The following is a 144,179-nucleotide window of genomic DNA, read 5'->3' on the forward strand; positions in this document are numbered from 1 at the left end:
GTGTGAGGGTGAGTGTGTGTATGTGAGGGGGTGTGTGTGAGGGTGAGTGTGTGTGTGTGAGGGTGAATGTGTGTGAGGGAGAGTGTGTGTGTGAGGGTGTGTGTGTGTGAGGGAGAGTGTGTGTGTGTGAGGGTGAGTGTGTGTGTGTGAGGGTGAGTGTGTATGTGAGGGGGTGAGTGTATGTGTGAGGGTGAGTGTGTGTGTGTGAGGGTGAGTGTGTGAGGGTGAGTGTGTGTGTGTGAGGGTGAGTGTGTGAGGGTGAGTGTGTGTGTGTGTGTGAGGGTGAGTGTGTGTGTGAGGGTGAGTGTGTGTGTGTGTGTGTGTGAGGGTGAGTGTGAGTGTGTGTGTGAGGGTGAGTGTGTGTGTGAGGGTGAGTGTGTGTGTGTGTGTGTGTGAGGGTGAGTGTGTATGTGAGGGGGTGAGTGTGTATGTGAGGGTGAGTGTGTGTGAATGTGAGAGCGATGTGAGGTGCTGAGGGAAAGAGATACAATATTCGGCTCAGCTTTCCAGCATTACTCCTCCCATTAAAAATAGCAACGGGTAAGACTTATATACGTTTTAATTTTTACCAGATTAATATATTAGATATAGCTGGAAAATTGTGTTTATACTTGTGAAAAAAGGGGATGCTGCATTATGAGAATGTTTGGGGGTTCCTGATGCTCTTGGTCGATCACGAGGGGTTCCACAGCTGGAAAAGTTGGAAACCATGGACTAGTGATACTTAGACATTTTAATTAAAGTAAATGAAGTAAGTTTTGCCAACAATGGAAAATATGTGATCAAATGAAATTCTTATATGTCCCTGATTTTATTCATTCTCCAATGAGGGGGACAATAGCTGTTTCAGATGCCTTTATCTCCTTAAGCCTTCCTGCCTGATTATCCCTCTATCTCTCTCCTCCAAGATAAGCCTTAAAACCTATTCTCTTTGACCAAGCTTTTGGTCACCTGTGCGGGCCAGCTAGTGGGGATATTCGTAGACATCTTTAACCTCTCATGACACTGATCTGAGGTCCCTATCTGCTTCAAGAAGTTGACTATCACACCTGTACCAAAGAAAAACCAGGCAGTGTGCCTTAAGGACTATCGTCTAGCGGCTCTGACATCCGTCATTACGAAGTTATTCGAAAAGTTAGGCATGGCACAGATCAATTGAAGCCTCACAGATTGCCTCGATCCACTACAGTTCACCTACTGCTGCAACAAGTCCACAACAGACGCCATCTCTCTGGCCCTGCTCAACTCTGGAAAATATTAGACTCTGGAACACCTAGATAACAAAGACACTTATGTTAGACTCCTATTTATTGACTACAGCTCAGCCTTCAACACCATTATTCTTACAAAACTCATCTCCAAACCCCATGGCCTGGGGCTCGGCTCCTCCCTCTGCGACTGGATCCTAGACTTCCTAACCCAGAGACCTCAATCAGTAAGGATAGGCAACAACACCTCCTCCACGATTATCCTCAACACTGGTGCCCCACAAGGCTGTGTCCTCAGCCCATTACTGACTCCTTATATACCTATGACTGTGTGGCTGATGCGCGATAAATCACACGGGAGGCAGGATGTACCCGGGAAATAAAGGCTTTTATTGCCAACAATAATGGAGCTACTATATACAATATACAATCCCAGACTAAAGGGTCACCAGGCAGAGCAGTGACCTTTATACCTCTCCCAGGAGGCGGAGCCAACTGGGGTGTACCATAGGACTATATTAACAGGTAGAACAGCCCAACCCTAACCCCAACAGTAACATATCTACAGACTCATAGTACTGGCCAGACCATGGCTCAGCACTACCTGGTGGGAACCAACAATGGTTCACCACATTCACCCCTCCTTTTAAAACAAAGGCTGGCGGGGTACAAAACACAGAACAATTGTTCATCTGTCTATAAGTTCAAACGGTCTGGGGGACCGCACCGTCGCTGTGACCTCCTCAACACCGGCGATGACACCGGTTCAGGCAATCGCGGTGACGTTCTCTCCAAGGCGGTGTCCAGCGACTCCTCCAGTGCCTCACGGGCCGGTAGACCCCGAGGTGGTGACAATCCGCTGAACTCGGGCATGCCTTGAAGTGGCGACCATCTCCTGGACTCAGGCAAGCTGTACACGGGAGTAAGAGGGTTAAGTGGTGGTCCCGATACTGCCCGCGCCGTGTCAGGAGGGGAGATAATGGTTGGGGGGTCCCTAACTGGGGGTGTGGGAGTGACAGGGGTTTCCAAGCCCCCTGCTGGCGCCAGATCTCGAATCGAGACCGTGTCCTCTCGCCCGTCAGGATATGCCACGTAAGTATACTGAGGGTTGGCGTGGAGGAGATGGACCTGTTCAACCAAAGGGTCGGACTTGCGGGTCCTAACATGCCGCCGCAGAAGGACAGGTCCTGAGTACGTCAACCAAGACGGTAATGAGGTCCCAGAGGAAGACTTCCGAGGGAATGAAAACATTCTCTCATGAGGAGTAGCGTTGGTTGCCGTACACATGAGTGAGCATATGGAGTGGAGCGCATCAGGGAGTACCTCTTGCCAACGGGAGACTGGAGACCTTTAGACCTCAACGCCAGTAAGACAGTCTTCCAGACTGTAGCATTCTCTCGTTCAACCTGTCCGTTACCCCTTGGGTTGTAGCTTGTGGTTCTACTAGAGGCAATCCCATATGAGAGCAGGTATTGCCTCAAGTCGTCGCTCATGAACGACGAGCCCCTATCGCTGTGGATATAACAGGGGTAACCGAACAGGGTGAAAAGATCACGAAATGCCTTGATAACCGTGGCAGCGGTCATATCAGAACAGAGAATGACAAAAGGGAATCGTGAGTACTCATCAATCACATTGAGGAAGTACACGTTCCGATCTGTCGAGGGAAGGGGGCCCTTAAAGTCCACACTCAGTCCTTCGAAGGGACGAGTGGCCTTAATGAGGTGTGCCCTGTCAGGTCGGTAGAAGTGCAGTTTGCATTCCACGCATACCCGGCAGCTTCTGGTTATGGACCTGACATCCTCCACCGAGTAGGGTAGATTCCGGGCCTTTATGAAGTGGAAGAGCCGAGTGACCCCCGGATGGCAGAGGTCATTGTGGAGAGCCTGTAATCGATTCTCCTGCACACTAGCGCATGTTCCACGCGACAGGGCATCCGAGGGCTCGTTGAGCTTCCCTGGACGGTACATGATATCATAATTGTAGGTGGAGAGTTCGATTCTCCACCTCAAAATTTTATCATTCTTGATCTTACCCCGTAACGTGTTGTTGAACATGAACGCCACGGACCGCTGGTCCGTGAGCAGAGTGAACCGTTTTCCCGCCAAGTAATGGCGCCAATGCCGAACGGCCTCCACAATGGCCTGGGCCTCCTTTTCCACCGCAGAATGCCGAATTTCAGGGCCTTGGAGGGTGCGAGAGAAAAAGGCGACGGGCCTGCCCGCCTGGTTAAGTGTGGCCGCCAGGGCGAAATCAGATGCATCACTCTCCACCTGGAAGGGGATGGACTCATCAATAGCGTGCATCGTGGCTTTCGCGATGTCGGCTTTTATTCTTGCAAAGGCTAAGCGAGCCTCTGTTGTTAGGGGAAAGGAGGTAGACTTGATGAGCGGACGGGCTTTGTCCACGTAATTGGGAACCCACTGTGCATAGTATGAGAAGAAGCCTAAACATCTTCTCAGTGCTTTGATGCTAGTGGGCAGGGGGAGTTTGAGGAGGGGACGCATATGGTCTGGATCAGGGCCAAGGACCCCATTTTCCACCACGTATCCGAGGATAGCTAGGCGGTGCATGCGAAATACACACTTCTCCCTGTTGTAGGTCAGATTCAGGCGAGATGCAGTGCGTAAGAATCTAAGAAGGTTGGCATCGTGGTCCTGCTGGTCATGGCCGCAGATGGTGACGTTATCCAGGTACAGGAAGGTAGCCCGCAGCCCGTTCTGGTCCACCATTCGGTCCATAGCACGCTGGAAGACCGAGACCCCATTCGTGACACCAAAAGGAACCCTTAAAAAATGGTACAGGCGACCATCCGCCTCAAAGGCCGTGTATTGTCGGTCCTCTGGGCGAATGGGGAGCTGGTCATAAGCAGATTTTAAGTCGATGGTGGAGAACACCCGGTACTGCGCAATCTGGTTGACCATGTCAGATATGCACGGGAGGGGATACGCATCCAGCTGCGTGTATCTGTTAATGGTCTGACTATAGTCTATGACCATCCGGGGTTTGTTCCCATTCTTAACCACCACGACTTGCGCTCTCCAAGGACTAGCACTAGGTTGGATTATCCCTTCCTTGAGGAGCCGCTGAACTTCAGATCGAATGAAGATCCGATCCTCAGCGCTGTAACGCCTGCTCTTTGTTGCGATGGGCTTGCAGCCTGGCACAAGATTCTGGAATAGGGAGGGTGTGGTAATCCTGAGCGTTGAGAGACTACATGTGGAGCGCGTTGGGCAATTTAGAGGCTGCGGGTCTCCCACTGAAAGCGGAGGGAGTGGCCCATCGTACTGCAGGGTTACACTCTTCAGGTGGACCATAAAATCGAGTCCTAGGAGTATCGGCGCGCAAAGGTGTGGTAACACAAGGAGCCTGAAGTTCTCGTAAACTGTACCCTGCACCGTCAGATTGACCACGCAGCTCCCTAGCACGGTGACAGACCGGGACCTTGATGCCATCAAAATTGTCTGCTTGACAGCCTGAACCTGGAGACCACACCGCTTCACGGTGTCAGGGTGAATGAAGATCTCCGTGCTCCCGCTGTCAAACAAACAATAAATCTGGCGTCTGTTTACCTGTATGTCCATCATGGACTTGTCGAGTCTGTGAGGCTTGGCCTGGTCCAGGATGATTGACGCCACCGTTGGTTCGTGGGTGCAACTGCAGGCAGCTGAGATGGTTGATGACGACCCCTGCTGGTCATTCGCGGTCGGTGCCGACCAAAATGGCTGCCCCCATAGGTCGCACGTGGACGATGGCACCAAAACCTGCGGCCCCTGCAGGTCGCACGTGTCTTGCGACTCCGTCATTCGGAATGGCGACGTCCTGGAATCGCATGTGGTAGAAGACCTTGAAGACGCAGAAGACATGGAGGCCGGCTCTGGGGAGTCACACGCCGCACTGCTGTTCTTGGATGGAGGTTTGGTCCGGCATACTTTGGAATAATGCCCCTTCTTGCTGCAGGCGGAGCACAACACTGCTTTAGCTGGACATCGCTGCCGAGGGTGTTTCACCCCCCCACAGAAGTAACACCGCGGGCCACCTGGAGCTGCTGCCGTCGTCAGGTCCGAGGCTGGAAACGCAATCGCGCAGTTTTTCGGTCCCGCTGAATAAAGTGGAGTCTGCAGCTGCACCTGCCACAATGTCCCCACGCGGTCGTCGGGGTACATCTCCAGACTTTTGGAGGCCGTTTCTAGAGCATCAGCTAACTCTATGGTTTTAGTGAGATCGAGGTTACCTTGCTCCAACAGCCGAAGGCGGATGTACGACGAGCTGATTCCCGCCACGAACGCATCTCGAACTAAGTCGCTCATGTACTGGTCTGCCGACACTGACTTGCAGTTGCAGGCTCTGGCTAGCTGCTGAAGTTCGCACGCGTACTGTTCCGTCGTTTCGCCGGACTGCCGCCGTCGAGTGGCTAGAAGGTGTCGAGCATGGATCTCATTTGGCGGTTTGTTGTATCGCTTCTTGAGAAGCTCGAGGGCCCCTTTGTAGTCGGGGGCCTCACGGATCGCTAAGTATACAGCGTCGCTTACCCTCGCGTGGAGGACCCGGAGTCTGTCGGCGTCGTCGGTGACCGCTGTGGAGGCGTCGAGGTAATCTTGGAAACACTTCAACCAGTGGTCGAAAGTGTTCGATGCTCCCGCCGCACGTGGGTCCAACGTAAGCCATTCGGGTTTAAGCATTTGCTCCATGTTTTCTTTTGGTTTTTTTTCCAAAAAAAAAGAATTTACTTGTTGGCAATAAAATTGATGTGCGATATAACACACGGGAGGCAGAATGTACCCGGGAAATAAAGGCTTTTATTGCCAACAATAACAGAGCTACTATATACAATCCCAGACTAAAGGGTCACCAGGCAGAGCAGTGACCTTTATACCTCTCCCGGAAGGCGGAGCCAACTGGAGTGTACCATAGGACTATATTAACAGGTAGAACAGCCCAACCCTAACCCCAACAGTAACATATCTACAGACTCATAGTACTGGCCAGACCATGGCTCAGCACTCCTGGTGGTAACCAACAATGGTTCACCACAGTGGCCAAATTCCCCTCCAACACAATTTTCAAGTTTGCTGACGACACCACTGTAGTGGGTCGGATCTCAAACAATGATGAGACAGAGCACAGGAATGAGATAGAGAATCTGGTGAACTGGTGAGACAACAATAATCTCTCCCTCAATGTCAGTAAAATGAAGGAGATTGTCACCGACTTGAGGAAACGTAGTGGAGGACATGCCCCTGTCCAGATCAACAGGGACGAAGTAGAAATGGTTGAGATTTTCAAGTTTTAGGTGGCCAGATCACCAATAAACTGTCTTGGTCCCCCCATGCCGACACTATAGTTAAGAAAGCCAACCAATGCCTCTACTTTCTCAGGAGGCTAAGGAAATTTGGCATGCCTGCTACGACTCTCACCAACTTTTCCAGATGCACCATAGAAAGCACCTTTTTTGGTTGTATCACAGCTTGGTATGGCTCCTGCTCTGTCCAAGACCACAAGAAACTACAAAGGCTCGTGAACGAAGCCCAGTCCATCACACAAACCAGCCTCCCATCCATTGACTGTGTCTACACTTCCCACTGCCTAAGAAAAGCAGCCAGCATAATCAAGGACCCCACGCGCCCCGGACATACTCTCTTGCACCTTCTTCTATCGGGAAAAAGATACAAAAGTCTGAGGTCACGTACCAACCAACTCAAGAACAGCTTCTTCCCTGCTGCCATCAGACTTTCAATGGACCAACTTATATGACGTTGATCTTTCTCTCCACCCTATCTATGACTATAGCACTACATTCTGCACCCTCTCCTTTCCTTCGCCCCTACATACTCTATGAATGATATGCTTTATCTGTATAGCGTGCAAGAAACAATATTTTTCAACTGTATACTAATCCATGTGACAATAATAAATTAAATCAAAGCAAATTAAAATCAGACCTGTCCTCATCACCCTTATGTGTCTCAGTATCAAGCTGTCTTTGTTAATGCTGATTTGAAATGCCTTGTTAACTACATCAGACACAGGCGAATGCACGTTGCTGTCATTTGATCAAATCTCTGGGAATATGTCAAATCGGAGTTGGCAACCCAGGCTTGGGATCTGATTCTGTGCAGTCGTGATGAAGCTTGGAATTACTTCAGTTGAAGGGCTTGAAGCGGGTCAAACTTGGGACTGGCAACTTTGCGTGGAAGAGGAATGCTGTTTTGAATTGTGGCAAATGGGAATGAAAAGCCGAGGAGGGAAATGTTTAAATGGTTGCTCCTCAAACTGCTTAAAATGTGGAATTTGTTTACAGCAGTTTGGAGGATGAGATGGGAGCAATAGTGGGAAACACTACTGAACCCAACTGAATGGTAGCAATTCTGGCAGCCAACCAGATGTAGCATTTAAAGCTGGAAGATGCACCTGACCACCTGTTTCAGTTAGTGAAAATGATAACTGTCAGAAACAGAGGCATTTTCTTTCAGATACAAGAACGAAAATGGCTGCAGCTTCATTAACATTGTAGGAAATTCACACAGAAACTGGACAAGAGGTCAGGCAGGCAGTATTCTAACAGCTCCACAGTCATCAGGGTAAACGTGTAAACTAACATCGTGCTGCTGGATAATAAACTGATCTCACCTTTAATCTATTAAGGCTCTTCCCATACTTGGAATAAGCATGATGCACCAACAGGATCAAACACTGAGTCACTTCACTGGTTAATTCAGAAATTAAAAACATTTATAAATAAAAAACACATTGCTTAAGATTTATCAGCAGTTATTCCAGTTACCAGTCTATTCTTTTGCTCATTTATAAGGTTTTAGAGAGGAACGAGGCAACATTAAAATACCACTATAGGGGAATTACGATTTTAAAGATAGTTTAAATCATCAGTGAGTTTTAATTAATCATTTATGAAGCACAAGGTGAAATTGATGCTAGAGATGGAGGAAACGGTTAATTGTGATCACTGCTGTCTGTTGGGATCTGTATTGAGTTTTTGATGTGCAGTAACACAAAAAGGACTTGTATTTTACATAGAGACACACCAGATTTTGAGTTTGCTAAATGGTGACTGAAAAGGAGGCAAGATTCCCTTTTACAAATGTGAACTATATCAAACTTGGGCGTCATGTTGGCACAGCGGTTAGCACAGCTGCCTCATGGCGCCAGGGACCTGGGTTCGATTCCCAGCTTGGGTAACTGTGTGGAGTTTGCACGTTCTCCCTGTGTCTGCGTGGATTTCTTCCAGATGCTCCGGTTTTCTCCCACAGTCCAAAAGATGTTAAGGTTAGGTGGATTGGCCATGCCCAATTGCCCTTAGTGTCAGAGTGACTAATAGGGTAAATGCACAGGGTTATGTGGATAGGGCCTGGGTGGGATTGTTGTCGGTGCAGACTCAATGGGCTGAATGGCCTCCTTCTGCACTGTAGGGATTTTATGAAACTGACAAAAACTGATTAGTGACAGACTAATCCCAAACATGGACAGCAAATATGTGATCTACTTGCCTGTCCTTCCATTTGGAGGCAATGACTCCGTATCCTTCATCCAAGTGATCCTTACTTGTATAGGAGGCAGGATAGTAAATATCAATAGTTTCACAATTGCATAAAGGGGAGAGACTGAGCACAGATTAGATAGATAGAAGCTGAGGGCAGAATATTGTCTAAGTGATGGGGGTCTTGGATGCCGGATGTAGAGACCCCTGCATCTCGTCTTTTCAGGAAGGCCTGTTTCACCACTCAGGCACTTGACAGGCCAGTGGCTCTGTGGGATCAATGGCCCCAGGGTGGAAAGCTCACTTGCACAGAGCTGCCAGCCTCTATTGATTGGCAATGCTACAGGAGAGGTGCTGGGTTCTGCTGGTACAACACTCACCTGAGGCTTCAGATTGTCACTGGATCTGAGGCCAGAGATGAAATGATGGCAGGTGTGTGGTTGCGGAGGAAGGGAATTGACAGTGAGGGCAAGGGGTGGCTGTCAGCAGGTGCCCCCCCTCTTCTGATATCAGAACCCTCGATCAGGCACTGGGTGGTTTGAGTGAAGGACCCCTTCCCCAGGGTTCAGCAACCAAACAAGGATTCACTTGTCACGTTCTCCACGATTCGCAGATTTAATGGGTGGAGGCTGGAAGGCATCAGGATGCCCAGCCACCTGATTAAATTCTTCTTGGCACCAATCTCAACATGGGAAAGGCACAAGATTCTACGCTAGGGGCAGAATTGCTTTTGCTGGGAGCGGGAAGCAAGGTGGGTTAGTGGGGGTGGGAGGGGGTGCGGGGGGGAGGGACTTAATTGAATGGGAGGTCAGAAATCAGTTTCTTGAGGGCAGAACAAACATTTTCAATAAAGTTCAGGAAACTTTGAAGGTGGCGGGAAGCATAGTTGCACCCATCTGCATGTCATGCATGCTTATTAAAATGCCAGTTCGCCAATATTGAGCTTTCCTTCCGTTATCAGTGAGTATGCAATACATGTCTTCAGATTTATGCCTACATGGGAGCAGTATGCAGCAGGGAAGATAGCCAACTGGAGTTGGAGTGATTAGCCATTGTTTCTGCGCTGTTCAACCAGGTGGCAGTAGTCTAAGGGACTCAGAGGAGGGAGGTTGGCCAAGGAGGGGAGGTAAGGATGCAGGATGTGGGAGGGACTTGAGGGCCTTGTATGACGGGTTTGGTGATCCTGAATATGACAGAGCAGGGTTGGGTTTGCGGATTGGGATGCTGGGAAAGAGGTAGCCCTAAAGGGCAGAGTCAGTGCTGTTCACAGTGCTGCCCTGGATGTTAAACTGAGGGTACTGGGCAGCAGAGGGAGCAGTCAAGAGGGGGGGTAGTGGGGTGCAGTAAGTTGGCAATTCCAGAGCCATGGACAGGTAACAGTTGGTCCCATCGTGGGGATGGAGTCATGGGGGCAGACAAAACAGGTGGTGTGGATAATGGGAGTGGTTAGGATGGGCATGGAGACAGGACTGACTGTAGGTTTGGAAAGGAGAGAAGGCATGCTTAAATGGTCAAGGGTGATCCAGGAGGTTCAAAGCTAACTGAGGGGAAAGGCAGGTTGATGGTGGGGGGCACATGGGAGTGGGGTTGATGGTAGAACGTAGTGGTGTGTGTCTGGAAAGCTGCATACACCATTTTCTCAAGGCATTTCTTCACACCACAGTTGCTCTGTATTTGGTGTCATGGATTTGCTTGGTAACAAGACCCGGAATTAACAGAGAATGATGGGATGTAATCTACCTCGCAAGAATTTGGCCACATTCAAAGGGGTTGATGAGATGCACCCTTTTCCTAGTAACATGATTAACAGACATCTAGATAAGATCAGCCCTACCATCAAGAAGAAGTTAACTGAGATGACTGAGAGATCAGGTGACTCATACAGATGTTAATTTTCGAGAATTCAGGAATGTAGGAGACAGGCCAATATATGGTGGGCAGAATCAAAGAGAGCCAGGGGTATAACTGTTAACTCCTGCAGAAGCATAGAGGCCAGTTTAACATCACACTGGAAGGCCCATTTAACCTCTCACAGCAAGCCAGCTAACAGAAGAGGTCCCTTTCAAAGTCTTACTGTTGATTTAATGTAGCAACCATCGTAAAGGCAGTTTACCTATCTTCACTGAACCAGGAAAAGACACTTCCCAGACTGGATCATCCTCATGGTATTGTGGGGTAATTATAAGCTTGATTTAACTTATAGATTTGTTTAAGGTGCATGTTGTTTGGGGAACAGGGATGTCTTATTGAGTTCAGGTATCGGGGATATAGTTTGGAACAAGGGATAATTTCTAGATAAAACTGTGTATGGGCATTACTGATATGGAGCTCCGAAAGCTTGTGTGGCTTTTGCTACCAAATAAACCTGTTGGACTTTAACCTGGTGTTGTTAAACTTCTTACTATGGGCATTACTCCATTGTTTCGTTTACAATTATAATCCTGTTCATGTTTATTTGACCTTTCTTTCATAAATAGTCTTTAGTAATTTATACATTACAACTGGGCTGCTTATTCTCATGGGTAGTTCATGACTCCTCATACCATTTTGAAAAAACAATATACACCACCACTAACCAGTGTCACCTATTGAGATGCCTTGCAAATAACATGTGTGGTTCGTGACAGTGTGAACCCTCAAAATGGGAGAAGGGTCTTTAGGGTAGGTGGAGTTCAAGGTCAGCATAATTGGCCAATTAAAGGGACGCCCTAATGATCATGAATCAACTGGATGCGAACCATGCTTGGGTGTGGTTTCTTTTCTCTGGTGAAGCCCACATGGCAGCAGGTTTGCCAATGAGTCATTGGTTTCATAACACTGATCCCAGCAGAGTTGGGGGTAACAGTAAACCCTATGCTAAAGGGTAACTCAAACTGACCGAAGCAGGTGGGGACAAAGGGAGAGAGGCAGGATTGGCTCCACTTTGGCAGTGGGGGTGATGCCAGTATAGAACTTTCAAGGATCCTGGTAGATAATAGGACGGGTGGTATATAAAGCCATATACTATTTAAATGGAAAGATCTTGCAAAACTCAGTGTTACAGAGGGATCTGGATGTCCTGGTACCTGAATCACAAAAGGTTAGTAAGCAGACACAGCAAGTGATTAGGAAGGTAAATGGAATGTTGGAATTTCTTGCAAGGATTATAAAAGTGGAGAAATTTTACTGCAACTACACAAGGCCTTGGTGAGACCACATTTGGAATACCGCATAGAGATTTGGGCTGAAACTTTCCGGCTGTTCACGCTGCGGGTTTCCTGATGGTGTGGGGTCGAGTCAATGGAAAATCCCATTGACAGCGACAGGACCAGACGATCCCACCATCAGTCAATAGTGTATCACCTTCTGCCACGGGGGCCAAAGAATCACACTCTTTGTCTCTTTGAAATGGATGTAATTGTATTAGAAACAGTTCCAAGAAGCTTCACTTGACTCATTCCTGGGATGGAGGGCTTATCTTATGAAGAAAGTTTGAACAGGTTGGGCCCCTTTGGAGTTTAGAAGAATGAGAGATGATCTTATTGAAACATAAGATCCTGAGGGGACTTGATAGGGTAGATACAGGAGGAGGTTTCTTCTTGTGGGGGAGACAGTTTGAGAATATGGGGTCACCTTTTGAGACTGAGATGAGGAGAATCTTTTTCTCTATGGGTTGTGAGTTTGTGGAATTCTCTTTCCCAGAGTACAGCGGAGGCTGGATCATTGAATTTATTCAAGGCTGAGTTAGACAGATTTTTGATAGACAACAGAGTCAAACATTAAGGGGGAATGGACATAGAAGAAAGTGGAGTTAAGATCAGAATCAGCTCAGCCATGGTCTTATTGAATGGCAGAACAGACTTGAAGGTTGAATGGCCTACTGCAACTAACCCATATGTTCCTATGTGGTACATTTATAATGGTAAGGCATCATTGGAATGTGTCTCATGGAAGATGGATGAAAGCCCAACATTATTTGAGAGAGGGTTCCCAGACATAAGTTTCATTATGGCTGATGGGTTAAAAATCATACAAAAGGCCCCTTTCTACTTTAGATTTCCACCAATGGCAGATATGTGTTAATATTTGGCAGTGACCAAGATGGAGAAGCATCAATAGATTTGCAATACGTGTCGTGGTTCCCCAGGACGACAATTTATTCACATCGATTAAAACAGAGAGTCTGAGCAGCGATCTTCCAAGCAGTAGACTTTATTTCCCAGCACAACAGAATAAAGTCGGGATGTCCGGAACAATCCAAAGAGCCCTTGGGCTTACAGTCTTTTATGTACATTTCAGCCTCATATCTCAAGATCCTTATCTCACTTTTACAGCCTGTCCTTGGTTGTTATCTTACTTCACAGCCCGACCTTTCTTTGGCCACCATTGTTTTAGTTGACCCTTTATCTGTTTTATTTGCAATTGGTCGCTCCCTGTTATATCTCTTTGTTTCTTAAACCATGGTGGTTATGACTCTTGCTTTTATCTGAACTTTTCTGTTTGTACAATAATCGTGGTTTTGCTGACTTAGGCCGAATGTGTTAGAAAAAACATGCTCACTTTATTCTCTCTTTTTATTATGGACCAACATTAAGTTGAACCACTGAGCAGTATTCATTGTTCTCCCAAGTGACTATTGTTTGCTTTCGTTAATTAGTGACTGCTATACTACTTCTCTGGGTCCTCTGCTTTGATCATATCAACTATACTTGATTACATTAGGTCATCCATTCTAGGTTTGATTACGTTAGGTCACACGAGGTTACTTTAGGTTACATTAGGTCACATAGGTTACATACCCATCTCACTACTCACCTAAATCTGCTTTATCATTTCACTAAGACCTAAATCTACTTTATCATTTCACTAAGACCTATGAATCTGAATTCCATACCTAACTCATACAATATCCAGTACAATTTCCCTTACAATCCCCCCTTTGAGGCTTCCCTAGCCTCATCCCAAAAATCAAGCTCAAATAATCCCCTTGCTCAATCCCATTTGTATTTTATTTTAATCACTTTTTCCAGGCGATGTGGAGGAGCCGAATATTTTGGTCAGGGATCAGTGTCCCTATTCTAACTTTATCATAATTTGTCTATCCCGGTTCTGATTTTTGGGTTGCTCCTCCAGATTGCCTGCCCCTGACAGTCATCAGCCAAAAACCTTCCCACTCTTGTCTAGGGAAGGGAAAAAGACTGATTCCTGTGTACAGACTAAGTTCTCCTGGTTTCGCGCGGACTTCAGCAAGGTGCTGTTGTTTCCACAAGGTGATCTTCCACTATTGTAGTTATTTTACAGAGTGACGAGTTTCAACTTCGACCAAGGTCATTGTGAATCCACTCAGCGGGGGCGGCTCAAGATTTTCCCATTCCTCTGTTTTTTCTCTCGAGCGTGAGCTGCTTAGCACCCGCGTCACCATCTGCCGCGCTGCCATTCTGGTAAGGAAGGATCTCAGGGCGGGTAAAAAACAACAAAATATCAATCCCAGAATGATTATTGTTGCGATTGCTACAGCTCCAGCTTTGGCAAACCACGCCCCCCATCTTCCTAATATTCTGTCCAGCCAACTCCATACCTCATGCCCAAACCCAGCATTTTCTTTCACTTCTTTCCTAAGATTTTTTAACTTATTCATGGCTTGTGTAAATGACCCCTCTGGATTAGTGTTATTAGGGATAAATGTGCAGCACTGATCCCCAAACATAACACACACTCCTCCTTTCTCTGCCAGGAGCCAATCTAACGCCTGTCGATTTTGCCACGCCATTTTGCTGGTCGCATCCCTAGCACCTGTGTCAGGAGAGCTTTGACGTCGCCCAGTGCCATCCTTTTTCCCACCATTCCTGCCTCCAACTGTCCAATCCACCTTCCGGCTCCATCCAAAATATTGGGTAATTCATTAATTAAATTGGGCAAATCCTGACCTGACCAAGGGATATACTGCGGTCTGTCACCCTTCAGAATCACCGGGAATACCCTTTTCCCTTTCCTATTTATAGCTGGAAATTTTACGGGTGGGTGCCTTTCCCGCATTGATTTTCTTTGCTCCCCTAACACCGATTGGCTCTCTTCGTCTTCACTACTTTCTTCTTCCATCCTACTTTTCTCTGGGTGTGTCCACCTCCACCCTTTCCCCCATTGTTGTCTGTCTGGCTCTCTGCACACTTCCCAGCATATTCCTTCTCCGCTCCTTTCTCTTTCCTCTCTGCTCACTCTGACTCTCTTTTCTTCTACTTTTCCCTGTGATGTCTCACTTCCACACTCGTGAGGATCATCTCCTGTTTTCCCCTCATATTCTTTTCTAACATTCTTTCCTCCCTCTTCTCGTTCTTTTTCCTTTTTCATTACCTTCTTTGCCCATTCCAAAAGTTCTACCACATTTACTTCTTCCTCCAACTCCTTTTTCTTTTGGCTCAGCCCATCCAAATCCTCTTCTATTTTTCTAGCCGCTTCCTCTATACCTTGTCTCTTTTCTCTCTCCCTTTGTGCCCATTCCTCCTTCGTCATCTGTTCTATGTCATATTCTCCCTCAAAATTCATTGTGCCTGATATAACTGGGTACAGTCCCGTGGAGCTCTGTTTCTCTAAGTAGGGGGGTGGGGCTACGTTTGGATCTTCCAATTTTGCTTTTTCCTCAAGTTGTACTGGCATCCGCATCCTACCTCCCCTCCACACCCCTCTTCTCTCTTTCCCTTCTTGTTGGAATAGGGCTAATATCTCTAACTCCTTTTCTCGCTTTTCCCTTCTTTTGCTCGATTTATCCTTAATCTTATAGTTCTTTATCATTCCCTTCTGGTCCTCACACCTCTCTATGGACCATGTGCCTTCCTCCGGCCACTGTGTATTGGTCTTATTTGTTCTTTTGGCCCATTTTTTAGAGACGTGTTCTATATCTCCCCTAAGGGCTGGGAACTTATCCCCTAATATCTCCACTGGTGTCTTAACTTGGTGCGCCATTACTCGTCTTTTTGGATCACTGTCACAATTTTTGTCATTTAGTCTGTCAGAGTTAGGTATTACAGTGATTATTACTTGCTGTATTGTTTTTCCGTGCTCAATCTCCTGTTTACCTTTTCTTTGGATTTCTTTTGCCAATATCTGTAATTCTAACCGGGGTCCTGATATCCACTTCCCCGTAGTCCCCTGTCCCGGCACTATCTTCCTTTCCCGGGCCAGAGGGTAGTAGGTTTTCACTTGCTCGTCTATGCGTATAAGAATCCTGTATTGGTCAGATCCCTTTATTAATTTCTCTAGGGTTTCCAATTTTATTTCGTCTATCCAATTCCTATCGACTACTCTTTCCCAATTTACATACGGCCACTCATTCTTTATCTCCTCTAAGTTAATTATGTGTGTAATCTTTTTCCAATCCAGTGTTGCTTCCGTTTTTGTTATTATTCAAAGATTAGTTATTTTCAATCTTGTCACCAGGCAGTTTTGTCAGGGTAATTTTTCAAGTTGTTAGTTATTACCCTACCTATATTCCGACTCTCTCTTATTTCTGTCCTTCACGCTGTTGTCTCAGACCAGTTTGTTCAAATTGGTCTTTTACTTCCTCTATTCTAGCTGCTACTCCCCTTTCCTGTGGTTAAAATCCACTCCTGTGCTTTTGGCTACTGTATTAGGTCCTGGAGCGATCTCTCACTGATCTCTCTCCCTCTCGGTTGACGTCCCTTACCCGAGGTCCTGGGTAGGTTTGGACTGGCAGATTTTCCCACACTTACTCTCTTCTGGGCAAGTCGTGACCTGAAAAACCCGCTCCAAACCGCTCGACTTAACCTAATTGCATTACTTTAGCGTTCAGCCTTTTTCCCGTCTCACTTTTTACCCATTCACAGACAATACAGTATTCGCAGCGCGCTTTTGCATGCAAAAATTCTGCTCTTCGGATCAGACTCAGTCTCTCAAAATTTTTACACAATTTGGTTTTACCTGTGCAGGATATCTTTTTGGGTTGGGGAGATCCAGGACCAGCAGAGAGCCGGGCGCACCGGGCCTCGAGAAAACCCCTTTCTGACAACAAGGATTTACATGCATGCAAGTCTGCTTACCTTGTTGACAGAAGGCCGGCTGGGGACTTCTCGGTTCCGGTCGGACCACCGTCTCCGCCACTCCTTCCAGATGCTTTTCTGGGCGATCTCTCACCAGCCCTGCTCGCAGCGCCAATTTTGTCGTGGTTCCCCAGGACGACAATTTATTCACATCGATTAAAACAGAGAGTCTGAGCAGCGATCTTCCAAGCAGTAGACTTTATTTCCCAGCACAACAGAATAAAGTCGGGATGTCCGGAACAATCCAAAGAGCCCTTGGGCTTACAGTCTTTTATGTACATTTCAGCCTCATATCTCAAGATCCTTATCTCACTTTTACAGCCTGTCCTTGGTTGTTATCTTACTTCACAGCCCGACCTTTCTTTGGCCACCATTGTTTTAGTTGACCCTTTATCTGTTTTATTTGCAATTGGTCGCTCCCTGTTATATCTCTTTGTTTCTTAAACCATGGTGGTTATGACTCTTGCTTTTATCTGAACTTTTCTGTTTGTACAATAATCGTGGTTTTGCTGACTTAGGCCGAATGTGTTAGAAAAAACATGCTCACTTTATTCTCTCTTTTTATTATGGACCAACATTAAGTTGAACCACTGAGCAGTATTCATTGTTCTCCCAAGTGACTATTGTTTGCTTTCGTTAATTAGTGACTGCTATACTACTTCTCTGGGTCCTCTGCTTTGATCATATCAACTATACTTGATTACATTAGGTCATCCATTCTAGGTTTGATTACGTTAGGTCACACGAGGTTACTTTAGGTTACATTAGGTCACATAGGTTACATACCCATCTCACTACTCACCTAAATCTGCTTTATCATTTCACTAAGACCTAAATCTACTTTATCATTTCACTAAGACCTATGAATCTGAATTCCATACCTAACTCATACAATATCCAGTACAATTTCCCTTACATACGCATTTCTGGTCCTCAGCCCAAATTCCAGCCAGGGATAAGGGACGAAAAATGGTGGGCAACATTGCCAGTATACAGAAATGTATACCTTCAGCAATCCAGTTCTGTACTCACTATTTTCATCATAATCCAGGAGAGCTATGAAACACAAATATAAAATACATCTTCAAATATTCAACAGTTCCACATCAGCTCGAAACATCAGCAAAAGAAACTTACCAGATGCTGTTTGACCTGCTGAGTATTTCTAGCATTGTTTTTAGTTCAAATATGAAATTTTTTGAAATAATGAAGAGTTCATTTGAGACCAACATGTCCTATGATTGATCCATTTATTTTTTAATAACCTTATAAAAACAGTAAAAAGACAATTGACAATTGCCATTTCATTACATCCTTTTGCTTGATTCAAACCTCAAAATGTTTGTCCAGCTTGCTAATCAGATACAAAAACTAATTTTATTGACAGGGCAAGAGGTGGCAGAGTGAATTTATAAAATAGCGATGTTTGTGTTGTAACAGAACTTACAAAACACACCAGGTAATGTACAGAAACGTATGTAGCTTATTACAGGTACAGTTTAGTTTGTTTAAATCTGGGTTGAGAGGTTTCAACAATCTCAGGCACAGATTACAATGGGGTAGTTTAGCATGTACAAGAGACAAAGAACCTCTCTCGTACTCAGCAGATAGTGGAAGGCCAGGCCTTTGCATTTCCAATAGGTGCTGGTGACAACCTGCTGTGAGTTAATGATTTCAAAATTAGCCCTAGCATTGTTTCACTCAATATCATTGAGACAGGCTATCAATGCCAAAGAAACCAAAAACACACTTTATTTTAGTTGTAAAAGCACCAGGATCAGTTTCTGTTATGACCTAATTTTGTTCCAAACTTTGTATATAAAACTGTTTACAAAAAATAGCATTTGATAGCACGAAAAATAATTTTATGCATTTTCAGGGTGTTTTATATCCAACCGAGATCTTGCCCCAGTTATCTGAAGCTGGAATGTTTCCACATTGTAATTACCTTTCAATATCTGTGCCACCTTACATGTTGCAATCTTTTAATTGAAACAGCATTAAGAGGAGAAAAGAACTTTTCTCAGCTCTCCTGGGTTAAGACAAGATATGACCAAGTATTGCATTAATATGGTTGACTTTGTATACAGGGGAACATGCAGAACACAGATGGGCTAATTCACAGAACTATGTAATTCATTAAACTAAAATATTTGGTTTTATGTTTGAATCCCTCCATGGCTTCACCCTCCTCCCCCCTTGCCTGACTAACTTTGCAACATCCTCCAGCCATACAACAATCTGAGATCTCTGTATTCTTCCAGTTCTGTCCTCCTGTGCAACACCAGTTTACATTACATCACCATTGGTAGCTGTGTCTTCAGTTTGTCTAGGCCCTAAGCTTAGAAATTCCCTCCCTAAGTCTATTTTTTTACCTCTCTCTTTTGTTAAACACTCTTCCAAACCTACCTATTTGATAAAGCTTTTAGACATCTGTCTTCTTTACAGGCTCGGTGTAAAATATTGACTGATTACACTCCTATACAGTGCATTAGGAGATTTTACTACATTAGATACATATTGCTGTTCTTGTTGCAAACCAGGTCCATAAAAAATCAACTCTAAAGTCCATATTTCAATTCCCAAGTTCTCCCTCAGCCTGGCAAATGGTTACAAGGCTAAAGTGGCCACAACACTCCTGAAAGGAGAGGGGGGGGCGGGGGGGGGGGGGGGGGGCATTGATCATTATGCTCCTGATTGCTGCTCAGTGGGGTGCATGGACAGCTCTTGAAGAGACTGGCTGGAAATTTACCGACCTGCCCACCACGGGAATCGGAGCGGGCAAGGTGCGGAGCACAGGATGGTCCGTCGACCGCAAGCGGGTTTTTCCGGTTTCCGGATGAGCGATGTCATAAAATCCAGCCCATTGTTCTTTCATGATGCACCGCATGATGGAGAAGTGTACAATACTGCCATTTACTACCTTGGGAAATGAAACATTTACTTTCACAACATTCCCTCCCTCAGGAATTGAACCCTATTTCCTCTATGATGTTATGTTCTCTATGGCAACTTACACCCCACATGATGACCTTTGTATCAAATCAAAATGAGGATTATAAAAGAACGTAAAAGGTCGGACACAGGAGATGTGGCTCTTGATGTCTCCATTGCTGGAGCAAAGAACTCACATCAAAATGGGACTCAGCAGCTGCACTTCAGATTCCTGACAGCTGTAAAGTATTACCTGTGTTTTTATCCCAGAGCAGTAATATGACTTTTGCCTAATTCAGTTCGACCCACCAAGATCTCTTTACATCACTTCTTCTAGAGAATTTACAATCCCTGAACTGTAGTTTTCTAAATGTATTAACTAGTTGGTTACGGTTCACTTTCATTCAAAATTTGAATACAAACTACCTCTGAAATGGTAAAGTAACTACAATGTAGTAAACCCTCATTTCACTAACCAAAAAGAAGCATCTTCAGATTGACACCACTTACTATATTAAGAAGGTGGTCACCAAGTATGGAACCAGTATATTTAGTGACAGCTTCTCCAGTGATAACAGTTCTTCTAAACTACAAGGCCACAAGACATAGGAGCAGAAGTCGGCCATTTGGCCCATTCAGTCTGCTCTGCCACTCAATGAGATCATGATTGCTCTGAAATGACAATCCTCAACTCCACTTTCCCGCCTTATCCCTACATTGCTTTGGACATTTGTATCAATTTTTGTTATATTAATTTTAACTGGTGGTCGAAATAGGAATGGCAAACGATTAGGAGCTCTCTGAAGCAGGAACAGCACATAGTACAATCATTAGAGATGCTGAGTTACAAAAAGTTATAAAAGATACTCTAAAAGACTCAGTACTTGAGTTGTACGTTGAATGTTCAGATTATTGGAGTAAGTACAGACATTGCATACAAATTTAAAAAGGAGTACAAACAACTGGGCCATTTGTGAACTCTCTCTTGGTCCTTCTTGGGAACACCTCCAGTAATAAATCGTTTCAGTAAGACACAAGGTTCAGATCCTGTTTATCTTCATTGTTCTGCAAGGGACACAAAGGATCATGTTGATATCTTGTGATGCCAACACTGAAGTGTCAACTAAATGTTAACAAAAACTAGACACTAGCATTTCCAATTAAGCACAAAACAATGCATCAATCTGAGGTAAATGTTACCACCTGCAATACTTTAACATGTGGAAACCTTTGGAAATCTGCATCAGAATCAGAGGTTTTTGGGTTCTAGGCCCTGAGCACAGCAATCTAAGCTGACGCACTACTGCAGTACTGAGGGAGTGCCACACTGTCAGAGGTGCCAATATTTGGATAAGGTTTTGAATGGAGGCCCCATTTTTCCCCTCAGATTTCAAAGAACAGGCGAGTTATTCTTAATGTCCTGACCAATATTTATTCATCATATCAGCAATACAAAAACAGATTGGCAAATGGCTTCTGTGCTTCCTACATTATACATTGACTAGGTTTTTGAAAGTACTTCATTGGCTGTATACGGCAGGGATGTCCCATGGTTATGAGAAGGGCTTCTTGTTCACAAGCTTTTAGTTGTCATAATATGATAAATAGTCAAATATGGATTTTCAATAATCTAAACGTGTAAATGTTTCCCCAGTGTTTTTTGATGAATCTATCAAACTGGCCAAACAACCCATCAATCCGCATAATAATTTCTGATGATTAAAATAAGGATTAAGAACTTTTCATTTCACAATTTGATTAATTTTTGTCAATTTATTTAAAACTGTCATTAAGCTTCTAGTCTTAATGCTCAACCTTTCCCAAAAGCCTAAACTGATACTTGATGGGTCAAACTTTCCTGCCCCCTTGCTCCACGGAAAGTATCATTTAAACCCAGACCCTGCTTTACTTGCACTAAAACAGAAAATGTGGAAATACTCAGATTCTACATGACCCGCTGAGGACAGAAACAGAGCTCAACATTTCAGATTGATGACCTTTTATCAGTTTCTCTCTCCACAGATGCTGCCTGACATGCTGAGTATTTCCAGAATTTTCTGTTTTTAATTCCAGATTTTCAGCACACATGGTAATTCGCTTTTGCACTTGGTGGGTCAAGTCATTAAAATACCAGGACATAGATGAAGCACAGGCCTATACCTCTTCAGCATCTCAGGGCGGCACGGTAGCACAGTGGTTAGCACTGCTGCTTCACAGCTCCAGGGTCCCGGGTTCGATTCCCGGCTCGGGTCACTGTCTGTGTGGAGTTTGCACATTCTCCTCGTGTCTGCCTGGGTTTGCTCCGGTTTCCTCCCACAGTCCAAAGATGTGCGGGTTAGGTTGATTGGCCAGGTTAAAAATTGCCCCTTAGAGTCCTGGGATGCGTAGGTTAGAGGGATTAGCGGGTAAATATGTGGGGGTAGGGCCTGGGTGGGATTGTGGTCGGTGCAGACTCGATGGGCCGAATGGCCTCCTTCTGCACTGTAGGGTTTCTATGATTTCTATGATCTCATGATGCTGCGCAGCACGGTGGCACATTGGTTAGCACTGCTGCCTCACAGCCTCGGGTCACTGTCTGTGTGGAGTTTGCATGTTCTCCCCATGTCTACATGGGTTTCTTCCGGATTCTCTGGTTTCCTCCCACACTTCAAAGCTGGGTTAGGTGGATTGGCCAATGCTAAATTGACCTAGTGTCAGGGGGATTAACAGGGTAAAAATGAGGGATTATGGGAATAGGTTCTGGGTAGCTTTGTGTTCGGTGCAGACTCAATGGGCCGAATGACCTCCTTCTGTACTATAGGGATTCTATGATTCATGCTGGCAATCAGGGAGTGGAGATAACACGATGTTGTATTATTATTCAAAAAAGATATATTATTCAAAAAAAGGCTCTGCACAAAATGGCTAGTCTTCAAGACATGAGAAAGGCAGCAGGGTTGATACAAAGCCCCAGATGAGCTGACCTACTAGCCTTTTACCCATTTCTGTTGATTTGTGCTTGCTGGTGACATCTCATTATGAAGTTGTACCACCCACTTCTGTCAATTTATATTTTCGGGCTACCGGTCCAATATTAGAAATCAGGGAGTGGAGGCCAAAGCCCGACTGCAGGCTCGTGGGTGTCATCCTCAGCGGTGGGCCCTTCAGACTGTGACTGCAGAACAATAGCTAGAATTTTCTGGGCTAATTTTATTTTGCTTGAATTGCTCACTGAATTTATTGTCCTGCTGCTGTTATCTGTCCAACCTGCCTGCTGCCCTTATCAAAGGGTGTCATTTTGCAAAGGCCTAATGCCAATTTCTCTAAGAATCCCTGAAAATGGACCCTAAGTGATGAAAGAGAAAACGGAGATGGGAAGACTGGAAATATCCTCCCGAGCCAATGTGAAGGCAGAGGAAACAAGACCATGAGAAATAGGAGCATGCGTTGGCCATTTGGTCCCTCAAGCATGTTCTGCCATTCAGGAAGATCATGGCTGGTCGATTGTGGCCTTAAGTCCACTTTCCAGCCAGCTCTCCATATTCCTGACTCCCTTCTCAATCAAAAATCTATTTTATCCTTGGATATATTCAATTGCCCCATCTTCACTGCTCTCTGCAGCAGAGAATTCCAAAGACTGGCTCTCAGAGAAGAAATTCCTCCTCATCTCAGTCTTAAAGACGAGACCCCTTATTTTAAAACTGTGTCACCTGGTTCTAGATTCCACCACAAGAAGTAACATCCTCTCAGCATTTACCCTGTCCAGCCTTCTCATAATCTTATGTTTCAGTAAGATCAGCTTTTATTCTTCTTAATCTTTCCCATAAGACAACCCCTTCATCCCAGGAATCAACCTAGTGAACCTTCCATCTACCTCTCCCCCTGTCCCTAGAGGCTGTAGGTATCCTAATGCTAACTTGCTTGACCTGAAAACAGGATTTGGCCTTAACTTGCTATGTACAACTGCTAGTCATATCTTATTAGAAATCATTTGTCTTCATGAATTTTGCATCTACAAACCTCAACTCCTATCGGCTCTTGCCTGTATGCTAACTCGCTCTACGCCTTGTCCATCCATCACCCCTGTACTCAGTGACCTGCTATGGCCCCTGGTTCAGCACAGTCTGAAATTTAAAATTCTCATATCCATCCCTTCATAGCCTTATCCCTCCCTCTTGCTTTAACCTCTTCCAAGCTTATAAATCTGTTATCTCTGCATTCTCCTAATTCTGCCCTCCTGTCTATCCCTGGCTCCCTTCACTCCGTTCATGTCACACTATTTGTAACCCCCACAGCCTGCCTGGACCTGCAGAGTTTCACTGGCTGTCTTGTCTGGAGACAATACACATCTTTTTAGCCTGTCTTGATGCTCTCTCCACTCACGTTGTTTGTATCTTAAAGACTTGATTAGTTGTAAGTATTCGCATTCCAACCATTATTCATGTAAATTGAGTCTGTGTCTTTATATGCTCTGTTTGTGAACAGAATTCCCACTCACCTGAAGAAGGGGCTTGGAGCTCCGAAAGCTTGTGTGACTTTTGCTACCAAATAAACCTGTTGGACTTTAAACTGGTGTTGTTAAACATCTTACTCCCTTCACTCCACCACTGTTGGTTGTGCCTTCAGCTGCCTAGCTCCTAAGCTCTACTTGCCACCCTAAATCTATTGCAAACATAGCCTATGGATGCAGGATTGGTCTGCAGATCTCTCTGTCCTCTCACCACTTAATGGGGACAGAGAGCAAGAGATAGACAGGATTGCAGGTAATATGATAGAGGGAAGGAGACTGGTGTTCAAAAAGGGTAAAGATAATGAAGCACTGAGTAGGGGGTCACAATGAGCATGAGGGGGTGGCAGAAGGCAGAGAGATAGGCAGGATGTAAAATGCATGGAAGAAGATGAGAAGAAAGTTACTGAGGGCTACATTTTTAATTGCATCTCCCACCAGGAAATACAGCATCCAGCCACTGGCTGCTTATTTTCACAGCGCACCATTTATCAATTCCCATCTGAAAGGAAAGAAAGCACAGAGAAAAGAACAGAATGGGAGCAAGCAGCAGAAGAAGAATGACAGAAAGATAGTAGAGAAATAGAGCACAACAGAAACATGAAGACCACACAGATAAGAAACACCACCACATTCTTTAGTGACCATGTGCACTGCCATGGAATGGTTTATTCATTTCCCTCTGAAATAAAACTGAACATTACCATCATCGTTCAGCAAATAAACTGTTGTCGTGTTTTGGGATCTTTGACTATTTCCAAAAAAATCAAGTCAATTTCTATTAAGATGTTATTCAGTCCAATTTAACAGGCAGGGGGCTAAATGTACACAACATGTATTTAAAACCCACAGCTAGGAGCAGCAAAACATTTTGTCAGATGGATATTTCTTACAAACAATCCAAATATCTCAGTTAATATAATGTAGTGGCATTCACATGTGCTATTGAGATGGTTTAATTCATTTAAGCACAGAAGTAGACAATTGCCAAAGTCTCCATAACTAAGGAGGTGGCAGCAGTCTGACTGGTAGCTCAACAGACCAAACCACAAAAGGAACCAGAGGTTGAAAGGCTGGTTTATTTTGCAAGCAGCTTTACTTCTTTACAATTGGTTCCATCTCACTAGAGTGAGTCTCTATCTACTATCTGGAAAAGATCACTGTACCCAGTATGCACACATGTAATTTGTTAATGAGCCTCAGGTCACACTGTCATATGATTAACTTGTAGGAAAGCAAAAGGCACATGGAAATCACTTAAGTAAAAACCACTAACATTGTCCTGGAAGGTTGATCCAGTGAAAACCTAAAATTTGCAACAGTTTTATGTTTTTTTTAGAAAATGAAGCAAATCCAGAATAGCAAAATGGAGTGGCATTATTCCATTTGTAATACATACCCCATCACAGTGTCGCCGGATTTTTTGTGCTAAAGATTCCACGTCATCACCAACAGTTGTATCATGTTCCAATTCGCGTTTACCCATTGTCGTTCCACCGGTATGGCTTTGAACAATGCCTGGTTAAAGTCAATGTAAGAAAGAACAAAACTAAATTAAAGATAGAAATATGACCCCTGAATTTTAATTGAATGAAAGAGGCAAAAGTTTGGACTAGCTCATGGACAACTTCCAAGTTATTGCTATCCAATGACAATGAAAGGTTGTCATGATGTGGAGATGCCGGCGTTGGACTGGGGTAAACACGGTAAGAAGTTTAACAACACCAGGTTAAAGTCCAACAGGTTTATTTGGTAGCAAAAGCCACACAAGCTTTCGGAGCTGCAAGCCCCTTCTTCAGGTGAGTGGGAATTCTGTTCTGTTCTGAACAGAATTCCCACTCACCTGAAGAAGGGGCTTGCAGCTCCGAAAGCTTGTGTGGCTTTTGCTACCAAATAAACCTGTTGGACTTTAACCTGGTGTTGTTAAAACTGTTACTGTGTTTATCCCTCCTGACCCATGATTAACTATCAGAAAAATGTTACTTAACCATTTTGTCCTTTTTTGGGCTCACTGCACCCATTGGGTGTGAAATGCAGCTGGTGTGTGTTAAATATAGTGGGAATCTGATCAATTTTGTCAAGTTCTGACTTTAAAATGTCAGTGAGGCCATCACCTGCCTCTCGGAACTTATTTTCTGCTCTATTTTAATAGACAAGGCCTGTGTGGATTTGATAAACAAGTCTCCACAAACATTTTACCACCACCTATCCTCTTCTCATCAGGCTCTTATCAGTGGTTAACACTGCTGCCTCATGGCACCAGGGGCCTGGATTTAATTCTGGTCTCAGGTGACTGTGTGAAGTTTGTATGTTCTCCCTGTGGCTGCGTGAGTTTCCTTCAGGTGCACCAGTTTCCTCCAACAGTCAAAGATGTGTAGGTTAGGGGGATTAGCCATGTAAAATCTGCAGGGTTACTGGGACAGGGGAGGGGTGGGGGGCAGTGGTGTGCCTGGATAAGGTGCTCTTTTGGAGAGTTGGTGCAGACTGAATGAGCCAAATAGCTTCCTTCTGCACTGGAGGGATTCTACAGGGCGGCACGGTAGCACAGTGGTTAGCACTGCTGCTTCACAGCTCCAGGGTCCCGGGTTCGATTCCCGGCTCGGGTCACTGTCTGTGTGGAGTTTGCACATTCTCCTCGTGTCTGCGTGGGTTTCCTCCGGGTGCTCCGGTTTCCTCCCACAGTCCAAAGATGTGCGGGTTAGGTTGATTGGCCAGGTTAAAAATTGCCCCTTAGAGTCCTGGGATGCGTAGGTTAGAGGGATTAGCGGGTAAATATGTGGGGATAGGGCCTGGGTGGGATTGTGGTCGGTGCAGACTCGATGGGCCGAATGGCCTCCTTCTGCACTGTAGGGTTTCTATTTCTATTTCTTAGTTCTATGGTTCATGGGATAAAAATCAGTGCTGTGCGTATTCATCTCTACAGGAAGTGGTTATCATTTTTGAATGAATAATATTAAGAGGTAAGGCTGCCACAATATAAGATGGCCTGGTCAGCCTCTGGGTCAAAAGGTAGGTTTGTGGGGAATCCCACGAGCAGCAGTGATCCAGGTTGGTTTGGGGGAGGGAAGGCTAGCAGACAGGAAAGGTGAAAGAATGAAAGAACTTGCATATCTGTTACACCGTTTCCAACTTCAAGACTTCCCAAAAGCGTTTTACAGCAAAAAATACTTTTGAAGTGTTGTCACAAGTGTAGTGATGTAACGTAGGAAATATAGCAGCCAATTTGCACATAGCAAAATCCCACAAAAAATGATGACCAGATAATCTCTGTTTTAGTGATCTTCACTGAGAGAGAGATATTGGCCAGGCGACAATGGATAACACAATGCTCATCTCCAAAATAGTGCAATGGGTCTTTTGTATTTACCCGAGAAAGCAGAAACACCTCATCTGGAAGATGGCCCCTTTACTAGTGCAGCACTCCTTTAATACCAGAGTCCCAACCTGCCACCTCAAGCACCTTTTATGCCTGTAAAAGGAATGCTGAGTGATCCAATTTCTCGGTCTCTGCATTTTAAACACCTGAATTAGATTAACCCCTTCATTTTCTAAAGGAAAGGGTGACAAGCAAAATTTATGCAGCTGTATGCAACTTAATTCCAAGACCTGTCCAATGCTCCTGAGGTTCAGTGTCCAAAACTGAACTGAACATGATGGGTTTCTGACAAAGGTCCTGTAATACTAATACATCAATCTTCCTCCCCTTTATATGACAGTGCCCTTGAGATCAAGGCCAACATGCTAATAGCCACCTTGATTTATTTTTGTACTTGTGTGTTAGCGTTTAACAGTGTGTACTGGGACACCCAAATCACTTTATCCTTCCACAGTTTCTGGGCTCTCACCATTCAGAAAATAATCTAATTTGTTTTTCCTGGATCCAAAGTGACACTGTTCCAAACTGAACTCCAGCTGCCACGGTTTTGCCACTCACTGGTAGGAATGTTCTGTTCTGGAGACAGTGGTGAGAATGGGGCAGATGAACACATGAAATTTTGTGTTGTTAAGCTCATTAATTATGCATCTTCAAGGAGTACATTGAATCTTATGGCGGGGCAGGCAGGAAGTGCCTGCTTCACCACTATCTCATAGACTCCTTTGTCCAAGTGCCATATTTAAATGGCACCTGGACAGGCATTCATTCTTACTCCCAGATTCCACCACTCTTGCCTCAGTCTCACTCCTCCCCTGTGCCCAGCCTTGGTGCAGCTCGTGTTACAGGCAGCCAATATCTTTCAGGTACAGTGTGAAGTGAAGGCAGGAGCAGCATCTACAGACCTCAAAGTCCAACAAGAAGTCTACTTTAGTAGGTGCACACTACTTATGTACAGTCATGAAAGTGAATGTTCTAAATTCCCGCTGAAGGGACGCTTAATTTGGAGGAGGAAAAAGATTCTGGTGTGTTTGTGAGGTGCAAATTACATGAGGTGCGCTCGCCCTGCCTTCAAGCCGCTGTGTTGGGAGAACAATCTAATTTCCCACCATTGGGAAACTGATTTTTGATCTCCTGTCAAATCTTTCTCCCCCATCCACCACAATTCCCGCTGGGTAGGAGCAGAATATACTATCTACTGTCTCTGACCTTGGTTATAGATTAAATCTGTGTCAAAATCTCTTTTTGCGAGCTGGGGTGTATTGAATTTCTATGTTCTATATGTTTACAGGAACCGCACCACACCATTACTGGAGGACCAATAGTAAAGGGTTTCTCCTTATCTGCAAATTATTCCTTGTGTATAATAATAGAGGATGTGTAGTGTAGTATTGGCTCCAAAAAATAAATAGAGTGCTGCATGCTAGGGAGTGTTTGCTAGAGCAGTTGGGGAAGGTTTAAACTAATATGCCAGGGGGATGGGAACCTATGTAAGGAGTCCGAGAAGGAGGGAGCGAGGACAAAATGTGGGGAGAATGTTCCAACTATATCAAAAATCAGGAAAAAAGTTAAAAGGAAGAACTCAGGAGATGTTATAAATAGAAGTGTTAGAATTCAAAAAGAAGGCACAAAAACTAGCATAAGGGCACTTTATCTGAATGCTCGTAGCATTCGAAACAAGGTAAATGAGTTGACAGCACAAATCATTGCGAACGAATATGATTTGGTGGCCATTACAGAGACATGGTTGCAGGATGGTCACGACTGGGAGTTGAATATCCAGGGGTATCAGACTGTTTGGAGGGACCAACAGAAAGGAAAGGGAGGTGGTGTAGCTCTGATATTTAAGGATGACATCAGGGTGTAGTGAGAGACGATATAGGTTCTATGGAAAAAAAGGTTGAATCCATTTGGGTGGAAATTAGAAATTAAGGAGAAAAAAATCACTGATAGGTATAGTCTATAGGCGACCAAATAATGACATCATGGTGGGGCGAGAAATAAACAAAGAAATAGCCGATGCATGTAAAAATGGTCCAACAATTATCATGGGGGATTTTAATCTACTTTTCAATTGGTCTAACCAGGTCGGTCAAGGCAGCCTTGAGGAGGAGTTCATAGAATGTATCCGCGATAGCTTCCTTGAACAGTATGTAATGGAACCAATAAGGGAGCAAGCTATCCTAGATCCGGTCCTGTGTAATGAGACGGGAATAATTAATGATCTTGCAGTTAGGGATCCTCTTGGAAGAAGGGATCACAGTATGGTTGAATTTAAAATACAGATGGAGCGTGAGAAGGTAAAATCCAATACCAGTGTCTTGTGCTTAAACAAAGGAGAACTACAAAGGGATGAGGGAGGCGTTGGCTAAGGTAGACTGGGAGTAAGAACTTTATGGTGGGACAATTGAGGAACAGCGGAGGACTTTCAAAGCGATCTTTTACAGTGCTCAGCAAAAGTATATACCAGTGATAAGGAAGGACTGTAGAAAAAGAGATAATCAGCCATGGATATCTAAGGAAATAAAGGAGGGTATCAAATTGAAAGAAAATGCATACAAAGTGGCAAAGATTAGTGGGAACCTAGAGGATTGGGAAATCTTTAAAGGTCAGCAGAAAGCCACGAAAAAAGCTATAAACAAAAGTAAGATGGATTATGAGAGTAAACTAGCTCAGAATATAAAAACAGATAGCAAACATTTCTACAATTATATAAAATGAAAAAGAGTGGCTAAAGTAAACATTGGTCCTTTAGTGGATGAGGAGGGAGATGTAATAACTGGAAATAAGAAAATGGCTGAGGCATTGAACAGGTATTTTGTGTCAGTCTTCACAGTGGAAGACACAAGTAACATGTCAAAAATTGATGACAGGAAGGCTATGGCAGGTGAGGACCTAGAAACTATCATTATCACGAAAGAGGTAGCGTTGGGCAAGTTAATGGGGCTAAAGGTAGACAAGTCTCCTGGTCCTGATGGAATGCATCCCAGGGTACTAGAAGAGATAGCGGGAGAAATAGCAAATGCACTAGTGGTAATTTACCAAAATTCGCTGGACTCTGGGGTGGTTCCCGCAGATTAGAAAACAGCAAATGTGACGCCACTGTTTAAAAAAGGAGGTAGACAGAAGGCAGGTAACTATAGGCCGGTTAGCTTAACTTCTGTAGTAGGGAAAATGCTTGAATCTATCATCAAGGAAGAAATAGCGAGACATCTGAATATAAATTGTCCCATTGGTAAGACGCAGCATGGGTTCATGAAGGGAAGGTCATGTTTGACTAATTTGGTGGAATTCTTTGAAAACATTACATGTGCAGTGGATAATGGGGAACCTGTGGATGTGGTGTATCTGGATTTCCAGAAGGCATTTGACAAGGTGCCACACCAAAGACTGCTACATAAGAGGTAGTGTTGGGCAAGTTAATGGGGCTAAAGGTAGACAAGTCTCCTGGTCCTGATGGAATGCATTAATCAGCCATGGATATCTAAGGAAATAAAGGAGGGTATCAAATTGAAAGAAAATGCATACAAAGTGGCAAAGATGCATGGTGTTACAGGTAATGTAATAGCATGGATAGAGGATTGGTTAACTAACAGAAAGCAAAGAATGGGGTAAATGGGTGTTTTTCTGGTTGGCAATCAGTTGACTAGTGGTGTGCCTCAGGGATCAGTGTTGGGACCTCAATTTTTTGACTTCAACGCTTTACATAGGTAATTTGGAGTTGGGGATCAAGTGTAGTGTGTCAAAATTCACAGATGACACTGAGATGGGTGGCAGAGCAAAGTGTGCAGAGGACGCTGAAAGTCTGCAAAGGGATATAGATAGTCTAAGTGAGTGGGTGAAGGTCTGGCAGATGGAGTACAATATTGGTAAATGTGAGGTCATCCATTTTGGTAGGAATAACAGCAAAATGGGCTATTATTTAAATGGTAAAAAATTGTAGCATGCTGCTGTACAGAGGGACCTGGGTGTCCTTGTGCAGGAATCTCAAGGAGTTGGTTTACAAGTGCAGCAGGTAATTAAGAAGGCAAATAGAATTTTGTCCTTTATTGCAAGAGGGATGGAGTTTAAAAACAGCGAGGTTGTGTTTCAGCTGTATAAGGTGCTGGTGAGGCCACACCTGGAGTACTGTGTACAGTTTTGGTCTTCTTACTTGAGAAAGGATATACTGGCACTGGAGGGAGTGCAGAGGAGGTTGATTCCAGATTTGAGAGGGTTGGCTTATGAGGAGAGACTGAGTAGACTGGGGCTAAACTCATTGAAATTCAGGAGAATGAGGGGAGATCTTTTCGAAACATATAAGATTATGAAGGGAATGGATAAGATAGAAGTAGGGAAGTTGGTTCCACTGGCAGGTGAAACTAGAACTAGGGGGCATAACCTCAAAGTAAGGGGAAGCAGATTTAGGACTGAGTTGAGGAGGAACTTCTTCACACAAAGGGTTATGAATCTGTGGAATTCCCTGCCAGTGAAGCAGTTGAGGCTGCCTCATTGAATGTTTTTAAGGCAAGGCTAGATAAATTTTTGAACAGTAAAGGAATTAAGGGTTATGGTGAGAGGGCGGGTAAGTGGAGCTGAGTCCACGAAAAGATCAGCCATGATCTTATTGAATGGCGGAGCAGGCTCGAGTGGCCAGATGGCCTACTCCTAGTTCTTATGTTCTTATGCTATTCAACTGTGCAACTGGTGAGCAAGTGAAAAGTTACTCTGCTGCAGTGAGAGCATGAGCTTACTGAATTGTTACTTCCACAAGTCTGTTCTGTATCATTTATAATTAATTATCCAGTCAGGTCATCACTTATTGAATCCACAGCATGTTTCTTTGAGACTGATATCAAGACTGACCCAAATTAAAAAATAAAAAGTCACAAAGGAGGAGACTTTAATAGTAAAGTCATCATTGTGATCTCATCCTCATCAACATGCTTCAAAGACACCTCGAAGGAGTAGCATTTTGTTCTTGTTTTAGATCTAAAGAGCACAGCATACAGTGATAATCCCATGGGTTTGCAAAAGCAATCTTGGTACTTGAATAATGCTTTGGATAGCATGACTTAAGATGACCCTTCAAGAAGCTTGCTTTATAGTAATGCTTGTCTGTTTGAGGTAGAAAACTGCAGACTCACCATTATTCTCAGATAATTGATCTCCCATGGAGTAGATGGTTCCGCCGCTTCCATTTTGGTTTGAAGGCACTGATGCAAGTAGACCTATTACAGTAAAAATAACTTGTATAGTACCTTCGATATTGAAAAAAATCATCCAATGCAAAATAAAAAAGGAAATCACTACCCATTCAACATTTTATAAAAGCTGTGCTGACATTTTATGCTATTTATTTCAAAAATATCCATGAATTTTACCGTTTTATTTAAGCAGTAAAATGTAAACTGACTGTTCATTTTACTGGTACTCCTTGACTTTTTACTGGTTAATTCTATAATCATACGCTTTTGTTTAAAATAGTGCTCAAACTGAGTTTCTGTTTGCTGGAACTAGCTGAGTTTGGGTATTCAAGATGATGGATGTTTCAGAAAGTTACACTTGTGAAAGATTCCACATAAACATTATACTTTGTGAATTTATCTAATTCTAGGAATATCAAAATAGGAACTTGAAATACATGATTACAGGATGCCAATTATGGTGATCCAGTTATAATGATGGTACTTTCTGTACTACAGTGGGCAGAGAGATTACATAGTGCAGAATATCTGCAATTATAGACATTTGCTCAAAGGGTTCAATGGTTAGCACCATCATGCAGTGCTTCAGGAGCCACACTGTCATTTTCTGAGCACTAAGAGGAGCAGGTTGTCCAAAAGTATGGGAATTCCACACTCCAAACAGTGGTTTTGAGGAATTACTGCAATTTCTTTGAGATAGGCAATCCCAGAACAGTGCTTGATTTGGGAGGCCTGCACAGCCCATCTGCTCAGGAAGCGGTAGGCACTCAGGGAGCACATAGCATAGCGAGGTGGGAAATGTCAGCAGGAGGCCAACAACAGGAATCGTGACCCATCTTCCCAGGCCATTATTTATGTGATCAGCCTCGCACTGGGAAACGGTGGCCAGCAATTGGGAAGCCTGTGATTGGGGGGAGGGGCGGTGAGGGTGGCATGTCAACTGATCTCACAGTATACTGGGAGATTGGCGCGTGCCCAATGGCCCCCTGAGTGGTTTACTGTTGGCCTCTCCAGCAGGATTAGCCCCCCACTTACTGGTGTGAATCGCCTAACAGAGTTTACAAAATCGCGCCCAGGATGTACACTGACATTTGTCTGTCAAGATATATTGATATATGTCCTATTGATATATATGTTCATTAGCGGCTTAGAACTGCTGTAACAAGACTTCATAGCGAGTATTTGGTTATAGACAGCGGTGCCATATTGATTATTATTGTCTTGTGTTGGGAAAAACATAACTGGAGAGGGGTACTTTCACTATAGTAGTAGTTTTATAAGTTTTTTTAAAGAACAGTGCCCTGGGCGATTCTGCCTGATAGATTCCACTTTCTATATCCGAGAGCCAATTATGATTGCAGGTGTAGGGTCTTTGAAGAGGAAGAAAGGGGTTTTAGTAGCAGGATTTCAAACTGTGACAGATGTGTAGCTGCTTAGGTTTAGGTTTCTCTGAGAAAGGAGAGAATAGGTTTCTCACCAAGTCCCCTGTAGCGTGATAGTTGCTGGTAAATCTGTTTCATTCTCTCGATGTTGAGCCGACTTGCCTCTGCGTGTATCACCATGGGCTTTGGATAGTGCACACCAATTATGCACTTTGCTGCCACTTGAACAGAGTCAGGAGCATTCCACGGGTCATAGATATACTTTGCAGGAAATCCTTTAAGAATTGGCAAGTAACGTCTGCAAAAGAGAGCCTTATTGTAAATACTAATATTGTGCAAATATATTCATCAAGATAATGCAAATAAAAACCCATCTGTTCTCCATTTCTGTGCTATATATTTCACCATGTCCCTTCACTCCCCCTCAACTTCAACCCATATATCAAGCACCACATTTTACAGCATATATTACCAGTACCTTTAGCCCTCGGGTCCCCTTAGAGATTTGAAAGGCCAAGGGTGTAGTATGGTGTAGTCACAAGGCAGCAATTCATAGCCATAGTTTTCCCACATGTTAAACTATGAACCTTGGTCTCACCATTGGGTTAACCAGGACAAAACAAAATTCTAGGCAGCATATGTGCCTTCAATTGTGCACTGCTGCTGGAAGAAACAAAGAACTAGCATTTATTCGCATCTTTCATAACCTCAGAATGTGTACAGTACTTCTAAAATGTTGTAATGTAGGATATGTGGCAACCAAGTTCGCCATAGCAGACTCTCGCAACCAGCCATGAGTTAATTGCCAGTTAATCTGTTTGCTGGTTGAAAGAAAATTTGGCCAAGACAACAGGGAGGACTCTACTTTGAATAAGGCCATGGGATTTTTCCTGCCCAACTGAGGAGATAGGTGGGGTGTCAATTTAACATCCGAACTGAAAGATAGCATGCTGTGAAAGTGCAGTGCACTGCTACATCAGCAGTACACTGAAGTACCAGCCTGGATTATGTGCTCCAGACTCTGGCGTGGGACTTGAATTCACAATTTTTTGACTCAGACGAGAGTGCCATTTACCGAGTGATGGATGTTTTGAGGCCTGAAAACAGGTTTAATTTGAACCAACCAGAGCATTGGGTTGATAGCGTGGGTTACCAAGAATGCTATAAAAAGGGGAATAAAAAGCCTCAAGCTCTTCAGTAGCCAAGTGATAGTCTTCAGACTGCCCCATACTGAATAACTGAATCTCCATATAATTTCTGTTCTGAACAGAGTTAGTAGAATTCAGCCAGGGCAGTAGTTGGATACTGTACTGACACTAAAACGTCACCAGAGCTGATTCTTATGTTTTTGAAAATGTTACATAGAATAGGATCAAGAAAGGTTTCAGCATCTTGACACCCTGGGCTTGCTTTTCAATCAGGTTTCAGAAACCCAAAACATTTCTGGAACACAATCCTGCACTGCCTCTATGCCACTCACGGGATGGTATCTACAAATGCAAAATGCCTTAATTGGTCTAGAGGCAAGTTCAGTTGCATAATTACTGGCGTCAAGCATTACCAGGAGGTAGAAGCTGCCTGAACAGCATGATCATCAAAGACAGACATCAGCCTTCTTGGAGCCTGCCATTGCCTTACAGAAAGGAAGAGACAGAACATCAGAGGACCAGCTGCCTCACTGTGCAGAGAACTGACCAAAAGGCCAATTCAGAGGTACTGCGCCTAATCTCATACAAAAATTCTTATTCATTAAAATTTTCCAAAATATTACTTGCACACTCCCCACTGAGCACTAATGAGCACCAAACAATCAGGATTAGTGACTTGCAATTTGAAAATCACCTTCTGGCCCTCCCCAGCCTGTTAACAAGCTCAAGGCCTTAACAGTCCATTAATCAGAGACATGAGAGTTGCTGGCTTCAGCCCCCCACCCATCCACTCAATCAGAAACTTCCAGCATATCCCAGAGGTGTCAGTACACTGACATGCTATCCCAGGATGCTATTTCCAATGTGCACCCACTTCCCTGTGATTGGATGGGTTGGCAGAAGCCATGGAATTGTATCCAAGAATGTTCAGATGGGGACAGTTTGAAACTGAAAATATAAACTACACAAAATAAGTCTGAAGAAGATTAGAGTGACTAAACTAATGTAGTTTACAGAAATGGAAATGACAATCAGAAAATGTCCAATTCAACAGAACTCAGTGTGTTGCCTTCCAGAATTCAGCTTCATCCTAAATATGTGAAGCAATCCTATATGCCATGTGCACTGATGATGTGCGATGTGCCTGATTAACACTGCACAATGGAGCACTACAGACCTTCAACAAAAGGATTCATGATCTCCAGTGTAATTCTCTGTAAACTTGAGTTCCTGATCTTGGAGACAAGCATTGAGTCTACTAATTGCCACAAAGGGATAGGAATGGGTGTGGTGTGGGGGTGAGGGCGGCGGGGAGGGGGTGAGGGCGGCGGGGAGGGGGTGAGGGCGGCGGGGAGGGGGTGAGGACGGCGGGGAGGGGGCACGGGGGTGGCTTGGAGAAAGACCCATCTTAGAAATCATAGAAACCCAACAGTGCAGAAGGAGGCCATTCGGCCCATCGAGTCTGCACCGACCACAATCCCACCCAGGCCCTACCCCCACATATTTACCTGCTAATCCCTCTAACCTACGCATCTCAGGACTCTAAGGGGCAATTTTTAACCTGGCCAATCAACCTAACCTGCACATCTTTGGACTGTGGGAGGAAACCGGAGCACCCGGAGGAAACCCACGCAGACACGAGGAGAATGTGCAAACTCCACACAGACAGTGACCCGAGCCGGGAATCGAACCCAGGTCCCTGGAGCTGTGAAGCAGCAGTGCTAACCACTGTGCTACCGTGCCACCCACTGTGCTACCGTGCCGCCCACACATTTAGAGAGATCTGGAAAAGATCCACATTTCATCTGAAGCAAAGTGGACAAGTTGTTTGAATCCCAATAACCAGTTTTATTGCAGGGTTCACTCTTAAACATGTGGCCTTCTGTGTTTTCCTTCCCAAACTCTCAATTTTTTCTGACAGGCTTGCTTTAGGAAGCTTCAAAACACTATTAGAACCTGTCATTATAATTTTTCCTTTTTTGTTATGTGTCTGCCCTAATGCTGGCAATTAGAACAGTGAAATTCAGTTCATTACTGAAGTTATACTCTGCTCCTTGTGGACAAGTGGTTTGAAATGAAATGGAGATTTAGACAACAAAATTGTTAAATAAAAGAGAACTGTGCTCTGTAAGAGGAATTTTTAGTATTGCTGCAGCTAGTTTGGTGCTGATCATAATCGTGGCAGCTTCAAGATTATTGGGAATATTTTTACAGTACATAATGGCAATTTTGAAAATTACAAACAAAAAAGGACATTGATGTCCATCCAGGTTTTAGTGTATTTGGAACTGAAAATTCTGGTGTATTTATGAACTAAGTACAAGAAGTTCCTATTGGCTTCAATGCATTTCAGCATATTTAAAGCATTAATTTAACTTAAAATTGAAATCACTCTAATCTGTTTTGAAACCAGCTTGTTGTCCTTCCTGCTACCTTTCCACTGACTCCATGTGCTCAGACCTTTCGTCATGCAGCTCCTATGTGGTACCTTTATTGAAAACCTTTTGAAAATCCAAATGCATTGCACTTGTCTACTCTTTTCCTTACTTCAAAGAATTCAACAAAGTTGGTCAAACATGACCTTCCCTTTTGAAATCTGGCCTGACCACTCTTCATTAAATATTCAGTTTCTTCATGTTTTTCTATTACATTATTGAGTAAAGATGATCTTTCCTACCACTCATGTTAAGCTAACTGTTCAAAGTTGTGTGCCTTTGTGCTTCAGAACAGTATTGACATCTTTGTGTTCAGGTCATCTAATCCATGACAGTATCTGGTACTATATTCATTTGATTCCTGGGGTTCAGGAAGATGAGATAGATGTAGATGATGTGTACCTTATTAGTTCGGATTATGTTTGTATTTCATGTTTGTTTTAAATGTGCCTTTAAGTCCATGAAACTTGTAGTTTTCTAATATTTTAACATTTATTTGTAAATATGACTTTCAATTCCCCAAAAAAGCTTTACAAAAAATATATAACCAACCACAATTTCAATTTTAAGTTAAATTAATGCTTTAAATATGCTGAAATGCATTGAAGCCACTAGGAACTTCTTGTACTTAGTTCATAAATACACCAGAATTTTCAGTTCCAAATACACTAAAACCTGGATGGACCCCGTGGGGACTGACATCAATGTCCTTTATTGTTTGTAATTTTCAAAATTGCCATTTGGGAATATTGAGGGGGGACATGGGGCAATGGGGAGTGGGGGAGGGGAGGGGAGGGGGGGAGGCGGTCATGGAATTGAGGGTTGGGAAGGGGGGGGGGGTTGCGGGTGAGGTTTTCAGGGCCTGACATTGTTCATTAAAACTGTGCCAATATGCCTGTAAATGAAGGCAAGTGTTCCAGCCTGCCTGCCTTGCCATGTGCCCAATTTTGTTGCTGCGTTTGGCTTGCTTCTAGAATCTGCAGGCCCGACTCCCTGACACAAAAGATTTAAAGGAGGCGGGTTCCAGACTTAAACGTCCCACCTTCTTCCTGAAAATGTAGCTCTTGATTTTGAAATTAGTTTAAAATGTTCAGGTATCAAATTGGGAAGTGGAGTGGTTTTAAATGATGAATGTGACAAGGTACAGGTGGAGATAATAAACTTGCATAGTGGGCATGTAATTGACAAATTAATTATAACATCAGTGAGTACGAGGTGCTTTTTGGAAGGGAGAAAAAGGAGGTCCCATGCAGTTGAATAAGAGACCAAATGGAGTAAGAGGAACAAAATACATCTAGGGGTACAGTTGAAAAAAAATTACAAAACACAGTGAGATAGGTTAATAAGGCCATACAAAATGCAAACAGGGCACCAGGGTTCATTTCTAAAGAGATAAAGCTGAAAAGCAGAGAAATTATATTAAACCTTGATTAAGCAATAAGTACTGCAAACTGTTTTGATCACCATATTATAACAAGGATAAAGGACATTGGCAAGGTGCAAAATAGTTCTGATATCTTTCTTGTAAATTTGAGAATGTGTGCTATCCATATTTATCAGGAAAGGATTATTTTCTCTAGAAAAGTAAAGGTTGGGCAGTGACCTGTTGGAGGTTAAGATAAAGGTTTATTTAATAAGAGAAAAGGTGAATAAAATGTTTGCACTTGTGGAGGAATCCAAATCTTGAGATCCTAAATAAGAGATAAATGCTAATAAAAGTAATAGGGAATTGAGGAGAAACTTCCTTACCCACAGAATGGTAACAGTGTGAAACATGCTACTATAAGGAGTAGTTGAGGGAAGGAGTTGATACATTTACATAAGCATAGGAGGGCAACATTTTCAAAAATTCATTTGCAGGATGTGGACGTTGCTGGCTGGGCCAATGTTTACTGCCCATCCCTAACTGCCCTCCACTTCAAAAGACATTTGAAAGTTAACCACATTGCTGTGGATCTGGAGTCACATATAGGCCAGCCTAGATAAAAACGGCAGATTTCCTAAAGGATAATAGTGAACTAGATGTGTTTTTACAATAATCGACAATGGTTTCATTATCATCATTAGCCTTGAATTTACAGATTTCTTTTTAAATAAGTTCAAATTTCACCATCTACTGTCATGGGATTTGAACTCAGGTCCTTGGACCTTTGTCTTGGGTCTCTAGATTACTAGTCTAGTGACAATACCATTACATCACCATCTCCTCTAGAAATTGATAAGGTTAGGTTGTAAAGTGAGAGAAAGCTCACGTAGAGTATAAAAACATTGGCATAGATCACAGGGACTGAATGGCCTGTCCTGGTGCTGTACACTTGAAGTAGGTTATTGTTATGGATTGGATGTCTGAACAGAGATGCAGGATTCGATTTCCCAAACACAGGAGACAAGATATTTTTCTAGAAAACAGACTGTTCAAGACTTCAGGGTGACACAGTGGTTAGCACTGCTGCCTCACAGCTCCAGGGACCCGGGTTCGATTCCCGACTTGGGTCACTGTCTGTGTGGAGTTTGCACGTTCTCCCCGTGTCTGCGTGAGTTTCCTCCAGGTGCTCCGGTTTCCTCCCACAGTCCAAAGATGTTAGGGTGATTGGACATACTAAATTAACCCTTAGTGTCCCAGGATGTGATAGGTTAGAAGGATCAGCAGGGTAAGTAAGCGGGGATAGGCCTTGGTGGGATTGTTGTCGGTGCAGACTTGATGGGCCGAATGGCCTCCTTCTGCATTGTAGGGTTGCTATAATTTGCTCTGAATACAGACAAAATATGGAAGAAAACACTAATAAAGTTATGTAATGTTTTCTACAAATAAAATCTTCAATTTTCTTTTTAGGAAAAGCTACACCAAGACATGACAAAATATTGTATATGATGATTTATCTGCAAAATATAAAAGTGATATTTGGCATAAGATCATCAAGAGTCAATACTGGATCTATTTTCACGTGACACCTACAATGGATAGTTTTGGAACTTGCATGGCATTAGTTGACCATTCCCCACTGCAAGTGATTTAATTTGCAGTGCTAGTTTAACTGATGACAAAGAAGCACTACAAAGACAGTAGACATGGTGACGTGATAATGAACTTCTCCACTCTAAAGTATGCCTTATCTTCGCGCTGAAAGAATAATTACAATAATTTATAACAGCAATTTAGAAAATACAAAACAAAAAAATGTGCTGTAAGTAAGATACATGTGAGGGGCATCACTGTTAAGTTCATCCATGCCGTTAATTGTATAAGGAGTTTTGGGATTGCTATAACAGTGGAATAAAATCAGCCTTGCACAGCTCTATCCACAACTTCATCCTCTTTATATCTTTTGTACAGCCAATCTGTTCACTTAGCGAAATGTTGATACTGCAAAGGAACAAAACTAAGATTTAAAAAAAACACACAGCTCACTGATTTCTAGTAGAGAAGCAGACTAATAGGTTAGATGCCTTGACCTGAACAGGCGCTGGACTGCGGCAACTAGGGGAATTTCACAGTAACCTCATTGCAGTGTTAATGCAAGCCTTACTTGTGACTAATAAATAAACTTTAACAGCTGAAATTAGATGTTCACCAGTAACGAGGCTGCAATTTACGATAGATCCATATGTGGTCAAGCCATAAGAATTGAGGCATTAGTGATTTATGATATTGACATCATTGGAGTCTACAGATTTAAACATGCCATAAATTTGCTTTCCTCTAATCTTTAAAGAAAATATACACAGGATTTTGTGAAATGAAAGCTAAAGATAAAATGGAACTGATGCTATTCACGTCAAAACTAGAGCAAAGCTGCTATGTGAGAAACAACTACCAGATATTATTGCTTGATTCAAGATTTTTGAAAACAGCAGGGCTATCATACTGCATCAAACATTATGTATGGGCAAAGTTACCAAAATTCGCTGGACTCTGGGGTGGTTCCCGCAGGTTGGAAAAACAGCAAATGTGTCGCCACTGTTTAAAAAAGGAGGTAGACAAAAGGTGGGTAACTATAGGCCGGTTAGCTTAACTTCTGTAGAGGGAAAATGCTTGAATCTATCATCAAGGAAGAAATAGCGAGATATCTGGATATAAGTTGTCCCATTGGGAAGACGCAGCATGGGTTCATGAAGGGCAGGAGATGTTTGACTAATATGGTGGAATTCTTTGAGAACATTACGTGCGTAGTGGGCAATGGATTTGGCATATCTGGATTTCCAGAAGGCATTTGACAAGGTGCCACACCAAAGGCTGCTGCATGAAATAAAGGTGCACGGTGTTACAGGTAATGTATTAGCATGGATAGAGGATTGGTTAATTAACAGAAAGCAAAGAGTGGGGTAAATGGGTGTTTTTCTGGTTGGCGATCAGTGACTAGTGGTGTGCCTCAGGGATCAGCGTTGGGACCGCAATTGTTTATGATTTACATAGATGATTTAGAGATGGGAACCAAGTGTAGTGTGTCAAAATTCGCAGATGACGCTAAGATGAGTGGCAGAGCAAAGTGTGCAGAGGACGCTGAAAGTCTGCAAAGGGATATAGATAGTCTAAGTGAGGGGGCAAGGGTCTGGCAGATGGAGTACAATGTTGGTAAATGTGAGGTCATCCATTTTGGTAGGGATAACAGCAAAATGGACTATTATTTAAATCATAAAGAATTGCAGCATGCTGCTGTGCAGAGGGACCTGGGTGTCCTTGTGCATGAATTGCAAAAAGTTAGCTGGCAGGTGCAGCAGGTAATTAGGAAGGCAAATGGAATTTTCTCCTTCATTGCTAGAGGGATGGAATTTAAAAACAGCGAGGTTATGTTGCAGCTGTATAAGGTGCTGGTGAGGCCACACCTAGAGTACTGTGTAAAGTTTTGGTTTCCTTTCTTGAGAAAGGATATACTGGCACTGGAGTGGGTACAGAAGAGATTCACTGGGTTGATTCTGGAGTTGAGAGGGTTGGCTTATAACGAGAAACTGAATAGACTGGGGCTATACTCATTGGAATTCAGAAGAATGAGGGGAGATCTTATAGAAACATTAAGATTATGAAGGGAATAGATAAGATAGAAGCAGGGAAGTTGTTTCCACTAGCAGGTGGCCTCAAAATAAAGGCGAGCAGATTTAGAACTGAGTTGAGGAGGAACGTCTTAGAACAAAGAACAAAGAACAGTACAGCACAGGAAACAGGCCCTTCGGCCCTCCAAGCCTGTGCCATTCATTGGTCCAACTAGACCATTCGTTTGTATCCCTCTACTCCCAGACTGCTCATGTGACTATCCAGGTAAGTCTTAAACGATGCCAGCGTGTCTGCCTCCACCACCCTACTTGGCAGCGCATTCCAGGCCCCCACCACTCTCTGTGTAAAAAACGTCTCTCTGATATCTGAGTTATACCTCGCCCCTCTCACTTTGAGCCCGTGACCCCTCGTGATCGTCACCTCCGACCTGAGAAAAAGTTTCCCACTGTTCACCCTATCTATACCCTTCATAATTTTGTACACCTCTATTAGGTCTCCCCTCATTCTCCGTCTTTCCAGGGAGAACAACCCCAGTTTACCCAATCTCTCCTCATAGCTAAGACCCTCCATACCAGGCAACATCCTGGTAAACCTTCTCTGCACTCTCTCTAAAGCCTCCACGTCCTTCTGGTAGTGCGGCGACCAGAACTGGACGCAGTACTCCAAATGTGGCCTAACCAGCGTTCTATACAGCTGCAACATCAGACTCCAGCTTTTATACTCTATACCCTGTCCTATAAAGGCAAGCATACCATATGCCTTCTTCACCACCTTCTCCACCTGTGCTGCCACCTTCAAGGATTTGTGGACTTGTACACCTAGGTCCCTCTGTGTTTCTATACTCTTGATGGCTCTGCCATTTATTGTATAACTCCCCCCTACATTAGTTCTTCCAAAATGCATCACTTCGCATTTATCCGGATTAAATTCCATCTGCCATTTCTCCGCCCAATTTTCCAGCCTATCTATATCCTGCTGTATTGTCCGACAATGTTCATCACTATCCGCAAGTCCAGCCATCTTCGTGTCATCCGCAAACTTGCTGATAACACCAGTTACACCTTCTTCCAAATCATTTATATATATCACAAATAGCAGAGGTCCCAGTACAGAGCCCTGTGGAACACCACTGGTCACAGACCTCCAGCTGGAAAAAGACCCTTCGACTGCTACCCTCTGTCTCCTGTGGGCAAGCCAGTTCTCTACCCATCTAGCCACTTCTCCTTGTATCCCATGAGCCTTAACCTTCTTAACCAACCTGCCACGAGGGACTTTGTCAAATGCCTTACTGAAATCCATATAGACAACATCCACGGCCCTTCCTTTGTCAACCGTTTTTGCCACTTCCTCAAAAAACTCCACCAAATTTGTAAGGCACGACCTCCCTCTTACAAAACCATGCCGTCTGTCACTAATGAGATTGTTCCGTTCTAAATGCGCATACATCTTGTCTCTAAGAATCCTCTCCAACAACTTCCCTACCACGGACATCAAGCTCACTGGCCTGTAATTACCCGGGTTATCCCTGCTACCCTTCTTAAATAACGGTACCACATTCGCTATCCTCCAATCCTCAGGGACCTCACCTGTGTCCAATGAAGAGACAAAGATTTCCGTCAGAGGCCCAGGAATTACATCTCTCGTCTCCCTGAGCAGTCTAGGATAGATGCCATCAGGCCCTGGGGATTTGTCAGTTTTAATGTTACCTAAAAAACCTAACACTTCCTCCCTTGTAATGGAGATTCTCTCTAACGGGTCAACACCTCCCTCCGAGACACTCCCAGTCAACAAGTCCCTCTCCTTTGTGAATACCGATGCAAAATATTCATTTAGGATCTCCCCTATTCCCTTGGGTTCTAAGCATAATTCCCCTCCTTTGTCCCCGAGAGGTCCGGCTTTTTCCCTGACAACTCTTTTGTTCCTAACATATGAATAAAATGCCTTAGGGTTCTCCTTAATCCTGTCTGCCAAGAACATTTTGTGACCTCTTTTTGCCCTTCTAACTCCCCGTTTGAGTTCTTTCCTACTCTCTCTGTATTCCTCCAGGGCTCCATCTGTCTTCACTCAAAGGGTTATAAATCTGTGGAATTCCCTGCCCAGTGAAGATTTTGGGGCTACCTCATTGAATGTTTTTAAGGCAAGGATAGATAAATTTTTGAACAGTAAAGGAATTAAGGGTTATGGTGAGCAGCCGGGTAAGTGGAGCTGAGTCCATGAAAAGATCAGCCATGATCTTATTGAATGGCGGAGCAGGCTCGAGGAGTCAGACGGCCTACTCCTGCTCCTAGTTCTTATGTTCTTATGAAAAGCTTCTCATTAATTATTCTCAAAATTTCTTTCAATCAAATCCCCATTTAATTCCTTAGATGGAATTTTCCGAAAAAATGACCAAGTGTCATGTTCTGACTGAAAACTGACATGTTTCTCCCTCGAAATCCAGCCAGGTTTTCACTCCAGATCTTCTATGGTTCTATGGTTCTGACCTTTGTCAAAAAATAGCATGAGGGCGTGTTTAGTGCTGTCATTCCGGCAAACCCAGCTCTACAGAGATTGGAGTGCCATTTTTAAATGGCCCCTTGATTTCAATGTAAAAGTAAACCCCCCCTCCCCACCACGCCCCCATCACCGCCAACATCAGTGCTCCAGCGCCATGTCCCTAAATCCTCGCTGGCATCAGCACTTCAGTGCCGAGTGCCACGACTCCCCCGCCCTGCCCTATCAATCATCCCCGGCTCAGTACTTCAGCACCGCACGCCATTGCCCCCAATCATCACTGGCATCAGCGCTTCAGTGCTGTGCGTGCCCCCATCGTTGCCGGCATCTCCACATAATAGGAACCCCCTACAATGGAATTCCCTGGGGACCACACCCACTTTCAGTGGTTGGCACTGCCAGGCAGCCATGTCCATCACCACCTGGGGACTATACACATCAGTAGTGATTCCAGCCAGCTAGGGGCAGGGGGGAGGAGTCTGATGACCCCAGAAGCAACCTTTCTGGATGTGCACCTGATTAGCTCATTGTTGGGTAGCGGGGAAGATCTCAAACTGAGATTTCGCTGCCACAAATCTCATTATGGCCTTCTCGCGAGAGTTAGCAGCCATAACAGGATTTGTGCCTGAGGCGAACAGGCCAGAAAACCGTGGCCTATATTACAACTGAATAAAATTACAATTGAATATTTAAATATTTCTTAAAAGTTACAAGAGTTTCTGACTCAACCACCCTTTCAGGCAGTGAGTTCCAGACTTCCACCAACCTTTGGGTAAAAAGGTTTCTGCTCAATTCTCCTCTTATCTTAAATCTATGCCCCCTAGCCATTGACCCCTCTACTAATGGGAAAGTGCCTTTCTATCTGCGCTATTTAGGCCCCAAAGATAAATTTCAATAATCTGCTTTCATTGCCATATACTTTAGCAAACAGTCACCATTCACCTGACAGCCTGCCACTGATGATGTCCTTTTCAGACAGACTTTGAAACTGTCCTTAAAGTGTTCAACACATATTTTACTCTGAAAATCAATCTTGTAATCGAGCTAAGGGACTTCATCAAATGCCTTCTGGAAGTCCCTATCAATAATATCCCTAGGCATTCCCACCCCACTATTTAAAAAAAATTCGGTCAGATTTATCTGGTGTGATCGACTGCTTACAAATCCATGTGAGCTGTCTCTGCTCAGCTGGAAACTTTCAAGGTGTTCAGTTTTTATCCTTAATTATAGACTCCAGCAATTTCCTGACAACAGACATTAGGCCACAAGTACAACTCCCTGCTTTCCCTCTACCACCATCCTTAAATAGCAGAATAATAAGCACAAATTTCCAATCCAAACGCATGGCTCCTGAAATCATAGAATCATAGAAACCCTACAGTACAGAAAGAGGCCATTCGGCCCATCGAGTCTACACCGACCACAATCCAGCCCAGGCCCTGCCCCCATATCCCTACATATTCACCCACTAATCCCTCTAACCTACACATCTCAGGACACTAAGGGCAATTTTTTTTTTAGTATGGCCAGTCAACCTAAAGTGAACCATGCGAATTTTGGAAGTTTGGGCCTCTGCAATGTTCTCACCAATTTCCTTTAAAACTCTGGGATGGAAGTTATCTGGTCCAGGGAGTTTGATTTCTTAGTGCCATTATTTTCTTCATTACCATTATTTGCTTATATTAATTCTGAGCGAGTCCCTGATTCAATTTTAGTTTCCTTGGGATACATATTGGGCAATTAATATTAGGTCCATCCTTAGCCACATCTAAAAAAAACATCAGCTGATAAGGAACCAAAGGGCTTAAAAGATAGAAAGAACCAACTGAATATTTATCAGTGAATATTCCAATGAGCCCAACGTGTATCAATATTGTAATCATATGCAAGGATAAAGAAAAAAACTGTGTGCTTTCCCTGGAACATGAAACTGAAGAAATCCTGAAAAATCACAGAACCTGGAGATGGATTGGACCAGGCAATGTTTAAACAGAGGTTGAGCAGAGGAATCTTAAGCAGATTCCTTATACTGACAGTTTGAAACTTAGAAAATTCTTCAGATTTTCAGGATATTACAAACTCAGTACAAGAAAGCAGAGTGCTAAGTCTGGTGACCTACACAATGCATTCCTCTTCTAAGTGCAAAACACTATGCAATTTGTTAGATGGTGGAAAAGGGCCCCTTAACTCTGTATTCACTATTTCCATTAAAGTAGAGATCCTCCCAAAATACAAGATCCATCTCCACTGGGTCACAAACATCTACTGCAGATGTTTGCAGTAGATCTCACACTGAGATCTCACACCATTGTCCTAAAGAGAAAGGAGGAATGGCATGACTTGTCTGTAGCTGGTTAGAGCCTAGCTTGCAATATTTTAGCCCTACAATTCCATCCAGATCTCTGAAATAACTACCGAGAAAAACCCTGTTTTAATCGGGCATCAGAGCTTCATACTTCTTTTCTCTGTGTTTAAATATTCTGTTGGCAGCACTTGAAGTCTTCACCTGAAAGTGAAAGTTTATTCATTAGTCACAAGTAAGGCTTACATTGACACTGCAATGAAGTTACTGTGAAATTCCCCTAGTCACCACAGTCCAGCGTCTGTTCGGTTCAATGCACCTAACCAGCATGTCTTTCAGAATGTGGGAGGAAACTGGAGCACCCGGAGGAAACCCACGCAACAAAGAACAAAGAACAAAGAACAATACAGCACAGGAACAGGCCCTTCGGCCCTCCAAGCCCGCGCCGCTCCCCGGTCCAGGATTGAATCCTGAATCCAGGATCCCCGCCCAATTTTCCAGCCTATCTACATACCAATATCCTATCCACCGAGCTGTCCCTCACAGCTACGATGCTTTGTTCATTACAACCTATTAACTTACCCCCACCCCCCCATTCCAGACCATGTGATCTCCAGGGAGAGGCGAAAACCCAGAGTGAAAAACCCCAGGGCCAATATGGGGAAAAAAAAATCTGGGAAATTCCTCTCCGACCCCCTGAGGCGATCGAAACGAGTCCAGGAGATCACAATGGCCCCGATCGGAAAATGCTTCCCAACCCTAGTCATTTCCACTTCCACGAACACCATATGAATCCCCTGCCCCCGAGACAGGTTCCCAACTATCCGCAGTCTCACTCTGTACTGGCACCAGCAAGATGATCGTAGAATGAAGCCTTGAAACGAGAAACCAGGAACAATTAGCCCGCGCCGCTCCCTGGTCCAAACTAGATCACTCTTTTGTATCCCTCCATTCCCACTCCGTTCATATAGCTGTCTAGATAAGTCTTAAACGTTCCCAGTGTGTCCGCCTCCACCACCTTGCCCGGCAACACATTCCAGGCCCCCACGACCCTCTGTGTGAAATATGTCCTTCTGATATCTGTGTTAAACCTCCCCCCCTTCACCTTGAACCTATGACCCCTCGTGAACGTCACCACCGACCCGGGGAAAAGCTTCCCACCGTTCACCCTATCTATGCCTTTCATAATTTTATACACCTCTATTAAGTCTCCCCTCATCCTCCGTCTTTCCAAGGAGAACAACCCCAGTTTCCCCATTCTCTCCTCATAACCAAGCCCCTCCATACCAGGCAACATCCTGGTAAACCTCCTCTGTACTCTCTCCAAAGCCTCCACGTCCTTCTGGTAGTGTGGCGACCAGAACTGGACGCAGTATTCCAAATGCGGCCGAACCAACGTTCTATACATCTGCAACATCAGACCCCAACTTTTATACTCTATGCCCCGTCCTATAAAGGCAAGCATGCCATATGCCTTCTTCACCACCTTCTCCACCTGTGACGTCACCTTCAAAGATCTGTGGACTTGCACACCCAGGTCCCTCTGCGTCTCTACACCCTTTATGGTTCTTCCATTTATCGTGTAGCTCCTCCCTACATTATTCCCACCAAAATGCATCACTTCGCATTTATCAGGATTGAACTCCATCTGCCATTTCCTTGCCCAAATTTCCAGCCTATCTATATCCTTCTGTAGCCTCTGACAATGTTCCTCACTATCTGCAAGTCCTGCCAGTTTTGTGTCGTCCGCAAACTTACTGATCACCCCAGTTACTCCTTCTTCCAGATCATTTATATAAATCACAAACAGTAGAGGTCCCAATACAGAGCCCTGCGGTACACCACTAGTCACAGGCCTCCAGCCGGAAAAAGACCCTTCCACTACCACCCTCTGTCTTCTATGACCAAGCCAGTTCTCCACCCATCTAGCCACCTCCCCCTTTATCCCATGGGATCCAACCTTTTTCACTAGCCTACCATGAGGGACTTTGTCAAACGCTTTACTAAAGTCCATATAGACAACATCCACGGCCCTTCCTTCGTCAACCATTTTGGTCACTTCTTCAAAAAACACCACCAGGTTCGTGAGGCATGACCTCCCTCTCACAAAACCATGTTGACTATCGTTAATGAGTTTATTCCTTTCTAAATGCGCATACATCCTATCTTTAAGAATCTTCTCCAACAACTTCCCCACCACGGACGTCAAGCTCACCGGCCTATAATTACCCGGGTTATCCTTCCTACCCTTCTTAAATAACGGGACCACATTGGCTATCCTCCAATCCTCTGGGACCTCACCTGTGTCCAGTGACGAGACAAAGATTTGCGTCAGAGGCCCAACTATTTCACCTCTCGTCTCCCTGAGCAGCCTTGGATAGATTCCATCAGGCCCTGGGGATTTGTCAGTCTTTATATTCTCTAACAAACCTAACACTTCCTCCTTTGTAATGGAGATTTTCTCCAACGGTTCAACACTCCCCTCCGAGACACTCCCAGTCAACACATCCCTCTCCTTAGTGAATACCGACGCAAAGTATTCATTTAGGATCTCCCCTACCTCTTTGGGCTCCAAGCATAAGTCCCCACTTTTGTCCCTGAGAGGTCCGATTTTTTCCCTTACAACCCTTTTGTTCCTAACGTATGAATAAAATGCCTTGGGATTCTCCTTAATCCTGTCTGCCAAGAACATTTCGTGACCCCTTTTTGCTCTTCTAATTCCCCGTTTGAGTATTTTCCTACTTTCATTATACTCCTCCAGAGCTCCCTCCGTTTTTAGCTGCTTGGACCTAACATACGCCTCTCTTTTCCTTTTGACCAGTCCCTCAATTTCCCTGGTTATCCACGGTTCTCTAATCCTACCCTTCCTATCCTTCTTTTTTACAGGCACATGCTTGTCCTGTAGCCCTAACAACCGTTCCTTAAAAGACTGCCACATACCAGATGTGGATTTACCCTCAAACAGCCTCTCCCAATCAAGAGCTGCCAATTTCTGCCTGATCCCAATAAAGTTAGCCTTCCCCCAATCCAACACCTTACCCTTGGGACACCACTCATCCTTTTCCATCACTATCCTAAAGCTAACAGAATTGTGGTCACTATTTGCCACATGTTCCCCGACCAAAACTTTGAAGACCTGACCGGGTTCATTCCCCAGCACCAGGTCCAGTATAGCCCCCTCTCTAGTTGGGCTGTCCACATATTGTTCCAACGAACCCTCCTGTACACATTTTACAAATGCCTCACCATCCAGAGTCCCTGCCCTCAGCGATTTCCAGTCTATACCAGGGAAATTGAAGTCTCCCACTACAACAACCCTATATTTCCTGCACCTATCCAGTATCTCCTGACATATCCATTCTTCCACTTCCCTTGGGCTGTTGGGGGGCCTGTAGTACACCCCCAACATAGTGACTGCGCCTTTCCTGTTTCTAAGCTCCACCCAGAGTGACTCGCTACACGACTCCTCCGAATTGTCCTCCCTCTGCACCGCTGTAATATGCTCTCCAACCAATACCGCTACTCCCCCACCTCTTTTGGCCCCTCCTCTGTCTCGCCTAAAACACTTGTACCCTGGAATATTCAGCTGCCAGTCCTGTCCCTCTTTCAACCAAGTCTCCGTCACCGCAACCACATCCAAATTCCTCGTGCGCATTAAGGCCCCAAGTTCGTCTGTTTTACCTGCTACGCTCCTTGCATTGAAGTATAAGCACTCCAGACCCCCAGGCTCAGTGAGGTCGTCCTCCCCCAGAGTGCTCTTCTTCTTTGCCAGCCTTGTCCCAGCCCCAAGCTCGTCCCCAGCCACCACACTTATAGACCTAATAGTTTGATCCCCACCCCCCTGCCACACTAGTTTAAACCCCCCCGAATTGCATTAGCAAAGCTCCCAGCCAGGATATTTGTGCCCTTCCAACTTAGTTGTGACCCCTCCCTCTTGTACAGGTGCCATCCTCTCCTGAAAACCTCCCATTGGTCTATGAAAATAAAGCCCTCCCTCCTGGACCAGTCCTTTAGCCAGGCATTCATTTGAACCAACTCCCTATTCTTATCCTCACTGGCACGAGGCATTGGGAGCAGCCCAGAGATGGCCACCCTAGTGACCCTACTTTTTAACCTATTTCCCAACTCCCTGAATTGCTCCCTTAGGACCCCCCTACTCTTCCTATCTACGTCATTTCCACCAATGTGTATAATGACATCCGTTTCTTTATCTTCCCCTTTTAAAATGCCTCCTATCCGCTCGGAGACATCCGTGACCCCAGCACCAGGTAGGCAGACTACCATCCTGGAGTCCCGTTCGCCCCCACAGAATCGCCTGTCTGTCCCTCTAACTGACATGGGTAGAAAGTGCAAACTCCACACAGACAATGACCCAAGCCAGGAACCGAACCTGGGTCCCTGGCGCTGTGAGGCAGCAATGCTAACCACTGTGCTACCTTGCCTCCCTGTCCCGTACCATCCTGAATCCAGGACATAAACTGAACAAGATCTTACAGCAAATTTGGGAAGCTCATTCGTGGAAAAATTGTGCTAAATGTTCTCATTTAGACTGTATTCTGATGGTGGCACAGTGGTTAGCACTGCTGCCTCGCAGTGGCAGGGACCCGGGTTCAATTCCAGCCTAGAGTGACTGTCTGTGTGGAGTTTGCACATTCCCCCAGTGTCTGCGTGGATGCACTGGTTTCCTCCCACAGTCCACAGGTGTACAGATTAGAAGGATTGGCTATGCTAGATTTCCTCTTAATGTTCCAAGATGTGTGGGTTAGGTGGATTGGCCATGGTAAGTGCATGAGGTTATAGGGATTAGGCAGAGGGGAGGGCCCGGGTGAGATGCTCTTTCAGAGAGCAGATGGGCCAAATAGCCTCTTTTGCACTGAAGGGATTCTATGGAAGAGCATCAATATCATTGATTGGAATTCCTCCCTGTGGATATAATTCTTGCCCTCGACAAGTGTGTATTGCACTTTTATGTAGTGAAAGGGTTAATAATTACACAACTTTAAAAATTACATTTTCTGCAAGCTGCTAAATTTAGTCACACAGGGAAAGCTATGAGACAACCGCAGGTTTCAATTAAAGCTGACCCAGACAAGAATCAAGGACCATATAACTCCATTACAAGAGAGGTCTCAGTCACACAGCATACACAAGACATCCATTGAATAACTCCAAAATTGCAGCTTAACAGTTCTGTTCTAACAAAAGACAATGGGATAGGGGTAATGATATATCACCAGTTAGAAGTAAATAAATAGAATGAAATATGTGTTTGGTGATATTATAATTAGGTAGCCGTGCACATGTTGTAATTGGCTAATTGTATTCGTACTTTAGACATGATGTAAACCTAATTGATAATTGTGAGTGATTATAGATAAAATCCTGTGCAAATGTACATCTTTTGATTGGTATATGCTAATATACTATAGTACGACTACAGCTCAGCCTTCAACACCATTATTCCTACAAAACTCATCTCCAAACTCCGTGGCCTGGGGCTCAGCTCCTCCCTCTGCAACTGGATCCTAGACTTCCTAACCCACAGACCGCATTCAATAAGGATAGGCAACAACACCTCCTCCATGATCGTCCTCAACACCACTGCCCCACAAGGCTGTGTCCTCAGCTCCTTACTATACTCCTTATATACCTATGACTGTGTGGCCAAATTCCCCTCCAACTCAATTTGCAAGTTTGCTGACGACACCACCGTAGTGGGTCGGATCTCAAACAATGACGAGACAGAGTACAGGAATGAGATAGAGAATCTGGTGAACTGGTGCGACGACAATAATCTCTCCCTCAATGTCAGCAAAATGAAGGAGACAGTCATCAACTTCAGGAAGCGTACTGGACGACATGTCCCTGTCGACATTAATGGGGATGAAGTGGAAATGGTTGAGAGCTTTAAGTTTCTAGGTGTCCAAATCACCAACAACCTACCCTGGCCATAGTTAAGAAAGTCCACCAATGCCTCTACTTTCTCAGGAGGCGAAGGAAATTTGGCATGTCTGCTACGACTCTCACCAACGTTTACAGATGCACCACAGAAAACATTCTTTCTGGTTGTATCACAGCTTGGTATGGCTCCTGCTCTGCCCAAGATTGCAAGAAACTACAAAGGCTCTTGAACGAAGCCCAGTCCATCACGCAAATCAGTCTCCCGTCCATTGACTCTGTCTACAATTCCCACTGCCTCGGAAAAGCAGCTAGCATAATGAAGGACCTCATTCACCTTCTTCCATCGGGCAAAAGATACAAAAGTCTGAGGTCATGTATCAACCGACTCAAGAACAGCTTCTTCCCTGCTACGACCAGACTTTTGAATGGACCTTCCTCTTATGAGTTTGATCTTTCTCAACACCCTAGCTATGACTGTAACACTACATTCTGCACCCTCTCCTTTCCTTCTCTATGGATGGTATGCTTTGTCTGTATAGCGCAAGAAACAACACTGTATACTAATACATGTGACAATAATAAGTCAAATCAAATCCTGGGGAAATCAAGAATAAGAGGAAAAGACAGCAAGGTAAATAAGAAAAGTGATAGGCAGAGAAATCAAGGATCAGAATAAAGGACACAGTAAAAAAGTAGGAATGGGACAAAAACGTTAAAAGTGCTCACCTTAAGGTTTTGTATCTGAATGCTCAGAGCATTCGAAACAACATGGATGAATTGGTTGCAGAGATAGGTGTAAAGGGGTAAAATTGGCATTATGGCTCCAAGGTGACCAAGGATAGGAACTAAAAATTGAGGGCTATTCAGTATTTAGGAAGGACAGGCAGAAAGGAAAAGGTGGCGGAGTTGCATTATTGATTAATGAAGATATTGATACAATATTGAGGAAACATATTAGCACAGATGATGTGGAGTCTGTATGGGTCACGTTAAGAAACACCAAGGGGCAAAAAACATTTGTGGGGTGGTTTACACATCACCAAACTTCAGTGGTAATGTTGAGAATAGCATTAGACAGGAAATCAGAGATGCACGTGTTAAAGGAATACCTGTGATTATCGGTGACTTTCATTTACAAATAGATTGGGAGTCAAATTAGATACAGTACAATAGAGGAGGAATTTCTGGAGTGCATACGGGATGGTTTTCTGGACCAATAAGTTGAGGAACCAACAAGGGTTCCTCATTAGGTCATCGTGAACTGAGTATTGTGCAATGAGAAAGAATTAGTTGACAATTTAGTTGAGACAGAACCCTTGGGGATGAGATGGATAATGATGTAGTTGATTTTGAGACCAGGGTCCTGAATCTCAATAAAGGTAACTATAATGCAATGAGACATGAATTGGCCATTATGGACTGGGAAACATTACTGAAAGGAAAGACAGTGGGCCGGCATCTAAAGAGCAGATAGGTGAACTCCAGAAGTTGTTTATTCCTGTTTGGCGCAAGACTGGTAAGAGAACTGCGGTCAAACCATGGCTTACAAGGGAAATTAGAGATAGCATTAGATTCAAAGAAGAAGTATACAAATTGACAAGAAAAAGCAACAGTCCTGAGGATTGGGAGCAGTTTAAAATTCAGCAAAGTAGGACTAAGGGATTGATTAAAAAGGGGAAAATAGATTATGAAAAAGTAAGCTAGCAGGGAACACAAAAACTAAAAGTTTCTGCAGGTATGTAAAGAGAAAAAGATTGATGCAAAATTATGTAGGACAGAAACAGGAGAATTCATAATGGGGAACAAAGAAATGGCTGAGGAACTAAGTTCATTCTTTGCTTCTGTCTTCACAAACGAAGACATGAATAATATACCAGAACTTCTGAGACAAACAAGTTTTAGTGAGGAGCTGAAGGAAATCAGTATTAGTAGAGAAATGGTTTTGGGGAAATTGATGAGTTTGAAGGTGAATAAATCTCCAGGGCCTGATAATCTTCATCCCAGAGTACTTGAGGAAGCGGCCCTGGAAATAGTAGATCGATTGGTGGTCATTTTCCAAACTTCTTTGGACTCTGAACTGGTTCCTACAGATTGGAGGGTAGCTAATGTAAGCCCGCTAGTCAAAATGGGAGGTAGAGGGAAAAGAGGGAATTATAGACCAGTGAGGCTAATGTCGGTACTGGGGAAGTTCATTATCAAGGATTTCAGCATTTGGCAGTGGTATAATCAGACAAAGTCAGCATGGATTTACAAAAGGAAAATCATGCTTGACAAATCTATTGAAATCCTTTGAGGATGTAACTTGTAGAGTTGATCAATGAGGGCCAGTGGATGTGGTGTATTTAGACTTTCAGATGACTTTCAACAAGGTCTCACATAACAGACTACTATGTAAAGTTAAAGCACATGGGATTGCAGATAATGTCTTGAGTTGGATTAAAAGTTGGTTAGCAGAAAAGAAGCAAAGAGTTGGCATAAATGGGTCTTTTTCACTCGGCAGTGACTAGTGGGGTAACGCGGGGATCTGTGCTAGGACCCCGACTGTTCACATTATATATTAATGATTTGGAAGAGGGAACTAAATATATTATCTCTAAATTTGCAGTTAGGTGGGAGGGTGAGCTGTGAGGAGGATGCAGAGATGCTTCAGTGTGATTTGAACAGGATAAGTGAATGGGCATATGCATGGCAGATGCAGTACAATGTGGCTAAACATGAAGTTATCCACTTCGGTAGCAAAAATAAGGCATATTATTATTTGAATGGGTATAAATTGAGAGAGGTGAAAACTAAGCGAGACCTCGGTATCCTTGTGCATCAGTCGCTGAAAGTAAGCACACAGGTACAGCAGGCAGTAAAGATGGCAAATGGTATGTTGGCCTTCACAGCAAGAGGATTTCAGTATAGGAATAGGGATGTTTTACTGCAATTGTCTAGGGCGTTGGTGAGGCCACACCTGGAGTATTAATAGTGTGCAATTTTGGTGTCCTAATCTGAGAAAGGGTGTCCTTGCTATAGAGGGAGCGTACCAAAGGTTCAGCAGGCTGATTCCTGGGATGGCAGATCTGTCATATGAGGGGAGACTATGTCGGTTCGGATTGTATTCATTGGAGTTTAGAAGAGTGAGAGGGGATCTTACAGAAACCTACAAAATTCTAACAGGATTAGACATGGTAGGTTCAGAAAGAATGTTCCTGATTGTGTGGGAGTCCAGAATTAGGGGTCATACTTTGAGGATAAAGGGTAAACCTTTAAGGATTGAGATGAGGAGAAGTTTATTTACCCAGAGTGTGGTGAATCTATGGAATTCAATACCCCAGAATGCAGTTGACGCCAAACCATTGTGTGATTTCAAGAAGAAATTAGATATAGCTCTTGGGGCTAAGGGGGTCAAAGGGAGGGAAGGCAGGATCAGGCTATTGATTTTGATGATCAGCCATGATCAAAATGAATGGTAGAGCAGGCTCAAAGGGCCGAATGGCCTTTTCCTGCTTCTACATTCTATGTTTCTACCTTTCTATGTAAAGGAGAAATTGCCACAATTTTAAAGAGAGGTCATAGCTCACCCTGATACAAAGACTTATAATTGCATGGCATTAATTTGTTCTTCCTTTGTTTAGTTCTACAGTTGTTTTAACTTAGGATCTCTGTACCAATTAATACTATAAATGTTGCTCAATCCAGAGGGATGAGGAATTTTAAAAGTACCATGTACAAGCATGTATTATACTCCACAATGAGGTGGAGTTACTTCCATGCAAACCTGATTTTACAGGCCATAGTGGTTTATCTCTAACAGAATAAAGGGAGCATAATCCAATTTCTCTTGTCTGGATTTCTGACCTAAGCTTCAGGTTTCCAGGGAGCGTCAAACCTGACTTGTTTCCAAATCTTCTTGTGCATAGTGTTAAGTCAGATATTGCCTTTATACAGTGAATGTCTGTGAAATTAGAGAAGGTGGGAGGTCAATTGAACCATACTGTTTTCAATTATGGATGCTATGATTTTAGATCTGCTCTGTGTAAAGGATAAGGTAGTCTGCATAGACAATGCACTCATGGTCTCCCTGTCTCATTAATTTTCCATGGACTAAGCAGGTCCAGGACTGACAGTGTTACGATCAGCACCACTATTCAAGCCCATTCAAGTTGATTGAAGATTACTTCCTCATTACTTTCATTGTGCACTGAGTTGCTTGGAACTTTTCAACCAACTAATAAAAGATGTAACTCAGAGCAGCATCTCACCACTACACGCAGCTTTGTAAGAGAATCACCAAACTGTGAGCATATATAACCCAAGATATGAAAGGGGTGAGGAGAGAGGAAACGTTTGAAACAATTAATATGGAATATTCAACAGAATAAGGACCTACATCAGAATAATATAGTTTACGTATCACAATTAGAAAGTTTTAAGTTTTGTGAGCTGTTGTGCCCATTTGTTCAAGTTTTTCCTCCTTCATATTTACTGTTTCAGTTGTCTGTTGTGCCTTGGAATTGAGTGTTTTTATGAACTTTCAATATGTACTGAAAGACCTTAAAGAAAATTGCAGTTTGGTACCTCACTCGTCAAGCATCTAAGACTCAAGGTTTAATAAAGCCCTTAAAAATATGGACTTCAAAAATCTAGTTCCCAAGGAAAATCTGCACCCATAAATTTCTGATGTCTTTATTATTACTCAGATCCCCAAATAGTTCAAGAAAATGCAAATTCAAGCCTTATAATACTTCATTTATGCTAATGTACTTAACTATTTATCAAACAGAGTAAAAATTCAACTGGGAACTTACCTCACATAATCTCCATTGAGGTCTGTTCTGCGTCCAAAGCCAACAGGGCAATAACAGTGAAAGAACTGTTGAAAGAAGGAGCTACAAGATAGCCACATCCAACTGCCAGCATTTACGCTCCAGTCAGCATCCAAAAGCAGTTCCTCAAACACCTGCAGTGAAACATTAGGAATAATGTTGAAGCAAGCAATATATTTGCAGTTCTGAATGTTCGCACTCTACTTTGTTTGAATTAAAAAATAACTTGGAGAAAGAGAATGTAGTCAAGACCATTTGATAAGAGGCTGAACTATCAAAGCCTCAACTTTGGCTCAATGGTAGCTGTCACCTGACTGAAAAGTTGATTCAAGTCTTAATCTAGATTCTTCACAACTAATTTCTGCTTATTCAAGAGCAGTAATGAGGGAGTGCTACACTATCAAAAGGTGTGTTTTTGGGTGGAATATTAAATACAAGACACTGGACATGAAAAATACCAACATACTATTTGAAGAGTAGGGCATCTTGGCCCAGTATCATATTTTGTTTTATAATACTCCTGTGACGCATCTTGAGATGTTACAAAGATGCTATTGTAGCAGCATCTCCATTGCTTCAATATCCTTCCTGTATTGGAGCCCAGAATGATACTCAGTACTCTAACGTAGCCTCACTAAGATTTTATATATGTCATTATAATTTAATGGGTGGAATTTTCCATTTTGGAGACCAAGTGTGGTAGCAGGCAGATTTCACGGCGCATTTCCCGCTGGACCGTGTAGTGGGAACTCGCACATGATTTCACACTCGAAAGCTCATTAATTATGCATTGGCAAGTAGCTCTCCAAATCACTGATTTGAACTGATTTATCTGTCCTGCCATTACCTAATGAAGTCGAAGGTCCAGGCACCATAGCTAAATGGTGCCTAAACTACACAACCATTCTCTCCAGCCCAACTGTGTGGAGATAACATTGCAATATGGCTGTCCTCAAGAAAAAACTGCACCTAGGTTCAGCAATTACTGTTTTGCAGCCCTCATCCATGAAGAATGCCAGGAACACGATGTTCTCTACCAGAGAGATGGCTCCAGGAGGTGCACCAGCCTCACCTTGCTGGTCTGCACCTGCCCGAGAAATGCCATCCAGTAGTGCAGGAAGATGATGAATGATCTCATCTGCGCTGCCAGTGAGAGTCAATCTTCAGCTCACTCCAATCTCACATTCAGAATGGCATTATGCGTGCAAAGGATTACACTGCTCTGGGATCTTACATGGGAGACACATCAGAACGGATGATCTCATGGACACTTTAACATCACCAGCATCTAAGCTATCATGCTGCACAAATTTCATTCTGGGCCCTTACTTGGGAAGGCTCAACACACACAGCAGGCATGCATACTTCCCAACCTCTCCTCCATCTCTTATCATCACATTCCAGTAAATTGTCTTCATGTAGGGCAAACTTGCCAACAAAACAGCGCGATCCCAGACTGTAGGAGGAATGGCTGACATTCAGGAGCTCTCCAAATTCAGAGAGAATGCTGTCAAGTTGGCAGGGGAGGACACTCCTGTGGGGAAAATGAGATAGGCCTCTCCCAGTAACCAGTACAAATGTGCCCTCCATGAGTGGATCATATCCTGATATTCTCAGTGAGTGACATGTAATGTTGTATTGAGCATGTTCATGAACTAATTCTATCTTCTTGCTTTTACAGGCAGCAGTTCCAGACAGATCAGCACAGCCACCGTAAGCCCCATCCCACCTCAAAAAGGATGATGAGGATTAATTTGAAGAATACCTATCACCGCATTCACCAGCAGGCTTCACCAACACAAGGACACATGCCCCAGTGGGTGCTGGCTTAAGCTTAAGGTCAGGGTCACATTTTTGGGACAACATCTCACTGACACAAATGCATAGCAATTGGAGGCAGTGACAGCCCAGATCTCTGACACTCGAAGGACTACTGGAGATTAGGCACCCTCTGAGTCAGATGATGACCTCTGGAAACGGCCATCTCATGTGCTAGAGATGCAACGACAGTTGGAACATCGGGTGGAGTTGTGCGAGGTAGTCAACAGACCGAGTGAAGGATGTTGAGTCCGTCTACATTCTATCTGATGTGTGGCTCCAACTTGTGAGCATCTTGAAGTTTCCAAGGGAAGGTCGGTGACCACCTTAGAGACCTTGGTCTAGCAGATCCTGCCGTATTTGTGCTTGGACCTACACGCCATCACTATAGGCAGTGGAGAGATCGATCAGTGGCTAGGCAACAAGGTAATGTGGCACCTTGACCTTGCTTCAAGGTTTCAGGTGGGGGTCCTTGAGCACCCACAGGGAAGAGGGCCAACAGCTGGAGACCCCGCGGCCATCCACCTAGGTGACTCAGTGTCCAGTCGATCTCAATCCCCTCTGCCAGTGATCCCATCACCTCCAGCTGTACAGACAAGAAGGATGCACCTGCCCCACAGCAGAACATTCAAGCAGGGCAGGACCCAAGAACACCCACCAAAATCAAAGACATAGCAGTCAGCAGGCTGCTTCAACCTCTGCTGTGGGTATCAGGGCTACACTAAGATATAGTGGGAGGGTTAGAAAAATTAAGAAACATTGACATCATTTCTGGATCACAGGTATTCAATCATGTATCTTTGTAAATACATCTGCCGTTCATGAGAAAGCTGCAGGTATTTGAAAGTACCGTGTATATGCATCTACATGCCCTCTTATTGTGAGACTGAGCTATGCTCCCACTCAGCGATTGCCTCCCTTTGTGAGCCTCACATTCATCTGATGTGTAGTTGAGTCAAGTTAGTTACTGGACCCTTGTAATACGTCAGGGAGATGTGTCAAATTCTTTACTGGAAGCATGTGCAAAATGAACCAGCAACCATACTCCTTACAAGACAACATGGAGTTCGGCATGTTCAATCACCTTGAAGGATTGGCTGTAATGGTTTCTCAAAATGAGAAGTCTGTCTTCACTGGAAGTACAGTAAGAAGTCTCACAACACCAGGTTAAAGTCCAACAGGTTTATTTGGTAGCACAAGCTTTTGCAGTGTCGCTCCTTCTTCAGGTGAGTGAGGAGTTGTGTTCACAAACAGGGCATATATAGACACAAACTCAGTTTACAAGATAATGGTTGGATTGCGAGTCTTTGCAGGTAATCAAGTCTTAAAGGCACAGACAATGTGAGTGGAGAGAGGGTTAAGCACAGGTTAAAGAGAGGTGTATTGTCTCCATCCAGGACAGTTAGTGAGATTTTGCAAGCCCAGGCAAGTCGTGGGGGTTACAGATAGTGTGTCATGAACCCAAGATCCCAGTTGAGGCCTTCCTCATATGTGCGGAACTTGGCTATCAGTTTCTGCTCAGCGATTCTGCGTTGTCGTGAAGGCCGCCTTGGAGAACGCTTACCCGAAGATCAGAAGCTGAATGCCCGTGACTGCTGAAGTGTTCCCCAACAGGAAGAGAACACTCCTGCCTGGTGATTGTCGAGCGGTGTTCATTCATCAATTGTCGTAGTGTCTGCAGGTCTCCCCAATGTACCATGCCTCAGGATATCCTTTCCTGCAGCGTATCAGGTAGACAACATTGGCCAAGTCGCATGAGTATGTACCGTGTACCTGGCGGATGGTGTTCTCACGTGATATGATGGCATTCGTGTCGATGATCCGGCAAGTCTTGCAGAGGTTGCTGTGGCAGGGTTGTGTGGAGTCATGGTCACTGTTCTCCTGAAGGCTGGGTAGTTTGCTGCGGACAATGGTCTGTTTGAGGTTGTGTGGTTGTTTGAAGGCAAGAAGTGGGGGTGTGGGGATGGCCTTGGCGAGATGTTCATCTTCATCGACGACATGTTGAAGGCTCCGGAGAAGATGTTGTAGCTTCTCCGCTCCGGGGAAGTACTGGATGATGAAGGGTACTCTGTCTGCTGTGTCCCCTGTTTGTCTTCTGAGGAGGTTGGTGCGGTTTTCACTGTGGCACGTCGGAACTGTCGATCGATGAGTTGACCGCCATATCCTGTTCTTACGAGGGTGTCTTTCAACGTCTGTTGCGATCCTCCTCATCTGAGCAGATCCTGTGTATACGGAGGGCTTGGCCATTAGGGGATCGCTTCTTTAACATGTTTAAGGTGGAAGCTGGAGAAGTGGAGCATCGTGAGGTTATCCGTGGGCATGCGGTACAGTGAAGTGCTGAGGTGACCGTCCTTGATGGAGATGCGTGTGTCCAAGAATGCAACCGATTCCGGAGAATAGCCCATGGTGAGTCTGATGGTGGGATGGATCTTGTTGATGTCATCATGTCGTTGTTTCAGTGATTGTTCGCCATGAGTCCAAAGTCCCATGACGACAGCATTGCTGCAACTGCCTCAGTACTCAACGCTGACAACTGTCAATCTCCAGATGCAATTCTACAACTCACCCACTTCATCCTGGACCACAACGTCTTCATCTTCAACAACTAGTTCTTCATCCAGACACACAGAACAGCCATGGGGACCAAATTCGCACCTCAATATGCCAACATCTTCATGCACAGGTTTGAACAAGACCTCTTCACCGCACAGGACCTTCAACCAACGCTACACACTCGATACATCGATGACATTTTCTTCCTTTGGTCTCATGGCGAACAATTACTGAAACAACTACATGATGACATCAACAAGTTCCAGAGTCACTATGGACTATTCTCTGGAATCGGTTTCATTCTTGGACACACGCATCTCCATCAAGGACGGTCACCTCAGCACTTCACTGTACTGCAAGCCCACGGATAACCTCACATTGCTCCACTTCTCCAGCTTCCACCCTATACACGTTAAAGAAGCCATCCCCTAATGGACAAGCCGTCCGTATACACAGGATCTGCTCAGATGAGGAGGATCACAGCAGACACCTACAGAGGCTGAAAGACACCCTCGTAAGAACAGGATGTGGCGCTCAACTCATCGATCGATAGTTCCAGCGTGCCACAGTGAAAAACTGCACCGACCTCCTCAGAAGACAAACACGGGACACGGCGGACAGAGTACCCTTCGTCGTCCAGTACTTCCCCAGAGCGGAGAAGCTACGACATCTTCTCCGGAGCCTTCAATATGTCATCAATGAAGACGAACATCTCGCCAAAGCCATTCCCACACCCCCACTTCTTGCCTTCAAACAACCGCACAACCTCAAACAGACCATTGTCCGCAGAAAACTACCCAGCCTTCAAGAGAACAGTGACCACGACACTGCACAACCCTGCCACAGCAACCTCTGCAAGACGTGCCGGATCATCGACACGGATGCCATCATCTCACGTGAAAACACCATCCACCTAGTACACGGTACATACTCTTGCGACTCGGCCAACGTTGTCTACGTGATATGCTGCAGGAAAGGATATCCCGAGGCATGGTACACTGGGGAGACCATGCAGACACTGCGACAACTGATGAATGAACACCGCTCGATAATCACCAGGCAGGAGTGTTCTCTTCCTGTCGGGGAACACTTCAGCAGTCACGGGCATTCAGCCTCTGATCTTCGGGTAAGCGTTCTCCAAAGCGTTCTTCACAATACACGACAACGCAGAATCGCTGAGCAGAGACTGATAGCCAAGTTCTGCACACGAGGACGGCCTCAACCAGGATCTTGGGTTCATGTCACACTATCTGTAACCCCCACGACTTGCCTGGGTTTGCAAAATCTCACTAACTGTCCTGGCTGGAAACAATACACACCACTTTAACCTGTGCTTAATCCTCTCTCCACTCACATTGTCTGTACGTTTAAGACTTGATTACCTGCAAAGACTCGCAATCCAACCATTATCTTGTAAATTGAGTTTGTGTCTATATATGCCCTGTTTGTGAACACAACTCCTCACTCACCTGAAAAAGGAGACACACTCCGAAAGCTTGTGCTACCAAATAAACCTGTTGGACTTTAACCTGGAGTTGTGAGACTTCTTACTGTGCTCACCCCAGTCCAACGCCGGCATCTCCACATCATTCACTGGAAGTGTCAAAGCACTCTCCAACTATGCACATTTTCAGTATCTGCCTAAAGATTCTCATTAGGTTTATGTTGTTGTCCAGAATTTCACTTCCCAGAGCGCAAGGATGCAGGGCTTACTGTACCCCTTTCCAAAGATTAGGTGTTGCAAGTCCAAATGCTGAACTTGCTCTTGATGTAGCTGGTTGTAAAGGCCTTTCAGTATACTGGCAGGGCAGTAAGGGACAGAAGCCTTGCCTGCTCACCTGCACCTTGCTCCTCCTGGAATCTTGTAGCTATCAATGTGGCATGGGCACATCTTCCACATCATGCTTCTTCAATGGCATCCTCATGTGGAAGCTGACCCTCATCTCCCCTCTCAGATTCCTGCCCTTCCTCATCCAAGGAGCTCACAGCCTCCTCCATGCGTTTGAGGCACCAGGTTGTGAAGGGCATCACAGATCACAATTTTGTACGACACCATCTATGAAAAATACCACAGAGCCCAACCTGAGCGGTCGAAACATCAGAATTTTCAAGATGCAAATGGACTGCTTGATGATGGCTCATGTTAACCTATGCATCATCTTATTTCGCTCCTCTGAGGCATTCTAACGATGATACATGGATGTTATGAGCCATTATCTGGACGGGTACCCCTCATCCCCAAGCAGCCATCCCTGTAATCGCTGAGGTCATTTCAATAAGTGAGGCACTTAGGTGTGGCTCAGGATGTGCGAGTCATGAAAACTCCGAGGGTACCTGGCACAAATGTGCATAATGTGCTTCTGAAGATTGCACACCAGTTGAGCATTCAGGGAGTGGAATCGTTTCCTGTTAATGAACATCAGGGGCTGCAGCCATGGAGAAGTCCATGTGATCCATTGCAGCCTGTACTCTAGGTAATGCTAAAATAGCTGCAAACCCAGAAATGTAGTAGCCTGGCGAGCTCGATTGAAAGTGAATTTCACATAATGATGAGCCTTACTGTAGAGAGCGTTGGTTACCTCCATGATACATTATGTGCTGATGTCTGAGAGATACCACATAGGTCCCCTTTGTATCCCTGGAATGATCTGCAGGCAAAAAAATAAGCTCGATGATGACCGTCAGGGACACTGGCAGGGGGTGTCCTCCCAGTCCATGGAATATAGATTCTCCCACAGAATGTGGTCGATATGATCCACCACATTTCTTGATAAGCGCAAATGGGCATGGCGTTAGTTTTCACATCCCAAGGTAGCAAAGTTTTCTTTGGTAGACCCCTGGTTTGTGCGAGTTGCCTCCATGACGTCCTCATCCTGTGAGTGTTGCTGGGGCTTCCCTGAACCATGGACCTCAGGCTGAGCCTCATCCAGAAGCTGCGCTGTGTGGCACTGGGCCTTTCTCCTCAATCAGACCACTGCCATCAATGAGGCAGCACTGAGCGCAGTCTCTATTATTTAATCCTTCTCGGTAAGGACTGATGCATGCAACAAATTAATGAATACTGGGTTGATATAGTAGACCTCTCGTTTGCAAACAGAGGGTTCCATCTGTGCTACTAGCTTTTCAACGATACAGCCTTGAGGCTGAGGTGCACTTTTGTAGACCTCAGTGACCAAGGTACTGATGCGCGATTAAATCACTCGAGAGACTAGATCGTACCCGGGAAATAAAGGCTTTTATTACTAACAAGAATGGAGCACACTATATACAATACAATCCCAGACTAAAGGGTCACCAGGCAGTGCAGTGACCTTTATACTTCCCCAGGTAGGCGGAGCCAACTGGAGTGTACCACAGAACAATATCAACAGGTAGAACAGCCCAACCCTAACCCCAACAGTGACAACAGTAACATATCTACAAACACCCATAGTGCTGACCATCCCTGGCTCAGCACTCATAGTGGTAACCAACTATGGTTCACCACAGGTACCAACCCTGATTCTTGACATCTCAATTCCAATCCCACAAAGATTGAAAGAGGTTTGGTAACATTTATGAAATGCGGCACCTTACCAAAGGCACTCCCACAATCTCTGATCTGGTATGCTGATTTTCCATTATCACTTACCTCTGTTAAAGCTCAGGGCCAATCGTATTATCTCTTGTTTAAGTGTATCAAAAGGCAATGAGTAAAATTGCACCTCCTCGAGAAAGTCTTCCTCTTTTCTCTCAGCTGTGACTCTATTCCAATGTTGGGACCCTGAGGGTACCCCTGAATGGACTCCTGAGTCCAGCTGTGCGCTCCATCTACACTGTCTCATACCCCTTCCATACAGATTTTTTCCAAGTTTTGACTTCAAACTGCGCAACAACTTTGGGGTTTCAGGATGGCGTTGCAGCACTTTTATTGAGACCAGCTTTGACCCTCCCTGGATCGCCTACTCCTGCTCCTAGTTCTTATGTTCCAGCTGACAGTGTTTGGATCCCTCTAATCTTCCTGGAACCTCCAGTTATTCTCCAGCCTCCCAGTAGCCCTGGATCCCATTGTAGCCGTGGTGGACATCCCAGCCCTCCCCACTGAACCAATCACTGTTGATGTCCCCATGCTCCACGCGGATATCACCCCTTCCCCATCTTGAGTCTGAGTGCAATCAGAGAGGAACATCCCCCAGCCCAAACCATCCCCCCCACCCCTACCAGAAGAGCTCAGAATTCCTCATGCTTTAGTACATTTTCCCCATTCACACGCTGCAAATGCTATCTAGTACCATGCCTGACAACCCGATGGCCAATGAGTGTCAGACCACGATGATGCCTTGCAAACCAAGCTATGCCTTCTCCAAATTAAGTACGTAGGTTTTGCACCTCCTTGGAGCGCGACAACAATGTGCGTATCATGCATAGCCCCAGGACTGTCTTTGATGTCTCACCCTGATTTTTTGTCCCCAGCCTAGAGACTATGACAGACTTTCAACGAGCACTCCCGTTTCCTTCTTTACTGATGACAACACAGTCTCCTTCCTTGCCCCCTCCTTCCTCCATGAGTCTCTGTGCAACCCATCCCTCATGTGCATGCTTTCCCCTCCCCTGCCTTAAATGAGTCTCTGTGCAACCAATCCTTCTTGTTCTACAATAACAGAACCACCTTGTATTTCAGACTCTGCATGCATTCCCTCCCATTCACACAGGTCGATTCCCATCCATCCACTTATGTTTCTTTGTACTAGTCTTCCATGTTGGGTTGCACCTTCCCCACCCTCGATCTCCCCTCTGCCTGCCACCCTCCCCTCACTCTCCAACCCCATAGCCCAATGCCCCAGTTCTCCTTCCCCCTCCCAACCCTCACTCCAGCATAGCCCAGTGTCCCATATGTTTCTATTCTCCATTCCCCCATTCGCCTCCTGGTCAGAGTGCAGCCCTGCCGGAGACCTGCTGAACACATCCTCCTAGAGCATGGAGGAAGTTAGTGGGTACTCCCATCAGTGTGGCATCGCACTGGCACTGGTGAGAACCTGGAGCAGCACTGTTGCAGGTAAGCAATGAGTGTTGTACTCACCACAAAGTCATAAGTGAAGTGAGGGCAGGCAGCTGCATGCCACTCATTTATAAACATGATTTTGAATAGTGTTTTTAATGTGCATTCACTACATGGTAATGCCTGCTAATTGTATTCCTCCTAAGGATCAGTGGGAAATCCAACCTGTCATCAGCCCACCATGAAAGCAATGAGGGGAAAATTCTGAACTGATTTCCCACTGGCGGAAATCCGATTTTTGACCTTCTTGAATTTTCCACTCCTGCCGCCAAGAATTTTCCACTCCTGCCCGCCCTGCTGCTACCAGGGCTGGAAAATTCCGCCCAACATTTTTATCTTAAATTTACCATAAAACCCAGTATCCAGTTAGTGATTGTGCAGGCATGAAAAAAAGCTACATGTTTTCCCCTGGTAAAGACCACCACATGCTACTTCACATATACTGACATTGAGTTCCACTGTCTGATTAACATCCCATTGCAGTTCCCTTTGGTCCTCAATTATTTAGTGTGCCCCATCTTTTCATAAGTTACAGTGGAAATTCACCCCATGTAGTTCTTAAATGGACACCACCTGAAGATATATTTCCCTGGTGACATGACAGAAGTTCCTATCAAGAATATTTGATTAAAGGATTTTGAAAATGTTTGCCTAGTGTCTGAACCTTCAAATTATGTTAATAACTTGTAAGTGTGGAGGGTGTGCTGAATCAGTCCGATCCTGTAAATCACATTTACATTTCTATAAGCCAACACAAATCCAAAATAAATGTAGTCTTTGGGATGAAGTGGGTTCAGAGGGTAGGGAGTAATTGGACCAGGATTGGATAACTACAATCCACTCCAGCTATTCATTCTGACCTTACTTTCATCTAATCTGGAGAGCAAAACCTTAGAGTAGTTTGGGAAGCAAACTAAGTACAGCTTGCGAGAGAATATAAACTTCTCTGCACTATAGGTGGAGGAGCTGGAAGACATCAAACCAGTGTCACAGCACCACCAACAGGAAGGTGTAATTACACTGAGAATTTATATAGACAGTTTCTCTAATAAATGTGGAGACAGGAAAGTTGTAGGATATGGTTATAAATTAACATTCCTAAAATGCAATATAGAAAGTGCCTTCCTTTGTTGATAGCCCTTTGTTATGTGAATTTGAAGAGGGTCAGTTAGTCCATTATACCTGTGCTGGCTCTTTTGCGAGAGCTATCCAATTATGTCAATATCCCAGCTTTCTATAAAATGTATTCACTGCAAGTATATGTCCATTTTCTTTTGGAGATTCCCATGGAATCTGGCTCCACCACCCTCTCCGGTAGTGTGATCAAGATCACAACAGACTCTGGTGAAATCATTTCCCATTTCCTGTCTAGTTTTTTTTCCACAATAATTTTAAAACTTTGGCCTCTGGCTATTGACTCACTGTAAGAAGTCTCACAACACCAGGTTAAAGTCCAACAGGTTTATTTGGTAGCAAAATCCACTAGCTTTCGGAGCGCTGCTCCTTCGTCAGGTGAGTGGGAGTTCTGTTCACAAACAGGGCATATAAAGACACAAACTCAATTTACAAAATAATGGTTGGAATGCGAGTCTTTGCAGGTAATCAAGTCTTAAAGGTACAGACAATGTGAGTGGAGAGAGCGTTAAACACAGGTTAAAGAGATGTGTATTGTCTCCAGACAGGACAGTTAGTGAGCTTTTGCAAGCCCAGGCAAGTCGTGGGGGTTACAGATAGTGTGACATGAACCCAAGATCCCGGTTGAGGCCGTCCTCATGTGTGCGGAACTTAGCTAACAGTCTCTGCTCAGAGACTCTGCGCTGTCGTGTGTCGTAAAGGCCACCTTGGAGAACGCTTACCCGAAGATCAGAGGCCGAATGCCCGAGACCACTGAAGTGTTCCCCAACAGGAAGAGAACACTCTTGCCTGGTGATTGTCAAGTGGTGTTCATTCATCCATTGTCGTAGTGACGGCATGGTCTCCCCAATGTACCATGCCTCGGGACATCCTTTCCTGCAGCGTATCACGTAGACAACGTTGGCCGAGTTGCAACAGTATGTACCGTGTACCTGGTGGATGGTGTTCTCATGTGAGATGATGGCATCCATGTCGATGATCTGGCACGTCTTGCAGAGGTTGCTGTGGCAGGGTTATGTGGTGTCATGGTCACTGTTCTCCTGAAGGCTGGGTAGTTTGCTGTGGACAATCGTCTGTTTGAGGTTGTGCGGTTGTTTGAAGGCAAGAAGTGGGGATGTGGGGATGCCTTGGCGAGATGTTCATCTTCATGTTGAAGGCTCTGGAGGAGATACCGTAGCTTCTCCGCTCCGGGGAAGTACTGGACGACGAAGGGTACTGTCCATCGTGTCCCGTGTTTGTCTTCTGAGGAGGTCGGTGCGGTTTTTCGCTGTGGCGCGTTGGAACTGTCGATCGATGAGTCGAGCGCCATATCCTGTTCTTATGAGGGCATCTTTCAGCGTCTGGAGGTGTCTGTTGCAATCCTCCTCATCTGAGCAGATCCTGTGTATACGGAGGGCTTGTCCGTAGGGGATGGCTTCTTTAACGTGTTTAGGATGGAAGCTGGAGAAGTGGAGCATTGTGAGGTTATCCGTGGGCTTGCGGTACAGTGAGGTGCTGAGGTGACCGTCCTTAATGGAGATTCGTGTGTCCAAGAATGCAACCGATTCCGGAGAGTAGTCCATGGTGAGTCTGATGGTGGAATGGAACTTGTTGATATCACCATATAGTTGTTTCAGTGATTGTTCACCATGAGTCCAAAGGAAGAAAATGTCATCGATGTATCTAGTGCTTAGCATCGGTTGAAGGTCCTGTGCGGTGAAGAAGTCTTGTTCGAACCTATGCATGTAGATGTTGGCATATTGAGGTGTGAATTTGGTCCCCATGGCTGTTCCGTGTAATTACAATAATATATACATATTGACTCACTTGCCAGAGGAAACAGTTTATTAAATATCACTGAGAAGACAGACAAATATTTTTGCTTTGCAGGACAAGCACCAAGAATGCTAAATTTCAAACAATCACAACAATGCCCGAGTGATTCTCTCTCTCGCCGATGGAACAACGGCCACCTTGCGCCTACTTCACTAGAGTAGCGCTCCCAAGAGCGAGAAAAGGAAACTGCTGCTTATCCCCTACCTGGCAGCCTTTCCTGAGTGGGCGGTTTCGAAGCGCCCAGGGTACCCTCAGTTCTAGACTCCGGAATTATGGTAAGGGATATTTAATATTGTGACTTAGTCAGAGATCATTGGTGAGAAATTGAAAAGATCAAAACGGACTCCAATGGAAGTCAAAGATATATATATATATATATATATGTTAAAACATCAAGGTCAATCACCAAACACCAGGAAAACAACACACAATGCCTTATGCTCTTTAAGACTATAGCTATGGAAGGAATACTAAAACGGACGCATCGGAATTCTTACTTTATACAAGTTTACCAGTGTCTTAAACTATGAAAGGTGCATGCAAAAGCCCCCCCCCCCCCCCCTTTCCCCCAAAGCCTCATCCACTATGATGATCTCGGGAACTTCGCGAATTACCGGAGGGTACTCACAATCCTAGTTTAAATTGCTCAGTGGGCTTCGGGCTGCGTGCTGGAGACGAACGAGAGGCAGGCAGCAACAGGAGAAGAGAGAGAGGAGTGCTGCTATGCTGGTCCGAAGAGAAAAAAAAGAGAGAGATGGCCGGCCTGACCATCCTTTTATATTGTAAAACTTGAATTTTTTTCCTGCCAACTCCGCCCCCTTGCAACCGGCAGTTCCACAGACGAAGGCTTGCTAGTGTTATCTGTAGCTGCGATCTTACAGTCCATAGAGACCAGATGATCCCATCCCAGGTGATAGGTCTCTTGCTGTCCTTTATTGTTCCATCGGAGATCGTTTAATTGTTTTCCCATTATGGAAATGGGCTTCTCCTCGCTCTGGGACAAGGCCATTATCACCTGTATTGAGTCCAGACCAGGTGTATAGTCTTGCTGCCGGCCTGGTCTGGTGATGTTGTCAGCTCATTTTGTGCTGCTGATAACGTGATCAGCAGTCCGTCTGGTTTCTGGCTGCTTGCAATCTTTGGACTGGGCCCCTTCACACACACACACACACACACACACACACACACACACACACACACACACACACACACACACACACACACACAGGCTGGCTGAGCTCCCTGGGAAATTTTTGGTCAAGTCCTGCAGCCAAATGTGGCCACTTTCACAGTTCTTTAGGGTTCAAGTCCTTTTCCCAGCTCATAAAAAGGCCTGAGTTGCCCGAAAAACGTACACTGGGTAATTAAAAAAAAGGCTTGAACATATTACTTTTGTTTGCAGAGAATGGGTGCCTGTGTATGAATGCATGTTGCTTCTGGCAAATGTAAATTAGCCACATTACAAGCTTGACTGATCATCTTAAATTGCTTGTTAGGGTAGTTATTGCCACACTCAGGACAGAACAGCAAGTGCTCTCCAATCACACAATTGCCAATCTCAGAATCGTATCCAACAGTAGGTTGTTTAGTTTTGGGTTTTGCAAGTGCAGTCTGACAGAGTATAGTGTGCATTCTGTCCATCACGAACACGTGAAGGAACATGTTTGATTCAACCGGCCAATCACTGGGATGTATGGTGCATGTACCTGGCTTTGCACTGGCACCAAGATTCATACATGATGTTGTTCAATTGTGTGGTAGGTGGATTGTCTTTTTGGACTGTTAGTGGAGAATACCATGTGTGTAGTCATTATATAGGAGCAGTGGGAAATGGCTTCCTTTACCTATTGTTGAAATTTTTGAGATACTTCGCCTTACCATGGTAATTTTTGATAGACCAAACACTTTTCAGGTTCAAAAATTGCATCCTTTGGACCATTTGAGAGTTTTCACAATATACAATTAACAAGATCTGATGAAGACAGCCATTGTCTTGCAATCCATTTCCCTGTCGAGCTTTAAAGGTGAGCAAATGGCTAGGGCCCTATTTATAAGATTGCTGAAATGACCAATCTTATAGTGTGTGAGGCTATACAAATCCTAACTGTGTGTACTGATAGGTAAAGGAAGGCTTGCAATATACAACAGTGGAGTATCCCTTAGCAGATTTCTCATCTAACACATCAAGGAAAGGGAGTGCATTAGACTGCTCCATCTCAAAAGTGAATTGAGAATATGGAACATGTTACAATATATAAAGCAATCTTCACATATAGCTGTAGATTCAAATATTGCAAATGCATCATCTATGTATCAATTTCTGAACAAAACGTCTCAATTTTGAGTACCTCTATTAAGTGCCCCTTAACCTTCACTACAACCCAAGATCTCCACTGAAGTCCCTCATACTTGGTACCATTCTGGCTAACAACCTCTGTACTCTTCAAATCCTCAATATCCTTCCTAAAGAGTGGTTTTCAGATTTTGTCCACAATAATCTAGAGGTATAACCAGTAAAGATTTAGCAGACTTCCTTGTATTCAGTTCCCTGGTTACAAAACCAGAATGCACTACAACCCCTTAACTGTTAAATCTCTTAGTACTGAGGCTTCTCCTCAAGAACTACCCCACAGCCGGGTGTCAGGGACACAGACTTTATTCAGTCTACTTGCTCCACACCCAAGCGTTGACTGCCCACTCAGGGCAGTTCCCACCCAGCTCACCCCACATCCCAGGTCACAGATGCGTAGGTTAGAGGGATTAGAGGGTAAATATGTGGGGATGGGGGGGTAGGGCCTGGGTGGGAGTGTGGTCAGTGCAGACTCGATGGGCCAGGTGGCTTCTTTCTACACTGTGGGGTTTCTATGATTCTATGACATGGCCCATTCCCTTAAAGGGAACATACATAACATTAACCACCTCAATTTGTCCTGTCAAGTTCAGGCAAAAACAGAAAATGCTGGAAAATCTCAGCAGGTCTGACAGCATCTGTGGTGAGAGAATAGAGCCCACGTTGAGTCTGGATGACCCTTCATCAGAGCTGCTTTTATCTCTCAAATTCAAGGATTTGTGAATACACAGCACCAGATTCCTCTGCTCTTGCACCTCCCTCTTAAAATAGTACAGATTAGATTATACTGTCTCTCCTGTGCTCCTTCTCCCAATGTTCATGACTTCACACTTGACTGCATTAAGATTGCGTCTGCCACGTGGCTGCCTATTTCATCAGCCTGTCCATGTCCTACTGAAGTCTGCTATCATGTGCACAATGATGCCAAGTTTGGCAACATCTGCAAATTTCAATATTTGTAGTTCCTGTACCCAAAGTTCAGTTCATTTATGTAATGAAATATGAAAAACAATGATTCCAATAAAGGTAAAGTCGCCATAGTCCCAGATGACCATAGGCTACTTTCTCCTTTGAGAGGGAGAGCTGACTGGTGGTGATTTAACCTGAGGATCACCACACTTCAGGCAAGGGGCAAGATTGGCAAGGCGGGGCCTTCGTGAATAACCTCGCACTGTTGGCGCCACTCTGCATCGTGAACCAGCCATCTAGACAACTGAGCTAACTGACTCTCAATGATCCTAATGGGCAATAAATACTGGCCAGTCAGCAATGCCCAAGTTCCTCAAATGAATAAAAAACCGCTGAGGCACCCTACTGTACACTTCCCCACCCATCCCTCACTCACTCCAACAGAAATCATACATTCACCATTATCTGCTCCTATACCTTCATTCCTTCCTCCCAACTGATCCAGAGGTCTCCTCGTGTTAGGAAGCATGCCACAGCATGTCGGGCGAGGTGATGGATCCAACCTTCCTGACGCAGCTGGGTCATAATAGCATCAATCCACGGATAGCCAGTTTTCCCCTCTGCCCATTTAGCTAGCGAGACAGGATTCTTGTCCCAAGGTATACGCACACAGATTGGATTTCCCTCCATTTTGTCAAAGCGTGGGTTATTTGTTGCTGCTGTATAGAAAAACTCACGCCACAGAAGCTGGCCGTAGAGAGAAAGCGGTGGCGAATCGGTCTTCTTTATCTAAAAAGAGAAAAACCCAAAACAAATAATTTAATTTATCTGACAACAGTGTCAATTAACAGCCAAACTGATAAAAGTAGAAATGGCTGAATGGGGTAGGTTTAAACTAATTGGAAGTGGGGTGGGGGGGGGGCAGGGCGGGGGGGGGGGGGGGAGTGGGGGCAACAAATAATGGAGTGTTTGGAAGGAAATGCAAGGTGCACAGGGGCCCACAAATGACAAACAGCACAAGTACAAGTAACTCAGAAATAGAAATGGGGTAATGCAAGACAGACCAAGCTGTGTTTGGATAAATGCATAAAGCATGATAAGCAAGTTTGGTAAGCTGCAGGTCCAAGTAGGCATATGGTATTATGATATAATGACAATTACAGAGACTTGGCTCAAAGAAGATGAGGATTGGGCATTTAATGTTCCTGGCAACAATATTTAATGGAGGTCGTACACTGATGGGAGTATAATATAGGAAGAAGTCTCACAACACTAGGTTAAAGTACAACAGGTTAATTTGGGATTACGAGTTTTCGGAGTGCTGCTCCTTCATCAGGTGAGTGGAGAGTTGGGATGAAGGAGCAGTGCTCCAAAAGCTTGTGATACCAAATAAACCTGCTGGACTTTAACCTGGTGTTGTGAGACTTCTTACTGTGTTTACCCCAGTCCAATGCCAACATCTCCATATCACAGTATTATATAGCCCAGAGGCAAATTACTAAAAGATGTAAACACTACAGTGTAGTTGTAGAGACTTCTATTAACCTAAATCAAGCAATAACAGTGTGAAATGTAAAAAGGGTGAATACTCCCTGAAATTATGAAGGGAACCAGTTTGTTTGTTCCCAGCCCAACTAGGGAGGCAGTAGTATTGGATTATCATCTGGAGAATGAAGTGGGGAGCATTTGAACAACAATAATCACAATATCATTCAGCTTAGAATAAAACAGAAATGGAAAAGGACAAAGAAAAGTCAAGTGTGAAAATACTCAAACTGGAAGAGAACTAATTTCAGCAAGCTAAAAATGGATCTGATGATTTGGAATACTGAAAGGTAAAACAGTAAATGGCCTTCAAAGAACAGATAGTTCAGGTACAAATGTTGACACATTTGACACACCCAGTGCCTGGGTGCTGTTGCTTGTCATTGTCCGCCTCCCCCTCTTCCTGCTTGGCAGCCTCCTCCCCAATGACGCCTGGCTGGTCGGCCTCCATGTTCTCCTCCTCCTCCTCCAAAGGTCTCCTTGCTGCTGAGCCAGGTTACGTAGGGCACAGCACATCACCACAATGCAGGATGATATCAGAGGCTATATTGAAGGGCCCTGCCAGAGTAATCCAGGCACCTGAACTGCATTTTGAAGAGCCCTATGCACCTCTCCACTTTTGAATGGGTGACAGTGTGGGCCTCATCATATTAGGTCTCCGCATCAGTCTCAGGCCTCCACACAGCCAAGTCCAAAGCGGGTACCCCACGTCCTCCACGAGCCATCCCTGCACCTGGGCTCCTCCTCAAAGACCTCTGGGACATCAGAACTTCTCAATATGAAGCTGTCATGCACGTTGCCGGGTTGTCTGGTGCAGATGTGTATGATATTCAGCTGATGGTCAAACAGCAATTGCACATTCATTGAATGGAAGCCCTTTCTGTTCATGAATCTTCCTGGATTCCTGACCGGGACCTTGAGGGTGATGTGGGTGCAGTCTACAATCCCCTGCATTCCCAGGATGGCTGCGAATCCTGCAGCCCAAGCTTCCTGCTGGGCCTGGTCCAGGTCAAATTTGATATACTGGCCAGCCCGGGCATACAGGGCATCCATAACCTCCTTGACATACTTGTGGACGGATGGTTGGGAACTGCCACAAAGGTCTCCACTGGCTGTCTGGAAGGACCCGGTGACGTAAAAGTTTAAGGTGGCCGTTACTTTCACAGCACCAGGGGTGGGTGCCTCCCCTACCACCCCTGCAACTCCACCCCCCTCCCCCCCCATGGTCTCCCCTCTCCCCTCCCCCCCCCACTGTGCCCCGAGGTGCCAGGTCCTGCAACAAATGGCACAGATGTCGCACTGTCTCCTTTAGGAGCTGGTGCCGTCGATGTCCGACAGTTGCCCAAAGGACAGTCGCATTTAGAACTGCCGGGGTCTCCGCTCCCTCTTTCTCCTGGGTGAATGGCAGCCACCGGTGGCTGTCTCCCTCTACTCCTGCGAGTGGTAAGGCGTGGGCCTCCTCTGCCCGCAATTCATCCTTCTGCTCCTCCTCCTCAGCTCCAGCAGCAACCAAAAGAACAGCAAGATCAATAGGTTGCAAGGCAAAAGCCATCTCGTCAATCTGAAGGGGGCCGGAGAAGGATTTGAGGAAGCGGAGAGACAGATGGAGAGGTTAAAGAACTTTGCTCGCTCCCAGGCCAGCAACACACACTCCCCATGCACCCCCCGGCCCCCCCTCCCCCCAACCACAGCAACATACACTCCCCATACACCGCCACCGCCCCCCCCCCCCCCCCACAGATACCCAGCAACACACACTCTCCATATGGCCCACAGCCCCCAGTAACACACCACTCCCCATAGCCCGCCTCCCACAGACCCCCAACACCACACACTCCCCATACTTCCCCCACAGATCCCAGAATGGCAACACAACTCCCCACCATTGCCCCCCACTCACAAACATACCCAGAACCCTTTAGTGGCCACAGACAGTGCTGTTTGACAAGTCCTGAGGCTGCAGCACTGCCACTTCAGAGAGTTTCCAACCCATCCACCACCTGCAACAGTGCTTGTTGCTGCCTGCACTAGGACCCAGAGTCAGCGCTCTGACCCAAGGTTAGCACTCTGAGCCGGGTCCGTGCTGAGAGTTCAAAGTCAGATGCTGTGAGCAACAACAGCCCCCCATCCCCTCCCGCACACTTGCAGCCCCCCCGACCCGAAATGCAATGTGGCCGCCACAAAACAACGCCCTCAGAGCAGCAAGGAGCAGTTTGAATGTGGAGACTTACCTCCTCGTTCACCCTCACTGCTCAAGCACCTGAATCTGACTTTTATAGAGGAGGCATTTTCCACAATGATTTCGGCTGTAGCGAATGAGGTGGTTCAGGCAGGTGAGCTGGGACGATTGGGAGTGAAACTCACTAATGACATTGTAATGAATGCAAATAAAAATGCAAATTGACGTTTTGCCCGTTATGGGCGGACTCCCAATCGTGCCAATTCTTTTTGGTAAATGGGAATGGCGCAAAAACGGGCGCCATTCCCGGCATTGTGCCCGATTTTATGACATTGTCCCACCGCAAACCGGACGCAATATAAAATTGTTGTAAAATTCCCCCCATAGAGACTAATATGAAACAGGAAAAAGCTTATAGTAAATGCTAGATTCACAATCTTGCAGGAAATCAAGTTGAATAGACAAAGATGAAGAACTGGAAAAGGAGAAAAGGTGGGCAAAGAGTCAAGGAATAGATTCCCTCACCAACCTAAAATGCCCATCATTTAGACTGAGTGACATTGAGCACTGCCAACCTTAAGGTACTATATTATTTTTTATCCTATCCAATTTCTCTGCTTGGTCCTCCTTTACTGTGTCATTGGCAGAATCCTCTTTAATGAAGAGCAATACAAAGTACTCTTAATACCACAGCCATGTCCTCTGCCTCAACAAGATATCCCAAAATGGGCCCACCCTTCTTTTGAAGAGAATAGGTATTAAAGAGCTGGAAGAAATAGTGGATGTATTAATTTTGATCTTCCAGAACTCCATAGATCCTAGTACCCAATGAATTAGTGAATGCAATCCCACTGTTCAAGGAAGGAGAGAAAGAAAAATGCATTAATGATCAGTTGGCTAGGCTTCAACAATAGGGAAAATGCTAGAAGTTTTTATTTGGCATGGCAACAGTTACTTAGAAAATCACAATATGATTTGGCATACTTATTGTTTTATGAAAAGAAGATAAGGTTTGACAAATCTATGAGTTTCATTAAGGGTGTAACTAGCAGAATATATTTGATGGATATAGCATATATGGATTTTTATAAGAGTTTCAGTAAGGTTGTACACCGGATTAGAATTCACAGGGTTGGGTAATAATAACATGTTTTCTGTGAGCCAAATCTGAAAGTAGGAATAAACGAGTAATTTTCAGGATGGCAGGGTGGAACTCGCAGACTGCTGCAAGGATCAGTGCTGGGACCTCAGTTAGTTACAACAAGTTACAATGGCAATTAGAGATGGGCAACAAATGCTGGCCCAGCCAGTAATGCCTACATCTCATGAAAAAAAAAAGAAAAAGAAAAGCCTGTCCAAGATGACGCTGGAGCGAGGTGACTTCTTGCAAGCTGTGTCCAGCGTACCTTGTAATTCTATTTTCACTTTCGTCTACGCTTCTAAAACTTTATTCTAATGCTCTTAAACTCTCTCATTAAATTGATCTTTCTCTACACCCTCGCTATGACTGTAACCCTACATTCTGCACGCTCTCATTTCCTTCTCTATGAATGGTATGCTTTGTCTGTATAGCTTGCATGAAACAATACTTTGAGTATACTAATACATGTGACAATAATAAATCAAATCACTTTATCAACAATCGCAAAATTGATGGGATTGATAAGCATTAGACAACTCCCAACAGCAAATAATTCCAATGCTCAAGACAGAAACTTAACTCACTTTTTTATATAAATCTGTTAGTTTGAAGTAGAAGAGCCGACAGGACAGACAACCAAATCGAAGGTAGGGACTGAGGCCTGTAGGACTTGCCAGCAGTGAAAAGGCATTCATTCTTGGTCTTTCAAAGCTTGCTACCCATGCCTGCAAGAGAAATACAAGTGATAAAGTGTCCTATATTACTGATGAAGTGTCTATTTATAGAGCCCCCATCTGCCCACTGGTCTCCGCTTGGCATCAATAGGCAAGCTACTCATATTTGACTTATGTTCCCTTAAAAGCTTTCTGCTTTTTTGACTGGGACTATTTTAAAACTACTGAGCTAATGAGTCATTTTTCTCATGTTGAAAAAATGGAGTTTAAGGATCTAAAAGGTTTTTTTTAAACTTACCTTTCTTTCCAAATGCCTTTCAAGTCGAGTTAAAGCCTCTGTTTCTCCACCTGGCCACACAGCACAATCCAGACCTTCAGTATCAAAACCTAGTTTGACAAATGGTCAGGGATCAATACAATCAGACAATATCCAGGATTCAACTTATGGTTAAACAGTTCGACTTTGACTGGACAAATAGTTATAGTTCAATTACTGTATTCAAAACCTTGCTTTTGTTGGTTGATCTAATCAGTTTAGAAAATTAAAAACTCTGCCTGTTATTTTGTTCTGCAACAATTGTTGTTCAAGTCAAGGTAAATCAATCGTTCACAAGAAAATGCTGAGAACTTGAACATTGCAGGAGGTCATTATTTAGCCCCTTGAGCCTGTTCCAACACCATTTCAATGACATGATGGCTGATCTGTGATCTAACTCATACGTGGTTTTGCCTCGAGTCCCTCATTATCTTTGGTTGACAAAAACCTCAGACACAGATTTAAAATGAACAATTATAAAGTTAATAAAAGTTTATTTATTAGTCACAAGTAAGGCTTATATTAACACTGTAATGAAGTTACTGTGAAATTCCTCTAGTCGCCACTCTCCAGCCCCTTTTCGAGTCAATGCATCTAACCAGCACATCTTTCACAGTGTGGGAGAAAAACAGGGCACCCGGAGGAAACCCACACAGACACGGGGAGAATGTGCAAACTTCACACTGACAGTGACCCAAGCTGGGAATTGAATCCGAGTCCCTGGTGCTGTGAGGCAGCAGTGCTAACCACTGTGCCACCGTGCATCAAACATCACATTCCATTTATGGAAAAGAGTTCCTAACTTCACACTTGAAAGGCCTGGCTCTCATTCTTATGTTACATCCCCTAGTCCTAGACTCCACAAGCAAACAGTGTCTCTCTCTATACCCTCCCTGTTCTCTTTAATGTTGTGAAAACTGACCGCATCACCCCTCTCTTCCAGAGAATACAACACCAGTTAATTAATCTCTCCTCATAATTTAACCCTTGGATTTAGCTATAATTCCAGTAAATCCAAACTTCATTCCTCCAAGAACAATGTATCCATCCTGAGGTGTGCTTCCCAGACCTCAATACTGAACTCCAGGTATGGTCCAACCAGTGCTTCGCACAATTGTTGCATACTTCCTGTATTCTGGTCCTATAGAGCCAAATTCAATTCAATTTATTGTCCATTGGAAATTCCTTTCCTCATCCATTAAAAAATATCTAATAAAAGAAAGAAAATTACCCTATCACATAGGTCTAACTAATTAAATATATATTAAAATCTATTCCAGTACATCAACCAATGGATGAAGCAGTAAAACCACAAAAGTGACTACGAATAAGGGATTGAAAGAATACAGAAGGGGATGGGCGAATCTTGAGGGCATATCATCATCCTTTCATCAGCTCCTGTTAAAAGTTCTTGCAGAGAAAGGCACAAACAAGTTCAAGAACCGATTTGTCCTAAATCTGAGGAACTGCAACCTTTTCCCTGAGTGCATCCAACAGTAATAATGAGACAAGGGGAAGATTCTCACTGTTCATAATATTATTTACTTTTGCCAACAGCATTGTAAACAAGTGAGAATCACCCATCATTTCATTTGCCTTTTTGATTATTTTTCTGTTCATAACATTTTAATGATCAATGTACATGGACTTCCCTCTCCCACCCCCAAAAGACTCTTTGGACTTGAACTATTTCCAGTTTTGCACCATTTAGAAAGTATTGTTCTATTTTTTTGAGATAAAAAGATGGCCTCACACTTGTCCCCACTAAACTGAAATATATTTACCTGTTCATGATTTTTGAAAATATTGCTCACAGATGATGTGCATCGCTGGCAAGGCCAACATTTGTTGCCCATCACCAATAGTTCTCAAGATGGAAGTGGTGAACCACCATCATGAACTGCTGTGTCCCTGTGGCGTAGGTCTACTCACATTACAGTTAAGAGAGGATGTTCCAGGATTTTGCCCCAGTGACAGTGCTTCTCCACCACCTAAAAAGGACAAGAGCAGCAGGTCAAGGGTTTGGAAGGTGCTACTGAAGGAGCCTTGGTGAGTTGCTGCAGTGCACCTTATAGACAGTACATACTGCTGCCCACTGCTGAGACAATGGTGGCAGTGGTGGGGGTGCGCTGAATGTTTAAGGCAGTGAATGTGATGCAAATCAAGTGGCTGTTTTGTCCTGGATGCTGTCAGGCTCCTTGAATGTTGGATGTGCACTCCTCCAGGCAATTGGAGAACATTCCATCACATTCCTGACTGATGCTTTGTCGATGGTGGACAGGCTTTGTGGAGTCAGGTCAGGAGCTATGTTAATTCATCACAGGCCTACCAGCCTACAGCCTGCTCTTGTAGCCAAAGTATGTGTGTGTCCAGTCCAGTTACGTTTCTGGATAATTGGATAATGGTAACCCTTAAGGTTGTTGTTCATTTAATATATTTTATTTCATGCTTTTGTCTACACTGCTTAGAATGTCGCCAAACTGTGTATCATCTGCAAACTTGGATTTGTGGGTCTCTAATCCATCACGAGTCATGAATAAATATGGAGAATAGTTGAGGCTCTCAGATCCCTGTGGGACACAACTAGTCATACCTCTCCATTATTGCTACTGTATCTCCTGTTGCACAGCCAATTTCCACATCAGGTCAATAATTGACCTCCAATTCCATAATCTTTGATTTTGGTCAAGTCTCTTATGAGGGACATTAATCAAATGCCTTCTGAAAGTCTATCCCAGTAACATACATAGACATTCCCTTGTCCACTACTTTGATCACCATTTCAAAAAATTCTAATCAGATTCTTCTGAGGTGACCCATCTTTCACAAATCCATGTTGACTCTTTGATCAGAAACTCCTTTTTATGATTGGCAAATTTGAAGACCACACAAAGATTGGCCAAGCAGCAGAGAGTGTAGAATAGCTATAATCCCCAAAATTATATAAATGGGTTGTGGTGGAGTGGGCAGTAAGTAAAGTGGCAGATGGGTTTTAACACAGAAGTGTGAGGTCACGCATTTAGGGTGGCACAATTGCACGTGGGTGGCATGGTGGCACAGTGGTTAACACTGCAGCCTCACAGCACCAGGGACCCAGGTTTGACTCCAGTCTTAGCTAACTGCCTGTGTGGAATTTGCACATTCTCCCAGTGTGCATTTCCACCCACAGTCTGAAAGATGTGCAGGTTAGGTGCATTGACCATGCTAAATTGCCCCTAGTGTCCCAGGATGTGTAGGTTAGGGGTAAATAGTGGCGTTATGGGAATTGCACCTGGGTAAGATGCTCTGTCAAAGAGTCAGTGCAGATTCAATGGGTCAAATGGCCTCCTTCTGCACAGTAGGGATTATATGGTTTAGGGAGGTCAAACAGTTATAGAGAGTACACAATAAATGGGAATATACTAAAAAGGGTAGATAGAGTGAGAGATAGTGGCATACAAGTACATAGGTCCCTAAAGGCAGAAGTTCAAATAGTCAGGGCTGTAAATAAGGCATATGGAGTGCTCTCCTTCATTGGTAGAGGTATAGAATATAAAAGTAAGGATATAATGTTGGAATTGTAAAGAACACTGGTGAGGCCCGACTGTAGTATCGTGTGCAATGCTGGTCACCACATTACAGAAAGGACATAATTGCTCTGGAGAGAGAGTGTAGAGGAAGTTTACAAGAATGCTGTCAGGGCTAGAAAAGTATAGCTATGTGGGCAGATTGGATAATTTGGGGTTATTTTCCTTGGGACAAAGAAGGCTGAAGGGTGACTTGATTTAAATCATAGAAACCCTACAGTGCAGAAGGAGGCCATTCGGCCCATCGAGTCTGCACCGACCACAATCCCACCCAGGCCCTACCCATTTTACCCGCTAATCCCTCTAACCTACGCATCCCAGGACACTAAGGGGCAATTTAACATGGCCAATCAACCTAACCCGCACATCTTTGGACTGTGGGAGGAAACCGGAGCACCCGGAGGAAACCCACGCAGACACGAGGAGAATGTGCAAACTCCACACAGACAGTGACCCGAGCCGGGAATCGAACCCGGGATCCTGGAGCTGTGAAGCAGCAGTGCTAACCACTGTGCTACCGTGCCGATTTAGGTTTCAAAATTATGAGAGGAAGAGTTAGAGTGGACAGGATAAAATTGTTTCCCTTGGCGGAGAATTCTGGAACCAGGGACTTGATTCAAGTGGCAGGAGGTGTAGAGGAGACATGAGGAAGAACTTTTTTTTTTTACGCAGTGGGTGGCGGGTGTCTGGAATTCGCTGCCGAGTTGGTGGTGGAGGCAGAGATCCTAAACTTTTAAAAAGTACCTAGATCTGCACCTTAAATACTGTAAGCTACAGAGCTATGAGTCTGGTGCAGAAAGGTGGGATTAGAAAGGGCACCTGGGTGTCCATGGGCTGGCATGGACAAGATGGGCTGAATGGCATCCTTCTGTGCTGTAACTTTCCTATGGTTCCAAAGTCCTTCATCACTGTATATGCTCTAGTAACCTATCAGCAACAGATGCTAGGCTAACTGGTCTACAAATCCCTTGTTTTTCTTTCAACTTTCTTGAAGAGTGGAGTGATACGTACAATTTTCCAATCTAAAGAAATAGCTCATGAACCAAGAGAACTTTGGAAGTTTACAGTTAGAGCATCTGCAATGTCTTCCTTTTAAGTCTGGGATGAAGACTTGTAATTCTTTTGTGCCATTATTTCCTTTGCTACTGTTGTTTTCTCGACATTAAGTTTGGCAATCCTAATTCAATATGGTTTCCTTGTGATGTCATTCATTTCCTCTACTGTAATTATTCAATATGTCCACCATTTCCTTATTTTCATTTACAATATCACCATTATCAATTCTCAAGGCGCCCACATTGATCTTGATCACCGTTTACAAAAATCTTAAAAGTTTCACATCCCTGAATGTTTCTTCTCATATTCATTGTTTGCAGCTTGCCATTTGTTTTCTCACCTTCATTCACGTACACTCAAGAATCTTTTTCAGTGGAAATGAGAGAAGAACAAAAATGAAACATTGTTGCATTATTTAGTTGAGATAGAGCCTAAGTTTGTCATGCATACCAAGCTCCTCCAGCGATGGGACTCCATATTTCTCATTATGATCATCCAATACCAATACTGTACATTTTCCAAGTCTTCCCTCACTAATGGTTTCCACTGGTGGCTCTGGAGAGTCCAACTGACTTATCAGAGTTTGGAACCGTTTATATGTTAGTGGGGGTTGTCCTCCATTCAACTCAATTATTCTGGAAGAGATAACATGAATTTGGCAAATAACATTTAATATTTCAGACAGCACAAACTGAGTTTTTGAAACTACCTAGTTTGAAAGGTTGCGATGGGTGTCTGAAGTTGAAAACTCATACTTGAGCATTTCTAAACCAATATACCAAGATATATCACCAAATCTAGCTTCTGTTTGTCCAACATGAAGAATACACACTCTCACCACAAGTGGCAACAGCTAAGGTGTATTAACCTCCAAGTGTGTTTCACGAGTAACAGAAACAGAATATGCTGGAAATACTGAACAGGTCAGGTGGTATAAAAAGAGTTAACTTTTCAGGTCTATGACTTTTTGTTACAGTTGGAAAAAGTGAAAAATGTGACAGGATTTAATAAAGTACATTGGCAGGGAGGGAAGAAAATGGAAGATCTGTTAAACACTGGAAGGTCAGAGATATTAAATATACAAAAGGGATGACAGTGCAAGGCAAAGGAGATTATAACAGCATGGGTAAAGAAACAAAAGATGGTCCGTTTAAAATATGATTTAATATATTGTTTCACAATATTGCCAGTATTTAATCAACTGGTAGAACAGTGGATACCAAAAGAGACCCTGCATTACAGACTGCAAAGGAATTTGGATTTAAAGGCCATACCAGAAATAGTCATAAAAGTCTTTCAAAAGTTGTAACAGAAAAAACATTTCAATGATTTCCAGATGGTTTTTCATATTTACAAAGAAATGTCATACAATGAGATGTGATTTGGCAGAGAAGAAAAAACTGGAACTACAGGAACCGAGAGGAAAGGTTGGAGTAGAGAAAAAAGTTACTTGAGTTGAGGTTGCCACGTCAAAATTATTATAGACAAAGAGCTGTGATTTTTCCCATTGAATGGCTGAATCAATTTACTGAAAATTGGGAAGAAAAGCATTATTTGATGAATTAATATTTAGCACTGAGCCTTTCTAATTATACTACTGTAAGATATTTAACATTGAACTCTGAACTCAAGTTTTTGGGTTTAGGCATTCATTAGGTTTTAAAATCTTAACAGGAACTTGCTTGAATCTCATTGCCAACACATTAAACATTTTGGATAGTCTTTACAGTGCCAAACATTCTCTACCTCTCCAATAGTTTGAATATTTAACCGAGTACATACTTATCTAGGTCATACAATGTGTGTGAAATCTTGACAGTGACCTCAACTCCAGCCTCACTAGCCAGCTTCTTAATGGCTGCATCTCGCTCCTTACCATATGGTTCAGAATCGTACTCGAATGTCAAACGGTTAATATTCCATTCCTGTTAGATTAAGTAATGAACCCATTAGAACAAACCTGAACAAACTGGAAAATGTTCAAAAATATTTGCAACACTATTAAAACTGTCCTTCTCATGTATGCCATTATATTTGAAGTCCAATACCTCGCTCTTAAACATGATTAGTTTTTTCCATGCACTGCTGCTCAATTGTAAGATTTGGCGATCTGAGGAATTGTTCCAGTTCCTGGCTAGGTGGCCGGAAAGAAGAAACTTGCTCATCTTCAGCTCAAAGTCAAAACATTTTCCAGACAGAATTTTATTTTAAATTTTTTACAAACATTAACTGATGTAAAGTAAATTTAACAACTCATATTCTGGTCTTGTCTGATTGAAGTTTTTCAATCCAACTCTGGAAAAACTGGAAATTGCACAATATCAGTTCGGTTTGCAGCATCAATTTAATTAAGAATACTCCAGGTGATGCTGATATCCTTGTGATCAGTTTTGTCATACATCACCCATGGACTTCTTTTAAAGCAACAGAAGGAAGGGCGCTCCTCAGTGACTTGTTCAAAATATTATTGGAAAGGTATTGAAAAGTTAACATTGTTTTGTGATTCCAGACAGCAAGAGGAGAAAACATCCAAAAAATCCCTGGTTCAGTCAATGCTACGATACTGGTTGGTGTTGGGCTAATTAGTATGGCACTGGCTGTCAATTACAGCTATCAATGTTCATCTTCAGTGCAACCATGGAGGATATTCCCAAGTTGGAAGCTGCATTGGAACAGACATTGTAGTCCCTTAACACTAAATGAGCTGGGAAATGAACCAGAATCTAGTATCCTGTTAAAATCATAACTTGCGATCAGTGGATAAGACAAACTATTGGCAGGGAGTGGCCATTAAAAATGAGCCAGAGCAAAATGGACAGATGTTGAACCTGGGAGCTGAACTGATCCAAACTGAGGAAATTGACTCAAACTAAGGACCAGTCAACTTAAATACCAATGATATTTGAGAACAGAATTTGACGATGACAATTTGGAAAAGTCATAAACTTCCAAAATCGGAATTAACATTCACAGAACAATGCTTTGGAAGCTTTTGTTACTGGCAAAATTAAATCTGCAGACTTTGTGAAGTTATGAAGACTTGTTGGATGTGCTGGGAACCACTGTTCACAAATCCTTACCTACCACTGTATTCTCTACATCAGAAAATTTAAGTAGTTAGATGAGAAGGCACAAATAGAAGAAGAATATAAACTCTGGAATTTTAAAGAAATATACTGGAAGAGAATATTAAGATACTGAGAAGCTTAGTTATAGTAAGTTTAGAAGAGTATAATATGTTCAAGTTTTCTATGCGACTAAGAAAAACTTGCCTTGAAAAGCCTGGGAAAGACATCAGCAGGTTGCCCACGTATAACAAACAAGCGGGAGTTCAGCTCCAAAAGCCTAGCATCTAGGTCTTCCAGACACTGCAGCAGGAATCTGAAGGATAGAAATTCAGCATTTGATTCCTTTCTTTTACTTTGGAAACAGTAGCAAAAATCTTTAGCTTAGTCATTGTGCACAGCCTGAGCAGAGCACGGAAAGGAAATATAGTGTGGAGGATCACATGCTAGGCAGAACTAGCCGATATTCCTTCTGTTGTGGCACATCAAAGGAAACTAATGGGTTCAGTTACTAGTGCTCAAATGTCCAGAGCATGTTCTCTTTTCTGCACTTAACACCAAGGTGACATTACAAAGTCCATTGCAATGGCATGAATATGTTTTTCATGTCAGAATTAGTAACGTTAATGTTATCACAGTTTAAAATGATCACCTACACACACAGATGGGCAAAATCCCATGTTCCTTCCTGCAAATGCAGACAAGGAAGGCAATTAACATTTACTAAGGTTTAAGTACTTAGTTTAGGTTAACAGTCTAATAACCTCCAACATGAAACTTGACCAGAATGGAGTAAAGACAGTTCCACACAGTTTCTTGGAAACTTATTTTCGAAAGGTTGAATTTAAAAATTATAGCTTTTCTCATAGAGTATCTATTACAATGAACACAATTGATGCCAGCACTGAAAGAATTAAGGCATCCATATAACAATTGTGTACAATATTCATCACTCATGCAAAATCACTAAAGAAAATCTGATCATTTATCCCATTCCTGTGTGTGAGACCTTTCTGTGCACAAATGGGCTGCAACAAGTGCAATAATGATGGCACTTCAGAAGTATTTAATTGGGGGTGTGAAGCGTCCTGAGCGTTCGGAGGTCACAGAAATTGTTATATCAATGCAAGTTCTCTTTACTTGAGTTCCATCCATTTATGGACTATTTGATGCAAAGATTAGATGATGTGATTGAGAGTGGAGAGGGGTGGGGCTAAGCTTTCCACTGGATGGAGTCATACCTAACACAAAGGAGGATGGAGGCCAATCCTTTCAGCCCCAGGATATCACTGAGGAATTTCAGGCCAAATCATCTTCATTAATGACCTTCTCTCTATAAAAGGTTAAAAATGGAGATATTGCTCTGAAACATTCCATTTGCAAGTCCTCATATAATGAAGCAGTCTTACACTGTTCAGTGTAAGATCTGGGCAGTATTCAGGCTTGAGCTGCTAAGTGGCAAATAAACAAACATTCATGTGACACAAATGCCAGGCAATGATTATTCCAGCAAGATGATCAAATCATCTTCCCTGGTATTCAATGAAATGACCATCTCTGAATCCCCACCAATGTCCTGGAGATTATCAATGATCAAAGCATGCCTCTTCTGTGTGACATTTCACAGCTTTACAAGTTTACATCCAAGTTGGATAGTCAAGTCACAGCACTGTCTACTGTTAGGTGGATCACTTTGAATCCTGTGAAAAATTTTCATAGGCCACATTCATTCATAATATGAAGAGTCTGATCCAGGTGAACATAGTCACATGGTGGGCTGTCCTTTAAATTCCATTTGTGGAGGTGGTGTGGTGTCCTTGCATGGAGTGCGGACCACTGTTTTTGAGGGAGACTAAGCTCTGGAGACTGTCAGATCACTCACCAGATATTTGTAATATCGACGTCAGCCGACAGATTGCGTCAGTTATCCTTTTTGTCAAAATCTGCATTGCTCAAAGCACTTGTTGTACTCCAGAAAGGTGAGAGAGATTTATGTCATACATTCGTTAGCTTCTGAAAATCTTCAGGGCTTGGCTTCAATGTCAAACTCTTTCAGCATTTTTGCCTTCGGGCACACATCAGGAAGTGGGATTTTAGGTAGGAGCCATTATACAGGTGTTGACTTCAGTGTACCATTGATTATCCACATTGATGTGTTGAGGACAAGCATTATGTATGGCTGTTTTCTGTGCAGACCAGGGAACAGTATTCTACATAAGAACACAGCTAACAGTATGAAGATTCCAAGCACTGGATCCCCAGTTGGTGCCTGCTGGTTTCCCGATAATATTTACAATAGTCTCGGAAATTTCTGTGACCTTTTCCAGGTATTGACAGTTTGTGAGGCTGTGGTCCAGAGTAATTCAGAGGGTCTCAAGGAATGGTTTATTCTTGACTGGTTTACTGCAAAAGGAAAACTGAAGTTTGTTGTCTATTTGTTGGTTGTTGAGTTGGAAAGCTGTGACTGTAGTCTACCCCGTTTTTAACTATTGTTAATGCAGCCCAAAAATCTACTGGTGCAGCATATAAATACTGCAGCTACAAGAGCAGGCCAGAGGCTAGGAATTCTGCAATGAGTAACTCAACTCCTGATTCTCCAAAACCTGTCTACTATCTAAAAGACACAAGCCAGAAGTGTGATGAAATACTTTTCTTTTACCAAGATGAGTGCAGTTCCAACAACACAAGACACTCAAACACTACCTAGGCAAAGCAGCCCACTTGATAGGATTCTCATCCATTATCTTAAATATTCACTCCCTCCAACACCAGCACACCATGGATACCAGGTGTACAAGACACTACAGCAACTCATCAAGGCTCCGTCGATAGCACCTTCCTGACCTGTAACAGCTACTATCCAGAAGATCAATGGTAACAGGCACATGAGAACACCCATCACATGCAAATCCCTCTCCAATTCACACGTCATCCTGATTTCAAAGTCAAAATTTATTTATTAGTCACAAGAAGGCTTACATTACACTGCAATGAAGTTACTTTGAAATTCCCCTCGTCACCACACTCCGGTGCCTGTTCAGGTAAATGTACTTAGCCAGCACGTCTTTAAGAGCACCTGGAGGAAACCCACGCAGACACAGGGAGAACGTGCAGACTCCGCATAGACAGTGACCCAAGCTGGGATTCGAACCCAGGTCCCTGGCAGGCAGCAATGCTAACCACTGTGCCCCCCACATTTGGAATTATATTGCAGTTCCTTCAGTCACTGGGTCAGAATCCTAAATTCCCTCTATCAGACCACATGCACTGTAGCAGATCAAGACAGCAGCTCACCAACACTTTCTCAAGGGCAATATTCCATGATCAAATAAATGGGATTGATACTCTACTACCAACTGAGCTTGGCTCCTCAACCCATTTCTCCACCGTATGTCTGGCTAATAGAAATGTGAAATAAGAACAGAAAGTTCTGAAAATTCTCTCTGTGAAGAGAGGAACAGTTAAATTTCAGGCAGAACTGATTCAGGTTCAGAGATCGAGGTTTTAAGTAATTGCAGAGGCTAGGATGTGGGGCCAGTGATGGAAGAAGAAAAATAAAGATTTGTAGTAGACAGGAGTGATTCAATGACGAAAAGGATGTTGGTGCAAGGCAAAATGAGATGGTGATGGAATAAGTATAGAAACAAGAGATGGATCTAAGAGGTATAAATGGGAATAATAGAATTATCAATAGCTTTCAGCAGGAAAAGAGGGCAGAGGCTATGATCTGAAACTGTTGAACTCAGTGTTGAGTCTGGAAGGCTGTAAAATGCCTAATTAGGGGGTGAGCAGCCTTTCCTAAAGTTTACTTTGAACATAAATACATTCTTCAGTATTCCAAAGCGATAAGCTTGATAAGCACATTCCAAATGCTTTTGGCCTTTTCCCTCTTCAACACTTAGATCCCAAGCTATGTACACCATCCTCAAGGTCCAGAACACTCGCACTCTCACACCAAGCCTGAGCTTGTGACCACCTTGCTCACTCCACATCGTACATGATTTCCAACCCAATAGTTCACCCTCTCATTGGTTTACAGCATCTTTAAGCAAATATGACAGGATAATCACCAGCATATTCATGCCCTCTCTACTCACATTCTCCGTACCCAGCCCATAGTTACTGAACTATCAGTCTGCATCCAGATCTCAAAGAACAGCAATATCAGAAAGTCTTTCATATGTTGTTTCAAATCAATGAAATTTGGCTCCTCTCACATGGCTTGCATTTCTAAGTAAAGCATTCAGTTCAGCAGTAAAAGGATTAGCAGTACATGTACATTAGTTGGCTGCCAGATAGAACTATTAATACTACTTGGAAAGGCTCAGATGCATAAAAGTACTTACATAAGCAGCATGCCTTACATTCAATGTGACTTTATAATTAAGACTAAAATTACCCATGTCAACTAATTATTTCTTCTATCTTCATTATCTCATAATTCAATTTACAGTCTTCACCACAAAGCACTTTAAACATTCATTAAAATATTTTTTTTAATGTACAAACCTGTTTTTGCTCTCTGATTCTGTATTTATTAAATTTTATTTTTTATGTCCTGCTTATTCCACAGAACATTTTTTAGAATTATATGGCAACCCATTAAACTAGTAATGCAAGAGTCCATACAATAGGAAAAGGGTAACTATTTTTGCCTCCTGAACCTTTCTGGCATTCAATGAGATCATGGTTGATCTACACACTAACTCTTTTCTACTATAATAGTCAGCTGAAATGTTGGGACTGTTTTGACTGGTCAGTTTAAGGGGTGTGTTTGTGGTTGGTTTATTAGGTGGGCAGTGCCTTGTGAATGGTGGAGGCCCATAGGAACAGAGGGGACTGGAGTGCATGACACACATGCTGCCAATGGTTGGTGATGACAGGCTGGGGTAGAACAAAAAGAGCGGAAGGCAACAGAAGCTGAATAACAAATGTTACCCTGGCTGGAAAGAATATTTTTTCAGTGAGGGATAGAATTGGCAAGAGCAAGGCAGAAAGAATGGAATGGGGGTGGCTTGACAGGGATAAATGGGCAACACGGTGGCACAGTGGTTAGCACTGCTACCTCACAGCTCCAGGGACTTGGGTTTAATTCCTGGCTTGGGTCACTGCCTGTGCGGAGTTTGTACGTTCTCCCCATGTCTGCATGGGTTTCCTCCGGGTGCTCCGGTTTCCTCCCACAGTCCGAAAGACGTGCTGGTTAGGTGCGCTGTCCATACTAAATTCTGTCCGGAATAGGCGTCGAGTGTGGCGAATAGGGGATCTTCACAGTAACTTCACTAGTGTTAATGTAAGCCTCTCTGTGACACTAATAAGTAAACTTTAAAAGGAATGGTAAGGGAATGGATGAGATAATGGAATTGGTTAAGTGCAGCAAAATGGCAGGGACAATTATTTGATTACAGTTGAAAAAAGAAATGTTGATGGAGCTTTTTGTCTTGCACTCATATGACAATTCACAAGAGTACCAAATTGTAAAGGGAACAACAATTTATACCTCATACTGCGCACAATACTCCTGGTATGGTCTAATCAGGTCTTTGCATAGCTGAAGCATGACTTGCATCCACTTGTATTTCAGACCTTATAGGTATTATAGGAATTGATTACTTTTTACACTGGTTCATGATGTTTTAATTATCTATGTGCTCATGTGTCTTTGCTCCTCCACTGTTTCTGACTTTTACCAATAAGGATGTACTCATTTAGTAGTGAGCTACTCAATCATCTAAATGGTGCCTTAGCACAGGACATGTCAGGGGAAACCCAGCAAATGCAGCGACACTTCAAACCCTGCAGGGTAATTTGCCATTGAGAGGTTTGCATGCTTCTAAGGTGAGTGCATTTTATTTTAAGCTCTGCTGCGTCCAAACTTTGGCACTGATCAGAGGTGGCATTCTTTTTTAACCTGAACAAGTTAACCACTTATTTGCATGGAGGAGTTGTCTAGTTGTTGCATATTTCCCTCCAAAGATATCTGCGCTGTCGATGAGCAAAGAGAGAGGGAGGGGAGAAGGGCAAACCAGCCCCTAGATTCAACAAGGACTCTCTCAGAGCCCTCTTATGTGTAGTATCCACTAATATGAGCAATTGATGCCTACCCCTGGTAAGAGGAGGAAGCTGAGCCAGACACATGCAGCCTGTGAGGAGGTGGCCTTGGAGGTCAGCAGTATTGAGTTGGTGAAAAGGAAATAGTCCCAATGCCAGAAATGCAGAATGACCTAACGAGGTCGGCCAGGGCAAGTTAAGACCTCAGTATGTGCAATCTTGTGCTAATGTGCTGCAGAGAACGCTCGTAAATTCAGGAGGAAAGTCAATTTGGCTGGATATTAAAGGTCTTAGCAATGATTCAAGAAGCACATAGATTTCTTCATCAATGACATTGTACATTAAAAGCTTCAGTCCAGTTGTAGGATTGGTGGTTGGCAGAATGAATATATGGAGGATGAGCACAGCATCCAGACTGGCACGCATGCAGCTAATAATGAATGCATCCCATTAATTCATCTGAAAATGCAAAAGTACACTCTTACACAGTTTTTGAAGAGAAGCAGGACCACAATACCCATCTCTCTTTGATGTTTTATAGCCCTGGGAGATAGCCAGGAACAAAATATAGCACCCAGCAGAGCTGTCAACAGCTGAAAACAAATCTCTAATTCATATGATTTAAAAATGGATAAACTGTTCATTCAAATAAGCATTCCTAGTAATAAAAATTTACTAAGTGATAAGTTCAGCTTTGGCTTTTAAACCAGCTCTAACAAGCTGCCTCTTAATAAAACTGGAACTACACATGGCATGAATCCGACTCTAATGTCTTGGTATAGTGGTCACACCTTATTATGGCAGACAATTGGGTCATTAACAATCTTAATTGCACAATTATTTTGTATTTACATATTGTGGCTAGGGTTCATACAGTAATGCCCGTCCACCTGCCGTATTAAACAAAAGTAGTGTAAATACACCAGGAATGCCACCCGATGTCATCATGCCCGTTAATTCTTCCCACACTTTATTCATTAAATATCTAAAAAACATTACAAAACATTTTGAAATGTTCAATACATAAAATGAAATGAATTCTAATTTTCTACCTGATCATGTTGCACTCTGAGGTGCTTCAATACAATTGTGCCTATGTAATATTTACTGTATACATTCAATGTGAATCATACAACCCGAGGGGTTCTATACAATTCCCAGTGTCTCAGTGTACTGTGGATGAAATGTCTTAGAGAGCGACCTTTCCCTCATTGCACCTCTGCGGCGGCTGACCCGAGCTTAAAGGTGTCCCTCACCAAGTAGTCCTGGATCTATAACATGCCAGTCTGCAACACTCTCTTCGCACTGGAAAACCAAGAAGTTTCAGGCAGACCAAAAAGTGTATCTCTCCCACTGATCTTCTCTCGTTTCACCCATCAAGAGGCTTGTCCAGTTTGCTGTAGAGTCTCTGTCTCATCATATTGAAATCACTCTTGCCGAAATCTAGAATCTTAATAGCTGTTCTTCATTTTGCCCCCTCAAACACTACATTGAACCTGATCATATTATGATGGTGAGCAGATAAATGTCCACACTCCCATTATGCTGTTAACTAAATTTGGCTCATTTCGCAATACAAAATCTAACATGGCATGCTCCCTTGATAGCTCAAGAACATGTTGCTGCAAAAAACCCAACTGGACACAGTGAAAACATTAACTACCTTTCTAAAATGTGCTAGTCTACTTGTTGCAATCTATATGAAAGTTAAAATCTCCCATTAAAATCACTGTTTTTCCCAAACGTTTGTCTAATCTCTGCATTTGCCACTTCACAGCTGCTACCAGTGAGCTTATCCACAACTCATACTCCTATTTTAAATCATCTTAATTCTACCCATAAAGACTCCACTACCTGCTTATCACTCAATATATTTTTCCGATCATTAGTAATTGTATCATCAATCACCAAGGCTACTTCTTCCCCTTTATCAGTTTTCCTATTTTCTGGTGTGTTTAGTTCCCAGTCCCAATTGTCCACTACTATTTTTCAGTGCAACAATAGCTATCATCACATGGGCATAGAAGGTCTGCAGAGAGATTTGGACAGGCTGAGTGAGTGGGCGAGGATCTGGCAGATGGAGTATAACGTTGACAAATGTGAGGTTATTCACTTTGGAGGAAATAATAGGAAATTGGATTATTATCTAAATGGAAAAAAATTACAACATGCTACTGTACAAAGGGACCTGGGGGTCCTTGTGCATGAGACGCAAAAACCCAGTCTGCAGGTGCAACAGGTGATCAGGAAGGCAAATGGGATGTTGGCCTATATCGCAAGGGGGATAGAATATAAAAGCAGAGATGTCTTGCTGCATCTGTACAGCGCATTGGTGAGGCCGCAGCTGGAATACTGTGTGCAGTATTGGTCCCCTTATTTGCGGAAGGATATATTGGCCTTGGAGGGAGTGCAGAGAAGGTTCACCAGGTTGATACCAGAGATGAGGGGTGTTGATTATGAGGAGAGACTGAGCAGATTGGGTTGTACTCGTTGGAATTTAGAAGGCTGAGGGGGGATCTTATAGAGACCTATAAGATAATGAAGGGGCTGGATAGGGTAGAGGTGGAGAGATTCTTTCCACTTAGAAAGGAAGCTAGAACTTGAGGGCACAGCCTCAAAATAAAGGGGGGTCAGTTTAGGACAGAGTTGAGGAGGAACTTCTTCTCTCAGAGGGTGGTGAATCTCTGGAATTCTCTGCCCACTGAAGTGGTGGAGGCTACCTCGTTGAATATGTTTAAATCACGGATAGATGGATTCCTGATCGGTAAGGGAATTAGGGGTTATAGGGATCAGGCGGGTAAGTGGAACTGATCCACTTCAGATCAGCCATGATCTTATTGAATGGCGGGGCAGGCTCGAGGGGCTAGATGGCCTACTCCTGCTCCTATTTCATTTGTTCTTATGTTCTTGTTCTTATCCGTCCAAGTAGATTTGCTCCTGCATTTCAATCAATTTGCTCCTTATGCTCAATTAATTTGTATATAATAAACACTTATTTGGGCTACAAACCAGTCCTACAGCTGTGTTGTTTTACTCGTGTTTCTTCTTTCTTTCTTCTGGTTTAATCTTTGCCAGTGTCTTCAGTTAAGAGTACATTTTTGGAATGGTAAAATCAGAACCAACATATGTCACAGTAATGCCTGAATTTCCCTAGCCCCAACTTCAACTCCCAATGGATGAAGTAGAGAGGGGACTGGAAATGGTCTGGTCCTCAGCTGTGAATGTTACTCCCTGAGCCTTACCTGCATGCTCCCAGGAGAAACCAGGCAGGTGGCACCAGCTGGCTTGATGGAATGATCCCGTAAGGTAGCTAAGCGGTTAGGAGAAGCTTCAAGTGATGTTCATCCTGGTCTAATCAAAGGAACATTAAATATTTTGAGACCTGTTTGGCCAAACTGCTGGTGTTGAAGTATGTAGCAGGGAAGGATTCCAAGCCATCCAAAAATATTTTCATTCAGGAGGATGACCATTCAAGATTGACACTATTTGTAAAATAAATTCCAAATCAATTAAATCATGAGCGCAATATACCAAATACAATGTAACTATGTGATGCACTATCAATCGAGCCGAAACTAGTTGTGAGCAAGACAAATAGGCTTTTATTAGCAAGAACTTGGAGCCATCCCTGTCGGTGATCTGGTCTGAACTGAGAGCAAGGGGGAGGAGCCACCGCCTTTATACCCAGACCAGGGGGAGGAGACTTGGGCGGAACCGACAGGGATGTGCCACATATACAGGTACTGAGAAATATTAACTACGGTAGTTAACCACTACAGATAACATATAACAGTGGTTTACCACATTATGATTTCATAAATCAACATATCATCTCCTTATGCTGACTGAATCACTACTTTACTTTCAACTTGTTAGGTAACTCAGAGCAGGAGCGCCAGATGGAATAAAACGGTTTTTCTATTTATCAATTCCAGTGCTATCAATATCTCAAATTGTTCAATAAACAAAATACTTGATTTGTCACATGTATTAGTATACAGTGAAAAGTATTGTTTCTTACGCGCTATACAAAGTGTACCGTTCATAGAGAAGGAGAGAGCGCAGAATGTAGTGTTACAGTCAAAGCTAGAGTGTAGAGAAAGATCAACTCAATACGAGGTAGGTCCATTCAGAAGTCTGATGGCAGCAGGGAAGAAGCTGTTCTTGAGTCGGGTGGTACGTGTCCTCAGACTTTTGTATCTTTTTCCTGACGGAAGAAGATGGAAGAGAATGTGTCCAGGGTGCGTGGGTCCTTAATTATGCTGGCTGCTTTTCCGAGGCAGTGGGAAGTGTAGACAGTGTCAATGAGTGGGAGGCTGGTTTGAGTGATGGACTGGGCTTCGTTCATGAGCCTTTGTAGTTTCTTGTGGACTTGGACAGAGCAGGAGCCATAGGAAGCTGTGATACAACCAGAAAGAATGTTTTTTGTGGTGCATCTGTAAAAGTTGGCAAGAGTCGTAGCAGACATGCGAAATTTCCTTAGTCTTCTGTGAAAGTAGAGGCATTGGTGGGTCTCTTTAACTATGGTGTCAGCATGAGAGGACCAGGGCAAGTTGTTGGTGATTTGGACACCTAGAAACTTGAAGCTCTCGAGCATTTCTACTTCGTCCCATGATGTAGACAGGGGCATGTCCGCCACTATGCTTCCTGAAGTGGATGGCTATCTCCTTCGTTTTGTTGACATTGAGGGAGAGATTGTTGTTGTTGCACCAATTCCTCTCTCTCTTTCCTGTACTCCGTCTTGTCATTGTTTGAGATCAGACCCACTATGGTGGTGTCATCGGCAAACTTGAAAATTAAGTTGGGGGGAAATTTGGCCACATAGTCATCGGTGTATAAGGAGTATAGTAAGGGACTGAGGACACAGCCTTCTCGGGCACTGTTATTGAGAATGATCGTGGAGGAGGTGTTGTTGCCTATCCTTATTGATTGCGGTCTGTGGGTTAGGAAGTTCAGGATCCAATCGCAGAGAAAGGAGCTGAGCCCCAGGCCACAGAGTTTGGAGGTGAGTTTCGTAGGAACAATGCTGTTGAAGGCTGAGCTGTAGTCAATAAATAGGTGTCTGAAATAGGTGTCTTTGTTATCTATGTGTTCCAGAGTTGAGTGCAGGGCCAGGGAGATGGCGTCTGCTGTGGACCTGTTGTGGCGGCAGACGAATTGTAGTGGATACAATCTGGTAGGCTGGAATTGGTTCCTGCCATGACTAACTTTTTGAAGCACTTCATAATGATGAATGTCAGAGCCACCGCTTGATAGTCATTAAGGCACGCTGCCTGATTTTTCTTTGGTACCAGGATGGTGGTGCTGCAGATGTTGGAATCAGAAACAAGAGCATATCGCGCTGGAAAAACTCAGCAGCTCTGCCAACATCCATTGGGAGAGAAACAGTTAACTTTTCGAGTCATGGACCCTTTGTCGTAACTGAAAATAAAATTCCGATTAAGTGTCCATGGCTCGAAACGTTAACTGTGTTTCTCTCCTGGGACTGCTGAGATTTTCCAGCACCCTCTGTTCTTGTCTCAAATTGTTCATTTCAACTTCTAAAGTTACAAATCCTGGTCACCTTCTCAATTTTTAATTTTTAAAAAACAGTTAGAATGTTCTTTCTATATGATAAAGTGTTTTAGTGCTTCCAAATGCTTTTGTTATTGTGCTATATTTTGCAGTGTTGTTCAGATGGATTAATGATTGAAAATACATTTTGAAGCAGCTATTAGCATTTATATGCACTCACAAGATTATAGCTGTATTAATTCAGCCATTAATTGCAATCTACGCACTTGATCAATTGATTTTCCAAGGAAGAGCAGAAGTAGGGTGATATATATTGAGAATAAAGGATGTCCCAAAGTTATAAACTGAATAGATTTCCTGCAGTATTTCTCACAAGTAGTCAGTGGCTTGGATCAAATGGTGAAGAAATTTGATGAGAGTGCAAACTGGGGGCACAGGTTGAATCAGCTGAACAAAGAAGGAGTTGAACGGTTTGAGGAAGACATGCATAGTGTTGGAGCATCTGCTTCTGTTATCTGGCAAATAGGAATCAGACTTGGCTTGGTGATAGCATGAGTCAGGAGATTGCAGGCCCAACCTCCATTTGGCTTTGAGCATATAATCCAGGTTTTCAAAGTTTTGCAAAGAGATTTGCTGCAAGTGCCAAAGATTTGTTTAACATCCCATCTGAAAGACACAAAGCTTCATCTGCTATTTTGTAAAAGAATATCATGGCACTACTTGAGAAACAGAGAAGGAATTCTCCTAGTGCTTTGGCTAAACTTTATACCGTCAACAAATAGCATTAGAAATAGTGTCCAATCAGGAATGTCAATACAGTTGACATATTCAGAGGGAAATTGGATTGCAATCCTTTTTCACATTGCAGTAGTGTTAGTACTTCAGAACACTTTATTGGTAATGAAATACTTTGGAACCTCCTAGGGAGATGAAATACATCATATAAAATGCAAGTTCTTTCAAGCTACCTATGTATCACAATGTTTTGGATGAGTTAAAATCACTTTCATTTTTGCTTTGTGAATGAGATCTATGCTGAGATTGAGTGGCTCAAGGAATGGGAAGGTCACTCAGCTATGTCTCAAGGATTTGAGACAAAAGAGGCGATCTTACCATTGTGCCCTGCTGGCCTATGGGGCAAGCACAGTAAGAAGTCTCACAACACCAGGTTAAAGTCCAACAGGTTTATTTGGTAGCACAAGCCACAAGCTTTCAGAGCGCTGCTCCTTCATCAGGTGAGTGGGAGTTCTGTCCACAAACAGAGCATATAAAGGCACAAACTCAATTTACAAAATAATGGTTGGAATACGAGTCCTTACAGGTAATCAAGTCTTAAAGGTACAGATAATGTGAGCGGAGAGAGGGTTAAGCACAGATTAAAGAGATGTGTATTGTCTCCAGCTGGGACAGTTAGTGAGATTTTGCAAGCCCAGGCAAGTCGTGGGGGTTACAGATAGTGTGACATGAACACAAGATCCCAGTTGAGGCCATCCTCATGTGTGCGGAACTTGGCTATCAGTTTCTGCTCAGCGATTCTGCGTTGTCGTGTGTTGTGAAGGCCACCTTGGAGAACGTTTGTGTCAATATGCGCGATCTTCTTGGAGATCCTCTCCACTTGGAGCCGGCAGTTTGCATCTATGGGGCAAGCCAGTAAGATCACAAAGAGCTGAGAAATCAGGTTTGTGCCTGATTTCTCACCTCTCGCGGTTTTACTGACACCAGATATCCGGCATGTTCAACCTAGCGCCCAGAAAGGTAAAACCTAATTTAAAAGAATTTGCGAACCCGAGACAGAATCACTGGGCTCACCTGCCTCAGACACCATGTCAGAGAAAGTTCTCTGATGTGGTTCACCCATCAACAGCAATCAGGCGTGATGGCCTCGCAAGCAGAGCTAGAGGCCATTGAGCCACCCCCCCCTCCACCTCCTAGGAGGTCAGGAGGGGTTGAAAGGGGTGTACTCTTGAGCAGTGCCAGCCTGTGCACTCTGCACAGCGAATGGTGGTGGGGAGGGGGGAACTCATGATCATTCTGGGTTGGGGGAGGGGGGGGGTGGGGAGAATTCGTGATCAGCTGTGGGGCCCCAAGGTAGCATGGGCAGGAGGCCAGGTTTCAGTCACAGAGGCCGGCTGATAGCAGCAGAGGCACTGACAATTCTCTGTTGCTCTCAGAGCACAAAACCTGCACATGCGCAATGGCGCAGTCTGCTGCTACCAGCCGGCTTTCAGGCTATTTAGGCCCACTCCCCCTACTGTCGAGAAACAGATCGAGAGTTTTTAAAAAAAAAATCTTACAGAGTGCATAAAATCCGGCTGGTGGTCTTCCCAAAATAACGGATCTGAAACTCTCCCATTTTCATGCTCATTCTGGACTTAAAAGTTTTTGGTAAGATCAACCCCATATTGTTTGGTGGCTGTTTACAGTAATAAGGTGACTCAAGAACTTAAGTGAACCATATAACCATAGTTCCATGTGATTTTGATTCTTTATTGAGATCACATTTCATAATAAGAAATCAGGTACAACATTTCACCATTGCAATTTGGTGACAGAAAAAAAAGTGTGGTTTATTCAAGACACTTAACCCAATTCTACATCTCATGTTGATGCATAATAATACTAAACGGGGGAGGCAATGCTGCAGTGGTATTGTTGTTGGACTAGCAACCTGGAGACTCAGAGTAATGCTCTGGGAGATCCAGGTTCAAATCCCTTCACAGCAGAAGTTGAAATTTAAATTCAATAAAATCTTGAATTAAAAGTCTAATAATGACCATGAAATCATTGTTGATTGTTGTAAAAACCCACCTGGTTCATTACTGTCCCTTAGGGAAGGAAATCTACTGTTCTTACTTGGTCTGGCCTATGTGTGACTCCAGACTTATAGCAATGTGGTTGACTCTTACATGCCCTCTGAAGTGGACTCAGTTCAAGGCCAATTAGGGATGGGGAACAAATGCTGGCCCAGCCAACAATGCCCACATTTCATGGATGACCAAAAATACTAAATAATACATCACAACACAAAGCACTCATCTCTTCAATAATTCTGTTACCATGGTTATATGGTTCACTCTTCCGATAATGAGACACATTGAATAGAACCTTAGGGTCTTCTGTTCAAATACGTCACATAATTTCTCCTCTAATCTTGAATGAATTAAACAATCACGTTTTTCATAAATATATTATGCAACAATCCCAGTTCCACATGATGGCCAGTTCAGGATATTGTCACAATTACTGCTAGTTTGGAGTGTCTCGTGCTTTAAAATGTTAAAGTGTTCATACAGTGATTTTCATGCAACAAAGCATGCTACTTTGGAATCACAGGAGGCAGAACAATGTGGGAGAATAATTATGCCACACAACCTTTGAGGAAGCTGGGCAAAGATTTAGGAAGAGAGTTCCATAGGGCAGCTGCACTGCACAATGGCCAAACACGCAGATGACTATGGATGAGAGGGAGGAAAAGCATGATGCGCTCGAATGTGAAGAGTGGAAAGGTCAGCATGGTACATAGAGTGAATTACACTGCAATTTGAAATGGACATGCTGGAGGCAGGGAGATAATAGCACCGAGGCCAGGGGTGATCAGTTTTCAGGACTTAGTATGGTGATGGGATATAAATGGACAAAGGTCAGGACGAGTTGAAGAGAAGGTTTGACATGAAATATAAATGTACATTGTAAATATAATCTGTAATTCTCAGTGTGGTTATGTGCAGCGTTTAATGTGCTGGTTAGGTGCATCTCATACATTGTCAGTAGCTTATCTACAGCACGCGTGTAATGTACGTTTACATATTTTAAGAAATATATTTTTGGGCAAAAATATAGTCAATTAATATAGTCAGTTAGAGCAGCACAGTGGCACATTATTTAGCACTGCTGCCTTACAGCGCCAGGGACCTGGGCTCAATTCCGACCTCAGGTGACTGTGTGGAGCGTTTAAGTGGGTTTCCTCCGGTTTCCTCCCACAGTCCAAAGATGCGCTGGTTAGGTGCATTGGCCATACTAAATTGCCCCTTAGTGACAGGGGGACGAGCAGGGTAAATATGTGGGGATAGGGCCTGGGCGGGATTGTTGTTGGTGCGGACCCCATGGCCTCCTTTTGACTGTAGGGATTTGATGATTAACTTTGGTGGGTACTAGTCAGTTGTCGAAGTTCCTGGTGTTGTTTTTTGGTAAGTGGCTTGCTGCTTCGGAATGATAAACAGTTTGTTAAAAAAACTGTAGCCAGAAATTAAACACGGATTCAGAGCAGAGCCCAGCTAAAGTTTAAAGTTTATTTATTAGTCAGAAGTAAGGCTTACATTAACACTGCAATGAAGTTACAGTGAAATTCCCCAAGTCGCCACACTCCGGGTACACTGAGGGAGAAGTTAGCATACCCAATGCACCTAACCCGCACATCTTTCAGACGTGCTTTCAAAAGCTGCGTTAACAGGTCACCTCCCTTAACCACGCCAGAATCCCGATCTCCAATCATGCTCCTCCGCTGAGTTGCCTGTTGGGTCAACCCTGTAAGAAGTTTAACAACACCAAGTTAAAGTCCAACAGGTTTATTTGGTAGCAAAAGCTAGCCTGGGTCAACCCTGGCCATACATAGAACATAGAACAGTACAGCACAGAACAGGCCCTTCAGCCCACGATGTTGTGCCGAGCTTTATCTGAAAGCAAGATCAAGCTATCCCACTCCCTATCATCCTGGTGTGCTCCATGTGCCTATCCAATAACCGCTTAAATGTTCCTAAAGTGTCTGACTCCACTATCACTGCAGGCAGTCCATTCCACACCCCAACCACTCTCTGAGTAAAGAACCTACCTCGGACATCCTTCCTATATCTCCCACCATGAACCCTATAGTTGTGCCCCCTTGTAATAGCTCCATTCACCCGAGGAAATAGTCTTTGAACGTTCACTCTATCTATCCCCTTCATCATTTTATAAACCTCTATTAAGTCTCCCCACAACCTCCTCCGCTCCAGGGAGAACAGCCCTAGCTCCCTCAACCTTTCCTCATAAGACCTATCCTCCAAACCAGACAACATCCTGGTAAATCTCCTTTGCACTCTTTCCAGCGCTTCCACATCCTTCTTATAGTGAGGTGACCAGAACTGCACACAATACTCCAAATGTGGTCTCACCAAGGTCCTGTACAATTGCAGCATAACTCCATGGCTCTTAAACTCCAACCCCCTGTTAATAAAAGCTAACACACTATAGGCCTTCTTCACAGCTCTATCCACTTGAGTGGCAACCTTCAGAGATCTGTGGATATGAACCCCAAGATCTCTCTGTTCCTCCACAGTCTTCAGAACCCTACCTTTGACCCTGTAATCCACATTTAAATTTGTCCTACCAAAATGAATCACCTCACGTTTATCAGGGTTAAACTCCATCTGCCATTTTTCAGCCCAGCTTTGCATCCTATCTATGTCTCTTTGCAGTCTACAACAGCCCTCCACCTCATCCACTACTCCACCAATCTTGGTGTCATCAGCAAATTTACTGATCCACCCTTCAGCCCCCTCCTCTAAGTCATTAATAAAAATCACAAATAGCAGAGGACCAAGCACTGATCCCTGTGGCACTCCGCTGGCAACCTGCCTCCAGTCTGAACATTTTCTATCCACCACCACCCTCTGTCTTCGATCAGATAGCCAGTTACCTATCCAATCGGCCAACTTTCCTTCTATCCCACACCTCCTTACTTTCATCATAAGCCGACCATGGGGGACCTTATCAAACGCCCTACTAAAATCCATGTATATGACATCAACTGCCCTACCTTCATCAACACACTTAGTTACCTCCTCAAAAAATTCTATCAAATTTGTGAGGCACGACTTGCCCTTCACAAATCCGTGCTGACTATCCCGGATTAATCCGCATCTTTCTAAATGGTCATAAATCCCATCCCGAAGGACCTTTTCCATCAACTTACCAACCACCGAAGTAAGACTAACCGGCCTATAATTACCAGGGTCATTTCTATTCCCTTTCTTAAACAGAGGAACAACATTCGCCACTCTCCAGTCCTCTGGCACCATCCCCGTGGACAGTGAGGACCCAAAGATCAAAGCCAAAGGCTCTGCAATCTCATCCCTTGCCTCCCAAAGAATCCTAGGATATATTTCATCAGGCCCAGGGGACTTATCGACCTTCAGTTTATTCAAAACTGCTAGTACATCCTCCCTCCGAACATCTACTTCCTTCAGCCTATTAGCCTGTAACACCTTCTCTTCCTCAAAAACATGGCCCCTCTCCTTGGTGAACACTGAAGAAAAGTATTCATTCATCACCTCGCCTATCTCTACTGACTCCATACACAAGTTCCCACTACTGTCCTTGACCGGCCCTAACCTCACCTTGGTCATTCTTTTATTCCTCACATAAGAGTAAAAAGCCTTGGGGTTTTCCTTGATCCGACCCGCCAAGGACTTCTCATGCCCCCTCCGAGCTCTCCTAAACCCCTTTTTCAGCTCATTCCTTGCTAACTTGGAACCCTCAATCGAGCCATCTGAACCTTGTTTCCTCATCCCTACATAAGCTTCCCTCTTCCTTTTCACAAGACATTCCACCTCTTTTGTGAACCATGGTTCCCTCACTCGGCCATTTCCTCCCTGCCTGACAGGGACATACCTATCAAGGACACACAGTATTTGTTCCTTGAAAAAGTTCCACTTTTCATTCGTGCCTTTCCCTGACAGTTTCTGTTCCCATCTTATGCCCCCTAATCTTGCTTAATCGCATCATAATTACCTCTCCCCCAATTATAAACCTTGCCCTGCCGTACAGCCCTATCCCTCTCCATTGCAATAACAAAAGACACCGAATTGTGGTCACTATCTCCAAAGTGCTCTCCCACAACCAAATCTAACACTTGGCCCGGTTCATTTCCCAGTACCAAATCCAATGTGGCCCCACCTCTTGTCGGCCTATCCACATATTGTGTCAGGAAACCTTCCTGCACACACTGCACAAAAACTGCCCCATCCGAACTATTCGACCTACAAAGGTTCCAATCAATATTTGGAAAGTTAAAGTCCCCCATGACAACTACTCTGTGACCCCCACACCTATCCATAATCTGCTTAGCAATTTCTTCCTCCACATCTCTATTACTATTTGGGGGCCTACAGTAAACTCCTAACAACATGACCGCTCCTTTCCTATTTCTAACTTCAGCCCATATTACCTCAGTATGCAGATCCCCCTCGAAGTGCCTTTCTGCAGCCATTAAACTATCCTTGATTAACAATCTACTCCTCCACCTCTTTTACCAGCTTCCCTACACTTAGTGAAACATCTACACCCCGGAACGTCCAACAACCATTCCTGTCCTTGTTCTACCCATGTCTCCGTAATGGCCACAACATTGTAGTCCCAAGTACCAATCCATGCCCCAAGTTCATCTACCTTGTTCCGGATGCTCCTTGCATTGAAGTAGGCACATTTCAACCCACCTTCCTGTCTACGGGTACCCACCCTTGACCTTGATACCTTCCCCAATACCTCACTACCCTCCACACTGACTTCCGGACTACAACTCCTTTTCCCATCCCCCTGACAAATTAGTTTAAACCCCCCTGAAGAGCCGTAGCAAATTTCCCTCCCAGGATATTGGTGCCCCTCTGGTTCAGGTGCACCCCGTCCTGTTTGTACAGGTCCCACCTCCCCCAGAATGTGTTCCAATTATCCACGTAGCTGAAACCCTCCCTCCTACACCATCCCTGCAACCACATGTTTAACTGCACTCTCTCCCTGTTCCTCAACTCGCTATCACGTGGCACCGGCAACATACCAGAGGTGACCACATGTTTTGTCTTGGCTCTCAGCTTCCAGCCCAGCTCCCTAAATTCCTGTTTTAAATCCCCGTCCCTTCTCTTACCTATGTCGTTGGTACCAATGTGTACCATGACTTGTGACTGTTCCCCCTCCCCCTTAAGAATCCGGAAAACACCGTCCGAGACGTCACGGACCCTGGCATCCGGTAGGCAACATACCATCCGTGAGTCTCTTTTGCTGCCACAGAACCTCCTATCTATCCCTCTAACAAACGGGTCCCCAATAACTATTGCCCTCCCACTCTCCCCCTTACCCTCCCGAGCCACAGGGACGGACTCAGTGCTGGAGATCTGCTCACTGCGGCTCACCACTGGTATGTCGTCCCCCTCAACTGCATCCAAAGCGGAATACTTGTTGCTAAGGGGAACGACCGCAGGGGATCCCTGCACTGACTGCTTCCTCCCAGCCCCTCTCACTGTCACCCATCTATTTTCCTTTCCTGGAGTAACTATATCCATGAAGCTTCTGTCTATGGCCACCTCTGCCTTCCTAATGATCCTAAGTTCATCCAACTCCAGCTCCAGTTCCCTAACACGGTTTTGGAGGAGCTGCAGATGGGTGCACTTCCCACAGGTGTAATCAGTGGCGTCCCTCATCTCAAACATACTGCAAGAGGAACATTGCACTGCCTTCACACCCATCCCCTCCAGATACCTTGCCAATACCACTTGCAGATAGAGTTGCTCCAATGGAACAATGAGCTTCCCCCCCCCCCCCCTTTTCCTAGGAATCCACGCGGACTGAACTTAAGATACATGGTCAGTAATTCTGGCAGCTAAATAAATGAAATTGCTTTCTCTTTAAATCGTGTTCAACTTTGTGATTAAATGAACTACTTTCGTTAAAAATAGCTGTCAAATAACTAATTTGACATGAACATTGAAACTACATAGAAGTGACATTTAACAAATCGCTGTGCTATTGACGTAACCAGCGCCACAGGTTACTTGTAGATGGATTTATCTGCGTCACAGATTCACTTAAGATGGTCCAGACCAGACTCCAAATGAAATTATTTTCCACTGATGTATCCTAGCACACAAGGCAATTTAGCTAACTTGCACTAAAAGTCATAAACTGAATTAAAGGCGGCATAAGAACGGTTCACAATCTGACGGACTGTAGTACAGTTAGCATTCTGAATCTTTGCCTCAAGGAGTGCATGACATGAAAACCTACAAGGATATTTATGCTCACTACCAACTCTCCTGTGGTAGTATTGCTCATTTTAAGTCAGATAGTAGACTTTTTAAAATCACAGCAATTTAATGCCACATAAAAGGAGAACATTTATTTTCCGCTGAAGTCGAGATCAGAAAGGCTAAATATTCAAGCAGTCAGAGGCTTGAAGGTAATACAGAGTTCGTTGGTCAGGTTGGAAACGGACTGATCCTTATAACTTGGTTAATATTTTGGGTTGGCGATTGCCTCTGTGAGGGGGGGTGGGGGGGGGGGCAGGTGGTGGTAAGGTGATGTTCCGGAGAGTTGGTGCAAACTTGATGGGCCGAATAGCCTCCTTCTGCGCTGTAGGGATTCTATGGATATTCGCAATGACAGGCTTCTTTTTTACATAAAGCTTCTGAAACCCAGTCCGATGGGGGTTAGGATCAGTTTATAATTAAACAGGAAGGAAATGTCTGTGTACAGAACAATGTTATAATAAACAGAAATCTCCTTTGATGCAGCCTCTCCTGGTTTCACTTGGTAGGTTTCGGTGCTGCGAACGCATCATTCTTCAGCGACAAAGCTGCATGTTTTTATTTACACAACTGTTAAATAAATAGAAATGTCGATTCAAAGTTATTTTCTAACGAGGCTGTAGATGGGGTTTTTTGGGGGCATTAAGAACTGGCAGGGTTCTGGTCTTTTGTGATTTGAGTGCTCCGCTCTGAATTAAAATATCTGCTTTATCCATTAAAAGAAGACTGGACATAAAAATAGGCATTTGACAGTGCGAGAAAACATTTAAAGTGTGGCGGGTAGAATCCGCACACTTCCATAAAAACAAAATCGATGGCATAATTTGTAACTTAAATGATACTGCTTTTTACTGTAGGGCTGCCAGCAATAGGGAGGTAGGGAGGTGTTGCTGGATATCGAGTTTTTACAATGGCTTTTTCACGGCGAGTTGAAAGACGAGGAGTATCCATGCAGGAATGTCAGGTCGACTGTTTTGGAGGCTGAACAGGTGTCAGAAGACACATGAAGGTGGACATACTTGCTGACCAATCTCTGGACCCAAAAGCCAGTCTCCTACAACCAACTGAATACACCGCACCGCCACCCCCTCATATCGTCCAGCCACCCCCTCATCCACATCATGAAACTCCCGTCAGCTAATGCCTCTTCCCCTACGGACATTCAATTAACCCTACTCTAGTCTCATGCCAAACAACTCATCTCCCTCTCCATTTATCCGACATCTACTGAATTACGGCTAACTCCTTCCCCCACACCATGATTTTCTAACCACATAATCTCAAGTGAAGCATTTTAAAACAGTAAATGTAGTTCATTTTGTCGCTGCTTGCGGTGGCACGGTCTTTGACGGTGCAGAAGGATTTTGCAATGTAATAAATCCGAACACAGTTTGTAAAGCAAGAGAAACGTTATTAAAAAGTATTTATACAATATTAATTGATTTTTAAACAATGAAATCACATTGTTTTCCGGGATTTGATCAGATCAAAATCTGTTCGATACCCGGCAGATCAGATCCCGGATCTGTCGGGAATCGAACCCAGGTCCCTGGCGCTGTGAGGCAACTGTGCCGCCCAATCATTTTATGAGTGAAGTTTCCTTTAGAGGCACTAGTGATTAACTAACAAAGCAGACTGGACGATCCAGCATCATTTAAACCTCATATTTAAATCGGCAATCTCATTTGAACCGGTTGCAATCCAATTCAATACCATGTCAAGGTCACACAAATTTAATGTACAATGACCAATTAAATGAAGACACAGGTAGCCAGAAGTGATTTCCGTAGGCATTTCATTCTCCTCAGACACTCAGACATTTCTCATACCGCAATGCTGGACCATACACTTTTCTCCAACCACCGAACCCCTTAGAATTGCTTGCCTAGCAGTTACTCTCCAGGTATTCGCCAGTCAACGTGGTTGAAACACACCTACATTACAATTATCCAATTTGTTTTCTCCTATATTGTCCAAATGTGTGGATTTATTGCACAACAGCTATGAACTTCCTATTTTCAAAATCCATCAGTGATTTGGGAGGAGGAAGAACATCAAGGTCGAGCAGGCAAACCTTTCATCAAGGTGTCAATTACACAGGAATAAAATCTCTCTGACACAAGGTGGATCAGACTACATAAGCAGGTCCTTGCACAGATTGAACTATTTTACTCAGTTCCTGATTTTTTTGGATTTAAAAAAGCTATTGACCCTTTACAAAGACGTTTTATCAGCACTGGGTCTGTACTCTCTACACTGACATTTCCCTGGCCCTAGTCTAATCTGGTTTGCATTCATTTCAGCTCTGACGAACGGTCATCCAGACTGGAAATGTTGCCTCTATTCTCCCTCCACAGATGCTGTCAGTCCTGCTGAGATTTTCCAGCATTTTCTGTTTTCTTTGCATTTATTTGTGATATTTTAAAGTTAAAGATTATTTATTAGTCACAAGTAAGGCTTACATTAACACTGCAATGAAGTTACTGTGAAATTCCCCTCGTCGCCAGACTCCGGCGCTTGTTCAGGTCAATGCACCTAACCAATCTTTTGAAATGTGGGAGGAAACTGGAGCACCCGGAGGAAACCCATGCAGACACAGGGAGAACATGCAAACTCCACACAGAGTGACCCAAGGCGGTAATTGAACCCAGATCCCTGGAGCTGTGAGGCAGCAATACGAACCACTGTGCCACCCACTCATTTTATGAGTGAAGTTTCCTTTAGAGGCACTAGTGATTAACTAACAAAGCAGACTGAACAATCCAGCATAATTTAAACCTCATATTTAAATCGGCAATCTCATTTGAACTGGTTGCAATCCAATTTACAAATGATTTAAATATTTTTGTGATGTGCAAAAAACCCTGTTACTTGTCAAATCACAAGTCATTGGCAGACTTTGAAATGATACCCTGGGAACCCAAGTGCAGGTAATTTATATATTAGAAAACATTGAGCCGGAATATTGGTCCAGGTGCAGCAGTCAGAAAAACATTCCTGACTATCCTCTGTTTTTGAGCTGTTAACCAATCCACACATTCAATGTTCTTTCAATCCCCCATTTTTTTTCGAGAATACATTCCTTTTTCATTGAAAAAAAAGACACAAATCAATGTCAATCTTTTCTTCGAGAATTGTATTGTAGAGTGAGTTCGCTGTTCACGTGTGAAACTCGTGCAGTGCTGTCCTATTTACAGATTACATAACTGTTCCCATTACGAGCTCAGTGAGAACGTGGCTCGAGTCACGAATGGATGTTCCTGCACACTGTTCCCCCCGTCACCAGGACAACGCCGACACAGTTCCTTCCCCCCCTCCCAACGTCATCAGGACAACGCTGATACTAGTCCCCCCCCCCCCCCCCGAGTCATCAGGTCAACGCCGACACTGTCCCGGTCCCCCCCCCCCCCCCCGTCACCAGGACAACGCCGACACCACCCGCCCCCCCCCCCCCCAACCAGGACAACGCCGACATCGTCACCCCCCCTCCACACGTCATCAGGACAACGCTGATACTATTCCCCCCCCCCCCCCCCGAGTCATCAGGTCAACGCCGACACTGTCCCGGTCCCCCACCCTCCGTCACCAGGACAACGCCGACACCACCCGCCCCCCCCCCCAACCAGGACAACGCCGACATCGTCACCCCCCCTCCACACGTCATCAGGACAACGCTGATACTATTCCCCCCCCCCCCCCTTCCACCCCCCCAAGTCATCAGGTCAACGCCGACACTGTCCCCCCCCCCCCACCCCCGTCACCAGGACAACGCTGACACCGCCCCCCGCCCCCCCTCACCAGGACAACGCCGACACCGTCCCCCCCGCTTTCCCCTCCCTCCACCCCCCCCCCCCCTTCCCCTCCCTCCACCCCCCGGTCACCAGGACAACACCAACACCGCCCCCCCCCCCCTCACCAGGACAACGCCAACACCGCCCCCCTCCCCTCACCAGGACAACGCCAACACCGCCCCCCCCCCCCTCACCAGGACAACGCCAACACCGCCCCCCCCCCTCACCAGGACAACGCCAACACCGCCCCCCTCCCCTCACCAGGACAACGCCAACACCGCCCCCCCCCCCTCACCAGGACAACGCCAACACCGCCCCCCCCCCCCCTCACCAGGACAACGCCAACACCGCCCCCCCCTCACCAGGAAATCGCCAACACCGCCCCCCCCCCCTCACCAGGACAACGCCGACACCGTTCCCCCTCCGTCAACAAAAACAGAAGAATGCTGGAAAATCTCAGCAGGTCTGACAGCATCTGTGGCGTGAGAACAGAACTTAAAACTTCGAGTCGAAATGACCCTTTATCAGAGCTAAGGGCAAAGAAAATCAGAAAAGATTTATACTATTTGGGGGGTGGGTGCTGTAATAGAACAAAGAGAAAGTAAATGAGGATAAAGCTGGCTGAGGGAGGTGCTAACAGTGTCCATTAAGAGACCAGAATGTGTGAATGGGCAGAACAGAGGTACAGATGGTTAAGGGAGATGGGGGAGGGGGGGGGGGGGTGTAATAAGGAGAGTGGGAAGAGAAAAGTGGGAAAATGGAAAAGAGAAAGAAGAATGATAAAAGTGGATGAATGAGATGAAAAGAAGAAACAGAATGAAATAAAATAAATGGAAACAGGGAGAAGGTGGAAGGAAGAGTTCGTGCACCGAAGTTGTTGAACTCAATGAATATTACTCAACTTAATGAAAATTTACCTCAGTATTCACGGTGGAAAAAGACCTGGGTGGTTGTACTACAGGATTGAGGCGGACTGAAAAGATTGAGTATGTGGACATTAAGAAAGAGGATGTGTTGGAAATTTTGAATAGCATCAAGATAGATAAGTCGCCAGGACCGGATGGGATGTACCCCAGGTTACTGTGGGAGGCGAGGGAAGAGATTGCAGAGCCTCTGGCAATGATCTTTGCGTCATCGATGGAGACGGGAGAGGTTCCGGAGGATTGCGGATGTGGTTCCTATATTCAAGAAAGGGAATAGGGATAGTCCAGGAAATTACCAACCAGTGAGTCTAACCTCAGTGGTTGGTAAGTTGATGGAGAAGATCCTGAGGGACAGGAATTATGAACATTTAGAGAAGTTTAGTATGCTCAAAAGTAGTCAGCACGGCTTTGTCAAAGGCAAATTGTGCCTTATGAGCCTGGTGGAGTTCTTTGAAAATGTGACTAAACACATTGACGAAGGAAAAACGGTAGATGTGGTTTACATGGACTTCAGCAAGGCGTTTGATAAGGTCCCCCATGCCAGATTTCTCGAGAAAGTGAGAGGGCATGGGATCCAAGGGGCTGTTGCCTTGTGGAGTCAGAACTGGCTTGCCTGCAGAAGGCAGAGAGTGATTGTCGACGGGTCTTTTTCTGAATGGAGGTCGGTCACAGTAGAGTGCCCCAGGGATCTGTTCTGGGACCCTTGCTGTTTGTCATTTTCATAAATGATCTGGATGAGGAAGTGGAGGGATGGGTTGGTAAGTTTGCCGACGACACGAAGGTTGGTGGTGTTGTGGATAGGTTGGAGGGATGTCAGAAGCTGCAGCGTGACATAGATAGGATGCAAGACTGGGCGGAGAAGTGGCAGATGGACTTCAACCCGGATAAATGTGTAGTGGTCCATTTTGGCAGGTCAAATGGGAGGAAGGAGTATAATATCAAGGGTAAGACTCTTAGCAGTGTAGAAGATCAGAAGGACCTTGGGGTCCGGGTCCATAGGACTCTTAAATCGGCCTCGCAGGTAGAGGAGGTGGTTAAGAAGGCGTATGGTGTGCTGGCCTTCATCAATCGAGGGATTGAGTTTAGGAGTCGGGAAATAATGATGCAGCTTTATAAGACCCTCGTCAGACCCCACTTGGAGTACTGTGCTCAGTTCTGGTCGCCTCATTACAGGAGGGATGTGGAAATGATTGAAAGGGTGCAGAGAAGATTTACAAGGATGTTGCCTGGATTGGTTGGCTTGCCTTATGAGGATAGGCTGAGGGAGCATGGTCTTTTCTCCTTGGAGAGACGAAGGATGAGAGGTGACCTGATAGAGGTGTACAAGATGTTGAGAGGTATAGATCGGGTGGAATCTCGGAGGCTTTTTCCCAGGGCTGAAATGGCTGTTACAAGAGGACACAGGTTTAAGGTGCTGGGGAGTACGTACAGAGGAGGTGTCAGGGGTAAGTTTTTCACTCAGAGGGTGGTGGGTGAGTGGAATCGGCTGCCGTCAGTGGTGGTGGAGGCAAACTCAATAGGGTCTTTTAAGAGACTTCTGGATGAGTACATGGGACTTAATAGGATTGAGGGTTATAGGTAGGCCTATATATAGGCCTGGGTAGGTAGGGACATGACCGGCGCAACTTGTAGGCCGAAGGGCCTGTTTGTGCTGTACTTTTTCTATGTTCTGTGTTCTATGTTCAGTCCGGAAGGCTGTAAAGTGCCCACTTGGAAGATGAGGTGCTGTTTCTCCAGGGGCAACACCCACAAAGTACCCCCTGTCACCGGGCAACGCCGACACCGTGCCTCCCGTCACCGGGGCAACGCCGACACTGGTCCTCCCCGTCACCGGGGCAACGCCGACACCGGTCCTCCCCATCACCAGGGCAACACCGACACCGGTCCTCCCTATCACCGGGGCAACGCCGACACCGGTCCTCCCCGTCACCGGGGCAACGCTGACACTGGTCCTCCCCGTCACGGGTCAACGCCGACACTGGTCCTCCCCATCACCGGGGCAACGCTGACACCGGTCCTCCCCATCACCGGGGCAATGCCGACACCGGTCCTCCCCGTCACCAGGGCAATGCCGACACCGGTCCCCCCGTCACCGGGGCAGCGCCAACACCATTCCCCCCATCACCGGGGCAATGCCGACACTGGTCCCCCCGTCGCTGGGGCAACGCCGACACCATGCCCCCATCATCGGGCAATGCCGACACCGTTCCCCCAGTCACCGGGGCAACGCCGACACTGTTCCCCCGTCACTGGGGCAACGCCGACACTGTTCCCCCCGTCACCGGGGCAACACCGACACCATTCCCCCAATCACAGGGGCAACGCTGACACCGTTCCCCCGTCACCGGGGCAACGCCAAAACCATTCCCCCCGTCACTGGGGAACACCGACACCGTTCCCCGTCACCGGGGCAACACTGACACCGTCCCCCATCTCCAGGGCAACACCAATACCATCCACCCCATCACCGGGGCAATACCGACACCATCCCCCCGTCACCAATGACAACACCAACACCGTCCCCTGTCCCCGTATCAACACCGACACCATCCCCTCGTCACCGTGACAACGTCAACACTGTCCACCGTCACCATGACAACACCAACACCGTTTCCCCCGTCACCAGGACTGTTTGGACACTGTCCACCCCTCACCAGGACAATCCGGACAACTGGGACACTGTCCCCCTTTCTTACCTCCAGCGGTTCACCCCAACGTTGGAGGAACCGGCAAACCAAGGATCGAGGATGTAGACGCAGCGGACGGTGGTGGCGCCCCGCAGAGCCTCTCTGAGCGCGGGGTTGTCATGCAGCCGGAGTCCCTTGCGGAACCAGTGGATGGAGTGTGTCTCCATGTCAATGCGGGGCAGTGACAGAGACAGCACTGACACTAGCGGCGGCAGCAGCGCAGCGCCATTCCCGCCCCGGACTCCGCATTAACTGTCAGCCTGCCCTCGCGCCGCGCCTATTACCCTGCCCCACACGGAGCGCGAGCCCGTCCCCTACCCTGCTCCCATTGGACAGCGCTAACGGCCCCGCCCCATTACCCTGTTCCCATTGGACAGTGCTGCCGGCCCCGCCCCATTACCCTGTTCCCATTGGACAGCGCTGCCAGCCCCGCCCTTCCCCTCCTCCCATTGGACACCGTCGCCAGCCGAGCACTTACCCTGCTCTAATTGGATAGTACTGGAGAGCCCCGCCCCTTGCCCGGCTCTGATTGGATAATACTGGAGAGCCCCGCCCCTTGCACGGTTCTGATTGGACAGTGCCCCAATTACCGCCCATTGCCGATGAGCTGCTTCTCTGCTGAAATGATGTGGAGACTGTGTCGGCTGAAAGGCAGCTCCAGGGGCAGTGGGTCCCGCAGCCTGAGTGAGGCAGTCAGTGTGAGGGGAGGTTTGATTAGAGAGCGGCTGGACATCACATTCACGATGCGGAGGTGCCGGTGTTGGACAGTAAGAAGTCTCACAACACCAGGTTAAAGTCCAACAGGTTTATTTGGTAGCAAATACCATAAGCTTTCGGAGCGCTGCTCCTTCGTCAGATGGAGTGGTCTCTGTTCTCCAACAGTGCACAGACACAGAAATCAAGTTACAGAATACTAATTAGAATGTGAATCCCTACAGCCAGCCAGGTCTTAAAAGGTACAGACAATGTGGGTGGAGGGAACATTAAACACAGGTTAAAGAGATGTGTATTGTCTCCAGACAGAACAGCTAGTGAGATTCTGCAAGACCAGGGGCAAGCTGTGGGGGTTACTGATGATGTGACATAAATCCAACATCCCGGTTTAGGCCGTCCTCATGTGTGCGGAACCTGGCTATCAGTTTCTGCTCAGCGACTCTGCGCTGTCGTGTGTCGTGAAGGCCACCTTGGAGAACGCTTACCTGAAGATCCAAGGCTGAATGCCCATGACTGCTGAAGTGCTTTAGCCTGTCTTGATGCTCTCTCCACTCCCATTGTTTTGTTTCTTAAAGACTTGATTAGTTGTAAGTATTCGCATTCCAACCATTATTCATGTAAATTGAGTCTGTGTCTTTATAAGTTCTGTTTGTGAACAGAATTCCCACTCACCTGAAGAAGGGGCTTAGAGCCTCGAAAGCTTGTGTGGCTTTTGCTACCAAATAAACCTGTTGGACTTTAACCTGGTGTTGTTAAACTTCTTGAAGTGCTCCCCCACAGGAAGAGAACAGTCTTGCCTGGTGATTGTCGAGCGGTGTTCATTCATCCGTTGTCGTAGCGTCTGCATGGTTTCCCCAATGTACCATGCCTCGGGACATCCTTTCCTGCAGCGTATCAGGTAGACAACGTTGGCCGAGTTGCAAGAGTAGGTTCCGTGTACCTGGTAGATGGTGTTCTCACGTGAGATGATGACATCCGTGTCGAAATCCGGCATGTCTTGCAGAGGTTGCTGTGGCAGGGTTGTGTGGTGTCGTGGTCACTGTTCTCCTGAAGGCTGGGTAGTTTGCTGCAGACATGGTCTGTTTGAGGTTGCATGGTTGTTTGAAGGCAAGAAGTGGGGGTGTGGGGATGGCCTTGGCGAGATGTTCATCTCGCGATGTCCTGTGTTTGTCTTCTGAGGAGGTCGGTGCGGTTTTTCGCTGTGGCGCGTCGGAACTGTTGATCGATGAGTCGAGCGCCATATCCTGTTCTTATGAGGGCATCTTTCAGCGTCTGGAGGTGTCTGTTGCGATCCTCCTCATCCGAGCAGATCCTGTGTATTCGGAGGGCTTGTCCGTAGGGGATGGCTTCTTTTACGTGTTTAGGGTGGAAGCTGGAGAAGTGGAGCATCCTGAGGTTATCCGTGGGCTTGCGGTACAGTGAGGTGCTGAGGTGACCGTCCTTAATGGAGATGCGTGTGTCCAAGAATGCAACCGATTCTGGAGAGTAGTCCATGGTGAGTCTGATGGTGGGATGGAACTTGTTGATGTCATCATATAGTTGTCTCAGTGATTGCTCACCATGACTCCAAAGGAAGAAAATGTCATCGATGTATCTAGTGTATAGCATCGGTTGAAGGTCCTGTGCGGTGAAGAAGTCTTGTTCGAACCTGTGCATGTAGATGTTGGCATATTGAGGTGCGAATTTTGTCCCCATGGCTGTTCCATGTGTCTAGATGAAGAACTGGTTGTTGAAGATGAAGATATTGTGGTCCAGGATGAAGTGGATGAGTTGTCTGTGCACTGTTGGAGAACAGATATCCACTCCATCTGACGAAGGAGCAGCGCTCCGAAAGCTTATGGTATTTGCTACCAAATAAACCTGTTGGACTTTAACCTGGTGTTGTGAGACTTCTTACATCACATTCACAACAGGATAATATACAATCCACACAGCACCTTACAGCGGAACTTCCACAATGTCCGGGTGGCAAAACGAGGCCCCGGCTTGAGCCCCGTGCTGAGGCTATCCAGGCTAATTCTCAGGGATCTTCCTTACACTTTCAAAGCAAAGCCTTCTTTCCTTCTAACATGAGGATATCATTGATGTGAGAGTTAGATTTAATCATTCCCCATGTTAATAAACCAAAGCATCAGTTGCTGCTTCTTGCTCATGGTCAATAGGCCGTCAACCCATTGATAATATCTCAGTTGCACCTCTTTCGGTGCTGGATTCTCCTCTTGCCAGGCTTATCCAGAAGATTAAGTTGCGTGGGACCCACAGTGATTTCGCCATTTGCTAAGCCGATATGAATAAGTGGCACAGTAACATGGACCTGGTATACTAGGTTAGCAATTGTCGATCCTGAGGAGCTGGACCAAGCTCTTGCCACAGATCTCTTTGCAGATCTGACTATAGCCACATCACAATGACTCTATTTTCAGTGGTCCAAAGGGTGTCTGCATGAGAAGTCAAAGTATTTGCTTCCAACTGAGTGTGGATATATTTTCATTTTCAGTCCATCCAGATATGAATCATTGAATCCCTACAGTGCAGAAAGAGGCCATTCAGCCTATCGAACCTGCAACGATGACAATCCCACCCAGATCCTATCCCGTAACCCCATGTATTTACCCTGCTAATCTCCCTGATAATTCGATTTTCAAGTTTGCTGACAACACCTCCATAGTGGGTCGGATCTCAAACAATAACGAGACAGTGGACGGGAATGAGATAGAGAATCTGGTGAACTGGTGTGGCAACAATAATCTCTCCATCAATGTCAACAAAATGAAGGAGATTGTCATCGACTTCAGGAAGCATAAAGGAGAACATGCCCCTGTCTACATCAATGGGGACGAAGTAGAAAGAATCGAGAGCTTCAAGTTCTTAGGTGTCCAGATCACCAACAACCTATCCTGGTCCCCCCATGCCGACACTATAGTTAAGAAAGCCCACTAACGCCTCTACTTTCTCAGAAGATTAAGGAAATTTGGCATGTCAGCTACGACTCTCACCAACTTTTACAGATGCAGCATAGAAAGCATTCTTCCTGGTTGTATCACAGCTTGGTGTGGCTCCTGCTCTGCCCAAGACCGCAAGGTCGTGAATGTAGCCTAATCCATCACGCAAACCAGCTTCCCATCCATTGACTCCGTCTACACTTCCCGCTGCCTCGGCAAAGCAGCCAGTCTAATTAAGGATCCCACGCACCCCGGACATTCTCTCTTCCACCTTCTCCCGTCGGGAAAAAGATACAGAAGTCTGAGGTCACGTACCAACGACTCAAGAACACCTTCTTCCCTGCTGCTGTCAGACTTTTGAATGGACTTGTCTTGCATTAAGTTGATCTTTCTCTACACCCTAGGTATGACTGTAACACTACATTCTGCACTCTCTCGTTTCCTTCTCTATGAACGGCATGTTTTGTCTGTATAGCACATAAAAAACAATACTTTTCACTGTATGGTAATACATGTGACAATAAATCAAATCAAATCAAAATCACTAGGGGGCAATTTAGCATGGCCAATCCACCTAACCCGCACATCTTTGGTTTATCATATTCTCTGGTTAGATCAACTGAGGGGTGAATGCACTGCTGATAAATATACAGTGTTATTTTTTCGGTGGGAATTGATAAAATCCAGATCTAGAAAAAGAAGAATTTTAATCAATGTTAAATTGGGAACATTTGATTCATTTTCAGAACAATGAAGAGATTCATTGATAGATAAAAATGATAACACTCATATATCCTGGAAGGTGTTACCATTCAACCTTGTCAACAGGCCCAGTTTTCAGTGACATAGCCACCAGTGCAGGGATGCTTTACTTGATCTATTCCTGAACGCCCATTGCCTTAAAGAAATGTCAACCTATCATTGCAACCCACTCCAAAATGCTTCATTTACACACCAGTATTGCATAATTGCTGCATGAAAGCTCCTTGTCAGAACACTGCTTGGATTCTTAGGGGCAGGATTTACACACATTTGGAAAAACATGGCCTGATTAGGGAAAGTCAGCATAGCTTTGTGAGCGGCAGGTCATGTCTTGATTGATTTTTTCGAGGAGATGATGAAGGTGATCGATGAGGGTAGAGCAGTGGATGTTGTCTACATAGATTTTAGTAAGGCTTTCAACAAGGTCCCTCATGGTAGGCTCATTCAGAAGATTAAGATGCATGGGATCCTGGTGATGCATGGTGACTTGGTCGCTTGGATTCAGAATTAGCTTGCCCATAGAAGTCAGAGTGTAGTGGTGGAAGGGTGTTTTTCTGACTGGAGGTCTGTGACTATTGGTGTTCTGCAGGGATCCGTACTGGGACCTCAGCTGTTTGTGATATATGTAAATGACTTGATGTGCTGGTTAGGTGGATTGGCCATGCTAAATTGCCCCTTCGTCTCAGGGGGACAACCACGGTAAATATGTGGGGTTAAGGGGATAGGGCCTGGGTGGGATTGTGGTCGGTGCAGACTCAATGGGCCAAATGGTCTCCTTCTGGACTGTAGGGATTCTATGATTCAAGGTAATGGGGAATGAAAGGTACAGTTATAAGAAGACTTGGAAAAACTAGATGGGCGGCGGGTTAGTAAGTTTGCAGATGACACAAAGATAGGTGGAATTTTGATAGTGTAGAAGGTTGTCAAAGGATACAGAGGGCTATAGATCAGCTGCAGCTATGGGTGGAGAAATGGCAGATGGAATTTAACCCGGGCAAGTGTGAGGTAACTTGGGAGATCAAATGTTAAGGGTAAGTATACAGTTAATGGCACGCTTGTCTTTATTGGTTGGGGCATTAAGTACAAGAGTCAGAATGTCATGTTGCTGCTTTATAAAACTTTGGTTAGACTGCACTTTAGAGTATTGTGTTCAGTTCTGGTCGCCACATTCCCAGAAGGATGTGGAAGCTTTGGAGAGGGTGCTGAAGCGGTTTACCAGGATGCTGCCCGAATTAGAGGGTATGAGCTATAAGGGAGGCTGGACAAGCTAGGGTTGTTTTCTCTGGAGTGGTGGAGGCTGAGGGGAGACCTGATAGAAGTCTATAAAATTATGAGAGGCACAGATAGGGTTGACAGTCAGAATCTTTTTTCCAGAATTGAAATGTCTAGTACTGAAGGTGAGAGGGAGGATGTTCAAAGGAGATATGAGGGGCAGGTTTTTTACACAGAGAATGGTAGGGCTGGTGGTAGACAGATATGATAGGAGCATTTAAGTGACTTTTAGAGATGCACATGAATATGTAAGGAATAGAGGATAGAGGAATATGGACCAAGGGCAGGCAAAAGAGATTAGTTTAATTCGGCACAGCATTGTGGGCTTAAGTGCCTATTTCTGTGCTTTACTGTTCTATGTTCTATACATAGCTAGCAAGTGCCCTTTGTATTCTTGTATTTATACAAGAATAAGGGGAGGCTTGATGTTTAAAAGTGACTTTACATGAAAGGAAATCAATCAGTTAAATGCTAGGCTTTAGTTATGATGAGAATGCTGTAGGTCCCTGGCTGTTTGTGGCTCACAAAGAAACAAGAGGAGGCAGGGCCAAGCGTTTAGTTAAGCCACAGTCAGAATATTACATGGAAGTTTGGAGCACCTCATTCTAGAAGCACCATTGAAACTAAAGAAAAGGTTCAACAGTCCAAAGATGTGCCGGTTAGGTGGATTGGCCATGCTAAATTGCCCCTTCGTAAATATGTGGGGTTAAGGGGATAGGGCCTGGGTGGGATTGTGGTCGGTGCAGACTCAATGGGCTGAATGGTCTCCTTCTGGACTGTAGGGATTCTATGATTCAAGGTAATCGGGAATGAAAGGTACAGTTATAAGAAGACTTGGAAAAACTAGAGCTCTATTTACTCTATTTACTCTAATAAAAGTGTTTAAAATTTATGAAAAGGTAAATATTTAAAGATTATTTTCAGTGAAAAGTTATTGTGTGATGAGACATAAATTTTGGATTGCGGCTGGAAGTTCAGTTAAAATCTGGAATACTTTAGCTTAAGCAGCTCTTGAAGCCAAATCAAACAGTGCGTTTAAGGAGTTACATGATGCTTTGGAGAGTGAGGAAAAAGGGACTCAAGTAGATGGCCCTTACGTTGTTATCAGTATGATAGGCAAAAACTCAGATTCTAAAGAACCAAGAAAATGTGAGGCAGTTTCATGAAAGTTATGGATTTGTCGTGGAAGTTTGGAATTCCTGGCTCGGCTATCTATAGAGGAATTAAAAGCAACGTTGCCTCCTCAAAACTAAATACTTTTATTTATTGTTTCTTGGATGTGGGCATTGTTGGCAAGGCTAGCATTTTTACCAATCCCTAGTTGCCCTTGAGCTGAGTAATTTATTAGGCTATTTCAGAGGGGCAATTAAGAATCAACCACATTGCTGAGTCTGGAGTCACATGTAGGCTGGACCGGGTAAGGATGGCAGATTTCCTTCTCTGAAGGACATTAGTGAACCAGATGGGTTTTTACAACAATGGATGACTAGCATTTTATTCCAGATTTATTAACTGAATTCACATTCCACCAAATGTACCCAGAGCATTAGCTGGGTCTCTAGATTACTACTCCAGTGACATGACCACAATGTCACTGCATCCCCTGAACTGCATCAGTGGAGCATATATTCCAATTCTCAAAACTGTCAACCAGGGGCAATTTTGTCTAAGATTTAGCATACTAAAGTTTAAAGTTTATTTATTATTGTCACAAGTAGGCTTACATTCGCACTGCAATGAAGTTACCATGAAAATCCTCTAGTTGCCACACTCCAGCGCCTGTTCGGGTACACTGAGGGAGAATTTAGCATGGCCAATCCACCTAACCAGCATGTCTTTCGTACTGTGGGAGGAAACTGGAGCACCCGGAGGAAACCCACGCAGACACGGGGAGAACATGCAGACTCCACACAGACAGTGACCCAAATCGGGAATCGAACCCGGGTCCCTGGCGCTGTTAGGCAGCAGTGCTAACCACTGTGCCATTGTGCCGCCCTAACTGATGGTTTCTTTAATTCTATCATGAAACCAAAAGAGCTAAAGACCAACATTGCTCACAAATCACTGGGACACTCGGAAAGTAAACCGTTTCATCCCTGCAGCCTGATCTGTGACCTACCTCCACATACTCGTCTTTGTGCCACATCCATTAAAATGTTTGGTTCACAAACACTTATCAACCTCAGGTTTGAAATTAGCAATTGATTAAACACAAATTGTCACTGGCAGACTAATATTCAAAAGTTCCACTCTTCATTTGCCTGCATTGAATTCAATTTGCCAGTTTTATCCATTCACTTAATCTAACACTGTTAATTTAACATTGTTGTAATATTTTGCTTCCAAACACAGTGTTTACCAGTCTTTGTGTCATTAGCCATCTTGGATAACTCATGCTGCAGCTGAACCTGATGCATTGTTGGGGATCAGGGCGTTTACTGGGATGTTCCAAGAAGAGCTCTTGCCACACAGTTCAAATAAAAGCATTCTGTTTAATTTGTTGAAATAATTTGCACAGGTTTATAATTTTTAGGATGTTTTTTCCATTTGGAAGAGTTGAGTAATAATTTGCCACCTATTCAAGTTGTCAAGTTGATGTATATTGTCATGTGATGAGGGAGTGCCTTCAGGCGGAATGTTACATTGGTTTTATTGTACATTTTATCTGCAACATCCACATTGAAGCTGCATTTGGGGACACATTCTGGCAGACGGTGTTAAGTATATCCACCTGGAAATACTGTGCATAATTATTTGTGATTAGAAGTGCCTTCAGCACAGTTCTTCCCAAACTATTTTCCAAGATGACCATATTTTAACACCTGAAAATTAACATGACCTGAGATGCCAACAAAAACAGCAGCACAGTAACATTATATAATGTTTGTGTATTTTGGATTACATTTACATGATAGAAATGTAAACTTTTCAGGTACTTTGTAAAACTTGTTTTATGTGTTTGTGTAGATTTCTACCAACTTCTCCATTTTCTCTGGTGATAGAAGGTGTCAGGAAACCCCTCTTTTCAACCCCCCCATTCACACATTGTAATCGGCCCCTTTTCCCTTCATGACACACATGCTCCACCTCCCAACACCCCTCACTGTCACTCCAATACATATAGGCACACATGTACCTCTTCCCAACCCCAATTACCCACCCTGCCCACACGCAGGCACACATACCTATCATCCCAAACCCCTCCCCCAACTCGTTTGCAAAGACAGGGGAGTGGTGGTCAAGGGTGCAATTTTGAGGGGAGAGTTTTGTTTGCAGAGGCTTTGTTGATAGAACCCTGACAGTGCAGAAGGAGGCCATTCGGCCATCGAGCCTGCACCAACAACAATCCCACCCAGGCACTATCCTCATGTATTTATCCTGCTAATCCTCCTGACACTAAGGGGCAATTTAGCATGGTCAATACACCTAACCCGCACATATTTGGAATGTGGGAGGAATCTGGAGCACCTGGAGGAAACCCACGCAGACATGGGGAGAACGTGCAAACTCCACATAGACAGTGACCCGAGGCCGGAATTGAACCCGGGTCTCTGGCGCTTTGAGGCAGCAGTGCTAACCACTGTGCCACCATGCTGCCCTCAGATAGAAGACTCGAAGAGGAAAGGGACAGCTCCCGAGAAGATGGAATCATTCGGAACACACACTAGCTTGGTGACCAGAAATGGTATTTGGTGGTCAGCAGTTTAATGAGCAGTGCACATTCCGCTGCCTTCTCTGCTTAGCCCTAAACATTCTTTCTTTGAGATAATAACCTACTTCCTTCTTGAATACCTGCCTGCTCCACTACACTCTCAGGCAGCGTATTCCAGATCTGAACCACTTGCTGTATAAAGAAGTTTTTCCCAGTATTGCTGTTGCTTCATTTGACAATTACTTTAAATCTGTGTCCTCTTATTCTTAATCCTTCCACCAGTAGGAACAGTTTTTCCCTATCTGCTCTGTTCAAACCCCTCATGATTTTGGATAATTATCAAATGTCCTCTCAACCTTCTCTTCTGCAAGGAAATCATTCCCAACTTCTCCAATCTATCATAACTGAAGTTCCTCATCCCTGGAACCATTCTAATGAATTTTTTTCTCTCCAATGCTTTCATATCCTTTCTAAAGTGTGGTGGCCAGAACTGGATGTGATACTCCGGTTGAGGTTGAACGAATGTTTTATACTGGCTTAACACAACTTTGTGCTCTTGTACGCTATACCCCCATTAATAAAGCCAAGGATATTGTAAGCGTTATTAACTGCTCTCTCAATCTGTCACTTACAATGACTTAAGCACATATATACTGGCAGGCAATAACTAGTGGGGTGCTACAGGGATCGGTGCTGGGACCCCAGCTAGTCACAACATATATTAATGATTTGGATGAGGGAACAAAAGGTAATATCTAAAAGTTTTCAGGTGATACCAAGTTGGGTGGGAGGGTGAACTGTGACGAGGATCCTTGGATGAGTGGACTAATCAATGGCAGATGAAATATAATTTGGATAAATGTGAGGTTATTCACTTTGGAAGCAAAAACAAGAAGACAGATTACTACCTGAATGGCTGTAAATTGGGAGAGGGGAGTGTGCAGTGGGACCTGGGCGTCCTTGTGCACCAGTCGCTGAAGGTAAGCATGCAGGTGCAACAGGCGGTAAAGAAGGCAAATGGCATGTTGGCCTTCATTGCGAGAGGTTTCGAGTATAGGAGCAGGGATGTGTTGTTGCAATTATACAGGGCCTTGGTGAGGCCACACCTGGAGTATTGTGTGCCGTTTTGGTCTTCTTTTCTGAGGAAGGATGTTATTGCTCTCGAGGGAGTGCAGCGAAGGTTTACCAGGCTGATTCCGGGGATGGCGGGAGTGATGTATGAGGAGAGATTGACTAGTTATGATTGCTTTTTGCTGGAGTTCAGACGAATGAGTGGGGATCTCATAGAGACTTTAAAATTCTAACAGGACTAGACAGGGTAGATGCAGGAAGGATATTCCTGATGGTGGGAGAGTCCAGAACCAAGGGTCACAGTCTGAGGATTTGGGGTAGACCATTTAGGACGAAGGTGAGGAGACATGTCTTCACCCAAAGAGTGGTGAGCCTGTGGAATTCATTACCACATGAAGTAGTTGATGCCAAAACATTGAGTGTATTCAAGAGGCGGCTGGATATAGCACTTGGGGCAAATGGAATCAAAGGTCATGGGGAAAAAGCAGGATTAGGCTATTGAGTTGGACGATCAGCCATGATCATAATGAATGGTGGAGCAGGCTTGAAGGGCCAAATGGCCTCCTCCTGCTCCTAACTTCTATGTTTCTATGTTATGTTCCTACACCCAGGTCCCTCTGCTCCTTCACCCCCTTTAGAACCGTACCCTTTATTTTATACTGTCTCTCCTCTTCCTACCAAAATGAATCACTTCATACCTCTCTGCATCGAATTTCATCTGCCATTTGTCTTCCCTCTCCACCAACTTATCCATGCCCTTATGAAGTTCTCCACCACTCTCTTCACAGTTTTGGGCCTGGAGGTCTGGAGTGCATCTACCTCAATGCAAGGAGCGCAGCAGGTAAGACAGACGAACTTAGGGCCTTAATGCTTACGAGGAATTTGGATGTGGTTGCGGTGACAGAGACTTGGTTGAAAGAGGGACAGGACTGGCAACTGAATATTCCGGGGTATAAGTGTTTTAGGCAAGACAGAAGAGGGGCCAAAAGAGGTGGGGTGACCTAATAGAGGTGTATAAAATTATGAAAGGCATAGATAGGGTGAACGGTGGGAAGCTTTTTCCCAGGTCGGTGATGACGTTCACGAGGGGTCATAGGTTCAAGGTGAGCAGGGGGAGGTTTAACATGGATATCAGAAGGACGTATTTTACACAGAGGGTGGTGGGGGCCTGGAATACGCTGCCGGGCAAGGTGGTGGAGGCGGACACACTGGGAATGTTTAAGACTTATCTAGATAGCCACGTGAACGGAGTGGGAATGGAGGGATACAAAAGAATGGTCTAGTTTGGACCAGGGAGCGGCGCGGGCTTGGAGGGCCGAAGGGCCTGTTCCTGTGCTGTATTGTTCTTTGTTCTTTTGTTCTTTTGTGTGTGAGTTTGCCCACTGCCCATGTATTTGGAACGCTACTCAAAGGAGAAGCTGCCAAAGGAGGAGGGGAAACCAATGTGATACTTTGTGATATTCAGGCCACTCCACACTGGCAAGTGTGTGTATGTGCATGGAATAGATTGTCGACAGTACAGCTGGGGGTGGGGTGGGGAGGTTCACTGCGGGCCAAAGTAACATCTCCCATGAACTGAGTTCCTGTCAAGGTTATGATATTAGTGCAGTCATACGCCATTAAGTCCTGGGTAGCGAGAGCCTGGTTTATTGAGCTCATCATAGAGCCCATGGGATCAGTGGTGGGAGGTGCGCATAGAGCAAATTGGAAATGAGCAAAATTAGTCCTAAATCAAGGTCAGTCAGAAGAGAATGGGGCAGATGGAGTTGCTATCCTAATTCAGCTTACCATGTTGTGCTGACAGATGCCTATTTTATTGAGCATCAAGAATAGCTTCTTGAAACAGTTTTATTAACATGCTCTATTTCCCTATGTTTTCCCATCACCTCAACTAAATTAACTTCATGGACACGTACATGCAAGTCTGAGTGTGGAACAACTTTAATTAATGTGCACCCCACTCATATAATTTTCTTCCGTTCCAGCTTTCCTCGCCCGGCTAATCTTATCCTCAGCATGGAAACACGGATAGTTTTACAGTCTGTATTAATTACACTTTTCATTCAGTATTGGTGCTGAACTGGATTTCCTGTTTTTTTCTATTGCCTAGATGTTGTGTTGAAACAGAAGGTCGACAGCTTGGACTCAGGGGAGTGAGGGTTGAGCACAAATGCTTATTAAAAGCCTTTAAAGTATTCATCTAAGTTGGCTTGACGTGCTTATGTAGAAACATGTAGATTTTATAGCACAGAAATAGGCCTTTCAGCCTAACTCAACCATATTGGTATTATAGTGCACACAAACCCTCTCCTACCCCCCTCCACCTTGCATCTTCCTATCAGCATAATCTTCTATTCCGTTCTCTCTGATGTTTATCTAGCATCTCATTACATCTTATTACAATCCTATTCTTCAAAGCTAATTCTTGTGGTAGTGCCTTTGACATTCTAAAATTGCTGGTAAAGTGGTATCTGCTGATTTATTCGTGGCTTTCATATTAATTGTCCTTTGGTTAGGTCTCCCCCACAATTGGAAATATTTTCTTCACGCAAATACATGGGCAGGGGCGGCACGATAGCACAGTGGTTAGCACTGCTGCTTCACAGCTCCAGGGACCTGGGTTCAATTCCCGGCTTGGGTCACTGTCTGTGTGGAGTTTGCACATTCTCCTCATGTCTGCGTGGGTTTCCTCCGGGTGCTCCGGTTTCCTCCCACAGTCCAAAGATGTGCGGGTTAGGTTGATTGGCCATGCTAAAATTGCCCCTTAGTGTCCTGAGATGTGTGGGTTAGAGGGATTAGCGGGTAAATGTGTAGGGATATGGAGGTGGGGCCTGGGTGGGATTGTGGTCGGTGCAGACTCGATGGGCCGAATGGCCTGTTTCTGCACTGTAGGGTTTCTATGATATCCTGTCAAATCCTCCCATAATTTTAAAGATCTCTATCAGGTCTCACCCTTTTCATTTCTAGTGAAAAGAACTCCAGCCGGCTCAGTCTCTCCCGATGGGTTTATCCTCTCAGTTCTAGTATCATCATTTACTTACCATATTTTATGATTTATAATGTCCTTTTGTAATCTGCATCAATATTGATTGCATGTCCTTTGTCCCTTTTAAGCAATATTCAACTGCCTCAGCTTATTCCTCTGCACAGAATTCTGATGTCGATCGGTGTCATGGCAGAAGTGACATGAACAAATAGAAAAAAGGTTTAAAATACAAGTGAGGTAAAACTGCATTAATCCAGTTTTAAGCTTCCATTCCTCAGCCTCCATCTGCATCACCAGGTCTGCATACATGATATCACGTCATGCCTGATCCTTTGAAGCACTAATAATGCAGATGAGAAAAGAAATGTGGCCTTTATTTAAAAACACCCTGAGTGACATTTTAAGGGAATAGTTGAATTGATCACAGCTTATAATGAAGGCAATATTTGAATTTGTTAATGATTGCAGAATGTTTTACAGACAATTTTGAATCCGGTTCATCTTTTATCCAAGCATTTCCTCCAGTTCAGTGAAGTGGTCTGATGCTGCTTTGTACTCTTGTATTTTCATCAAAATAGGTCATTCATTGCTTTGAAGTGAGAATATAATGAAAAAAAGATAAGAAGGGAGAATTTTTCCTTTCCGGTGACTGGTTTAATTATTCCTTTCATGAACACTGATTTGGATAGACAGGGTGCTTTGTCTCACTTATGTGATGTACAGCCTGTGCTATCATTGGTAATAGCACAAAGCCATTTGTATCTTCACTAATATGGGTAGTTGCAGTTTTCATTTTAATTGATGCAATTGCTCAGATCAATTTTAATTCAACAAATCAAATTGTGTGAATGGCTTGATTGCATTTTGTTGAAAGATTGTCAAAGGAATAGGAAGCACGATTGAGGTTACATTAATTACCATATCCAATAGGATCCACCAACTGAATCACGAGTATAGCGACACATTGCTGGCTCTGTCAAAGCACTCTTGCCTCTGAGACACTCTAGAGTTGTGAGTGCAAAATCTAGGATGCTCCAGAGCTGTGTTGGAGGTGGTACCAGCATTAATTCGGGGTCCTGTCTGCTCCCTCAGGTGGATGTAAAATATCCCATATCTCTGTTTTCAAGAAGAGTAAGGGAGTTTACCCAGGTGTCTTAGCCAGGATAAGCCACTCAATCAACTTGATTCTTCATTTGATTTGATTTATTATTATCACATGTATTAGTATACAGTGAAAAGCATTGTTTCTTGCGCGCTATACAGACAAGGCATAATGTTCATCGAGAAGGAAAGGAGTGAGTGCAGAATGTCGTGTTACAGTCATAGCTAGGGAATAGAGAAAGATCAACTTAGTGCGTGGTAGGTCCTTTCAGAAGTCTGATGGCAGCAGGGAAGAAGCTGTTCTTGGGTCGATTGGTACATGGCCTCATACTTTTGTATCTTTTTCCCAACAGAAGAAGATGGAAAATGTCCGGGGTGCATGGGGCCCTTAATTATGCTGCCTGCTTTTCCGAGGCAGCGGGAAGTGTAGACAGAGTCAATGGATGGGAGGCTTTTTTGCATGATGGACTGGGCTTCATTCATGACCTGTTGTAATTTCTTGCAGTCTTGGACAGAGCAGGAGCCATACCAAGCTGTGATACAACCAGATAGAATGCTTGCTATGGTGCACCTGTAAAATTTGGTGAGAGTCGTAGCTGACATGCCTAATTTCCTTAGTCTTCTGAGAAAGTAGAGGTATTTGTGGGCTTTCCTAACTATAGTGTTGGCATGGGGGTACCAGGACAGGTTGTTGGTGATCTGACACCTAAAAACCTGAAGCTCTCAACCATTTCTACTTCGTCCCCATTGATGTAGACAGGGGCATGTTCTATACTTCCTGAAGTTGATGGCTATCTCCTTCGTTTTGTTGACATTGAGGGAGAGATTATTTTTGTCACACCAGTTCACCAGATTTTCTCTCTCTTTGCTGTACTCCGTCTCGTCATTGTTTGAGATCTGACTCACTACGGTGGTGTCATCGGCAAACTTGAAAATAGAGTTGGAGGGGAATTTGGCCACACAGTCATAGTGTGTAAGGAGTATAGAAAGGGGCTGAGGCCACAGCCTTGTGGGGCACTGGTGTTGAGGATGATCGTGGAGGAGGTGCTGTTGCCTATCCTTACTGATTGCGGTCTGTGGGTTAGGAAGTTCAGGATCCAGTCACAGAGGGAGGAGCCGAGTCCCAGGCCCGAAGTTTGGAGATGCGTTTTGTAGGAATAATGGAGTTGAAGGCTGAGTTGTAGTCAATAAATAGGAATGTGACATAGATGTCTTTGTTATCTAGGTGTTCCAGGATTGAGTGCAGGGCCAGGGAGGTGGCGTCTTCTGTGGACCTGTTGCAGCGGTAGGCGAACTGTAGTGGATCCAGGCAGTCCGGGAGGCTGGAATTGATTCATGCCGTGACTAGCCTTTCGAAGCACTTCATAATGATGGATGTCAGAGCCACAGGACAATAGTCATTAAGGCACGCTGCTTGACTTTTCTTTGGTCATCTTCTTGAAGCAGGTAGGGACCTCAGATGGTTGTAAAGAGAGGCTGAAGATGTTTGCAGCTGATCTGCGCAGGATCTGAGTACTCGTCTGGGTACCCCATCAGGGCCAGTCGCTTTCTGTGGGTGACCTTCGAGAAGGCTGCTCTGACATTTGCAATAGTGAACTCAGGTACAGGTTCTACCGAGGCTTCCGGAGTGGAGGGCATGCTCTCGCTGATGTCTTGCTCAAAACGGGCATAGAATGCATGGAGCTCATTAGGGAGGAGTGCGTTGGAACCGGCGATTTAACATGCCTTCATCTTGTAGTCTGTTATGTCTTGCAGACCTTGCCATAGTCGGTGGGGGTCTGTGTGGCTAGCTTGGGACTCTAGCTTGGTCCGATGCAACTTAAAATAAAGGGTAATGCTCTGATCTTGGAGAAGGTCGGTCACTGCTCAGTTAAGTGCCCAAGTGACACTTCTTCGAGGGAATGCTCGCCAAAAAAGGTCAGGTGGGGCTCTGCAGCTGGTAGGTGAGACCCCCATCACCTTCATTAATCACAGCTATTGGAAGAAAGATCCAGGAGGGGCAGTATAAAATACATGATACACTTTTAAAGGGACAAAACGTTGAGAAGTATTTCTGAAAGCATATGAAATTCTTACCTTTAAACTCAAGGTTTAAAGTACAAAATAAGGAAGCTTTATGAATCATTGGTTAGGCCGGAATTGTGTTTTCAATTCTGGGTGTCACACTTTAGGAAAAAAAATCCAAGCTTTTGAGACTTGGAGAAGAAGAAATTTATTAAAATGCTGCCAGGGATGAGTGACTTCAGTTATACGAAGAGACCAGAGAATTCTAGAATCATGGAATGAGCATCCGGCCATTGAATCTGTGCTAACGTTTTGAAAGTTCTGCTTAAACCATGCAAGGTGAAGAGGCAATTTGTTGGAGGTTTTCATAATTTGAATGGGTTTTGATAGAGTAAATGAGTAGAAGTTGTTTCTGCAAGCAAGAGGGTTGGTAACCAGTGGCACAGATTTAAGGAAATTGACAAAGTATCCAAGTGAAGATGAGAATTTGTTTACACAGCAAATTAGTATGACTGCTGAAAAGACAGTGCAAACAGCTTCAATCGTAGCTTTCAAAATGGATTCAATCTCTGTTTAAGGAGAATCATAGAATACTAAAGTGCAGAAGGAGGCTATTCGGCCCATCGTGTCTGCACCGACCACAATCCCACCCATAACCCCATGCATTTACCCTGCTAATCCCTCTGACTAAGGGGCGATTTAGCACGGCCAATCAACCTAACCCGCACATCTTTGGACTGTGGGAGGAAACCGGAGCACCCGGATGAAACCCATGCAGACACAGGGAAAACGTGCAAACTCCATACAGACAGTAACCCAAGGCAGGATTTGATCCGGGTCCCTGGTGCTGTGAGGCAGCAGTGCTAACCACTGTGCCACGAAATATAGAGGCTGGTGGTGGAAGGGCTGGGATCAGTTGCCAAGTTCTTTCAAAGAGGCAGAAAGGCATGATGGAGAGACTAGTCTGCTTCGATGCTTTTGTATTTGAAAATCCATTTTTCCAGCGCTAAGGGTTAAACGGATAGCAAGTGTATGGAGAAGTGGCAGGAATATCAAAATCAAAGTAATCTGAATCACTCTTACTGTCCCTAAGCAATAGACTTTCTTAGTATTACAACTACAAGAGCATCAACATGGAAAACATGTTTGTTCTACAAAGCCTGCCTATTTACTGGGAATGAGCTGACATTCAGCAATGATCCAGCATTGTGCACTATTTCTATGGACTTCGGAACATGTCCTGTGTACCAGAACATTGCATTGCCAGAGGGCCTAATCATTGCATTGCCTGCAGCTCTGGATATTTATTACGTTTCCCATTGTCCTCAACAGGAAGGAGAGCATCTGTACGAGACACCTTGTTGTATTTTTAGCATTGCTCTAAGAGAAACACTGCTTATTCAGAGGCAAATCGATTTAGAAGTTAAATTGTGCAAATTGAAAAATCAAAATGTTTGCATAAGGGTTGTGTTGCAGGCTGTGTGGCAGAAATATCTTGGTGCTGAAAGATTTTCAATGATTTTGGTTACTTTTTTATTTATTAATATTTTTTCCTCACTGATTTCAAGGATTTGGTTTTGCTGGGGTTTAATTCCAGGGTAGAAACTGCTCCCGGGTAACTCCAAAGCAGCCGTTCCTCACATATGAGAACAGATGATACAAGTTACTATTTGACTATGGGATGCCAGAAACCAAGCCTGATTCAATCTTAACTCAAAAGCAGTTTTTATTCAGTAGGGATGAGAATCCAGCTGAGTATAACCTTGGATATACTTTCCCCATCCCCTAACCTGAGACTGAGACAAAATGTGTATCCTGATTTCACCCATCTGTGGAAACCAGATCAAAACTGGAACTCTTTGGTCTGTGTGGTTCAATTATCCTCTTGGCAGTGACTTTACTGAGTCATTAACCCTGATTCGCACAAAAACTCATTACAACTGGATTTCTGGTAGTCTCACCTCATATTTCAATAAACTCCATATCCTGTTTCTTGGTTTGTTGTTGCTATCATGTTACAACTGGTCCCTGGAAAAGGACTCCAAATTTGTTGCCCTCCATTCCCTCTGTGGGACCTATCTCATTATGAGTCCCAATTTGTTAAAGTCCAGATGGGATGCCCTCAAGTTGTTATGGCCCCGAGTAAGGAGGGATGAACTGGTTCCATTTCTTGATTCAATACCCTCGGTTGGTCACAGCATGATTACTTCAAAAAGGATCCCTTCCCTTACAGATACCCCTTCTCACTCCCAACATATTTATGTTTTAAAAGGAACAAGTTTAACCATGCTTTCATGAATTGAAGCAAGAGTGCATTTATTAGCGACTAAACATGAGGAATACAATAAAACACATGGACATTCATTCACACAGATAAGAAATGAGAAGTCAATCCAAAAATAAGTTACATAAAAAATACACAAATCAATCTTTGACTTGTCCGGGTAAAAAAGTTGTGGCCATTTAAGATTCGTGATTTTAAGAGTACTGACTTTAGCAGTTGAGTTGTTGGTTTCAAGATTCTAGGGTCCTGCAGTTTAGCTGAGAAGTTGTCCAGCTTCCTTTCAGCTATGGCTTTGCTGACTTAGATAGCTTTAGCACTTGGAGAGAGAGCAAGATTTGGATTTTCACCCGCCAGAACAGGGGGGAATCTGCTATCCTTTTGCTTCTGCATCACACACTCTTGTGACACACCTAGCACTGGTCCATATTGATCAAGTTTTGCAGCTGGCTTTTTATCCCAGTCTCTTGTATGTTTCTGAAAAGTGAAAATCACAAACAAGTCTGGGACATAACACATAGGATATAGCTCTTGCTGAGATGATAGTCAACTTCCATTATCTCCACAGGGGATGGCAGTTCATGGTTGCATGGCTTCTTCCTTTCAAACGTCTGTCTGAGACAGGGTGTGACATTCCATTCTCTCTTAGTATCATTCACACTGGAGCAATTTGGACAGTGGCTGAATTTACATTCTCAAAATTTACATCCTCAGCCATCTTTGACTTGTATGTCCATTGTTTAAAAACACATTTCTTATTTAAAAGTTCAATATGTTTGTATGTAATTCAAGGGTTTTCTCCATCATCGGGACAATCAATATAGCCTGTAAGTCACCCTTGTGTGCTAGTCTCACATGTGATGTTTTGAGCAGGTAACCCGTATTTCCAAAGGGCTAGCCACTCAACTTTATCACGCTGGAATAAGTGGGGAAACATTATATAAATGCCATGTGTACTTCTTGGAAAGCATTTGTTGAAGTGTACAATTGTTTGCTGGTATCTAAAGATCATTTCTATAGAGCAGTATTCTTTGTTGTTGTTGTAATAACTCCACGGAGGCGAAGTCCCTTCACCAAGTTACTTTATTTACACCATCCATCTGTACACAGCCAACGCTCCAGTTGTTCCCTGCTGAATGCAGGCTGGGAGTCTGACACACCTGCTTTAAATAGCGAGCATGAGGCTCCCTGATTTAACCATCAATTAGGACTCATCAGGTAGCTCTTTCGGGTACCAACGTAATAAACGAACTCAAATTAACTTAGGGACAAATTAAAAGGGGCGGCTCCCCAAAAGGAAGGGGGAACAGCCCGAACCAAAAACAAAAGGACTCATCAGGTAGTTCATACTCTAGCAAGCCAACCTCATTAGCCTGGCTGAAGTGATCACACTCCTCCCCCCCCCCCCCGCCAAAGTCCAAGGAATTCCCTCGGTTTGCTTCCCTCAGGGGTCTTTTCCTCCGCTTGAGTGCCGGCTCAGGATCCTCTAACTCGGCCTCTGATGTCATAGAAATCATAGAAACCCTACAGTGCAGAAAGAGGCCATTCGGCCCATCGAGTCAGCACCGACCACGATCCCACCCAGGCCCTATCCCCATATCCCGACATATTTACCCGCTAATCCCTCTAACCTATGCATCCCGGGACACTAAGGGGCAAATGTCGGCGGTGTGTAACAGTTGGGCACCCGTTTCTTCTGTAGGGAATGCCGGAGGTCTGGTTCCTTGTCCACTTCAGGTGGTAGGGGAATCACTGCAGCTTCGACCTGTGTCCATTTCGGACCCTGAGGTCCTCATCAAGGGTGCAGGGGAGGTGGTACTGGCTTGTCGAGGGGGACTCTGCTCATCTCTAGGGCTGCAGGAAGGACTCGGCTCCGGAACGGGAGAGAGCTTGAGGCCCAGACCTGGTCCAGGTGATTCCTTACCACTGCCTCGCCTACGCGTACTCGGTAGGATACCGGTCCGGTCCTGGTCTCGACTGTTCCAGTTACCCAGGCGGGTCCATTTGCATAATTGCTGACCCAAACTCCCCCGCTTCAAAGTGCCTCTCTCGGCGAGTGTTGTTATGGCCGCTGCATTGGGCTTTCTGGTGTCTTTCCACCTTTCTTCCCAGGTTTGGCAACAACAGGCTCAGTCTGGTGCGGGACCACCTGCCCATCAGTAACTCTGCTGGTGCAATTCCCGTGGCGGCGTGTGGAGTGGTCCTACAGTCAAATAACCACCTTGAGAGTTTTGTCTCTAATGAAGCCGCTGGCTGTTTTTTCAACCCGGCCTTTAATGTCTGGACTGCTCTCTCCGCTGGTCCATTTGATGCCGGGCGATAAGGTGCCATCTTGATGTGCCGGATCCCATTTGATTTCATAAATTTTGTGAACTCTAGGCTGGTGAACACTGAACCATTATCGGAAACTAATACCTCTGGGATCCCGTGCGTTGCGAACGAGGTGCGCAGTTTCTCAACAGTTGCCGTCGTGTTTGCTGAGTTTAGTTTATAGACGTCTAACCACTTGAAATGGGCATTTATCATCACCAGAAACATGGACCCCATAAACGGGCCTGCCAAATCAACATGGAGTTGCGACCATGGTCTGCCTGGCCATTCCCACGGGTGCAGCGGGGCTGCCGGTGGTGCCTTCTGCCCCTGTTGGCACTGCTGGCGCTGTCCTACCAGTTTTGCTAGGTCTGCGTCCAGACCAGGCCACCAGATGTAGCTCCTGGCTAGCATCTTCATTTTTGATACTCCGGATTGCCCATGGTCTAATTCGGCCAGTCTGTCCCGACGGCCCTGCCTTGGGATGATGACCCGTGCTCCCCACAGTAGCATCCCGTCTTCCACTGTGATCTGCTCCCTCCTGCTCCAGTATGGGTGGAACTGTGGATGGACTGGTCTTTCCAGCTGCCCTGTTAGCACCAGGTGCTTTACCTTCACCAATACAGGGTCTTTCTGCGTCCACTGGTGTATATTGTGTGCATCCATCGGGAGGGTATCCAGAAAGTTTATCATCATCATGGTCTCCTCCATTCTGGGTACCAATGGTGTGGGGTGTCCGGTAATGGTAGTTGATTTAAGGCACTGGCATGTCCCTGGTCGGTGCTCCAATCGATACTGATATGCCGCCAGCAATAATGCCCAACGCTGGATCTGGGCTGACGCTATCGGCGGCACTGCTTTGTCTTCCCTCAGTAGGCCCAGCAAGGGTTTATGATCTGTTATGATCGTAAATTTTCGCCCGTATAAATACTGGTGAAATTTTTTGACTGCGAAGATTACCGCCACTCCTTCCTTTTCAATCTGGGCATATCTTCACTCTGCCATTGCCACTGTCCTGGAGGCATACGCTATTGGCCGCTCTTGCACGTTCTGCTACCTGTGTGCCAGGACGGTGCCCACTCCATATGGGGACGTGTCACAGGTGATTACCAATTCTTTCTTGGGGTCATAATGTACCAATACACTTTCGGATGAGAGTTGCTGTTTAATTTTCTTGAAGGCCCTGTCCTGGTGGGCCGACCATTCCCAAGTTTGTCCCTTTTTTAGCAACTGGTGGAGGGGATCCAGAATGGAGGCCCTGTTCTGTATGAATTTCCCGTAGTATGTTACCAGCCCTAAAAACAACCGTAGCTCCTGGATGATTGTGGGAGCCGGGGGGGGCGGGGGGTCATTTATTGCTCGTACCTGATTCTCCAGAGGATGTAGGCCCGACTTATCCACTTTGTACCCGAGGTAGGTTACTTGTGATGCTAAAAAAGACGCATTTCTCCCTTTTCAGACGCACTCCCATTGCGGCAAATCTCCTGAGAACTTCCTCCAGGCTCTGCAGATGTTCCACCCTTGTTTTACCCATAATGAGGACATCGTCTAGGTAAATGGCAACCTGTGGTAACCCCTGTAGGATGCTCCCCCTTGTCCTTTGGAATATGACACATGCTGACGAAACCCCGAAGGGCAGTCTTTTATACTGGAAGAGGCCCTTCAGTGTATTTATTGTGGCAAATGTTTGCGAATCCTCGTCCAGCCGTAGTTGCAGGTATGCGTGGCTCATGTCCAGTTTTGTGAATAGGAGACCTCCTGCCAACTTTGCATACAGGTCCCCAATCCTGGGAATTGGGTATTTGTCTAGCTGAGAGTAACGATTTATTGTCTGTTTGAAATCGCCGCAAAGGCGCACCAAGCCATCCGGCTTTAAGATAGGAACCACGGGTGCCGCCCATTCCGCAAACTGGACCAGTTTTATTATTCCTTCGTGCAGTAATCTTTTGATTTCCACATCGACCTTTTTCCTTAACGCAAAAGGTACCAGTCGGGCTTTGCAAAACTTTGGGACATACTCCAGATTGTCCCGAGGCCTTCCTGTAAAACCTCCGGATATTTGCTCAGGGCCTCACTCAGGTGGCCATTTTCCAGCTGGGAGATATTTGTCCAATCTAGCTGGATCTCTTTCAGCCAATTTCGCCCTAATAGGCTCAGTCCTGAACCTTCCACTACCATTAATGGGAGACTAACTAATTGTTTCCCGCAAGCAACTGGCACGTGGGTTGTACCCATCACTTTCCGTGGTTCCCCTGTATAGATCCTCAGCCTTGCCGAAGTTTTGGTCAGGGCTAAGGGTTGGAGTCCAGTGCGTATCTTGTTAAACACTGTCTCCCTTATGACCAATACGGCTGCGCCTGTGTTGAACTCCATTAAAATTGGACGTCCATTCAATCTCACTGACAATTTGATGGGTTCTGATTTTGTCATCGCTGTGCACAGTAGCTGTTCCTCGTCAGAGGTAGGGGGAGCTTCCAGGTTGTGCATTCTCCTGTCCCTCGGCCTACGTGTTCTTTTCGGCCATGTTGGTTTAGGAGACTTGCTTTTCTTCTGTGCATCCTGACACTGGCAACCATAGCAATGTCATGTCGGGTGGGGCTCTACAGGAACTGCTGTCACTCTGGGCTTAACCTGACCTTGTCTAGGTGCGGTTCTATATGCGGATTTGGGCTCCCTTGTATCCGAATCCTGCCGGAGGGCCGCTATGTAGTGGCCTGCCCCATAGTGGTAGTTCTCTAGCCCAGTCTCCCTGGTGTTGGCCTCTACCTCCTTCGGGATACCTTGAAGCTCATGCGCTCTGCTTGCCGCTTTTTCTAATGACAAGGCCCGCTTAATGCCTGTTTACAGTCCAGCTGGGCCACCACCAACAGGCGTTTCTGTATAGTCATATCGTTAATTCCACACACCAATCGGTCTCAGAGCATCTCATTTAGTGTCCCCCCCGAATTCACAAGCCTCCGCCAAACGTCTTAGCCTTGTTAGGAAACTGGTGATTGACTCCCCGCTTCTCTAAATGTGGAGCAAAAATGGTACCTCCACAGGATCAGGGATGGCTTAGGGTCATAATATTCTTGAACTAAGTTTGATAACTCTTGGAAGAACTTTGTGTCCGGTGCTCCCGGAAAGTTAAACAGCACATAATGGCAAAAGATGCTGGTCTACACGCAGTCAGCAGGCTAACCCTTTGCTTCTCATCTGAGGTTATGTTGTTTGCCCTGAAGAAATACGTCATCCTTTCCACATATTGAGCCCAGGTCTCCACTGAGGGGGTCAAAAGAGTCCAATTTCCCAAATAGTGGCATGTTTTCTCAACGATGGCTTACCCTCAATATGTGCGGTGGTTCAGCAAGTTCTTTCAGGTCACTCCTTTTTCCTCGTCGCCACTGTAGTAACTCCACGGAGGCGAAAGTCCCATCACCAAGTTACTTTATTTACACCATACATCTGTCCACAGCCAGCTCTCGAGTTGTTCCCTGCTGAATGCAGGCTGGGAGTCTGACACACCTGCTTTAAATAGGGAGCATGAGGCTTCCTGATTTAACCATCAATTAAAACTCATCAGGTAGGTCTTTTTGTATACCAACCAAATAAACAAAATCAAATTAACTCAGGGGTTCATACTCCAGCAAGCCAACCTCATTAGCCTGGCTGAAGTCATAACAGTTGGTTAAAACTATGAGTGCTATTTTGGTGTTTAAGTGGTTTGTTGAGTGCAATTGTTGAGGTCCTGTATCCTTGGAATGTCTGTCCCTCCTGCTTCATGCTGATATGGGATTTACTGGATGCACTAAAGAGAAATATGAGCAAGTTATCCAATTCATTGGTGCTTATCTAATTACCAAAGAGACAACATGGCATGTGTGCGCATCATGTTGATTTTGCCTGGAAGAAAGGGTGAGTATGTAGGCAAAGCTTTGGTGACTGCTCCATGGTGAATGCTCCAACTGTATTTTGTTGGATGTGCTAATTCTAACACAGGGAAGGAGAGAATGATTAATAGTACTCGTATTTATGTGAGAGCACATGACAAGAATCTCTGGTATGCCAGAATATAAAGTTCAAGACAAAGTGAAGCTTAGTACAAATTGTTTCACCAAATGACATCAAAATTTCTGAGCGCCTGATTGTACATCCCCCTTTATGCCAATTCCAATGGAAGTGGCAAACCCATGAGCCATCACACCCCAGCAGATTTGGAATCTTTTCCTGAAACTCCTCTACCTCGTGGCATCTTTTTTCAGCTACTAAAGCTTCCTAAAAAGCTGCCTTTTCAGTAACCAGCCAGTCCCTCTGCTCCTCGACCTCTGTGAAATGCATAAAGCATTGGATTATACCCTTAGCTTAGATAAATGTAAGTTGATGCACTGGGCAAAATGCAGAAGAGAGGAAAGGATTGATATCCTTACTCCTCCTCAAGTTGGACTCAATGCTGTTTTCGGCTTACTGTTATTATTCAGCACCCTTTTCTCATGTACCTTATGTTCAGCTCTCTCTATCTCAATTTTGTTGTATCGTATCCTACCAGAGTCATTGTCTTTTCCTGAGCATTGCCTGCCTTACGGTCTCCTTCCATTATGATTCAAGCCGTTTTTCTATTCTATTTCTGGGTGAGCCACACGAGTCAAGATGGACCCTGCTAGACCTTGTTAACTTCCCCTTCCCGCTGATCTTCCAACAAGGACACACACCCAACCTATCGAGCAGTTCTCTGTGTTCCCCATGCGCAACTGCAACCCTATTCTTACATCTCACTCAGTTAATTACACTCTGGCCTTACGTGGAGTCAGCCATTGCAATCCAGTCTGAGCCGCTGCTCCTTTGTCAGTAAAGAATTTCTCCTGGTACAGCACAGGTTCCAAGTAAGCTGTGTACTCATCTCTGCTGGCCTCCTGGACAGTTTAACATCCTAGACAATTCCTACAGGTAACCATGAAGTCCATATACAGTGAAAAACATGAAAATTGGATTGTGAAAGTTTTTCATAGATGTCAGCATCCTCCTTTCAGCTGTTGATTAAAAAAAATTTTTAAATTCTGTTATCATTCTGGTTGAATTCTATATTTTGTTTTTTTTGCTATTCTTTTCCTTCCTTGGTGTTTCTGGTTATATGGGATTCACAAGCAGCATGCAATTGACAGTGTGGCCAGAGTGTGGCAACCAGGGGATTTACACAGTAACTTCATTGCAGTGTTAATGTAAGCCTACTTGTGACACTAATAAATAAACTAAACTTTTCAGAAAGTTGTCTGCAGGCAGACACAGGCAATTCTAAAGTTATTACCACCCACAACCATAAAACAAAACACATGTACGCACATTGTTTTCCAAGTTGTATCAAACCTCCACACAGTAATATATGACCATAAGACCATAAGACATAGGAACAGAATTAGGCCACTCGGCCCATTGAGTCTGCTCCACCATTTAATCATGGCTGATATTTTTCTCATTCCCCTTCCGCTGCCTTTTCCCCATAACCCCTGATCCCCTTATTAATCAAGAACCTATCTATCTCTGTCTTAAAGACACTCAGTGACCTGGCCTCCACAGCCTTCTGCAGCAAAGAGTTCCACAGATTCACCACTCTCTGGCTGAAGAAATTCCTCCTCATCTCTGTTTTAAAGGATCATCCCTTTAGCCTGAGGTTGTGCCCTCTGGTTCTAGTTTTTCCTACTAGTGGAAACATCTTTTCTACGTCCACTCTATACAAGCCTCGCAGTATCCTGTAAGTTTCAATAAGATCCCCCCCTCATCCTTCTAAACTCCAACGAGTACAGACCCAGAGTCCTCAACCGTTCCTCATACGACAAGCTCTTCATTCCAGGGATCATTCCTGTGAACCTCCTCTGGAACCGTTCCAAGGCCAGTACGCCCTTCCTTAGATATGGGGCCCAAAACTGCTCACAATACTCCAAATGGGATCTGACCAGAGCCTTATACAGCCTCAGAAATACATCCCTGCTCTTGTATTCTAGCCCTCTCGACATGAATGCTAACATTGCATTTGCCTTCCTAACTGCCAACTGAACCTGCACGTTAACCTTAAGAGAATCTTGAACAAGGACTCCCAAGTCCCTTTGTGTTTCTGATTTCCTAAGCATTTTCCCATTTAGAAAATAGTCTATGCCTCCATTCTTCCTTCCAAAGTGCATAACCTCACACTTTTCCACATTGTATTCCATCTGCCACTTCTTTGTCCACTCTCCTAACCTGTCCAAGTCCTTCTGTAGCCCCCCTGCTTCCTCAATACTACCTGTCCCTCTACATATCTTTGTATCATCTGCAAACTTAACAACAGTGCCTTCAGTTCCTTCTTTCAAATCGTTCATGTATATTGTGAAAAGTTGTGGTCCCAGCACTGACCCCTGAGGCTCACCACTAGGCACCGGCTGCCATCCTGAAAAAGACCCCTTTATCCCCACTCTCTGCCTTCTGCCAGTCAGCCAATTCTCTATCCATGCCAGGATCTTACCCTTAACACCATGGGCACTTAACTTATTTAACGCTTTCACGTAGTGTCAGCACACGGAGAATTTGAACCCAGAAAGATTGAGGAGTTAAAGAAGACAAAAACCTTGGTAAATATATTTTTAAAAAACAGAGACAGGATGCAAAATGACAAATAAAAAATTGGGTGCATCAAACCAACCTGTATGAGGTTGTCAGATTCATGTACAGCCAACAACACAGCAACAAAAGAAATTCCAAAAAATAACGCACCTCTGCCTCAACAATAACACGGTTGCTAAGCAACAGGAAATAAATATAAATGAACGAATGAAAAACACTCAGGTCGAGAAAAGAGATACACCATTGGTGGTCAGTGGTAAAACCTTGAGTAGCACACTTGTTGCTTTCTCACACTTATACTTCTTCCTCCTACACCTGTACATTAGACAGCTTTATAATAACCCACATTTCCAGCTTTCCAGTTACCTATTTGATCTCAGGGTCTGCTGATTCACAGCAGTTAGACTGTGTAATGAAGGTATAGGAGCAGACATTTTCTAAATGTTAAGGAGCCTGGAATGAGGGGACATAGAGTAAATGTAAGAGATTTAGTGCGGAAAGTAGGATAAAAGTTTTTTCTGCCAAGGTTGTGCAGTCCCGTCCTAAATGAAACCGATCCGATATTTAAGACTAGGGAGCCAGGTTTTCGCTACTGTGGGTAGCTTAGCAAACTCACCTCAGTTCAAGAAGCGCCGTTAGACCTAATTTCCGCTCTGCGGCTAGTGGGGGGGCCTCAACTCCATCCCACCCTGTACTCACCCTGCAAATAGACCTTAGGCAGGCAGGAAGGTTATTTAGTTGGAAGTTTAATTTTTTAAATCTCCACTTGGTTCCTGACATCTGCCCATTGAACCCAGTGGGGCCCATCCTGCAATTGTGCTTCCTGTATCTATACAGAGGCTGCCGATACCACTGGTACTTGCACCACAGATGCTCCCAATGTCAGCTGGGCTAGGGAAGTAAAGCTTACTGAGGGTCCTGCTAGCTACATTGAACCCTCATCCTCCTCTTGAGCATTCTCAGCCTTTGGTCAACTTTCCCATTGGCTTGACTGAGTCTGCTGCAACGGTGCAGCTGGTGTCTCCACCAGTCTCCACTGAGCCAGCTGCACGAGCATCCTGCTCAGGGTCCACAACTGTTCATGTACTTCACAGGCATCAGTGCTGAAGATCTGGACTAAACGGTCGACACGAGGAAGAATGCTGTGCCCTGTGTGCTCTTG

At 44.5% G+C, this 144,179-nt stretch overlaps 1 protein-coding gene across 1 annotated transcript; it reads right to left on the reverse strand.

The window, feature by feature from the left end:
• Positions 1-17,975: 17,975 nt before the first annotated feature.
• Positions 17,976-115,588, reverse strand: LOC144511919 (cryptochrome-1-like). Its single transcript, XM_078242375.1, has 12 exons — positions 115,362-115,588; positions 87,544-87,652; positions 86,054-86,196; positions 84,722-84,906; positions 79,632-79,720; positions 79,244-79,384; positions 74,272-74,583; positions 58,160-58,311; positions 34,193-34,395; positions 32,656-32,739; positions 25,556-25,674; positions 17,976-20,735 (listed from the first exon to the last, which is right to left on the reverse strand). Exons 1-12 carry the CDS (start codon positions 115,517-115,519, stop codon positions 20,694-20,696), a joined length of 1,737 nt encoding a protein of 578 aa, XP_078098501.1. The 5' UTR covers positions 115,520-115,588; the 3' UTR covers positions 17,976-20,693.
• Positions 115,589-144,179: the final 28,591 nt, after the last annotated feature.

The sequence above is a fragment of the Mustelus asterias genome, chromosome 25 (assembly GCF_964213995.1).
Source record: "Mustelus asterias chromosome 25, sMusAst1.hap1.1, whole genome shotgun sequence".
NCBI lineage: Eukaryota > Metazoa > Chordata > Chondrichthyes > Carcharhiniformes > Triakidae > Mustelus > Mustelus asterias.

What these genes read in the sequence shown, in the direction of transcription:
- LOC144511919 (XM_078242375.1), bottom strand. Translation starts at nt 115,519, where the DNA reads ATGGAGACACACTCCATCCACTGGTTCCGCAAGGGACTCCGGCTGCAT. An exon ending in GTTGGGGTGAACCGCTGGAG is followed by an intron (nt 87,653 to 115,361) that starts GTAAGAAAGGGG and finishes TCTATCCTTCAG; the next exon opens with ATTCCTGCTGCAGTGTCTGG. An exon ending in TAACAGATTTATATAAAAAA is followed by an intron (nt 74,584 to 79,243) that starts GTGAGTTAAGTT and finishes TTCTCTTTTTAG; the next exon opens with ATAAAGAAGACCGATTCGCC.